This window comes from Blennius ocellaris, assembly GCF_963422515.1.
Source record: "Blennius ocellaris genome assembly, chromosome: 14".
Classification (NCBI taxonomy): Eukaryota; Metazoa; Chordata; class Actinopteri; order Blenniiformes; family Blenniidae; genus Blennius; species Blennius ocellaris.
In genome coordinates this window covers 5,385,866-5,529,495 of record NC_137663.1, presented here as the reverse complement: position 1 = coordinate 5,529,495, position 143,630 = coordinate 5,385,866, and the positions used below count along the sequence as shown (strand labels likewise).

Sequence of the window (143,630 nt, the reverse complement as noted above, 5' to 3'; positions counted from 1 at the left end):
ACAAATGTCTTTTCTTAATGTGAATCAACGAGTTGTGTCGTATTCTGCACTTTGAACTCAGATGACCAAAGCACATTCAGCTTGTGTTGGGTGAGACTTAAGGGGGCTTTCAGGTATTTGACAGCACAGATGTCTCTATTGAAGTCATACATTTATATTCTCAGGATTAAAAATGTTCCCAACTTTTCAATATTTGTCAATATTTCAAACTGTAATATCGCAAAAAGGCTTTGGGTTTCTTTTTGTTTTACATTGCATTGACTCCAATCACACTTTCTGTCAAAATGAATTAAACATAACTCAGACTTCAAGTAGATGGGCAATCAAAACGTGAGCCGTACACAAATATTGTGTTTCAGGAAGTTAAAGAAATCAAGAAAATGAATCAATGTAGGGTAAAGCATGAGCTTTGTAGGACTTCAGACTGTAGCAAACATCTAAACCAAAGACTCACCATTCTCAGGTCTAAGACGTCCTGGAGCAGGAGCCTTATCCGATCTGAGGTCTGGCGCTTCCTGATGATCTTTTTAATCTCATTGTGACACTGCTCCAGTTGAGGCTGACGGAAAAAACACAGAGGTGAGACATAGTTCTAGAACAGCAGATCAATTCCCAACAGAGAGCCTCACTAATGTCTCTGCAAACTGTGCTGAATCCAGAACTGGGATTTTTCAGTCTCACCTGGGTTTTCTGAGAGTAGATGTTCTCGCCGATGGTTGTCAGCAGCGTGGAAAGACATTCCAGTGACACTTCATCCTGGTCCTTCAGAAACTTGTCCACACAGCACATTATGATGTCCTCTGTCAGAATGTTCATCATGAACAACTCACCGATGAACTTTATATTCCCAATGGAGTGCTTCCCGGCCTTGACCCGAGCTTCTTCCATCTCCTCCTGAATCTGCTGGCGGTCCATTGACTAAAGAAAACAAAAATAGACATTAATTAAATATGAATACTAGCCTTGGTAAGTTATTCAGACATGTCTTTGCGAGAGTTGTAGTAAAAATGTGGAGTTGAATCAATGCATACCGATGCAGCAGAGTCCAGCTCGCTCTGCCACAATCGAAACTCCTCGTCTGCGTCTTTCTCATTCTGGAGCTCCGTCTTGCAGCGTTTCACCAGCAGGCTGCGAAAGTCCACTGCGCTGTAGGGATCGTCTTGGACTTGAATGTTTAACTGTGAACCACAGACAGAAGTTGAGGTTAGGAGAAGAAGTGGACTGCTGATAACGTGGAATATTGAATAATCCACCACACTGGTGTTTAGAGTGCTGATCTCTGCAGTGTGGCACAAAGCATTTCTACATTTATGCAACTCTTTCAGTCGTCCATCTTCTTTTACAAGAAGATATTTATACCTTCATACCGTTAAAAAATACTCTAAAGACAAAGGTTTTTCTGAGATATTATTGACATTGGTTAGTTAAAATATCACATTCACCATATCGGGGCTTTCATTGAGGCTTAATTTGCTTCATCCTCGCAGTTTAACACATTTCTTAAAGCACTAATTTTCCCAGCTTGCCCAAGGTGGTGATTCCAGACAACTGGTCGAAAACTGTATTTTTTCAAAGTCAAAAATGTATAAATCATACTTACACAGAGAAGGCACCTGCACATTCTCGCATAAACGACGGCGTATGTGGGTTCTACGAGGGCCTTCTCAAAGATCAGGTCAATGACGCCTTTCAGGCTCGGCACGGTGTTTATTTCCAGAGCTTTGACCTGTTCAACCACCTGGTCAAAGTTCTCGGGCGTCATCTTCTCGTCGAGGATGCTCCTGCATTTCACGAGGAGCTTCTGGGGGGAAAGCAATTAGAAAAAATGGTTAATAAATGAGATCATCAATCAGTTAGCTTGCTTACATGTACATCCAGTCGTTATGTGAGTTCTGGAGTTATCAGATTATTAACTCATCATGTAAACATAGTGAAACCTGCTCTATCAGATATGATGGTTGTCTGATAAGGAGTCACTTGTTTTAGGCTATTGTGGATGAAGCTCTTTCACAAACACATTGTTTTCAGGAATATTAGTGTGGTGTAGGTAGTGTGCTTCTCTTGTGATCTTATGCCATTACCTTTGTGTGCCGTGCTTCACGAGCCAGCACTAGGTCCTTCTGGCTCTTCATGGGCTTCCAGGAATATTTAGAGGTGTTTTGTTGAACATTGTTAGACACGACGGTCCCCTGGGGTGGACGCTGTGAAGCCGTCTTGTTCATTCTCTGTGGAGGCAACAGAAAGACAGATACACACTCAATATACACAAAAACTCAAATGAAACAAGCTCGAAGTAAATGCCTGGTTTGAATTCAGGAGTTATGATTGATTAAAGTCTCTGACAACGTCAAACACATTAGACTGGGCGGAGCGGCGACCGAACCACGATGGCGGCGCCACCGCTCACCAGCGATAATACGGAGTGGAGGTCGCTGCGACATCAACTCTTGATGTTTATGATATCGCCACCATATTCACACTTTTCTGTCATTTCTCTGCAAACACCTCGACCCGTGGGGATGTCGAACATGACGGCGCGAAGCTAGCAGCCGATAGGTATACTAGGAATTACGGTAATACTGCTCTACATTCTGCCAACACCTGATATACCAGTAAAATAAGAGGTATTTCCAGGCAATATTTCAAATCTAATTCTTCAAATCCTAAAAATTGAATCCAATGATCTGACCTGTTGATTTTTGTCGACTTTCGTCGCTGAAGTATTGAACGAGATGGGTTCTGAAGACACTTTGGTCCGTTGATGGTCTCAGAAAAGGAAAAGGCTTGTTTGTTGGTAGATTTTCTTGTGAAAACTCCAAAAAAAGGCAACAATAACGCTGTGAAGGCTGCTGGTTGGCTCGTTGAGTGCTATCAGGTCCTGCTCGCAAGTCAGAATGATGGGCGAATGTGAACTGGAGCTTTATAGCTGCGAAATGGTGACATCATAGGTCTTTCTGGCTTTGTTCAAGATCAAAGGAACTCAAACTATATCAATGCAGATCAAGACATCTGCCTTGATCTGCATTGAGATCAAGGCAGATCAAGGCAGATCAAAGCCAATCAAACTAAACGAAGTCACATCAAAGCAATCCAAATCAAACCAAACTTTATTCATACAGCACTTTTTGTACAGATAACAATGCAATCCAAAGTGCTTCACAAAAAAATAAACACACACACACACACAACTGCCCATATCAAAATATAAAAACTGATTTAAGAATGAGTTACATTATAATTTATCAGATTATTGAGTGTATTTAAGTATGTGAGCTTTAAAAAAACATTTCTCTCCATCTATGGTGATCAGAAAAAGAAAAGAATTCCCCACACATTTTGCAACTTAGTCCTTTTAAAAAACTTTATTATTAAAACCAGCTTCAAATGTCCATTCTTAAAGAAAGAAGGAACAATATAGAGGGAGTTACTGATGACTGATTAAAACGGGCTTTTCCAGAAACAGAGCTAATCAGAAAAATGTTTTTTGCTCCCAAATGTTCAATGTGTGTGTGTGTGTGTGTGTGTGTGTGTGTGTGTGTGTGTGTGTGCGCACGCGCAGAGGGGTTCTGACGCTCATGCCCACAAAAAGAAAATCTCCTTACATGCTAAAATATGGAAGAAAGTAGTCATCCGGCATGGAAACACAAGGCCGGACATAATCATGTGAACAGAAGCCAGTCAGTTCCCATCACGCATCAACCTGAGAGCCAAAACAACCACTTGCTGACTCACTCACTCACTGGTGTCTTGTGGTTTTTGTATATTTTAAAGAAGGAGCTGGACATTGTGATAAGAATGTGGAACAGCTATGGGATCCCACCCGGTGCCAATGGATGTGATTTGTACCATGGAAAACCTTTCCTCATGTTTCATGGAGCAGAACTTTACCAAGCACAGGACGACCTCCAGCCACTAGGACAGACTGGACATTGTTTTGCAAGAGGATGTTTGCTTGTGTAAAACTGACATTTGTGTGATCCAGACCTTCATGAACTCTGAGTTGTGATAATGGAAGAAGTTCATCTTGAGGCTGACCATCATGCTGCTGAGGCAACCACACTGTGCAGACAGCTGAGGCCCTGCACAAGAGGACAAGTGTCAGATTAACCCCCACTTGACAAGATTGGAGTTGATCCACACCAGCCGTTGCTAAAAAGTCAAGCCTACTATGAGCATATTTCCAATTCCTGTGTTTTTTACCCACCTGTTTTCTGATTCTCTTTTTACAGTGTTGTTTTTGGATGAAACATACAGTGGATGCATCAGAAATAAATAACCAGCACGTGTTCAATGTGTATGCGTTGTTTGCATGTCCTTAAAATCCAAATGTGCTTCACAAATACCCTCATTTTCTTGAAGGAATCACATTATACATGCTTAATGGCTGCAAATGGAGAAAGGACTGTTCTTTATAAATGTAGTTTTTGCTTGTGAATAACCTCAGATGGAAGTGAAACATGTGTTCAGACCCCTGTGAGTCAGTCTCTCTGCTGGTTCGCTGGCTTTCTCCTTCCCTGCAGGCTCTTGGGTGGGGTCGTAATCGGGGTAATAGGCTACACCTATGCTAGGCGTACTTTAATTCCTCCTCATCCCTTCAGCAGATGGCTTCCTTTAAGACACACTCAGGTGGCTGGCTCCTTCCCACTCCTGGACTGACTGATGCTCCTGCACACGTCACCCATGCAGTCTTTTGTTGTCGTATATTCACAGCCATCGTCCTGGCAACCTGCCATGGTTCAAACAAAAAACACTGAAATACTACATAATATTAAAATAGTGTATAGTGGAGGTTCAGTCATGGCTGCATTGCTCGTCATCAATAGAATAACACCTGCTAAAGCTGGAACAATTGTGATATGAACATGTAGAATGTGAAGAGAATAAACATGTTTACCTAAATGTTATGACATTTGGTTTTTCTGCATGGATAAAGTTAAAAAAGTGCATGAAGATGTGCGTTTCATTAGAAAAAGGTCAACTTCCTGTCAAGATTACATTGAGAGGTGTGTTGTTTACCTTGTCAAGCAACACTTTTTCAAGGTTCTCTTCAAGTGTCCCTCAAGGCAGCAAGGAAGGGATCATCCATTGTTGAGCAGGCAGCTGGATCAATGAAATGAATGTTGGTTCTGGGAGGCTCAGAAAATTAATAACAAGTTGACAACATGAAGGGCGAAGTAGGTCAAAGGTTGAGGTGATCCACATCCCTCAAAATCCAGTCTGGCCGTATGAGCCAACAAACAACTGAGGTGGAGACTCAGCAACTGTTACTGATGTGAAGATTCTGGCACAATGAACTACTGGCTCATTTGAAACAAGGAACTTCACATCATTGACGGTCATCAGCATAGATCTGTGGATAATAAAGTGGCTTCTTCTATTACCATCTGCCTGGGGGAAAAATCAACAATGCAAAAGCAAGGTCATCACATGGAAAGCATGGAAGCAGCAGTATTTGTTAAAAAAAGAGAGAAAAAGACTAATGTAACCATGCAGTACATGTAAATATCTAATCTGAGGGGGAGAGAGGACCACTGAAGTAAAAGTCAAACATTTGTCATGAAGCACTAAAAGACATTGGAATGTGAGATATGTAATTAAATGACTATTAAGTGCTTAAAGCAGGGGTGTCAAACATAAGGCCTGTGGCCAAAACCAGCCCACAAGAGGCTCCCAGCAAATTAGAACCATTTCAAAGAATACACACATTTGTGTTTTTCAACAGATCTTTGTAGAGTGAATTTATAAAAACACATATAGGAGATTGTTTCTTGACACGTCACTGCACCGGAAGGCTTCATGGGCTTGGTGTTGAGAATGTACATTTTTTTTAAATTAATTTTGGTACTAATTGTGTGATTTTGTGAAAACAGAGACATTTTCATCCTATTCTCTGCATCAGAACAGAAAATCTTTAAAGTTTGAATAAAAAGTTTGCAGTACTCAAAGTAAATGAAAGAATTTAGATTATGGTAACTTGTTCATGTTGAGTTTGCAGGACTGAAACTGAAAGCTCATCTTTAGTCATTCATCATCACAATAATGCATCGGTGTTATATAGCACTTTTCTTGACACTCAAATATCTTTATATTGCATATTATAGTGTCCACAGCTGCTCTGGCGCAGACTGATGGAAGTGAGGCTGCCAATCATCAGCCCCTCCAACCACTCACTCTCACACTTCATACACACAGAGGCAGTTCGCGGGTTCAGCGTCTTGCCCAAAGACACTTGGGCTGGTCGGCAGCCACTGAACACAGGAAGTGATGCTTTGCTTCTGCCGTGTGAGAAGAAGAGTCGCGTGGCGCCGTGAGGCCCTGCAGCACAAACTGCTTGTAAAAGCCAAATGCTAACAGCCAAGTTCTACTGTCAGTCCAGGGACATTCAGTTCAGCCACGACCTTTGTGGAAACCTCACAAAGTATGGAGCCTTCACACATGACAGGAGCAGCCTTTTCCAAAACCCAGGCTGAATAAGTCTGTATTGTTCACAGAGGATCGGCCACAAAGCACTCCTTTATATCTTTGCTTCCCGCAACCAATGAAAGCTATTATTGCAGTATTGCATTCCTCATATACCCAGAGATGAAAACACATGGTCTCTTATTGGAACGATGATAAATGTGTTTCCATGAGGGTCAGAAATCAAATCCATTTCAATGCCCAGTGTTGTCTGAAAAGCCTTACTGCAGGGACGTGACAGGTTGATTTAGTTCTAATTCTGCTTTAACACACAATAATTCAAACTTATGATGTCTTTAGAGACCATTGAAAACAATTCTGCCCCAGACTCTCGGGCAAGGCAAGTCATGCTTTAGGGACTTGGAAAACTTTTATCATTTGATGGTTTTGTTTTCAAAAGCAGATTCCTAATTAAACTTCTATTCACACATTCAATCCTTCAGAAACTAATTACACACAGAAAAACAAGAGAACAGGTGGTCATTTGTTTCCTTTTGTTTTCTATACAGTGGGGCAAGAAAGTATTTAGTCAGCCACCAATTGTGCAAGTTGTCCCACTTAAAAAGATGAGGGAGGCCTGGAATTTTCATCATAGTGCTGGAATTCATACCCGTGTTCCCCTGAATTCCTGCGTGTTCGTTTGATCCGGGAGAGATAGAATGAGAGTTAATTTCTTCAATAATGCATTTAATAATCACACAAACAAGAGATTACAAAAATGCATATCTGATTATGCAACGGCACAAAATTCCATATATCAGAGTTTACATTATACGAGCTGGGACCGTTCTTCCTTGCAGACCCAAGTATATAGGCTGGGTCTACAGTGAAGAAGGGCCCCGCTGCAACGCGGGGTTCATAATTATACATTTGCATACGACACCTCAACCTCACATTGGTCAGTTCCTCGTGATGTATGCGTTGCTATGGTGACGTTGATATTCCTTTGTCTCCAAAACTGCTTCAAACTGGTTCTTCTCAGAGCTTGATGCTCCGTGGGACCAAAGTGACCTCTGACCTCTTATCTGTTCCAACCTTACCTTCAACCATGTTTTTGCAACGTGGAGCACTGAGGAGACATGCCAACCAACTAGGGAAGTCCCTGAACATTTTGTTTTTCCCAACTTGAGCAGTGGGAGGAATCCAGCTGTGTAGGAAGATGAGTGAATACAATGTGTTCAGTTGTCCCACGGAAATCAATGTTTAACTTGTATATTCCTTCAATAGGTATACCTCAACCATGAGAGACAGAATGAGAAAAGAAAATCCAGAAAATCACATTGTCTGATTTTGAAAGAATGTATTTGCAAATGATGGTGTAAAATAAGTATTTGTCACCTCCAAACAAGCAAGATTTGTGTCTCTCACACAGACTGTCAGTCCTTTAAGAGGCTCCTCTGTCCTCCACTCGTTACCTGTATTAATGCACCTGTTTGACCTGGTGATCAGGATGAAAGACACCTGCTGGGTTCCAGCTCACACAGGGCTGAAGGCCAATGAGGGGCAGAGCACCAAGCAACAAACACTCTGATGAGAATAGAACAGTTCAAATACCCAAGTGGGGGCCCTAAGCAGGATTTTATTTTGGGGCCCCCCTTCCAATAGCATAATAATAATGATAATAATAATAATAATAATAAATTACAATTACTAACGAATCAAATGAACAGCCTCTATCAACAGTGGAACAAAAACTTTACAGATGCACACGTCTGAAAAAACTTTGTGACATAAACAGTTTAGTTTTTTCTTTTTTCTTTCAACAACATCCCACCTTCAAGTGAAGCACGAGCCTCTGACTGTTTGGACTTTTTCTTTCTTTTGCTAGCTCCTGAATCGTATTGACGTTTGGAAGCCATCTCTCTCTCTCTCTCTCTCTCTCTCTCTCTCTCTCTCTCTCTCTCTCTCTGCGTGTAGGGAGGGGCGGGCCTGAGTAATAGTAACGCCAAGATTACTTTAAGTATACTGTGAAGTGTACTTTCAAAGAAAAAAGTATACTCAATTATATCAGAAGTACATTACAAGTAAACTTGTATTATTATCAACACAAACACCAAGCCCAACAATTACCCACAATAACCTCCAGCAACACATAACATGAATTCCCATCATGCCTTGCAGCGACCAACTACGTGTTCGCTCCAGTATGTTCAACCTGCTGTATTGAAATGTTGGTCCAAACACTTTGATGAAGAATAAGAAAGAACTTTGTTTGCTTTAATGTCTTTTATTAGCTATAATGACAGAAAATACCTTTGACTGCTTTCTCTTACCACATGAGCTCAAGGTCAAAAAGAATCATTACCAATATCAATTAGATTCAATAGATATCAGTATTGGAAAGGAGCACCGAGATCACTCGTCACACAAGGAAAGACCCTAGAAAGAGCAGACTCTAAAAAATAGAGCCCTTTAGTTTAGCCATAATATGTAATACTGATAATAATAATAATAATAATAATAATATTAATAATAATAATAATAATAATAATAATAATAATAAAGATTAGGCCCATTTGTAAAACTTTGGGTGTTCAGTTAATTTCTGAAGTTCATTTCTGTACATTTATGTACTTTTAATTAATGTTGTTTTATTTCTGTACTTTTATCTTGTTTTATTTATGTACTTTTAATTAATGTTGTTTTATTTCTGTACTTTTAATTAATGTTGTTTTATGGCTGTACCTGTCTTGTGCACACTGGGGACTTTTACAAATGTATTCCAATGTGGTTTTTCTGCAAATAAAATGAATCTGAATCTGAATCTAATAACGTCTCACACAAAAACAATCAGTTCATCTCAACTCAATTCAATTTAAATTAGTTTTCTTGGGACTTTTCTTTGATTATTTTAATGCGAAGAAACAACTAAGAGGTAAACGTATGCTAGTAGTAGGAATCATTTTCTCTAAGCTAATGTTCAAAAGTAAATATTAAAGATTAATAAACTGATTTCTGTAGATTTTTCCTTCTGAAATCTGGAAGCGAGCAGCTGTTTTCATCCTGTTTTCAGTTTTAGGGTTGCATTTAGGGTTGCAAAACAATGCAATGTTTTGAACATTGGAAAGTCTGTGATACAGGTGCTGACTGTTGTGAGTTTTGTATCTAGAGTTGTGAAAAATGACATCAAGGATCTGAAACTAGTCTCAAAGTGATTGACAAAAACTGTATTCTGTCACTTTTCCACATAACTAGTCCCGTACCTTTGGGATCATACCAGATAAATGGTAAAGCAAACATTTTTTTTTTTTAACTTAAGAGTGTTGTAATAATGTATCACACAATGCTGGAATAGTAAATAAGGGATGATTGACTGTAAAATGTCAGTGCACATAATTAAGAGTAAGTGGTTGCCTAAGTAATGATAGTTATAATACGGTCATTGTTTTTTCCTTATTAAAAACAAGGCTGTGTGTAACACTCTTTCCTTTTACACAGATTGTACCTGTTCACACTGTTTGGGGTGAGTACTAAATCCCACTTTCTTTCATTTAAAGAAGGTACTCTTTGAGAGATACATTTTCATCTAAAAAAAAAAAAAGTCATACTGTATTAGCTGAGGAACAGTTGTGCTGTTAAACCTTTGTTTTGAACAGAACAATACCAAACATGTCAATCTCTGAGATTGTTAAAAAGACTCCATCTTTAAGAGCTTGTGGCCTCATGATTGATGAAACTGCTTCAAAAGCTCCTGGCTTCTGGGGTCGGATGTGCGCCGAGCTTGGATCCCCAATAATCCGACCAATCCAGTGCGATTGTTAAAAACTTATGGACGTCACAAGGTAAGCTTTTCTACATTTCATAGTACGACATGTATTTTTAAAATATACATGCATCCATCACTCCATCACGTTAGTCTTTTTAAAATGTGAAAAAAAGATTTTTCGCTCATTCCAGAATAATCCAGCACAGCAAGCACATTTAGAGGCAAATGAGCAGTGAGACAAGCAGAGCACTGTGAGGAGTTCTGCTGCTGCTGAGGAGCTCCACATCTCCAATCCTGTGAGTGCTTCAACAAACTAAAAACTTTATTCCCTCAAATGTCTCACATACTAACATTAATACACCCCCAAAAATATGTCAAAGCTTAACAATAATCTAGTGATTTTCCTTCAGGGCACCACCACAGAATCCTCCGTTGATGATGAAGCAGGATTTATTAAAATCCCAGTTCCAGAGGAGACATTTTTCTTCATAAGCCACAAAGACTGGGAAACTCTGAAAACAACAAGAACTAACCGAGGATTTGGAACAATGGAGTGGACCAACAATCTCCACAGGATTAAGGAGCATTCATCCCTCCTGCTGTATTGCTTTTAAACGGCACACAGTCAATTATTCACATAAAAAAGAGGCCCTGTATTCTCTTGCCACGGGTACTGCAGGTTTGATGATTGCCCGGTAACTGTCCAAGTTAAAGTGGACAATGAACAGGACTTGAAGGCCACGGTTGGTTTTCACGGGGGGATGTGTGAACAGAACAGGACAGAACTCAAGCGCCGGCCTGTTCCTGCTCTGGACACACACTCTTGGCCAGAGCTTCAAAACTCAACTCCCACGGTGCATATATCTGAACCGGTTGGCCCAAATCAAGGAAGATACTATCAAGTCTGGCTGCAGGGATGTGGCTCCGACCCCACACGTCTTAAAAACATTTCTTGGGAACTGAGACAAAAAAGTGGCCAACACAGCAATCAGATATTAAGCCTTGAATTAATGATCAAAAACAAACAAAACAGTGAAGATGAGGTACTTCAAAAAGTAATCCTCCACCCAAAAGGGCTTCTCCTCTGGTCCAAGAGGAGCATTGCAATTTACCATACAAGATGTGGAGAAGAAAGTATATTCTGATGCTACAGGAAGTATCACAAAAAGAAAAAGGATCCCCACCATTTCATGTCTATGAGCTTGTGGTCAGAAAGCCCAGAAGAGCGCTTCCCCACTACCTGTTCCACTATGTGACGTGTGACCACACCACAGCTTCAGCCACATGCTTCCTCCAGGCTTTCTTAACGGATGTAAAAAGGCACTTTGGACACAAGGGAGCGTCTCCAATTATGGTGGTCTGTGATGCTCAATGGTTTTAATGCAGGCAATATGCTTTTCATTTGCAAAGGAAAACCTGACAGACACCATCAATCACTACTTCAGGATTTCCACTGGAAAAGCCTCAAAAGAAGATCTTGAATTGACAATTCTTCATCGATGCCTGAGCCACATTATGAAGAATGCAAAAGAAATCTGCAGAAAATAGTAAGTGTTTACTCTTTTTACTACAAATGTGAAGGACTCTTCAGATTTCCTTTCAAACAAACACTGATTAGCATTCTTTACAACATGATGCATTTGAAGCTTCACACTTTCTGATTTCTTACAGCGCACACAACAACGAGCATGTGGCGATGCACATCATTGGGCTTCTCACCACAGCATCATCACTGAAGGACAAGGACCACATGTTGTCCTTTCCAGTCCACCTTCAGCAGTTGGACTGTTGTGGAACCACATTTCAACATCTGCAGCAGTGGCTGAGGAATAGCGGGTTGCAACAGGTGATGTCCACTTATATAAATAGTATTGGTCATTTCATGAAATGTATTATTGAATTAACTTATTGAATTACATTAATTAATAATCTTTCGAATGTATTTTTATATCATGCATTTTTAGAACATAACTGATGACAACAAAATGCAAGGAATTGTGGAGAAAAGCCAACGGGACGTCAAACACATTGGGCTTCAGTCCAGGAGGCTCACCAGGCTGGACCATGTTGTTGTCCAGGACCAGTCGAGCCACATCGCCTTGCTCAAGGAGTATGAGGACTGCCAAAGGGTTTTTAAAAGAAAGGTTTGCAAGTGCACTGATTGTAGTAAAGGACATTTTGAAAAGCCAAATTTGGAAGTGGCACAAATAAGGTGAAGCAGTTCTACATCAGACCACTTCACATGTTGACTATGACAGAGAAGTTTGGTTGCATATGTCAATAAACAATATGTTATCTTATGAAGGAGTACCGTGACCACAGTTTTGCATCCTTGTTTAATTGCAGTGAGTCATCCTGTCATTATGGCATGTGACAAAGGACAATAAGTATTAATCGATGTCAGTAATTAACTGATTATTTAATATATATCTGAAAAACACTATTGATGTTTGTATTAATGAAACAACATTCAATTTACATAAGTGAAAATATATTTCTGTTATTATAATTCAATGATCAATTGCTTCAGAGGAAATAAGGACTGAATGTTTTCTCAGACAGGGTGAAGGTGGAAACATGGAAGGAACGGAAGCAAAACAAGAGGGGAGATATGTGAGACCAATCCTAGAACCATTTCCCTTCAAAAGTCAACGGAAGAAGGTAAAGGGTCAAACATGTGCCAAACATACACAAAATAGATTAAAAAAAAAAAAGTATGAAGGCAAACAACACTCTCAATCCCGAACTATTACCGTACTTGTTAATGAGCTAAGCTTTTGTACATTCATACATCAATTCATTTGATTTTATCCTCTTTTAATGTTCTCCCAATATTAGATTATTTGATACAAAGAGTTATTTTCAGCAGTTCCATGAGTCATTGAACTGAATTCATGACACTGTGTGGAATAAAAGTAATGCAAGTGTCTCTCAAAAGGTTGATTCCTCACTGGCTGACGGACGTTCAACACACCGACACTCAGAACTGCAGGGAGACAGCAGTGACGTCAAAGTCCAGAGGAGCAGGGAGGACAAGCTGAGACTTTATTACTTATAGAGAGTGCATTACTTGTGTGAAATCTAAGGACAGCAGATAATACACATCCAATGACTTTTTACATAATGAAATGTTTGTCTTTAATGTGCCTTGTTGTTTTTGTGTTATTTCGTTCTCTCCAGCAGCTCATTTCTTTGTGTCCAAAAAAGACACAGAAGTGGTGGAGTCTGTCCTCCCCACTCAGACTAAAGGCCAAAGCACCACCGTTCACCACAGTGAGCGGAATACATTGAAACCTCACCGCTGGCTGGTCGGCCAGGTAAATACATTTCAATTCTTTGACAAAATACAATCATTTCCACTAATCTGGATTCGAAAGTGGCATTACATTATTTTTAAGAGAATATTCATAATCTATGATCAAAGTTTTGAAAAGCTTTATACTTAAATTGATATATAGCAGTTAAACTTCTGAGTATGACATGTTTTGGGAAAATAAAAAGTGTTCTATTCTAGTGCTTGATTCTTTCCTTCTCTGACCCACTGTACCTGATCAAGGTCATTGAAGGCCTCTGGGGTCTTGAGGCCAACAAGGCAGGAAATGGGAGCAAGGTGTATATTGTGAGTCATTACACTGCGGGGTGATTCTCTTCGGTGCCAGAGACCTGCCTGCACGCAACACCCTGTCCAAGGTAAGAAATCACTAGCAAGTCCAGCCTTTTGGTGCACCTACTATGCTGACCAGAGTTTGCCAAATGGCTTAGCTGGGCTAATTTGCAATTTACTGGGGTGACATTTCTTATGTAAATGCAGCCATTGACTGACGAACTGTTTCTGCGCCCAAACGGAGGAAGACTGTATGCATCCTCAGTAGCATGCACAGCGTGGTGGAGACTGGGGATACCCGGAGAAAAAAGCCTAACAGTCACTGACTACAACGGCATGAAATGTGGTGTGGATATCATGGACCAGATGGTGCGTTCAGGAACACGGCGTTGGCCAGTCGCTGTGTTTTACAACATGATTGACATTGCTGTGCTGAATGCACATGTGCTTTAGCAGACATGCACTGGGCTGAAGGAGAGACGGGTTGACTTCATTGTGGAGCTTTCTGTTGTGATCACAAAAGTGGAAATATCCTGAAGCATACAACAAACCTTTTATAGTCAGCTGTAACATAGTAGAGCACACATTAGAACTGTTTCCACCTTTATTTTTGATTGTAGCTTTGAAGCAGCAGCTCAGCAATAACACAAGTTGCTCCGCGGAGATCAGATAGAGAAGATGTGAATCATCTTACAATATATTACAGTACAGAACAAATCCAGTAAATGTGAACATATATCAAATGGGCTGGAGTCAAATGATTTATACCTTGTCATATTTAAACTTTTAATAAGATATACTCAAGTACAAGTACTATCTAAATGTAAACTTTAGTCTAAGTATACATATTAGTATAATAGTATAGCCTATTTTTAAATATACTTGAAATTTACTTGGTGAAGTATACTTCTGAGAAGTACAGTAAAAGTATAGTCTAAATGTAAGTGAACTTCAGTATAAGTATATATGTAAATATTGAATGATACTCAGATACATTTGGTCAAATTCCTTAGGACTTTGAACTAATGTCTCTAATGATACAGCAACTCTGAGACTTGACATCACATGAAAAACCCGTAACTTTGTTTCTTGTGTTCATGGGGGGGGGGGGGGCTGATTTGATGACAGAGAAGAAGAGTGTTGCCTGCCAGTGTCTGGCTCATATTCTGCTTCACTTACAAAACAATTGGTGTCACCAATGAGCTGTTCACGCCTGCCCTTTGGCTGCACCTTGGTCCTGGAAGAAATAACAGCCAAAAGGCAAGGCGCTGGACTTGCTAGTACAAGAGGATTCTTTCAAGTTCAAAATGATAATACACGTATGAGAGCGAGAGAGAAAGCAAGATTATTCAAGCAAACAATGACTGGATGAATGCAATACTTGTTTACTTGATATGTTCATACAATTAAGTAGAAACATTTCTGTCAATAAATGTAAATTAAAAAATGACAAAGTAACCAGCAATCATTGATGTTACAATGTTAGAAAATCAAGTTTGACAGCGACGAAGCTATTGTGTCATTTGTCAACATAGGCGGCCAGCACTGGAAGTTTTGGGTTCGTATCCCAAAGCTTTCTGTCAATCAACAATAATAATCCCTATAGTTTGAGTTTTTTTATTGAAAAATTTATTTTATATTTTCAGTTTGCAAATGCTGTGACCCAAACTGTCGACTTGGTGGATCCCGGAAGAAGCTCAACTGAGTTGGAAGATTCCAATCAGGCACCAAACGACTGAGGTATCCTGTTTTTAGTCCATTTTTTACATTTCAGTTCTTCACTTGCAAAAACAATAAAACATATGTCCTCTTTTGAACATGGAACAGCAATTGTCTATATAAACTATAGTGACCAACTACAGTTGTAGGTAATTGTCTGAGTCGGCATATTCAGGGTTTTTTGACTTGAAGTTTATACACTTTGTGATTTGATGAATAATTCATATCAAATATAACTGGGTCTTGTTGGAATAGTTTTTTGCTGCTTCCGCAATAATGTAATGGCTTAAATGATTAAATAATGTCAGTTTTAATCTGTGTGCAAACATTTATGTTTGAATGTCTATACTTAGCATGAGTATATCAAAGTTCACCAAATACAATCATATCCATTTAGTTGTTTACGATTTCAAAAACAATCATTATAAATGTTATAGATATCAGTCCATGAGTAGGATGATGTCCAAGTCTGGGTCCTTCGAATCCGCACAGACAGGGAGTGACAATCTTTCTCCCCGAGAAGAGAGAAAAGGATACACAGTGAGTTATAAACCTACAAACCTTGAGAATGGATTAACACAGGAGTTTATTACAAAAGACAGAAAAGGTACCGGCCTTTACAAGAATGTTCCTGGGTTCTTGAGCAATTCTCCACGAGTGGTTCCTGCGCTCGAACCATTTCCGCAGAGAGAGTGCAGAGTCAGAAGGAGAGAGAGAGAGCACAAGAAAATGCTGCGTGTTTCATAGTCTCCCGACTGAGCCTCCTCCTACTCGGTTTCACTTTGAGGGGGGGGGGCTGTTTGTTTGAGGGGGGGATGTTTGAGGTGGGGCTGTTTTCTTACCAGTTCTTCACACAATCAAAGAGCTGTACTCAACCCCCGATACATTCCAGTGGCCTTCCTTAAGATATTCATGACAAGTCAGGCCAGGCTGGCCCCGGTAAATTTCGATGATGATGATGATGATGATGGGCAAAGTTGAAGATTCATAGATCAGTTCTACTACAGATAAACAGGATATGTTAAAGACCCATCATAATACTACAGACTAATGCAACACCACACATCTCTCAACTAGAACATCTGATGATCACAATCAAATTGTTATTCTGGCCTTTGTAAAGGCAGAATTGATGGCTGAGCCTTGATGGCCGGACTGGATTTGGTTAGATTGTGTAGGTATTAGGGATGCTCGATATTGGCTTTTCTACCGATATCCGATATTCCGATATTGTCCAACTCTTAATTTCCAATACCGATATCACCGATACCGATATATGCTGGCTTTTTACATCAAAACTGTTCGGTAACAACATAAAATATCTCCTACTGTGGAATTAACACATTATGCCTAATTTTATTGTGATGCCCCACTGGATGCATATGTGAATCAAACATGGCTTTCCAAATGTACACACTGAGAAAAATAAGAGAACAACAACTTACATTATGGAAAAAAGTGCCATATTTATTTAGTGTGAGAGAGAAACCTCAACAACAAACTCAACACCACAGACAGCACGCAGGTTGCCAAAATTGCAAAAGTAACCAAAACAAATGCTCGTACCAAGAAAAATACTGTTAACAATCCATGGATGACAAATGGACTGAAAAATACCTGCAAGAAAAAAAACTATTTGTACAGATTGTTTTTAAGATCAAGAACTAAAAACACTGAAGTCGGATATAAAATATACAAAAACAAACTAGTTGGAATCATAAGAAGGCGAAAAAAGGATTACTACACTAAATTGCTAGACAAAAACAAAAATAGTACAAAATACACATGGAGTGTTATAAATACTGTCGTGCAAAAAGGCAAGATAAAAACAAAATTTCCAAATAATTTTACAAAGGACAATGTTGACATTTACAGTAAAACTGAAATTGTAAATGAGTTTAATAATTATTTTGTAAATGTTGGCCCTACTTTGTCACAACAAATTCCAGATGAAAATATCAATGGTGGAACAGAACCAGATGATGTTGACAGTATTTTTCTTGAAAGTGTGCAAGAGAGTGACATACTGACAATTGTCCAGAAGTGTGCCAATAAAAAATCAAATGATATACTGATATGGATATGGTATTGATAAAGCAAATTATAGATGTAATTATTGAGCCTTTCACCTATATCTGTAATTTGTCATTTACTTCTGGGATATTTTCAGACCGCATGAAAATACCTAAAGTAATTCCACTTTTTAAAAAAGGAAATAAATCTGAATTTTCTAAATATAGACCAATATCATTACTTCCACAGTTCTCTAAAATTCTGTAGAAGTTATTTGCGACTAGACTGAATAATTATTTAAAGGAATTTAAGATCATAAGCGAACGCCAATATGGGTTTCGGCCTCGTCACTCAACTGCTGCTGCAATTATGGAACTAACTGAAGAAATAGCCACTGCTATAGATAAAAAGCACTATTTAGTAAGTATCTTTGTGGATCTTGATAAAGTGTTTGATACGCTGGACCACGAGATATTGTTGCATAAATTGTATAAATCTGGTATCAGAGGTGTGGCACATCAATGGGTTACCAGCTATTTAAAAAACAGAAGTCAGTTTGTTGAAATTGAGAACATAAAATCTAAATATTGTAACATAACTTGTGGGGTACCACAAGGATCGGTCCGAGGACCAATACTTTTTCTTCTATATGTAAATGACATTGTGTCTGTGTCTCAGTTACTGAGGTGCATTCTGTTTGCGGATGATACCACTTTACTCTATTCAGGAAAAAATATAAAAGATGTCATGCACATCATAGAGAATGAATTCCAGAAGATTATGAAGTGGTTCAATGCAAATAAATTGTCCCTAAATATCAGCAAAACTAAATTTATGGTTTTCTGTAGTAAAAGGAAATATGTTGAAGCGACATTGTTTATTTACGGGTTAGAAATCGAAAGGTCACATGAGATTAAGTTCCTAGGTATTATGATTGATGAACATTTGACATGGAAATCACTCTTTCCAGTTTGCATATCGGTCCAACCGCTCGACCGATGATGCCATCTCCACTGCCCTCCACCCAGCCCTCACCCACCTGGAGACCAGAGACTCCTATGTCAGAATGCTGTTCATTGACTTCAGCTCAGCATTCAACACCATCATCCCTCAGCAGCTCACCCACAAACTGAGTCAGCTGGGGCTCAACACCTCCCTGTGTAACTGGCTGCGGGACTTCCTGACGGGGAGACCACAGGCAGTTCCAGTTGGCAGCAGCACCATCATGCTTAACACAGGGGCCCCCCACCCTGCTTTCAAAGAAGTGGCTGTATTATGTGTCAATCCTCACACAAGTATGAAATATAAGCTTTTTAATCTAATTACACAAGAATACTGATTATGTATGTATGCATGTATGTATGTATGCATGTCAAATATTTCTGTGATGAATAGCAATGTACATATCAGTGACAGTCAGTTTTCATTTCAGATGACACCTGATGAAGATGGATTTGTCAGAATCAAAATCCCTACAGAAGAATCCTTCTTCTTTATTGACCAGAAAAACTGGTCAATAATATTAAACCAAGGCAAACAAAGGTCATTCACAGGGCTGCAGTGGACCAATGTCCTCTCTGAAGGACTCAGGTCTATCCACCCATACTGCTCCTTCGCCTTCAAGAGACACAGACTCAGAATATTAGGACCTGTCAGACCCAGTCCTGCTTTCTGGTGCCTTGGTTACTGTAGATTTGAAGACTGTTACTGTCGACAGTGAACGGGACTTAAAAGCAGAAGTACACTTTCAAGGCCAGGAGAGTGTTCATGATCGTACTGAATTAAAATGGAGGCAGATCAAAGAGTCAAGACTTCAATATCAGCGCCCAAGAGCTGACGACCTGAAAACAATCTTGAAACTAGATAATGACAGGATTTCGTCTGGCTGCAGGGACAATGCTCCTTCACCTCAGGTTCTGAGGAACATTGGACTGGAAGAAAGGAGGAAAAGTCGTCAGCTCAACAATTCATTGTTGTTGCTGTTGTTCAATTAATGCTGGAGAAAAAGTCCAAATGTGACGATGACGTACTCCAAAAAGTATTTCTCCATCCGAAAGGAGTTCTCCTCTGGTCTCTAAGGAGCATGGAGGTATTTCAACAGCGCTGCCGGGAAAACATTGTATACCTGGATGCAACAGGCAGCATAAAGAAAACGGAGAAGGGTTCCCCTCCTTTCTATGTTGATGAACTTGTTGTCAGGAATCCTACAAAAGGCTGGTCTCCCTGCCCGTGGCCACATACCTCACCTGTGACCATACAACTGCATCTGTGCTCGATTTTTTAGAGGCTTTTCAAACAGATGTGGCCAGATGCTTTGGCACCAAAGGGTTGCGGCAACCCATGATGCTCATGTGTGATGGGTCGACGGTGCTCATGAAAGCCATTTGTCTTTCATTTGCTCAGAAGAATCTTAATGACGCCATCGACCATTACTACGAACTCACAAGTGGGACCGCAACCAAAGAGGACTTTGAGCTTCCTGTCCTTCATCGCTGCTTTAGCCACATTATGAAAAATGCGAAGGACATCTGCAGAAAGTAGTAAGTATCATTTGTATAACTATTTTATTTGCCTATAGAAAGAAACAAAATGGACCTTGAAGGGACCCGTTTCTCCAAATTAACTACTGCGCATTTAAGATTTTATACTGGACATCAATCCGACATTTTTTTGTCGTGCAGTGCACAGAAACATTAGCATCTGGCCATGCACGTCATTGGGCTCCTCACAACAGCAAGCAGTTTGGCAGAGCTGGATGACATGGTTCAAAGTGCCACTGTGGTGTTTTCCAGTCCGTCCAGAAGCAAACAAGTTGAAAAACATCATGAAACCCTGCAGTGCTTGATGCTGCAGAAAGGGCTCCACATTGATGAAACGCCAAAGTCCAACGACACCTCTGAGGACTGAACGGTGAACAACAACACACTGTACGGAACCCCTACATTTACATGTTGACTTACACAGTAGATGAATAACAAAAGCAATTATATCACTGTAGTAACAGAATGACTAGAAATATGAGACTTTGCTGCAAGACTGCATACATGTCATGTGAATTGTTTAACATAAAAAATGTCCATTGGAAGCTACTGGTAAGTATGGGATTTATTTCTGGACATTGAATTAGAATGTCTTTGATTTAGTAAGATGAGTACTTGTTTTTCATTTCCAGTACATCAATAGAGTGACCCAAACTGTGTCTCTAGTGGATCCTTCACAAAACTCAAAGCAGGAGGCCGACTCCAACTTTGCAGCAAAAAAACTCTGGTATCTATGGGAGAAATGCATCGTTCATAGCTCAGAGCTGTGCTCCATGATTTGTACTAATAATATGGTGAGAATCGGCTCTGACAAAATATGAGTGTTTCAAAATGAGAACAATGGTGTTGGGATGTTTGTTGTGTTAGTGGCTGAGTGAAAAATAACATTTATTGGCCCTTCCATCTATACTCGCCGTTATTATGATTCACTTTGTTTCTTTTTTTAATGATGTTATAGTATTAAGTATTTGACGAAATCACCATGAAATAGGCCAAAATGAAGATAATCATTTTGCTGAAACAAAATTAGGAGATGTCATTTTTGTTCTTATGAGAAAGGACGTCAGACACGCTGGAAGCAGCAAGTCGTTTTCTGAGAAATGCATTTCCTAAATGCTAAGATCATTCATTTGAAAATGAGTCTGTTCTAAAGGTCATTTAGACTCGTCTCATGTTACATTAGTGTACATAGATACACACAACCTACATTTACTGTCTATGATGTTCAATGTCGTACTCTCGTACATTCAACAACTATTTATGGATCAAATAATGCACAGAAGATGTGATCATTCAATATCCATTTACAGTTGTGTGTCTTCTTGATTTAGCTTCCTTTCACATTTAAATGTTTTCTATAACATACAGTGGTTACCTGAAAACAAGGAGAACATGCCATGGACAAACAGAGTGATTGACATCAAATGGAAGGGAGGAGTTCTGACGCCTCCATTTCAGAAAGATGGCAGCAGCTGTGGTGTCATAGTAACCATGGTCATTGTTGTTTTATAATTATAGAAACATGCTCTCATCATGTCGTTCATGGATATCTTCTGTAATTGAATCCATATTCAGTTTTTAAAAATCAATATAGAAATTCATTTTAATGTATAAAATAATTTGCAAGAACATTCTGAACAATAAGTTCTGAAGTTATTTTGGTCAGTGGAATAACATTTTACAACGGCTGCACTGGGGCTCATGCAATGTGTTGAATATTTGTGTCTGTTTAGATGCAAGAGAAGTGATGAAGACTGTCCAGATGTTCCTGTCTTCAGCTTTGGGACTTCAAGGAAGGACGTGGCCAATGAGAGAAAGGCAGCGGCTCTCCAGATACTGAAGGAATCAGGTTAGTGTTTGTATGTGGTGTGGTGTGAAGTTTAAAGATGAATAGTTCTATTAAACTAAGGCAACTGCTGAGGTCAAGTGACCATGATCTTTATACATTATGCAGTTATTCAAAATCTAAGGTAATGGCCAACATGTGATGTCACTTGATGTTTCAGTGTTGGACTTGTCCACCAACTGTGGCATGTGTTCTACAAGGGAACGCCTCCTGGATCAGGGCCACCGATGACAAACTGGCTGAGTTATTTTCTTCTTTTGATCAGTTTCTGTCCAGATGCTATCCAGTGTTTGTGAGTGAAGGGATCGGCCTTGCATGTGTCTTTTGAGTTCTGGAAAGAGGCTAAACAAAGAATCCTTGTATCTTAATGCGATAAAGCCTGTAGTTTCTTCTGCTGTACTGACTGCTACAGTAGGATATTAAACAAACTCAACATTTTAACTTGATATTCAAATAAAGAAAATAAAGCTTTACAAACTCAATTTTTTTGTTAAGCTTTACTACAATTATTTTATGTTGTCTGTATGTACTTTTTTATGTGATGTTAACTGAACACTTCTTAGTTAAATTCAGCTATACCAACTTCCTTATAATTAAAATTATTCAGCTATTCAAACTCAAAACAGCATGTTCAAGTACTTAAAAATGTCTTTGAAATGGATTACATAAATATTTAAAAGCTGCTTTAACTCTAAACACACCCCAGATACACAAATTGCGAGTGAACACAAAAAAATCTTAAGTGAAAGTCACTTAAGTATACAAAACATTACCAATAAATGCACCTCGAAAACAGTTTTTCAAACTAAACAGCTCAAGAACTTTGGCAATTGGCCAGGGAATTAATCCACAAAAAACCTCTACAACCAGAAGTTTCAAATTTGAAACCAACAACGCATTAACTCTTCTCACACTTTTAGGTAGAAAACACACATATAACACTTCTACAATCACTAACCAAACAAAAAGTGCATTGATTTCAGGGACATTTAAAACAAAATACAAAAAATTATTCAGTGGCAGAGGAAACTCACTGAATTCTGCCACTAAATGATCACATGACACATGAACACTTTGAATATTAAATATGCAGTAACTGCATAATAAGTGTAGCCAAAAGTTGACCTTACTTTTCTTAATAGCCAGTTACTCAACTGACAAAAGGTCATTTTTGAGGCTCAAGACCCTCGGCCTCAACTTCCCATCCTCCAGGCCCATCAACACTTTTTGGAAAAACTCAAATGTATTGGTCAAGTCTTTCAGGTAACTCGGGTGCAGTGCATAAATCAGGCCAAAAAGCACGACATACCCTTCAGCCAGTGTGGGGAAATGGGCACCAATGTGACCCTCCAGCAGGGCAGAAGACAACAGTGATCAAGAGGAGCCCAACTGGGAGGTCGGCCATCTCTGGTTCATCTGGCTGTGGCATCTGAGGAAAACAACAACTGTCATATACATTCCCTGGAAAGGATTTTTATAAATTCAACAGTATTTTACTGTAATGTTATCTGTTCCTTACTGTAAATGGTATATACTGTAAAATACTGTTAAACACAAAGGACTGTGGGAAAGCAAGGTCACTGCTGTAGTGCATTTATCATTTGATCATTTAAAGAACATCTCCAGAGTGCTCCAGTTTCTCTCTCAGGCCAATGCAGAGACTCTTAGCCGTGATTTTATTACCTGTAGGATTGACTTTTCTTTCTGGTCTTCCAAAAAATAACACTTCACAGCTTCAGCTGCTGCAAAATCCAGCTGCATGCATGCTGACGAAGAGCAGGAGAGCCCACATTACACACCATTTTAAAGTCTCTGCATTGGCTTCCTTTATCTTTGAGAATTGATTTTGAGGTTCTTTTATTAGTTTTTAAATCACTTTATAGTCTTGCTCCTTCTTATTTATCCGATTTGCTTTTATCTAAGAACCTTGTAGAGCCCTCAGATCTTCAGGTAGTGTTCTTTTAATTGTTCCCAAACTTAGTGTCTTTGTATGTGTGTGTGTGTATAAATGTGTGTGTGTGCTGTATGTGGTTTGCGAGGGTGGCTGGAGTTTTGTCTTTTTCCAATTGTATTAAACAGTCTATGTTTTTATTTATTTATTTTATTTTACTTTTGTTTTTATGTAAAGCACTTTGTGCTACAAGACATTGTGTGAAAAGTGCTATACAAATGAAGTATGATTGATTCATACTGTAATTGAAAATACAGTAGCAGTACTGTACACTGAAATACAATAACACTACAGCAAAGGCATTTGCAGTGTTGTTTTGGCACCTTGTTGCCAGTATAATACTGTAAAATTTACAGCAACCCCTTTACAGTGTTGAATGAAAACCTGCAGCAGTTTGATTGAAAAGAAATACTGACTTACTTCCCGTGTCTTCAGAAATCCAGAGCCATCTTCATGCAGATATGTAGGGAGGGCAAGGAGGACAGCCGCACGTCGAATATTGACATCAACGTGTTCCTGAAGAATGTGAAAGCATCCTTAACTGGTGGCTCTTAATGGGGAAGGCATACAGCTATTCATCAAAAGAAATAGCCCTACAATGTCTGCAGCAGAGGATGACATCGTTGTCCTGTCCTGCTTTAGTCTAATGTCATGGTGTTCCAACAGAGCTTCACTAAAACTCACAGTTCAATTATTGTCACGCACAAATACCACAGTCCACTCACCTGGAGGTCATAGGAGCTGAAGAGCTGATCTAAGACTCCTGCCACCTTCCCTGTGCCAGCAGCTTTCTTCCTGAACAAACTCAGAAGACGGGGGACATGCTGGTCCAACTCCGCATAGAAACGGCTTTTCAGGTTGGCGTTTGAACAAATCTATAAAAATAAAGTACAGCTGTAAAGAAGGGGAAAAATACAAAAATGCGAAATGCACTATGTCACATAATTAATAAGCACTTTAAATACATGACATAATATGACATGGAAGTGGAAAAGGAAAACTCTGAATTGATCAAATGCTTGACAGATTTAGAATGCTTAAAGACGTGATCCATTCCCTTCCAAAAAAAAGGTCCCATCAAAGAAAAATAATCGAACCTGTGATTCCATCTTAAGGGCTGGCCAGCGTTCCAGAAACTCTCCAACAGGCAAGTCACTATTGATGACCTCTTGGCGTCGCAGGGCAAAGGTTGTCTGCATTAACTTGGAAATCAGAGAGTGGTTTCTGTCACTCTGCATGACTTCATCCACAATTTGGAGTCTGTGACGCTCAAGGCTTGCCTCATCTTGACCTCTTGGGAGGTTAGGGAGGAAATGTACTTCTGCCCTTTTTGGCCTCTTGATGTCTGTGTGGGGAGATTGTTTGTCTGGGTTGTTTCTACTCCTCTTCCCTGAATTTACAGCTACCTCTTGAAAACCTGCTCGACTCAACTTAGTCGGAAGTTTCCCCATCTTAAACTTTAGGCTATTTTTCCAACCGCACCAGCCTGTCTGAGATCCTGGCTCTTTTAGACAGGGGTGGTTGGTGACAAGTGCTTCTGCTACCATTGAAACTTCTTTATCATTGGGACAGGCTTTGAAGCTATGCATTTTGGCTGCAAGGGTCTCGGGAATGTCATGTTTTTGTCCCCTGGTTAACTTGACGGTTTTGCCTGTTCTCTCATATGTAACATTTCCCTCATTAAGTATGAGTTCAACCTCATAAGACAAAATTGGAATAGGAAAAACATCTGGCACTTTCTGAGCCCTGAATGAAGACTGTGCATGAGGCAATATTATTGTGTCATCTGGTGCAACTGAACTGGTATCACTCTCTGATCTTACAAGCTTCAGTACAGCCTTCTGTGGAAGTTCCTCCATCTCTACAAGCGAACATAACTGCCCATCAAAATCAGGATCCTCACATGATAAGTAAAATTCATAGTCTATCTTAAACTTCTCTTTTATCATTTCTTTGAGCACATTCACAGACTCTGGGCGTGAGGACAAAGTCATCTTCCTGACCATGTCCATGGAGGTATGGACATGAAGAAGGACATTTTGATCAGCCAATACCTTTTAAAAAGAAGAGGAGAGGGGGGTTAACGATTGTGAACATTCAATCCATCATCACTGATTCAGTATTTGTACACAGCAGAGTCAAGTAACTATACCTGGAGCTGTGACCAAAACACGGTTTGTATTTTTACCAGCACAACATTACATGCATTAAGTCTTTCTAGCAATATAATTGTTGGCAATGTTACAGATAGCATGTTTACATGTTGGGACTATCACAATGTTACTTTAGTCCCTTGTCCTCATAAGGGTCTTTATTTCAGCTAACATTTAATCTTGTAATTCTCTGATCAAAATAAACCTTTTCTGTGTCAGTAATAAGTGCCCATCAATGTTGTATGCTGAGAGACTCACTGTGTCATTTAGTTCTGACAGTTCGTAGACAGAAGTTGTCAGAGGATCTCAAATGTTCACTGTACCAGCTCTCGTAGTTCCTACACAGGAAGGAAACATTATTTACAAGCAGCATTCGCATGATTCTGCTGAATCTTGGAAGTCCTCCAGCTTGGTCTGCGGAAATAAACATTCCATTTGCATAGTCTGTGCCATCTATGGAGACCTTTGCTGTACTGTATATGTTTTGGCTGTCTGTTTTGGTTTGTATGAAGTCTTTTGCCACTTGAGGCAGTGTGGCAACTTGTACAGAGGTGACACTTGAGGCTTTGGTGTGGGGTTTGAAAAATGATGGTGCACGTAAGTGATACGCCATCATGTGCTGATGCCTGGTTGCGAGGGTTTTCATGACATTCTTGAAGTTGTGTGTGCTCTGTATGACTCTCTTAAAAAAGCGATGTTTTCCCTCAAACCTCATTGTCCAAAGGTGAACAAGAGGCCCAAAGCACCTTGTCATTTCTGGGTAGTGCTCAAGATAATGATGCTTGGGTCTCAACTTGAAGTCTGGAAACACTGCTTGAAGACCTTGTCTGTGCTCATTGATTTTAGTCTGCATGTACTGGATAGACTCCTCTGTAAAACACGGAGTCAATACAAGCAGCACCATTTCTTTAAGGTCCATTAATATGGCCCATGTTTCATCTCCGTCAGGGACCTTACTTCCAACCATTAGTGGTAGTAACCTCAGCAAAGGTGAGTTTTCATGCCCATTACCACCAATGCTTAGTTTTGCAGCAAAATTCTTTGGGACTTGCTGTGGTTTGTCAAGCCTGTCATTGTGCTCATATGGAAATGTGCACATTTTTGTGTTTAGATATTCCAGTGTGAAATATTTAAGCCGAATCATCTCTCGGATGCACAAGGCCAACTCTACTGGGATGATCCCCTCAAACAGGTCATGAAGTATGTCAGGTGGGAAACCAGTAATGGGATGGAAATGCTGCAATTCCGTGCTGAGAGCACACTCACACATAACACCTAAGTAACCTGGTTTTTCTTCCACCACAACCTTCTGGACATGAAGATCATGGGAGGCCTTTGTTCTTATGTGAAACTCTCCTTCAGAAACTTCTGTGGACTGTATCTGGTTTGTAGTACAGCAACAGAATCTGCACACATACTGTGCTGGGAAACATTGCACAAAGCCGGCAAGACCATGAGCAGCCAAGTTATCGGCAGCAACGCACAACACAGTGCCCCTGATGCACTGACCAACACTTTCAATGCAAATGCCATCCTCCTCAAGAGTTTGCAAGTCTTTTAACAAAGGTGTAAGGACATTTTGATAGCCAGACCTCTGCAAATCAGTCACCTCACATAGCAGAGCTAGCTGTATGACCTGCAGACTGGACCTATACTTAGTGGGTATGTTAGCAAGCAACCAGTAAACTGCAGCAAGCGTGTGGATCTTTCTTGCTGTGCCTAAAGGATTAGCAACTTCAATGTCATCCACATACACAATGAGGGAAAGTTTGAGCTGCCCTGCTTCAGACAAGAACTGATTTTCCTTGTAATGTGTTCCATCTTCGTGAGACATGTAAATACCAGGTGGTGACGGTTTAGCCTCATGAATTTTGTCAAGAAGATCAGTATTGTTAAACATTGCTTGGATCACCTGTAGAATTGGAACATAAACTGCCACTGGAATCCAAAGCATATTGCACTGGCATTACTAAAGGATAGTGACTCCTCACAAATGTTTTCCTTCGCTTAGCAGTGGACAGTTCTGCACCTTCTGAAGTGGCACTGACAAAAACATTATTTTTCATAATGGCTTCCACCAGCTCATGAAGAAGATCATCACTGAGAAAGTGATCATGCTCTTGAAAAATCTCTACTACTGCTTCTCTCTCAAGAGGTTTGGACAATGTGAATATTTGAGCCAAGTCCTCAATGACGTCCTGTATAGCTGTCTCTGACACATGGAGGACATTTTCAAGAACAAAGAAGCTAAATTATCTCTTAACTGAGCTTGCAATTCACCAGTGTCATCTCTGGACCCAGAGGGCTCACACTGAGAAGCATCCAGCTCAGGAGAAACTGGTGAGGAACCTCCTCCATCAGATTCATCTGGACTCTGTTAGCTGACTCATATTTACTGTCAAGACGATTCTATTCTTATAATTTGAAATGTCACAGTCTCCATGACTTCTACTCTTGTGGGCATTAAAGGAGGAGTACACATTGGTGCGGTACTGACAATGTTTGAATGGACAGTCTACCGTCTCATGTTGTTTTAAATGTGTTCTGAAATGATTGAACATAGTTTTATCATCAAACGGTTTTCTGAATCCACACAAAGGACAGAGGAATGACGAACCACCAAGCTCATTTTCACTACTCACAAGTGTGTTATTGTGTAACCTTGTTAAATGAATTTTCAGCGCATTTAGTGAGTGAAATGTGCAGATAGTCATCATAAAGACAAGGCAATGGGCTGGCTGGAGATATATTGATGTGTCGTAAGCGACAGTGTTCGAGTAACTGAGCCCTTTTATCACAGACACAAAGTTTGCATTTCCAAGCCATTTGAAAACAGTAAGGTACCAGCACATCTGACCAACAGTTTACAATCACAAGAGGTACATGATTTGTACTAAATTCACTGTTGTGCAGCGCATCAAGTCTCAAACAGGCACGATGTGCATATATCTTTTGCAGGTTCTATAGATGTAATGAATACACACACCAGATTGACGATTCCTTATTTCAGTCACCTGCTTCCATTTCACCCTATAAAACAAAAAGATTGAAAAATTAGAGGCTGTAAAATGTGCAATATTTTTGTCTCCGCTCAGTATGATTGGTTTTCTGCTGAAGAGTGAAATTGAAAATAAATGGGGGAAAATAATAAATAAATCAGGAATGTGTGGAGAAATGATCTTTAAGTGTAGAATCTTACTCCTTTTAGAACAAAAGAGTGTAAATTCGCTCAGCAATTAACCAAACATGCACACAGAGGGGTACTGCAAACTCTGGGTTCAAAAAGTGATACTTCTAAACCCAGATAAATTATTTTTATAGACCAGTTATTTAAAAAAATACCCACAACACGCACGATGCTGTGATGCATATATTTTCCACACAGCAGCTTGATTTAGCTGCACAAATACATACAGGACAGTGTTAAGCTAGTCAGCATCTGAACATGCCCTGACATGTGCGAAGGACAATGGTCTGCTTAACCCAAGTGTCTGTAAATTAATGAATGTGGCACAATACTAAAACTTAAAAACTAAATATAGACGTAACTCTTAAATTATGAGAAAAGTGAATCTCAATTCACGTGTAACTACTTTTTAAAATGTTTTCAAATGTAATGGGGCGGACGCTGAGGAAACTAAGCAAACTGGTGTCAAAGCGTTGTTTGTGTATGCATTAAATGTCATTTTATACATACCAGATTCACACAGAAAATACACGTAATTATACTGAATAAAAGAGAAAAAGTTTCACTCACCAGATAAGCGCTCAAAGACAGCATCAATGTAAAGACGGTCAGTGGAGACAAATAAAGGAGAGAACTCCTGCATGCCAGAGCACCAAGATATCAGTTCCAAGGCTTCGCAAGGTTCCACAAACGAACAAATTAAACTGCCAAAGTTGTCCTCCAATCTACCACCGTCACATAATTCTCTCAGTCTGTCCAAATTCAAGACTTGATGCAGGAGCAAAGATGGCGGGTTTCCACGAGGGTTTCCACTCAGGTTACGCAGTGACGTCATGCAATGTGTAGTCTGAGTCATTAATTAATTTGAGTACAATAACAAAAAAATACTTGAAGTGTTTAAGTAATGTTTTCTTAAAAATAAAATCTCGTTCTAGCAACTCAAAGAAATATAGGTCAGATAACTTTTTTGAATTTCTAAGTTGATGGAACTCAATTTTTTTATAAAGGTTTTACTGTTGGGTCTTACAGTGTGAAAGATGGTTCCACTACAATGCTTAGGAGCACAAAGAGTTGCAAAGAGCCAGGGCACAACAGTGGAATTGTTCATCGTGCCCTTGAATGACAAGAGTTGAGTGTGTGATGCCGACTTCAATGTCACTGATAACCTTGTCTACCCCGATTTTTGTTGATCACTTTTTTTTTACACAGGTATTATTTGATATGTTGAGTCGTACATAACATTTCTAAGTATAAATGATTTTTCTTAGTTAGATTTAGAAGTTAGTTTCAGGATTAAAGATCAACATTTTGAAGCCTGCTTTGTTCATTGTATGAGCTGCTACGGCTGAGAGCCAGTGTGTGGAGTGTCTGGAACCCAGAAGCAGACCAGGAGGCAGAACAGGTGCAATTGGCAGTGATTTGATTGCAAACCAAGACCTGCGAGACGAATGAAGGGAGAGTCCGGGATGCAGAGTGCCGGCAGGAGGAGAGCAGCAGGGAGGTGCTGCACCCCGAGGAGGCTTGAAGAGGGAAGCCTGGAGTGCGTTGGCAGAGGTTGCTGGTACAAGAGACACAATCTTCTGGCACCGGACCTCCTCACTGCAGGGCTGAAGAGCTGGGAGCAATCAATGAGTTGATTACCTGCAGGAGTGTCAGTGAGGAGGTGCTGGAGGAGGTGTGGATCCTCACATGAGCTCCATTATGAAAACTGAAGTTACATGGGTCACAATGGCTCATTCATGTGGCTGTATTTGACATATGACATTAGTCTTAAGTGAAATGGGTTTGTAAACAATTATTTCCATTTAATAACACTTCAAATTTGGTGCGATAGGTGCTCTGATGAGCAATTTCAGAAGGCTCTTATTTTGGAATTCCACATCAGATCGGTCTGATACTTGGTGTGTGGTATCCTGGGGTGTCCTACTATCAGTCTGAATTGCAATGGTTCAATGATAACGTGGACATTCCATTTAATATCACTTCAAATTTGGTGCAATAGGTGCTCAGATATGGTATTTCAAATGGCTCTTATTTTGAAATGACACATCAGACGTGTGATACTTGGTCAGTGACGTCCTTGGGTGGTCTACCATCAGTTTGATATGGATTGGTTTGATGATAACAGGGACATTCCATTTAAAATCATTCTGAAATCAGTCATTCAAGCCCAGATTAGCTGTCAGAGGGTTCTTATTTTCATACACCATCATTCAGATCGTTTCCGTCTTTCAGCTCGTTTCCGTCATTCAGCTCGTTTCAGTCGTTTAGCTCGTTTCCGTCGTTCAGCTCGTTTCCGTCGTCCACCTCGTTTCAGTCGTTCAGCTCGTTTCCGTCGTTCAGCTCGTTTCCGTCGTTCCGTTGTCTTCAAATTGTGTGTGGACCTCAAGGTTCCATTCTGGGCCCAAAATTGTTTAAAATGTAGATCAACGACATTTGTAAAACTCAAATTCTAAGATTCGTCTTGTTTGCAGACTTACACTCCTCAACCTCCTTGAGCCTTCAGCTCCTCACCTTCTTTAGACTTCAGCTCCTCACCTTCTATATTTTCAGCACCTCACCCTATTGAGCCTTCAGCTCCTCACCTTCCTGAGCCTTCACCTCCTCATCTTTTTCAGCCTTCAGCTCCTCACCTTCTTGAGCCTTCACCTCCTCATCTTTTTCAGCCTTCAGCTCCTCACCTTCTATATTTTCAGCACCTCACCTTCTTGAGCCTTCACCTCCTCACCCTCTTGATCCTTGAGCTCCTCACCTTCTTCAGCCTTCAACTCCTCACCTCCTTGATCCTTCAGCTCCTCACCTCCTTGATCCTTCAGCTCCTCACCTTCTTGATCCTTCAGCTCCTCACCTTCTTGATCCTTCAGCTCCTCACCTTCTTGGGCCTTCAGCTCCTTACGCTCTTGAGCCTTCACCTCCTCATCTTTTTCAGCCTTCAGCTCCTCACCTTCTTAAGTAAAATAAATGACATCAGATCCAGTGTTTCACCTTTACAAACTGTACCTTTGAACTCACCTGGACTGGTTCTTCACCGGGGGAACCAGTCCAGGTGGTTCCACAACAGCACCACTGCTGAAGGTGGACTGGAAAGGACAACATGTGGTCCTTGTCCTTCAGTGATGATGCTGTGGTGAGAAGCCCAATGATGTGCATCGCCACATGCTAGTTGTTGTGTGCGCTGTAAGAAATCAGAAAGTGTGAAGCTTCAAATGCTCCATGTTGTAAAGAATGCTAATCAGTGTTTGTTTGAAAGGAAATCTGAAGAGAGTCCTTCACATTTGTAGTAAAAAGAGTAAATACTTACTATTTTCTGCAGATTTCTTTTGCATTCTTCATAATGTGGCTCAGGCATCGATGAAGAATTGTCAATGCAAGATCTTCTTTTGAGGCTTTTCCAGTGGAAATCCTGAAGTAGTGATTGATGGTGTCTGTCAGGTTTTCCTTTGCAAATGAAAAGCATATTGCCTGCATTAAAACCATTGAGCATCACAGACCACCATAATTGGAGATGCTCCCTTGTGTCCAAAGTGCCTTTTTACATCCGTTAAGAAAGCCTGGAGGAAGCATGTGGCTGAAGCTGTGGTGTGGTCACACGTCACATAGTGGAACAGGTAGTGGGGAAGCGCTCTTCTGGGCTTTCTGACCACAAGCTCATAGACATGAAATGGTGGGGATCCTTTTTCTTTTTATGATACTTCCTGTAGCATCGGAATATACTGTCTTCTCCACATCTTGTATGGTAAATTGCAATGCTCCTCTTGGACCAGAGGAGAAGCCCTTTTGGGTGGAGGATTACTTCTTGAAGTACCTCATCTTCACTGTTTTGTTTGTTTTTGATCATTAATTCAAGGCTTGATATCTGATTGCTGTGTTGGCCACTTTTTTGTCTCAGTTCCCAAGAAATGTTTTTAAGACGTGTGGGGTCGGAGCCATATCCCTGCAGCCAGACTTCATAGTATCTTCCTTGATTTGGGCCAACCGGTTCAGATATATGCACCGTGGGAGCTGAGTTTTGAAGCTCTGGCCAAGAGAGTGTGTCCAGAGCAGGAACAGGCCGGCGCTTGAGTTCTGTCCTGTTCTGTTCACACATCCCCCCGTGAAAACCAACCGTGGCCTTCAAGTCCTGTTCATTGTCCACTTTAACTTGGACAGTTACCGGGCAATCATCAAACCTGCAGTACCCGTGGCAAGAGAATACAGGGCCTCTTTTTTATGTGAATAATTGACTGTATGCCGTTTAAAAGCAATACAGCAGGAGGGATTAATGCTCCTTAATCCTGTGGAGATTGTTGGTCCACTCCATTGTTCCAAATCCTCGGTTAGTTCTTGTTTTCAGTTTCCCAGTCTTTGTGTCTTATGAAGAAAAATGTCTCCTCTGGAACTGGGATTTTAATAAATCCTGCTTCACCATCAACGGAGGATTCTGTGGAAAGGAAGGAAAATCACTAGATTATTGTTTAGCTTTGACATATTTTTGGGGGTGTATTAATGTTAGTATGTGAGACATTTGAGGGAATAAAGTTTTTAGTTTGTTGAAGCACTCACAGGATCCGAGATGTGGATCTCCTCAGCAGCAGCAGAACTCCTCACAGTGCTCTGCTGGTCTCACTGCTCATTTTCCTCAAAATGTGCTTGCTGTGCTGGATTATTCTGGAATGAGCGAAAAATCTTTTTTTCACATTTTAAAAAGACTAACGTGATGGAGTGATGGATGCATGTATATTTTAAAAATACATGTCGTACTATGAAATGTAGAAAAGCTTACCTTGTGACGTCCATAAGTTTTTAACAATCGCACTGGATTGGTCGGATTATTGGGGATCCAAGCTCGGCGCACATCCGACCCCAGAAGCCAGGAGCTTTTGAAGCAGTTTCATCAATCATGAGGCCACAAGCTCTTAAAGATGGAGTCTTTTTAACAATCTCAGAGATTGACATGTTTGGTATTGTTCTGTTCAAAACAAAGGTTTAACAGCACAACTGTTCCTCAGCTAATACAGTATGACTTTTTTTTTTTTTAGATGAAAATGTATCTCTCAAAGAGTACCTTCTTTAAATGAAAGAAAGTGGGATTTAGTACTCACCCCAAACAGTGTGAACAGGTACAATCTGTGTAAAAGGAAAGAGTGTTACACACAGCCTTGTTTTTAATAAGGAAAAAACAATGACCGTATTATAACTATCATTACTTAGGCAACCACTTACTCTTAATTATGTGCACTGACATTTTACAGTCAATCATCCCTTATTTACTATTCCAGCATTGTGTGATACATTATTACAACACTCTTAAGTTAAAAAAAAAAAAATGTTTGCTTTACCATTTATCTGGTATGATCCCAAAGGTACGGGACTAGTTATGTGGAAAAGTGACAGAATACAGTTTTTGTCAATCACTTTGAGACTAGTTTCAGATCCTTGATGTCATTTTTCACAACTCTAGATACAAAACTCACAACAGTCAGCACTTGTATCATAGACTGTCCAATGTTGAAAACATTGCATTGTTTTGCAACCCTAAATGCAACCCTAAAACTGAAAACAGGATGAAAACAGCTGCTCGCTTCCAGATTTCAGAAGGAAAAATCTACAGAAATCAGTTTATTAATCTTTAATATTTACTTTTGAACATTAGCTTAGAGAAAATGATTCCTACTACTAGCATAAGTTTACCTCTTAGTTGTTTCTTCGCATTAAAATAATCAAAGAAAAGTCCCAAGAAAACTAATTTAAATTGAATTGAGTTGAGATGAACTGATTGTTTTTGTGTGAGACGTTATTAGATTCAGATTCAGATTCATTTTATTTGCAGAAAAACCACATTGGAATACATTTGTAAAAGTCCCCAGTGTGCACAAGACAGGTACAGCCATAAAACAACATTAATTAAAAGTACAGAAATAAAACAACATTAATTAAAAGTACATAAATAAAACAAGATAAAAGTACAGAAATAAAACAACATTAATTAAAAGTACATAAATAAAACAACATTAATTAAAAGTACATAAATAAAACAAGATAAAAGTACAGAAATAAAACAACATTAATTAAAAGTACATAAATAAAACAAGATAAAAGTACAGAAATAAAACAACATTAATTAAAAGTACATAAATAAAACAAGATAAAAGTACAGAAATAAAACAACATTAATTAAAAGTACATAAATAAAACAAGATAAAAGTACAGAAATAAAACAACATTAATTAAACGTACAGAAATGTACAGAAATGAACTTCAGAAATTAACTGAACACCCAACGTTTTACAAATGGGCCTAATCTTTATTATTATTATTATTATTATTATTATTATTATTATTATCAGTATTACATATTATGGCTAAACTAAAGGGCTCTATTTTTTAGAGTCTGCTCTTTCTAGGGTCTTTCCTTGTGTGACGAGTGATCTCGGTGCTCCTTTCCAATACTGATATGTATTGAATCTAATTGATATTGGTAATGATTCTTTTTGACCTTGAGCTCATGTGGTAAGAGAAAGCAGTCAAAGGTATTTTCTGTCATTATAGCTAATAAAAAGACATTAAAGCAAACAAAGTTCTTTCTTATTCTTCATCAAAGTGTTTGGACCAACATTTCAATACAGCAGGTTGAACATACTGGAGCGAACACGTAGTTGGTCGCTGCAAGGCATGATGGGAATTCATGTTATGTGTTGCTGGAGGTTATTGTGGGTAATTGTTGGGCTTGGTGTTTGTGTTGATAATAATACAAGTTTACTTGTAGTGTACTTCTGATATAATTGAGTATACTTTTTTCTTTGAAAGTACACTTCACAGTATACTTAAAGTAATCTTGGCGTTACTATTACTCAGGCCCGCCCCTCCCTACACGCAGAGAGAGAGAGAGAGAGAGAGAGAGAGAGAGAGAGAGAGAGAGAGAGAGAGGAGCTAGCGAAAGAAAGAAAAAGTCCAAACAGTCAGAGGCTCGTGCTTCACTTGAAGGATGTTGTTGAAATATAAAAGAAAAAACCAAACTGTTTATGCCACAAAGTTTTTTCAGACGTGTGCATCTGTAAAGTTTTTGTTCCACTGTTGATAGAGGCTGCTCATTTGATTCGTTAGTAATTGTAGTTTATTATTCTTATTATTATTATCATTATTATTATGCTATTGGAAGGGGGGCCCCAAAATAAAATCCTGCCCCCACTTGGGTATTTGAACTGTTCTATTCTCATCAGAGTGTTTGTTGCTTGGTGCTCTGCCCCTCATTGGCCTTCAGCCCTGTGTGAGCTGGAACCCAGCAGGTGTCTTTCATCCTGATCACCAGGTCAAACAGGTGCATTAATACAGGTAACGAGTGGAGGACAGAGGAGCCTCTTAAAGGACTGACAGTCTGTGAGAGACACAAATCTTGCTTGTTTGGAGGTGACAAATACTTATTTTACACCATCATTTGCAAATACATTCTTTCAAAATCAGACAATGTGATTTTCTGGATTTTCTTTTCTCATTCTGTCTCTCATGGTTGAGGTATACCTATTGAAGGAATATACAAGTTAAACATTGATTTCCGTGGGACAACTGAACACATTGTATTCACTCATCTTCCTACACAGCTGGATTCCTCCCACTGCTCAAGTTGGGAAAAACAAAATGTTCAGGGACTTCCCTAGTTGGTTGGCATGTCTCCTCAGCGCTCCACGTTGCAAAAACATGGTTGAAGGTAGGGTTGGAACAGATAAGAGGTCAGAGGTCACTTTGGTCCCACGGAGCGTCAAGCTCTGAGAAGAACCAGTTTGAAGCAGTTTTGGAGACAAAGGAATAACAACGTCACCATAGCAACGCATACATCACGAGGAACTGACCAATGTGAGGTTGAGGTGTCATATGCAAATGTATAAATATGAACCCCGCGTTGCAGCGGGGCCCTTCTTCACTGTAGACCCAGCCTATATACTTGGGTCTGCAAGGAAGAACGGTCCGAGCTCGTATAATGTAAACTCTGATATATGGAATTTTGTACCATTGTATAATCTGATATGCATTTTTGTAATCTCTTGTTTGTGTGATTATTAAATGCATTATTGAAGAAATTAACTCTCATTCTATCTCTCCCGGATCAAACGAACACGCAGGAATTCAGGGGAACACGGGTATGAATTCCAGCACTATGATGAAAATTCCAGGCCTCCCTCATCTTTTTAAGTGGGACAACTTGCACAATTGGTGGCTGACGAAATACTTTCTTGCCCCACTGTATAGAAAACAAAAGGAAACAAATGACCACCTGTTCTCTTGTTTTTCTGTGTGTAATTAGTTTGTGAAGGATTGAATGTGGGAATAGAAGTTTAATTAGGAATCTGCTTTTGAAAACAAAACCATCAAATGATGAAAGTTTTCCAAGTCCCTAAAGCATAACTTGCCTTGCCCGAGAGTCTGGGGCAGAATTGTTTTCAATGGTCTCTAAAGACATCATAAGTTTGAATTATTGTGTGTTAAAGCAGAATTAGAACTAAATCAACCTGTCACGTCCCTGCAGTAAGGCTTTTCAGACAACACTGGGCATTGAAATGGATTTGATTTCTGACCCTCATGGAAACACATTTATCATCGTTCCAATAAGAGACCATGTGTTTTCATCTCTGGGTATATGAGGAATGCAATACTGCAATAATAGCTTTCATTGGTTGCGGGAAGCAAAGATATAAAGGAGTGCTTTGTGGCCGATCCTCTGTGAACAATACAGACTTATTCAGCCTGGGTTTTGGAAAAGGCTGCTCCTGTCATGTGTGAAGGCTCCATACTTTGTGAGGTTTCCACAAAGGTCGTGGCTGAACTGAATGTCCCTGGACTGACAGTAGAACTTGGCTGTTAGCATTTGGCTTTTACAAGCAGTTTGTGCTGCAGGGCCTCACGGCGCCACGCGGCTCTTCTTCTCACACGGCAGAAGCAAAGCATCACTTCCTGTGTTCAGTGCCTGCCGACCAGCCGAAGTGTCTTTGGGCAAGACGCTGAACCCGCGAACTGCCTCTGTGTGTATGAAGTGTGAGAGTGAGTGGTTGGAGGGGCTGATGATTGGCAGCCTCACTTCCATCCTTCTGCGCCAGAGCAGCTGTGGACACTATCATATGCAATATAAAGATATTTGAGTGTCAAGAAAAGTGCTATATAACACCGATGCATTATTGTGATGATGAATGACTAAAGATGAGCTTTCAGTTTCAGTCCTGCAAACTCAACATGAACAAGTTACCATAATCTAAATTCTTTCATTTACTTTGAGTACTGCAAAATTTAAATTCAAACTTTAAAGATTTTCTGTTATGATGCAGAGAATAGGATGAAAATGTCTCTGTTTTCACAAAATCACACAATTATTACCAAAATAAATAAAAAAAAATTGTACATTCTCAACACCAAGCCCATGAAGCCTTCCGGTGCAGTGACGTGTCAAGAAACAATCTCCTATATGTGTTTTTATAAATTCACTCTACAAAGATCTGTTGAAAAACACAAATGTGTGTATTCTTTGACATGGTTCTAATTTGCTGGGAGCCTCTTGTGGGCTGGTTTTGGCCACAGGCCTTATGTTTGACACCCCTGCTTTAAGCACTTAATAGTCATTTAATTACATATCTCACATTCTAATGTCTTTTAGTGCTTCATGACAAATATTTGACTTTTACTTCAGTGGTCCTCTCTCCCCCTCAGATTAGATATTTACATGTACTGCATGGTTACATTAGTCTTTTTCTCTCTTTTTTTAACAAATACTGCTGCTTCCATGCTTTCCATGTGATGACCTTGCTTTTGCATTGTTGATTTTTTCCCCCAGGCAGATGGTAATAGAAGAAGCCACTTTATTATCCACAGATCTATGCTTGTGACAGTCAATGATGTGAAGCTCCTTGTTTGAAATGAGCCAGTAGTTCATTGTGCCAGAATCTTCACATCAGTAACAGTTGCTGAGTCTCCACCTCAGTTGTTTGTTGGCTCATACGGCCAGACTGGATTTTGAGGGATGTGGATCACCTCAACCTTTGACCTACTTCGCCCTTCATGTTGTCAACTTGTTATTAATTTTCTGAGCCTCCCAGAACCAACATTCATTTCATTGATCCAGCTGCCTGCTCAACAATGGATGATCCCTTCCTTGCTGCCTTGAGGGACACTTGAAGAGAACCTTGAAAAAATGTTGCTTGACAAGGTAAACAACACACCTCTCAATGTAATCTTGACAGGAAGTTGACCTTTTTCTAATGAAACGCCCATCTTCATGCACTTTTTTTACTTTATCCATGCAGAAAAACCAAATGTCATAACATTTAGGTAAACATGTTTATTCTCTTCACATTCTACATGTTCATATCACAATTGTTCCAGCTTTAGCAGGTGTTATTCTATTGATGACGAGCAATGCAGCCATGACTGAACCTCCACTATACATTATTTTAATATTATGTAGTATTTCAGTGTTTTTTGTTTGAACCATGGCAGGTTGCCAGGACGATGGCTGTGAATATACGACAACAAAAGACTGCATGGGTGACGTGTGCAGGAGCATCAGTCAGTCCAGGAGTGGGAAGGAGCCAGCCACCTGAGTGTGTCTTAAAGGAAGCCACCTGCTGAAGGGATGAGGAGGAATTAAAGTACGCCTAGCATAGGTGCAGCCTATTACCCCGATTACGACGCCACCCAGGAGCCTGCAGGGAAGGAGAAAGCCAGCGAACCAGCAGAGAGACTGACCCACAGGGGTCTGAACACATGTTTCACTTCCATCTGAGGTTATTCACAAGCAAAAACAACATTTATAAAGAACAATCCTTTCTCCATTTGCAGCCATTAAGCATGTATAATGTGATTCCTTCAAGAAAATGAGGGTATTTGTGAAGCACATTTGGATTTTAAGGACATGCAAACAACGCATACACATTGAACACGTGCTGGTTATTTATTTCTGATGCATCCACTGTATGTTTCATCCAAAAATAACACTGTAAAAAGAGAATCAGAAAACAGGTGGGTAAAAAACACAGGAATTGGAAATATGCTCATAGTAGGCTTGACTTTTTAACAACGGCTGGTGTGAATCAACTCCAATCTTGTCAAGTGGGGGTTAATCTGACACTTGTCCTCTTGTGCAGGGCCTCAGCTGTCTGCACAGTGTGGTTGCCTCAGCAGCATGATGGTCAGCCTCAAGATGAACTTCTTCCATTATCACAACTCAGAGTTCATGAAGGTCTGGATCACACAAATGTCAGTTTTACACAAGCAAACATCCTCTTGCAAAACAACGTCCAGTCTGTCCTAGTGGCTGGAGGTCGTCCTGTGCTTGGTAAAGTTCTGCTCCATGAAACATGAGGAAAGGTTTTCCATGGTACAAATCACATCCATTGGCACCGGGTGGGATCCCATAGCTGTTCCACATTCTGATCACAATGTCCAGCTCCTTCTTTAAAATATACAAAAACCACAAGACACCAGTGAGTGAGTGAGTCAGCAAGTGGTTGTTTTGGCTCTCAGGTTGATGCGTGATGGGAACTGACTGGCTTCTGTTCACATGATTATGTCCGGCCTTGTGTTTCCATGCCGGATGACTACTTTCTTCCATATTTTAGCATGTAAGGAGATTTTCTTTTTGTGGGCATGAGCGTCAGAACCCCTCTGCGCGTGCGCACACACACACACACACACACACACACACACACACACACACACACACACACACACACACACACACACACACACACACACACACACACACACACACACACACACACACACACACACACATTGAACATTTGGGAGCAAAAAACATTTTTCTGATTAGCTCTGTTTCTGGAAAAGCCCGTTTTAATCAGTCATCAGTAACTCCCTCTATATTGTTCCTTCTTTCTTTAAGAATGGACATTTGAAGCTGGTTTTAATAATAAAGTTTTTTAAAAGGACTAAGTTGCAAAATGTGTGGGGAATTCTTTTCTTTTTCTGATCACCATAGATGGAGAGAAATGTTTTTTTAAAGCTCACATACTTAAATACACTCAATAATCTGATAAATTATAATGTAACTCATTCTTAAATCACTTTTTATATTTTGATATGGGCAGTTGTGTGTGTGTGTGTGTTTATTTTTTTGTGAAGCACTTTGGATTGCATTGTTATCTGTACAAAAAGTGCTGTATGAATAAAGTTTGGTTTGATTTGGATTGCTTTGATGTGACTTCGTTTAGTTTGATTGGCTTTGATCTGCCTTGATCTGCCTTGATCTCAATGCAGATCAAGGCAGATGTCTTGATCTGCATTGATATAGTTTGAGTTCCTTTGATCTTGAACAAAGCCAGAAAGACCTATGATGTCACCATTTCGCAGCTATAAAGCTCCAGTTCACATTCGCCCATCATTCTGACTTGCGAGCAGGACCTGATAGCACTCAACGAGCCAACCAGCAGCCTTCACAGCGTTATTGTTGCCTTTTTTTGGAGTTTTCACAAGAAAATCTACCAACAACCAAGCCTTTTCCTTTTCTGAGACCATCAACGGACCAAAGTGTCTTCAGAACCCATCTCGTTCAATACTTCAGCGACGAAAGTCGACAAAAATCGACAGGTCAGATCATTGGATTCAATTTTTAGGATTTGAAGAATTAGATTTGAAATATTGCCTGGAAATACCTCTTATTTTACTGGTATATCAGGTGTTGGCAGAATGTAGAGCAGTATTACCGTAATTCCTAGTATACCTATCGGCTGCTAGCTTCGCGCCGTCATGTTCGACATCCCCACGGGTCGAGATGTTTGCAGAGAAATGACAGAAAAGTGTGAATATGGTGGCGATATCATAAACATCAAGAGTTGATGTCGCAGCGACCTCCACTCCGTATTATCGCTGGTGAGCGGTGGCGCCGCCATCGTGGTTCGGTCGCCGCTCCGCCCAGTCTAATGTGTTTGACGTTGTCAGAGACTTTAATCAATCATAACTCCTGAATTCAAACCAGGCATTTACTTCGAGCTTGTTTCATTTGAGTTTTTGTGTATATTGAGTGTGTATCTGTCTTTCTGTTGCCTCCACAGAGAATGAACAAGACGGCTTCACAGTGTCCACCCCAGGGGACCGTCGTGTCTAACAATGTTCAACGAAACACCTCTAAATATTCCTGGAAGCCCATGAAGAGCCAGAAGGACCTAGTGCTGGCTCGTGAAGCACGGCACACAAAGGTAATGGCATAAGATCACAAGAGAAGCACACTACCTACACCACACTAATATTCCTGAAAACAATGTATTTGTGAAAGAGCTTCATCCACAATAGCCTAAAACAAGTGACTCCTTATCAGACAACCATCATATCTGATAGAGCAGGTTTCACTATGTTTACATGATGAGTTAATAATCTGATAACTCCAGAACTCACATAACGACTGGATGTACATGTAAGCAAGCTAACTGATTGATGATCTCATTTATTAACCATTTTTTCTAATTGCTTTCCCCCCAGAAGCTCCTCGTGAAATGCAGGAGCATCCTCGACGAGAAGATGACGCCCGAGAACTTTGACCAGGTGGTTGAACAGGTCAAAGCTCTGGAAATAAACACCGTGCCGAGCCTGAAAGGCGTCATTGACCTGATCTTTGAGAAGGCCCTCGTAGAACCCACATACGCCGTCGTTTATGCGAGAATGTGCAGGTGCCTTCTCTGTGTAAGTATGATTTATACATTTTTGACTTTGAAAAAATACAGTTTTCGACCAGTTGTCTGGAATCACCACCTTGGGCAAAGCTGGGAAAATTAGTGCTTTAAGAAATGTGTTAAACTGCGAGGATGAAGCAAATTAAGCCTCAATGAAAGCCCCGATATGGTGAATGTGATATTTTAACTAACCAATGTCAATAATATCTCAGAAAAACCTTTGTCTTTAGAGTATTTTTTAACGGTATGAAGGTATAAATATCTTCTTGTAAAAGAAGATGGACGACTGAAAGAGTTGTATAAATGTAGAAATGCTTTGTGCCACACTGCAGAGATCAGCACTCTAAACACCAGTGTGGTGGATTATTCAATATTCCACGTTATCAGCAGTCCACTTCTTCTCCTAACCTCAACTTCTGTCTGTGGTTCACAGTTAAACATTCAAGTCCAAGACGATCCCTACAGCGCAGTGGACTTTCGCAGCCTGCTGGTGAAACGCTGCAAGACGGAGCTCCAGAATGAGAAAGACGCAGTCGAGGAGTTTCGATTGTGGCAGAGCGAGCTGGACTCTGCTGCATCGGTATGCATTGATTCAACTCCACATTTTTACTACAACTCTCGCAAAGACATGTCTGAATAACTTACCAAGGCTAGTATTCATATTTAATTAATGTCTATTTTTGTTTTCTTTAGTCAATGGACCGCCAGCAGATTCAGGAGGAGATGGAAGAAGCTCGGGTCAAGGCCGGGAAGCACTCCATTGGGAATATAAAGTTCATCGGTGAGTTGTTCATGATGAACATTCTGACAGAGGACATCATAATGTGCTGTGTGGACAAGTTTCTGAAGGACCAGGATGAAGTGTCACTGGAATGTCTTTCCACGCTGCTGACAACCATCGGCGAGAACATCTACTCTCAGAAAACCCAGGTGAGACTGAAAAATCCCAGTTCTGGATTCAGCACAGTTTGCAGAAACATTAGTGAGGCTCTCTGTTGGGAATTGATCTGCTGTTCTAGAACTATGTCTCACCTCTGTGTTCTTTCCGTCAGCCTCAACTGGAGCAGTGTCACAATGAGATTAAAAAGATCATCAGGAAGCGCCAGACCTCAGATCGGATAAGGCTCCTGCTCCAGGACGTCTTAGACCTGAGAATGGTGAGTCTTTGGTTTAGATGTTTGCTACAGTCTGAAGTCCTACAAAGCTCATGCTTTACCCTACATTGATTCATTTTCTTGATTTCTTTAACTTCCTGAAACACAATATTTGTGTACGGCTCACGTTTTGATTGCCCATCTACTTGAAGTCTGAGTTATGTTTAATTCATTTTGACAGAAAGTATGATTGGAGTCAATGCAATGTAAAACAAAAAGAAACCCAAAGCCTTTTTGCGATATTACAGTTTGAAATATTGACAAATATTGAAAAGTTGGGAACATTTTTAATCCTGAGAATATAAATGTATGATTTCAATCGAGACATCTGTGCTGTCAAATACCTGAAAGCCCCCTTAAGTCTCACCCAACACAAGCTGAATGTGCTTTGGTCATCTGAGTTCAAAGTGCAGAATACGACACAACTCGTTGATTCACATTAAGAAAAGACATTTGTTTTTCACAGAACAACTGGGTCCCTAGAAGACCTATCCAGGGTCCGGAGACCATCCAGGAGACACACAACGAGACACATGACATGGAAGAGGAGGAGCAGCTCGTGGGAGAGCAGAGAGATAAAGAGCAGGAAGAGGTAGAGCAGAGACAAACAGAGCAGGAAAAGAGACAGCAGAGAGAGAGAGAGCAGCAAGAGAGAGAGCAGCAAGAAAGAGAGCAGCAAGAAAGAGAGCAGAGACAGAGAGAGCAGGAAGAGATAGAGCAGAGAGAGCAGCAAGAAAGAGAGCAGAAACAGAGAGAGCAGGAAGAAAGAGAGCAGCAAGAGAGAGAGCAGAGACAGGGAGAGCAGCAAGAGAGAGAGCAGGCAAAGCAGTTAAAGAGAGAGCAGAAAAAGCAGCGAATTAGGGAGCAGAGAGAGAGAGAGCAGAGAGAGAGAGAGCAGAGAGAGCAGCAAGAAAGAGAGCAGAGACAGAGAAAGCAGGAAGAAAGAGAACAGCAAGAGAGACAGCAGAGAGAGCAGGCAAAGCAGTTAAAGAGACAACAGAAAAAGCAGCAATTGAGAGAGCGGAGAGAGAGAGAGCAGGGAAAGATAGAGCAGAGAGAGCAGCAAGAAAGAGAGCAGAGACAGAGAGAGCAGCAAGAGAGAGAGCAGAGACAGAGAGAGCAGGAAGAGATAGAGCAGAGAGAGCAGCAAGAGAGGGAGCAGGCAAAGCAGTTAAAGAGAGAGCAGAAAAAGCAGCAAAATAGAGAGCGGAGAGAGAGAGAGCAGAGACAGAGAGAGCAAGAAGAAAGAGAGCAGCAAGAGAGAGAGCAGAAAGAGCAGGAAAAAAGAGAGCAGAAACAGAGAGAGCAGGAAGAGATAGAGCAGAGAGAGCAGCAAGAAAGAGAGCAGAGACAGAGAGAGCAAGAAGAGAGAGAGCATAGACAGAGAGAGCAGCAAGAAAGAGAGCAGATACAGAGAGAGCAGCAAGAAAGAGAGCAGAGACAGAGAGAGCAGGAAGAAATAGAGCAGAGAGAGCAGCAAGAAAGAGAGCAGAGACAGAGAGAGCAGCAAGAGAGAGAGCAGGCAAAGCAGTTAAAGAGAGATCAGAAAAAGCAGCAAAAGAGAGAGCGGAGAGAGAGAGAGCAGAGACAGAGAGAGCAAGAAGAAAGAGAGCAGCAAGAGAGAGAGCAGAAAGAGCAGGAAAAAAGAGAGCAGGAAGAGATAGAGCAGAGAGAGCAGCAAGAAAGAGAGCAGAGACAGAGAGAGCAGGAAGAAATAGAGCAGAGACAGAGAGAGCAGGAAGAAATAGAGCAGAGAGAGCAGCAAGAAAGAGAGCAGAGACAGAGAGAGCAGGAAGAAATAGAGCAGAGAGAACAACAAGAAAGAGAGCAGAGACAGAGAGAGCAGCAAGAGAGAGAGCACGCAAAGCAGTTAAAGAGAGAGCAGAAGAAGCAGCGAGAGAGAGAGCGGAGAGAGCAGCGAGAGAGAGAACAGCAAGAAAGAGAGCAACGAGAGAGAGAGCAGAGAGAGCAGCAAGAAAGAGAGCAGAGACAGAGAGAGCAGGAAGAAATAGAGCAGAGACAGAGAGAGCAGGAAGAAATAGAGCAGAGAGAGCAGCAAGAAAGAGAGCAGAGACAGAGAGAGCAGGAAGAAATAGAGCAGAGAGAACAACAAGAAAAAGAGCAGAGACAGAGAGAGCAGCAAGAGAGAGAGCACGCAAAGCAGTTAAAGAGAGAGCAGAAGAAGCAGCAAAAGAGAGAGCGGAGAGAGCAGCGAGAGAGAGAGCAGAGAGAAGAGCTCATGGACGCCAGGCCGTCTGACCAGATGTTTCCTGAGGAGCTGAGCTGCCAGCTGGACAGACTCCTCCTGGACGACACGGCCAGTGACCAGCAGGTCTTTGACTGGGTGGAGGTACGAAGTTCACCTTTCAAATATCTCATCAGAAACACTGTAGATGATGTTTGATTGATTATTTGTTATGATCAGTAATTCACTCAGCAGATGATGATGATGATGATTCTAATTTATTGACATCTATACATATAGAATGCTTCAAGCCTCTTTGTTTGAAAGAGCTTTACATTTTGCCCCTGAGTCCAAATGCTGTTCATGGTGGACGTCTGTACTGACCTCTTCTTTCTCTGGGTGTTTATCAGGCCAACCTGGATGAAGGTCAGAGGAGGTCGCCGCCCTTCCTGAGGGCTCTGATGACCAGCGTGTGCCGGTCAGCATATCTGTATAGAGGTAAGCTGGCCCCCACCTGGAGGAGACGCTTCTCTTGTGTTCTGCTCAAACAGTAGCGCTGATTGAAAGATGTCCACTTGGAGGCTCAGCATGCACTCACTCTTCCTCCTGCTTTGCTGCACAGCTTTTGGCACCAACTACCTTCTGGACCAGAGCGTCCTGCAGAGGAGACGGCCGGTCCTGCTGGAATACCTGGACTCAGACACTGAGCAGCAGCTGCAGGCGCTTTATGCTCTTCAGGCGCTGGACGTTGCCCTCCGTCATCCTCCACGTAAGTGAACTGGAGCTTTCTTACACCTTCTGTTCTTCACCAACATAGAGACTCAAGTTAGAAAGACATAAACGTCCAGAAGAGTCCAAACTGACATTGCTGTCCTCTCCAGATGTTCTCCGGTTCTTCTGTGAATGGCTGGCTGACCAGGGCCTGATCTCTGTCGAGGCTTTCAACAAGTGGCACACCAGAGAAGATCCAGACGAGCAGCAGGGGAGAGACGTGGTCCTGGAGTCCCTCAGGACCTTCTTTGTGATCCTGCTGAAGGCCGAGGAGGAGCGAGGGGACTGCTGAGCAAGGAGCCCGCCAGGCCAGCATCCCAACGGCAGAGGACACTTCCACCTGGACATCCTGCCTCGTCTTTCTCTCCGTCTGGTTTAGCTGATGCAAAATAAAAAGACAGAAAAAGAAATGAGTGGAATGAGTCAATCCTCAAAGGGGAAGCATTTTGTTCTGACAGATGATCTCACTGTGATGTAAAGAAATACCCCCATAAATATACATCTATATATATATATATATATTGAACTTTCTTACATAGTGGTCACAGTTCATTAAGATCATTTAAGGTGTTTTGCAGATATGGACACAGACGGGCCCATTCAGTGTGAAAAGCCACGCCTTGGCAACACTTTATGTGTAAATGAGAGTTTTTGTGTAATTATAGAAGAGACATTTTTCAATGATCACTGGGATTCTTTACTACATAGAAGGATGATTAGATTGAAAACTACAGCCTACAAAGGCCTGTCTTAAAATTACAAAAACTGTCATCGGGGAAAATAGTGTTAATAGTTTGGAAACTGGTCAAACTAGTTAGTGGTCATCAAAGTAGTGGTGCACTCAGCAAATCACTGGATTGAATCTGGACAATACAAAGTGGTTCAAGTAAGAATTGTATGACGTAGAGACAGTAAGAATATAGTATGGTAATGATAGTATAGTATAGTAAGTATAGCTAGTAGACAGTGATGTGTCACATAGTGCGCCACTAATACAATTACTTTACTATTGGTGAATCATCTCAATTACACTTTGTTCTTTGCATGAGACTTTCCCAGAGACTTACGTTAGTTGTTACCGTGTTCATACACTTTAGTGTATTTGTACGTTAAATCCTAATAAAAGCAGCTGTAAAAGAACAGGCAGTGGACAGCCAGTCAGTGTGCGTTCCCCTGGACAGGAATCAGTTTGTGCACAACACTGCAGCTTTACTGCACTATTTATGTTCTCACTCTGAAATGAGACCGACTGACTGACTCACTTTGTCACAATTGATAATCCATCAGTTCTTCCCACCGCTCTGGATCATCTGAACATGAAAGTTTGACATATGAACCTGGTGCTGCTGATTCAGCAGTAATGTTCCACTAAAGAAACATCTGGACCACTGCAGCTTGGCTGTTTATGACGACGTGGATCTGTAAGTCTGGTATTTGAAGATATTAGATGTGTGAGATGAATCTGCCGTCAATTCACCACCTCACAATCAGCGCTGCAGGTTCCCCGTCTCCAAAATGTGCCATAAAAAGCCTAATCTGTAAAAAAAAAAAAAGAAAAGTCGTCACTTGGTTGAGAGAACATGCAAACTGATGATCAAAGAACAGCTCATGGACACGGATCCAGGTCAAAGTTCAGCCAATACAATGTACAGTGATATCATAAGGCCTTGAGGCAATCAGATGTAAAACACAATATGTATGAGTGTTTGAACATGAAAGGAGGGTTAAAAGACAAAGTAATTACCTCCATTGTTGAAAATGACAGTTGAAATGACCAAAACAGCAATGATGCTAAACTATTGAGTGAAACTAAAGCAATAATGTCTGAAAGAGTTGTGATGGTAAAAGAGCTCAAACTGTCAAAATGGCTGCAATGATGAAAATAACTATTAAAGTTAAAGAGTTAAAACATTGAAATGGATAACATCACAAGTGAAAGTGCTAAAATGATTAATGAATATAAAATGTCATTGATGTTTTATGAAATTGTTTACATTCAGCAGATCAAAACACAAACATTCTGCAGACAACAACACTCCTGGTAATATAACATCAAAGATTTATTACTAAAAGATTTAAGTCAAACTAAAAAGAACAAAATTAATTCCTTGAATTTCATCATTGCAACACAAACCACCGTTTTGGGACATTTAGAAATAAAACATCTAATAAAGGTTGTATTGACTTCACATTTTTTCAAGGTTTTATTTGGTGTAAAGTGTGAAAAACCTGTTTTTAGGCTGCGAGGTGTGTCGACCTCAGTTCTGCCGTTTATCACTGGTGTTTGTGAGGATGTCTGCTGGGAGCAGTCTGTAAAACAGCACCAGGCTCATGGTGGAGATGACGCTCAGGCCAGCTGTTCCCAACATCAGGACATATAGAGGCAATGTTGAGTCTGACAAGTCAGCCAGCGGCTCGTCCAGCAAAGTGTGACAACCATGAACACCGCAAGCCTGAAACAGGAAGTGGAAAGCCAAGAGACACAGGACATGAATATGATGATAGAAAACACTGACAGGACAGGATTAAAGTATATTTGTGTGGCTTTATCTTAGTTCTGTGAACGTGTGAATTAAAAGACAATAAAAGAAACAAGAATTTAGTGTATGGACACGTGGCGCCATGATGGTTTTGCTCTGCAGGGTCCCTGGAAAGAGAACTGAGGGGTCCCCTCATTGCGGAGAGCCCTGCTCCGACACACCTGTCAGCAGTGAGAGCAGTGTGCAGAGTAATACTGTGGCGAGCTCCGCATAAGAACTGTTCTGAGTACAAATTCTATTCTGCCAGCTGAACACCAGAGGCTTTTATTTTGACATGAACACACACATCCGGAACTTCATAACAGCTTGTTTGTGGGAGCTGCGTCCTTCATGTGGCTGTCGCTCCATCAGGTGCCACAAACACTTTCAACCTGTATTCATTCATTTTGTGTCCATGAAAATACTTATTCCCTCTAAATACATGATATTATAGAGACAGTTTAGAGAAATGATCAGGACTGACATTTCAGTAGATTTGAGTCCCAATAGAAGTTAATCTTGATTAATTATCATTAATGTAACTTGATCCTTCTTAAATTCTTCACTTTCTGCAAGTTCTGTTGTTAATTTTCATCATCAGCTGCTTTGATTCTTTCACTGTGACCTAATCATCCTCTTAGAGGCACAAGCTGGACCTGGTCTGGCTTGAAACTCTTTTTCATAAGATTTCCAAGACCTTTGAACTCATCCATCCTAGAGATGGAGAAAGTGTTGAATATTAGAATGAGGTTCACAGTCACTTTAAAGCCAAACATGGTACAATCATAATGAAATAGTCATTGACATTAATGATTATTAACATCAGAAATGACTGAATTTATGATTTCACAGCAGTATAGAGAATCTATTCTGCCAGTTGAGGATGAGAGGCTTTTATTGTGACATGAACATACTCAACTGGAACTTCATAACAGGATGACACTCCACACAACACATTGCTCACTCATGGTTTCACACCAACATCCAACAAACCAAACCAAACTAGATGAAATAATGAACTATCTGAACCGAGGAACAAAAACACAACACAAACACAAACCAACACACACAACAACCCCAACAATAACCCTCAATAACCTCCGGCAACACATAACCTGAACTCCCATCATGCCCTGCAGCGACCAACTCCGTGATGCTACAATACTCTTCACCACTAGAGGGCAGCACAGAACGTTGCTGGTGAAATGAAACTTAACAGAGTCAGTGTGGTTAATCTCCACCTCCTGCTCCCATCTTGTATCAAAGTACTGTGTCAGTGACAGTGATGGAGTTAATGCAGGAATAAACCCTACCTTATTTTTTTTTTAGATTGGTTTTAGATGTTTAATAAGTTTTACAAAGTATACTTTAGTTAAAGCACTTGACACGCTTATTATCTTATTAGCTTATTAAGATTATGAATGAATGAATGAATGAATGAATGAATGAAATAAATTTTTTGAACATGAACATGATTATTAGTAACAAAACATTTTAGCAGAAAAAAGGAGAAGGAAGAAGCTAGCTTATGTTTGCCTTCCTCTTTTAGACATCTAACTTTGAAACGGCGACTGTTTACTCTGTCAAAATTTCATAATTTCTCCTTATTGAAAAAAACTTAATCATTTGAGGTACATTAGTCTGAAAATAATAATTAAAAAAACAACATATAATGTAAAGAAAAGAAAAAAATTAAATATATGAAAAATGGCAAAGATTAGACTGTATGGCAATTCAAATCAACCTCTTGAAGAGGAAATGAGACATTTGTCCCATGTCCACCTTAATTTATGTACTTTTCTAATGTAAACATTTTAAACCTTCTTTTTAGTTGCGCAATGTGTTTGCTTTCTTTGATTATTACAGGTAGACGATTCCACAGCCTCACCCCATTGACAGACATGCACATGCTTTTGAGTGTGGTGCTGCCATGGAGCGTGAGAGATTTCCTCTCCTTAAATTATTTCTATCTCTTTCTTTCAACCATTTTTGGATATTATTTGGGAGTACTTTGTTTTTAGCTTTGTCCATAATTTGTGTGGTCTTAAAATCCACCATGTCCATAAATTTGAATGTTTGTAGTTTTAAAAAGTAAATCATTTGTGTGTGCATAATAGCCAACATTGCAGACTATTCTCATTGCCTTTTTCTTTCTCATTAAAAAAAATTGTTATTCCTCAGTCAGTATGCATCAAATCTTGGCAGTCATGCCAATACAGGATGCTTTTCCACACCCGACCATTCACAAGAGCTCCAAGAAGCAACTAAAATGAACAGACTTTAGAGGATTTTACAGTTTATTTATTTATGTATAAAACTGAAACCAGACGTTGTCTTTCTCTTTGTATTGACACTGCTGTTAAACCATCTATTAGAAGTGAAAGACTAATTCATATTATTCCACAAAGTATCTGTTGGATATCACAGAAAAAAAAAACCCCACACACATTGCAGAAGTACTAGTAGCAGATCCGAAATGCACATGACATTTGTTATCATCTGGACGGTTCCACTTCTCCTGACCCAACCTTCATGCACGCTGCTCACCTTTTGCAAAACCCGGGCCTTAATGTAATCAACAATGACAAAACTGCTTTCAAAGTCATTCGGAATCCTGCTTCTTCCCAAGCTGTGCCACTAATTTATTTATTTTTTTAAATGGCTGATATTCCCGATCCACTCTAATGAAGAAGAAACAACACTGTAGGAACCTAGAAAGTACAGGCGAGCTGTTTTCCCCGGTACACTACATGGTGGTACGACTTCCCACTGGCTCGTAGTCTTAAAGTCAAGGGACGTTCAGGTGTTGTGATGGGAGGAGCGGGCAGGAGAGCCATTGGACTGGTGGAACGAGCCGGTGTGCTTGGAGAAACCGTTGTAGCGTGGCGGGCCGTCGAATTCAGAGGGGGAGCCGTTACTGTTGCTGGAGGAGTCGTCCAGCGAGGGGTCCTGGAAACACCAGGAGAACAGCTCAAATATAAAAACCCTCATGGTAACACTGGAGACCAGAATTTCAAGGTCTTGGTCTTTTATGGAGTAAACGTTTGAAGCAGGTATCTAGCCTGATCACTTTAATGGATTAGCGAGAGAATATAAGAAAGAAAACAGTCACACTGATACATTTTACCCAACAAAACAGAATGAAAACTAGAGCTACACTCGGTAGAGCGCAGACCTTCACCAACGCCACGTGTTTGCAGAACCGAGTTAGGGTTAGCTGTTAGCTTATATCAATGCTAACTGGGTAGCTACATCACTGTGTGAAACATGACTTGTCGCTATGGAAACAGCTCAGAGACCAGGTCACAGAGAGGCAAGGCTTTCAGGGAGATGTATCAGTGCGGTTTTTACCAGATCATTTCACAAGGAAATTTAGTGTGACGACATGAAAGGAGATAAATGGTACATTTTGTTGTGGTTTTACAGTTTTTTGGGGATTTATTCAGAAACGGTTAGTCATTAACGTCCCAAAATCTAATCGACTGTTCCTTGGATGATGATAGATACATAGAGTTGTTTGTCAGTTAGTGACAAACAAATGACTGACGTACATGCTCTTCATTCAATATAACAAATTGGTGCAAAGCTGTGGTTGATAAATGATAAATTCCCAATATGATCCTCTCCCTGTGCACTACAGAAGGAGTAAAAGGCGGTCAGCAGGTCATCAAGGTCAATATGTACTTGTGTTCACGTCAACATGTGTTGGGTCTTTTTAGTGTGCGCTGTTTTAACAGAATGTCTGCTTGCGATGTGTCGGACCTGAGTGTTTGTAAACTGTTTACCTTGTGCTGGAGGATGTAAAGTGAAGTAACTGAATTTATCCCGTTGTGCTCTGGAATCTTTGGAAGACCATCATCTGTGAACAAATTGCCACAGCGACCCAGATCAAACATACGCTACAACATCTTTCACGTTCCATCTTCATAGCGAAGTTCACACTTCACCTGTGTGATCGATCAGAGAGCGATCCGGCCGGTCGTAAAGCCTGGACAGATGTTTCTGAGGTGGATGTTTAGTCCTGAAAAGACAAAAGTAACACTTGACTGCATGTCTGTCTGTGATAAAACTGAATCGTGAGCGTTTTAGAGTTCGGTGATACTTTTTAGAAGGAGTCCAACAGGCGCATATCGTCACCAGGGTGATGAGAAGGAAGATGCCTCCCGTGGAAAGGATGATATAGAGAGAACTTCTCCCTGGAAACACACACAAGACTGTGAAGGTACAGACGAGAGATTCATTTGTTCATTAATCGCTTTAGTGATGCGGGGACTGGAGCCCAGCTTATGGTGGGAAAAAAGATGGAGGAAAGACGGTTCATGTCCTGGACAGAATGCTGATTACATTCAAACCCACAGCATCTCCAAGGCTGTTTTTGTGAAAATTGTAGCTTTAAAAACTTGATTTTACTGCCAAATTGACATTAAATGCAAATTAAACAGGCCTTAAGCCCTACTTACACAACAATGTTTCAAGTGCAAAATACATTCTCATGTTAATCTTTTCGGCAGACACAGGTCCATATACAACAAGAACAAACAAGTACAAAGGGAAAAAACTATTTAAAAAAATTAACGAAAGATACAACATACTAAACTGTGCATACAAGATTTTCAAAAAGTGCTATGTTAAAAAAAAAAATTTTAATTAATGCAACCATTGCATAAATATCAAACCAAACTGTGTATGTTATGTAACGTACAGACTATACGTCTCCGTTTAGAAGTAAATCTGTAGCAGCTTTTCAATGGGCTGAGTAGGACTTCTACAATGTGGGTCTCAGACTCGTCCAGTCGTCACACGAAGCTGAACACCCGCCGTCTTAGTCACACCTCACATGTTGGCACACCAGAGGACATGAACAGCTGACTGGCACTGTGCCACCTTGGAACTGTAGAAGCCTCTGCAGGCGCCGCCTCTTGTCGTTGGACCAGAAAGGAGCAGTGCATTGATTTTTCCTTCAGCATTTTAGAAAGGTTCTGCTCCTATGCAGCAACTTTTTGAAAATGATTTACGTTTAAACGGAAATGGAAGAAACTGTGAAAACCATGTCGTTAGCACATCGGGCCACTAGTGGGTGCTGTTGGTTGTTTTTGTAATGAAACCACACACACACACACACAGGGAACAACGGGCTCTAAACATTAAGAACAGAGAACAAGGACATTTTAGTGGGCTGACCACCAAGTTGGATTGTTTTAACGGTGACCGTCAAAATAAAAGTACCAGGTTCCAGGAGAATATGGACTGGGAGTGATGACACCACGGAGGAAAATTTGTTCTGATTGTCTCTACTGAGCATGTGCAGAAGAACTATTTACAAGGGCCTTGGCGTGCAGCAACAGTGTTTCTTCATTGTTGCCATTTTCTCCAGTTCCATGGAGACGGAGTCGGACTCTTTTCAAAAAGTGGCTCAGAGCACCATTATTATGTAAACAGACCTTCAAAATGCAACAACAGTTTTGCATTTTCACTTGAAAACATTAACTTGGGGACCAACTTGGAGATTTGTTTGGGTGGTGAGATGTTGAAGGAATATAACTCCTAGCTCAAATAAACTGAGCTGTCTGATGTAATAAATACAATTTAAAAAATGTATATCGAGAGAAGTTTTTCTAGAATCTCTGTGCAATATTGCAATCACAATTTTCTTATGGTGAATAAACAGACCAATGTTTCTCTGTCTGTCACGCTCTTTCATATTCTGCTCCTCAGGTCAGCGTTACTCACGGTAGACGGTCAGTCTGAGAGGCAGGCTGCTCATGTTGCCCACGGGATTCTCCACGCTGCAGCTGTACAGGTCGTCGTCGGCCATCACCACCCGCGCGATGGTCAAGAACTTCTGGTCGGGCGACAACATGAACCTCGTCGCGTTGCTCAGCGGCTTCCCGCCTTTGAACCATCTGTACGTGGTCCTGGTCCCGTTTTCATGGGAACAGTTGAGGACGACGTTTTCACTCAGCTCCAGTATCGACGACGCGTCCATGTGGATGAAGGGCTTGGAGATCGACTCTGGAGAAGTGGACAGCAGACACACTTGCTGTTAAGCTGGAAACAATAGCAAAGCTATTTAACCTGCCAAGGCCTGGCCGTCGTGACAATGACGGGATGAAACTGACAAACAAGAAACAAGAAAACACTTCCGAAGCTGTTTCTACTACTCGTATAGCTCTACGAGTACTAGTACATAGTTGTGTTGAAACGAGGAGGTAAAAGTCGATTGATGAACTCAGTTGCTGAAGTAAATCTAAGAAAGCCACTGTTCTGAAATGATTAAGCTTTTTCATTTTCTAAAAGTTTCACATTTACATGGCAGTGCGTCGATAAATGATGCCCGTTTCCACGGGAACTGCAAAAAACTATTTACTGGAGTGGTGGAGTGCATGTCGGAGTTCTCAGTGACTGAGCACCGTTGTCTTTTAAACAGAACGTGGTCAAAGTTTTCCATTTTGTTGTGTAAACGGGGCCTGAGTCCTTTGTCTTTGTCTTTTAACCCGACGGAGACAAACTGACCGCAAACTCTGACTAACAGAGTCGGATGACTTCACATGATTCCCGGCATAGTTTCATCCACCCACCATCCTCATTAACAGACCATGATGCACCTCTGCACATGTGTTGACCCATCCATCATCCACGTTTGGAAAAGACCACCATTGTCCAGATGGAGTGGAAACATGTCCCACCCTATAGAACCATAAAGATGTGCAGCCGTGACAATCGGGGGACTGTCCTGTTCTTAAGACGCTTATTTCCCTCTTTCATCGTTCTGGATGGACTCACTTCTTGCTGCTGTTTTGAGTTCTGCCCATTGTTTGCTGTGAATATTCATCCCAGTCAGACTCTAAAGGCCCCGTTTACATGAAAACGAGTTAAAACTGTGATATTGGACTTTTGGTTTACATGTAAATGAAGCTACAAGTCACCGAAAGAGATTATATGTGAAAACACAAAGCCACAGTGGAGATATGGGAAAACTCAGTCTTTCTGTTTGAATGTAGAGTTTAATGTCACAGTAAGAGACAGAATCGTCCAGCCTCATGCAGACGATGGTGTGGTATATAGTAGTAAATGTGGAGAAGCTTTGAAAAGTCAGTCCAGTGATCGGCACAAACACTTGAGAATGTGCAGAAGAAAGACTGATGGCATGTCCACTTCTCTGCCTTAAAGAAAATTTAACGTTTAAAAGGAGACGAGTACATTTTCAGATCAGCCTTTTATAGAAAGTGTCCAAAACAAAAGTTACTCCTTTTCAAACAACTGCAGTTTTCTGTTGTATTTTTCCACTCTACAGGGTCATTGGAGTCTGTAACACCATGTTTGACACTGAAGTTGCCTTCAGATGAATAAACTGCTTTACATGTGCATAAAGTGGTTGCTCACGTTGCAAGAAAATGGCATTAATCTATTCACTTCCGTACAAATTTGGACTAAAATGCATCAGAATTGCGAGGAAATTATTTGAAAATTTGAAAGGAAGCCAGGGAACATGTGTGAGGAATTGCTTTAACATGGCTCGAATCCTGACTTGAGTGTGTCCACGGCCCGAGGAGTGTGTGCTCCTACCGTCCACAGTCAGCGTGATGCTGCCCTCTCCTGGAAACGTGTCGTCAGTGATGGAGATCTCCACGTCGTACGTCCCTTCGTCGGACAGTCTGAGGTTGTGCAGGAGCAGAGTCCCGTTCTCAAACACCAGGATCCGGTCCCGGTACTCGGGCCTCGGGGTCCCGATGATGTCGGTCCCGATGGACTGCACCACCGTGACGGACTTCTCCCTCTTCAGCTGCCACTTGATGACGGGCGGGTCCAGGCTGAAGCTGTTGTAGCGGACGGACAGGAGGGCCTCCCCGCCCGCCGTTCCTCTCAGGAGGCTGTTGGGGACGGTCATGTTCACTGCCAGCACCTCTCCTGCATAGACAACACACACAATGTTGGCCGTCACTGCAGTTCCGCTGTTCTGACATACGTACATCTTCTATAACGCTCTGTCCTGAGCCGGGGCGCTGCAGCCGATCTCAGCTGACTGTGGGTGAGGGCAGGAGACACCCGGACAGGTCACCAGGCCATCACAGGGCAAACGCACACTCACATTCACACCTAGGGACAATTTAGAGTCAGCGGTCAACCTCACATGCATTTGTTTTGGACTGTGGGAGGACATGCCAAGTCCACACAGAAAGGCCCCCTGGAATTGGAACCCACAACTTTCTTGCTGTGAGGTGAAATCAGAAGTCTGCAGCAGCTCCATGAAACTTTCATTGAGTTCTATCTGAATAAACATTGAACTCATTTTAACTGTATTTACACACCAGCATCATTTTCAAAAGGACTTTAAACTCTTGGCTCAAAAAGGGATTTTAAAAAGGTGCAAGTAAAATGAGGAAAAATAGTTAAAACCATAAGATGTGAAGTGAAGTGAAAAATAAATCCTGAAATGACTAGGATTTCTAAAAGAAAAAAAATATTAAATTAACTACTTTAAAATATTTGAAATAGCTAAACGAGCAAACCTGGTCTAAAAACCAAATCTGAAACCGGGTTAGGGTAAAACTGCTAAAATCATGTCAAATGTAATGAAACGTTCGCCTTCCTGACTTTTAATTAGAACTCCATAAATGCAGCATGAGATACAGTTTTTGTATGAAAAACAAAACTTTGGATGCGGTGTCGGCCTCATTTTGAAGGTTGAACTCCAGGTATGTTTGATTTGGTGGAAAAACACAGGAACGTCTCTTTTGGTTGTAAAGCTTTCAGACCACGGATGCAGAGTGTTAACCACTGCTCCAGCATGCGGCCCGGCGTCGGAGCCTCGCTGCCGTCCATAGCGACGATATCTTCCGCTGCAGCGTGCTGCACATGTTGGACGACCTCTTTATTCATGTGGGATTAAGACAAATTGAGCTTTTTGTTGCTGTACGACTGCAAACAGTCACGATCCGTCTGTGCACAAAGGCAAGATGTAAATGAAGTGGAACGCTTTTCCTCACTCAAACATATCCAAACCATGAGCACCACACCCCATCGCTGCAGGACACTGGACCCACTGGCAAGGCAGAGCCACATTTCCATGGCAGCAGCTGTCAGTCTCGGGGACGGGTCTTTAGTCTTACACCAACAGAAGTGAGGATTGTTTGTTCCAACTCTCCTTCTTGGCAGTTCATGAAAAGGACACTGGGGGCAATCGAGACGCCATGCGGGCTCTGCAGAAACAGAGCGTCTCAGTGACTCGCCGCTGTAACAACAGTGGGTCAGTGATGACACGCAGCTGAAAGCATCTGAAGACAGCCGTGGTTCTGGTACAGCCCGCTGGCACAGTCGCAGTGACACTGGCATGGGGTGGGCACGGGACTGTAGAAAACACCCACGCAGTCCAAACTCGGTCTCAAATCCCAGGCAAACACAAACAACACCTTTGTGACGGTTCAGTTTTTTATAGAATGTATTCATGCTGACCTCATATTTGCTGCCCACACACTTTGCTGCGGCAGATAAAGATGATGCAATGTTATATAGCAATACATAACTTTATATAAAATGATGACACAATGTTCAAAATAAGCTAAAATGATCAAACCATATTGTTTTTAACCATTTGCATTGTCTGAAGAAAGACTGAAAGTGTAAAATCAACTTGAACTGCCTTTGTTTTCCATGAAATCGTGCAAAAGCGTCTCGTCGGTTGCAGGTTTCGTTATTCATTTTCCAGTGTTGGCATCATCTGACTGTTAAACTGCTCAAGCTAAACAAGAGGGCAGAGGTCGGAAAGAAAAGTTATTTTCTTTAATCAGTAGATATTATTAGATAATCTGCAACATGATAAATGGTGCATAAAGTCAATTGAAATCAGATCATGAAATCTACTCGTGCAGCACATGAAACATCCGTAGAAAGTTAAAGGTCACATACCTGAATTGAAGAAACCAAAACATAGAAGCATTAAAGTGTGGAGAAATGGTTTGTCTTCCCTCTCTGCCTTCATCTTGGGTCTGAAGCTTTGTTTTCGTCCCAGACGAGCAGCATGATGTGCGACTCTGGGCAGGACGGGAGGACACAGTCATTCATTCAGGCTCTGCTGGGACTGAGTACATGTTGTTCTCACAAAGCCACTGGACAAGCAGGACAAAAGTGTGTGTGTCTGGATATCTGTTACGTGTGTGTTTAGCAAGAGCTACTGTACATTTTCTACAGGACAAAAGCAAAAAAAGAAAACAATCCCGTTACACATCAGTGTGTGGTGTTATTTTTGCAAACTGTCAAAGTGATGAGGTTGATTGATCCTCTGGAAGGCATGATGTCATCCCCACGCGTCAACACCTCAACGACCTGCGTGTCAGTCTTATGGAGAATATTAATGTCTGTTAGAGCCTGCTAACATAATAAAAACTGAAATGTTAAAAAAATTGGCTGATAAAGTAACAAGAACCTGAGCAGGCAACATATTTTCCCTCTCGTATAGTAATAATTTCATTACACAATAAAGGCAGCTGATGATTTATGGTTTGGAGTTGAACTGCTCAATGTGAAGAACACTGAAAGAATGAATTCTAAAGTTTGGAATATTTTGCTTCTACATCTATAAACAGTTTCACATTTATGTAGAGTTGCTGTTGCCCAAGTCATTAATAGTCTTGTGTTCTATAATCTGCTTCTCCAATCGTCAGTACAAAATAATGTGTAATCGTAATATTAAGATCACATTTAAATTCTTAAATCGTTTTGCATTGTGGACCAGTTATTGCATTTTGTGTTTCATTCCATTATATTTCATAAGCATCGTGGTCGTTGTTGCATGTCGAGCTCCATAATGACGATTCTGATCAGGATGTTGCTCAAACACCAACCAGGAGTCAACAGATGCACTAACCAACACTGGGATTGGAATTTAACTTGTGCACCAAAGTACAAACTGTGTTTGATCGGCTGATTTGAAAGCAGTAACTGGTATTTGTATATCCTCTATGTACTTGTTTTTAATCAGATCTCGTCATTACAAATTCATTTATAGAATGTCTGAGGTTATTCTCTACACCTGGAAATTTAAATATATGAACACAAGGATATTAAGTAGAATAACTGAACTGGTTGTCTTCACATTTATGAAATATATTAATCACTGATCAGTCTCCTCTGCCTTTTAATCAACATCCATTTAAACGTTTCTGAAGGCCTGAAATTAGCCGATAGGATCAGATTTCTTAAAACCACGTGTGTCGAAAGCATTTTAGTTCAGGGGCCACAAACGGTCCCATTTCTAAACCTTTAAATCGAAACGGTTTCTTGTTGTTGTGGTGCAGTGTGTGATGAAAATGGCAATACTTTCACAATTCCTATAGAAAGTTCCTTCAATCTCAACATAAATACTGAGGAGGGTCATTTAGTAAGAGAAAAAAAACAAAAGATCGAATGCTTAAATCTTCACATTGAAAATACAAAACAATTTAATATACAACAGTTTTAAAACATGTCGGATGTAAAAACAACAGCAACGACAACGAGCGTGAGCCTGGACTGTGTTTGGGTGGATGAACAGCGTGACGTGGCCTCGCAGGTGGAGGCCGCTGTTAAAAGTTTCCAGAAGTGTGGGGAGGGGGGGAAAAAAAAAAAAGAGCTAAAACATTTTTTATTTCCATCAAAATTATACATTTGGAATTTACAGGCCCTTCCTGCATGAACAGAGAGAGAGAGAGAGAGAAGTCCCCCCCTGCAAGAAGAAGAGGTGATGAATCTGAGGGTTGTGGTCTAAAAGTCGCAGTACGATACGAGCTGGTCCCATGCTGTCCAGAGGAAATTAAAAAAAGGAGGAGGAAAAATAGGTTGTGAATTTTTGGCTGTGTATTCAGTAAAACACAACCAAAAACAAAAAAAAAGAAAGGAGCTGTCGGGTGTCACTGCGAGTCCGTCTGACAGTCACTCAGAGGGGGGAGGGGCTGCTGGTTGGGTTTTAAAACAAGTGTTTCCTCCACTTGAAGATGAAGACGATCAGTGTTTGTTGTTGGTCTCCTCCTGGCCCGAGCTGGAGATGCCGTTCTGCGGCTGGCTGGAGCCCGAGCCCAGGCCGTACAGTCTCCCACAATACTTTGCGTCGTCGATGTTGTCCTCGAAGAAGAGCTGCACACGGAGAAAACGCAGAGCTTAATAAAAAAAACAACAACGCTTTGTGTTTTAGTTTCTCCGTCACAAGCTCCCAAAAGGACATTTCAACCTTCACAACCGTGTTTGCTCGACGGTTCACGGTGTTCAGATGGAAACTGAGTCTCTTGCTCCGATGTGTTAAGAGAAATAAGTTCCGTCAGAGTGACAGAGATATCTGAAGTGAAGGTGTTTGACAGGCGGGCTTCACATGTTCCCCCTTCTCTTTAATGACTCATGTGCTTTATACCGCATTTTATTCTTTTGTCCTGCTCCTTCCATTGTCGTCTTTTGACTGATTAGAATTGACCGACTATACAGAATAGAAATAATGGATACTTTTACAACATGCTGATGTGTTTGGTCAGTCAGTTAGGAAAAAGTTTTAAAAAGCTGAGACGGTGCAGGTTCATAGAAAGAAAGAACAGAAGGAAGAAAAGGCCCCGAGCAGAAACACAAAAGTGAAGATATCAAAGGGAAAGAGGGTAATTAAATCAATGCGGGAAAAGGAGAATAAACAGAAGACAAAATAAAGAGAAAACCAGATCTACAAAACACAGTGACGGATGGTTCCAGAGTAAAGACTGTAGACTGAGAAATAGATTTTATTTCGTTGCAGCTCCCCGTGCCTGAAAGTGGAACAGTTTTCTATCCACGCTGCATGAAGCCTCAGTCCTGAACGACTCGCCCCGAACTGAACAGGTGAGACGCTAGAAGAACTTCCTGTTTTACCTCTTTCATCCTGAAGAAAGCCATGCCCGTGAGCAGCGAGTCGGAGCCGGCCTGGTGCTGCCGGCCGATCCTCTTCAGCTCCAGCTGGTCGGCCACTTCCTGCAGGCCTCCCTGCAGACACACGGCACAGTGTCAAGACCGGCTCACCAGCTGATGGACCCTCTGGCTCGCCGCCCGCCGCACCTTCAGGTTCTTGCAGCTCTTCATCAGGTACTTCACGTCGTAGATTGCGGGGAAAAACAGGTTGAGGATCTGGAAGAAGTCGTGTTCGTCTTCGGGGAGCCGGGCGTCCGTCAGGAGCTTCACCAGGTAGCCGAAGTCGTAGCCGCTGGAGAGCAAAGAGGAGGAGGAGGAAGAGGAGGAAGAGGAGGAAGAGGAGGAAGAGGAGGTTTCAGCTCAGGATGCAAAGTCATTCTAAATCCTGGCAGGGATCTCTTTTCTTTCATCCAAAAATCTACCATGACTTTACATGTTAACACTTTCCACTCTAAACATACATGATCTTTAGCTCCGTCCAGTTAAAGCACTTTTCAAGAGAAGACTTAAAGCCGTCTGAACCTGTGGAAGGAGAGCCACTTGACGTTTTCACACAGCACCAGACCGGACGTCATGAGCAGCTCGGCGAAGTACAGAGTGTCGATTCCCTCCTCCTCGTGCTTTTTGAACTGCAGGCCCGAGTTCTGCAGCAGGTCTATGGAGTCCTGCGAGTACATATCTTCTCTGGAGGGAGAGAGGGAGGGCGATCAACACCAGAAACTTCCGTCACTCGGTAAACCACGGACTTCTTTAAAAGCGCCTACGTCAGGTTGAACTTGAAATTGAACTGCCACGTGGTGGTGCCTGGGGGATAATCTCCGTCCTCGTTCATGAAGGTGAGGCCGAGCTGGATGATCTTCAGGAGGTCCACGTTGCAGCGCAGCAGCTGGTACTGGTAATCCACCGTGCTGCGAAACTCCCCGATGGGCCGGACGACCACCCCGGGGAACTCCGTGTCCTGGAGAACAGCGGAGAAGTCCAGTCGCGTGTGAGGAACGCCGTTAATCCACTACAACACCAAGCGGACAGATAAAACCTCTGCCTCTCTCACCATAGCGATGTAATTGTAGCTCTGAATAATCTGCCGGATCTTCCTCATCTCTTCCTCCACATTGCTGGCCCAGACTTCACAGATTATCTGACTGGAATCTGTAAGTGCGGCTGGCATGGTGGCAGGTCGGGTGAAGAGCTCAAAGCTCAACAGTCCTGCAGGTGATCGGGCAACGCGATGAACAAAACAACACTGGAAAGCATTAAGAAAAAAACAACAACAAGCGGCATGTTAATGCATTTTAACGTGAGGAAAATTAACTCAACGATCACATCTTTGGTCGCTCATCTCTTGCAAAAATCTTCTACAGATCAAGTAGTGAATGAATGAAAACAACAAACTGTCAACTGGAAAAAGTAAATGTAGATTTGATCACATATACTATTAGTTGATTAATGTTAAATATGTCTGCAAACAGTCAAATACATCAAGTGCTTCCTAAAGTCAAGATAGACATTTGTCATTTTGTCATGTGTGTGTGGAGAAAAGCACGAGCGAGTCCACAAAAAAACAAAACCAAGAGTTACAAAAGTTCAAAAGTAATCAGAAACAAACGCCTCCTCACAGTAATCACATATAGATTAGTTTTTGGGGTTGGAGAGCAAGTTTTTCTGTGCTGTGATAAGGTGTGTGCGTACGTGTTATGATACAAACAAGCACAGCTTGTTTAGTCCTGACTTTGTCGATAAGGAGAAAACAACAACATATGAATGAAGTCAAGAGTCACCAATGACTGGAATCAAAGGTCATTAGTGTCTAAACACTTTAGAGAAATTCTTTAAACGAGTGACTAAATGTTTTCTGTTCAAACGCTTGGAGCGGCTGCACTGAGTACGGAGGAGGGCAGTAAAGTGGCTCTGGTCCTGCAGCGGGAACAGAAAACTACATTACAACGTACTTTTATTCTGTCCAAACAGATCGACCACCACAAGTTTCAGTGTGAGCAGAGAAGACGTCTACTGCTTAAACAGGTGTTACTGATCTTTGAATGTCACATATTAAGCAACTGCAGGTCAAACTGTTGTTATTATGCGATTTCTGTCCCTTTGTTTCCACTCCGGGCCTGTCCGATGGCCTCGCCAATAAATCAATGGTATGTCAATAAACCAGGAATTGAAATCTTATCTTCAATTCCTGTTAACTATTCCTACTCACTGGCAACTTTGCCAATATGCCAGATTAGTGAATGTTACCATCATGTTGGATGAATTAACTGTGAAACAGCAAATGCACAATAACATCAAGCATGCTGAAAATGAGAAAATCAGTAGTGACACATTTATATGTTCTATTAAGTCAGGGTTTTCCCTCCATTCCACGTGTTTGTCACAATATGAAGGCGAAAACATCCAGGTGAGACTGTGTTTAAGGTCTTATAGCACATTTTTCTGCATTGAGTTCACTCAGGTTTTTACTCTTCTAAGTCTTAACTTTATATATGTAAATAATCTAATAGCAAGGTATGTTTTATGTTTTTACAAATAGAAAACTGGAATATTACTACAATACATGGAAGCAACTCCTCCACGTGTTCTGCCTCATAAATATGAGCTTTATTTGAGATTTATGTTCATTACTGTGGTTTTAAAGTGGTCTGGAGCTACAAATGCATTTTGTTCAAAAGTTTCCAACTCAAAATAATAAAGCCACCTCTCAATGCAATCCAGCACACTTTAAAAAGACAAATAGTTGAAATAAAAGATCTCCAAGCATCCCTAACAAACTCGTGAAGTGGCTTACACAATGTTCCAAACATTGATATGATTCCATTTTGTAAATAATCCAAAAATACATTCAAATTACTTTATTCGTAAAGTAAGTCTCAGTCATAAACACATCACCTTTACTGCAGGGGGACTGTTTATTATCTCATGCTAACTAAAAAATCCCAAGACATATATGACAAGGGTTGCAAACGTTAAAATTGCAATGTATTTTAATATGTTTAACTCTTTATTGAGTACGCACTATAAAATAACGAGGGACTTTAGCATTTAGCTTAGCATGAGCGGCAAACACGCGAACCACCACATATGGCGAAAGCGACCCTCACAGAAGCATAAAAAACCCTCGTTTCAGTCCTTCTTATCCCGATAAAGCTCCGGGACCTGAAAACACACTTTAAAAATAGAGAGCGGGGAACAAAGAGAGAAGTTTTACCGGAGACGAAACCAGCCAGGTTGGTGCCGCTTCTCTTCTTCTTCGCTTCCTTTTTTGCTCGCGCTTCTTCTTCTTCTTCGTTAGTTTTATTGGTGACGTCATAAATGCCTACAGCGCCACCTATGGATGGCTGTGGGAATTGCAGCAAAGGCCGACTTTGAATTGGGGGTTACTGTCGATGACAGAAAAGAAATATCACTATTGAAATTGTAAATAATAATAATAATAATACTAATTATTATTAGTATTATTATTCTAGCCCCAAACCAAACACTTTTTTGAAGGTCTTAAGGCAAATAGATGTTATGTTGAACAAGCAAGATGAAATTTTGATCAATATTTATAGAGATACTCTTGGTGTTGCCCGCCAACGTTTTAATAAACCTAGTTAACAAAACAACCAGTGAGCTCAAAGTACATGTAAACAACAATGGCGGGTTTACAGCCAATGAAATAATAAAATATTGCAGGCAAGTCGAGAGTGACCATCGTCACTACCGTTCAGCAGACGGCTGCGTTATCGCCCCTCCTCACAGACTCGTTCCTCGGTGCTTGGTACCTCAACCTTTCCATAGCATCCACAACTTTTTCAGTGGGGCCACATGAAAACCTGTCCCATCCCGCTATGTCCCAGCACAGAAAGTCCAGTGGAACCACGGCTTCGTCTCCATGCACGCTCCCATTTTATGTGGGTTTTTATGTGTACCCCTCCAACTATGCCAAGAGGAAATCAACAAATGTAGATTTAAAGTAAATTCCTGCTCTCGTCTCCCGTGTCCCCGAATATGCTCACTCTGTGTGAGTCGTTAATATAAATATGATTTCATATTGAACTACACACACATATATATAAAATTGGTACAAGTTTTTCATTTTTCTTTCATATGGCGTAACAGGTTCCTCCTGCACATTAAACATCTTTCATTCAAGAATTTGAAAGCCTTTGTATTATATTGTATTGAATTATTTGTCTTTATTCTCGTTTTTTTTTTTTTTATCAATTTAAATAAAAATAACTGTATTTGAAGAAGATACTGACATCTTGTGGACAGCTGTAGGACAAGACCCACAAAAAATATTTACAATTATAAATAACATTCTGGAAAAACAATCCATCATCAAATGCGACACAATCGGGTGGGAAAAAACCTGAAAGAAAGGATCATTTAAAGATTTGCTGCTCGATCAGAATTTCTGTTTAGACAGGTCAAAGAAAATGTTTAATGTGAATATGGATAAAAAAAAAAGAGGAATTTTCACAAAAATATGACTCAATGAGGATTAATCTGTCATGACGAGTCTTTCAAATGCTTTGAGGACGACTGAGTTCCGGTTGAGTTGAAATTTCGGTAAAAACACAAACTGAAACTGTGACGAAAACATATGAAAGAAGATTTATTCAAAACACGTCTCCCAAAAAATATGACTTTACAACACACAACTGTGAGCATTTCTTTATCTTCATGGCAGATCGGAGCTTCTTTAGGAGAGAACACCTGAGGTTATGCAGCGGTTCCAAACATGAGGTCTGAAGGTTGACGCCGGGGGAAACGTCTGAACGCACACCAGAGGATCTGCAGCGTTAAGTTTCTCAACGCGAGCACAGAACACTCAATATTCTTTTATTAACGGAATTGTGTCAGTCGTTTCAAAAGCAGCAGGTTTTTTCAGCCACGAGAACCGAACTGCTAAAATAAGTGTCATAATAATACCTTTTTGATGAAAAATGGCAACAATCTCAACTAAAGTCAATTTAAATGATGCATGACACAGCAAAATTGAACAAATAAAAAGCCTGTTGAATTATGGGTGTTTTTACACCCTGACAGCATGGCTTCGAGGCTAATGCTAGTTTGCTAGCTTCCATGGTAGCATCATGATTTCTCAGCTCAGATCTCAGTGTTCTGTTGCTTCTCTCACCAAATGTGTTTAAAAAAAATAAAATAAAAAAAATCAGTGTTTTCTTTGGAATTCGTTTGGTGATTTGGCCGACCGGAGCCTCTTGCGGGACGGTTTTGGCCCCCGGGCCTGACGTTTGTCACCTGAAGCAGAGGAACTCGTAGATCAAGACAGAAGCACGAAAGAAATGACAAGAATCCAAGAAGAAGCCACACATACTTGAAGAAAAGGCTGATTGTACACAACCCAAACAACATTTTTCATCCATTTTCAGCCGCGACCTTCTGAACTGTTCGGTGGAAGTGAAGCAGTTGTTGGGCTTCCTGTTCCAGGGCAGAGTCACTAAACATCAGGCTGCATATCTAGAAGTATACACAAGGTTTTAAACAACCTCCAAGTGGTTGAAAACCACTCTGCACGTGATCTGACGATGCTACCAATGCTGAGCTCAAGAAAAAACAACTGCATTTCAGGGAATCTGCAGTCACTGAAAGCTGCTGCAGTCGTCAGTTTGTGACGGAGGCCGACTGACTATTTTAATTCCTATGATTTCACTTCTTAAATGACGGCCAGTATTGATGGAAGCAAAGCGCCTCCAAAACGAGGTCAAGTTGCTGACGAGGTTGTAGATTTGACTTATTTTGTTCTGTTTATCTTAAGAAATCTCTGACTTTATTTATTCTACTTTTATGGAGTTGTTTTTTTTTTTAATCCTTTTTAATATGCATTTCTTTGTAAAGCACTAAAGTGCCTCATGTCAACAGTGCTGGTGAAATCAATTTGCGGAACTGTACTGGAATCAGAATCTTTTTTGTTGTTCAGTTATTCAAGAGAAAAGCTGCTGCTAAATTATGTTTTCACAACATAAGAACTTTACATTTGATCTCGATCAAACAGTTCACTTCAAATCCGTGGTTTATTTTGTCATCTGTTGCAGGAGATTTCACTTTCTACCGGCTCCGTGATGGATTTGTTGTCACGGTTCCTCAGTCAGAATGAAGGAGAACCTTCACCTCTGTTGACGTCTGGCTTCGTGTTTCAGGAGGTTGTGATACTGACGCGTGGCCAGAGTGTCTGTGAGTCTGGTCTTTAGAGAAGCTTCCCCTGGCACAGATCAAACAAGGTGTTTCCGTTCGCTGGCCTCGGGACGGAGCCGGTGGATCTTCTGTTCACTCACTCTGCTCAGCTCAGGACCCGTTAGGACTGCTGCTCCTCCTCGGCTCGGCTCTGGATGTGACTGATCTCCACGATCGGCATGAGCAGCTGGAACGCATCCTGGATGTACGACGCGCTGTTGGACGCCTGCGAGGAAACAGGAGATACTTACTTTTATTCAAATGCAATTTTATTTATATATTTCTTGACTGCTGTAGGAGTGTTTTTTTTTTTTTATATCTGTGTTTTAAGGCATCGTTTAGTTCTTTTAAACCGTCTCCTATTTATATCTCTTGTAGTTTTTATGCTGTTTAATATTCAACCTCATATTCCTAATGTGGCATGGATGGAAATCACAATTTTGTTGTTTTTAACAATAATAAAGACTATTCTTCAAGTCTATACAACATATTTGTCTTAATTGTGTTTTACTTCTCTATTTGAACTTTGTCTAACTTTTCAAATTGCTTTCATATTACAAATATTAAAATATATAAATACATATTTTTTTTACATTGATTAGTTATTAATTTAGTTTGATATTAATTTTCACTTTCAAAATAATTTTTAGGGTTATTTATTGGATTTTTGAAAAATTGTTGCATTTCTTTAAAAAGCGGTTTTGTTTTATTTTTATTGGAATATTTTTAATTTAATTTATTCATACATCCATATTTAAAGAAAAAATATGCACATTTACAGCTGATTTCTGTATGAATATAAAAGACATGATTTAAAGGTTTTTTTCTATATATCTCGGGTCTTCTCAAGTATTTTTTATCTCAATTCCTCACGCAAAACCTTTTTTTAAACCATGTTCTCAAGTTTTTAAAGCAACGTGTTCATGTTTGTCTTTTTACTATTACTACTGTTTTCACTGGATTGTAACTGCATTTTTTAACATGTATTGTGAAGCAACCTTGAGTGTTTTCAAAGGCAATGTCAAATAAAAGGTATTGTTAATATTTTGCTACTCATTAAACAATATTTAGTATTTTTAAAGCAACATCTCAAATATTACTTATTTCAGCCGAACCAGTGCAACAATCAACATATTCAAGCATGTTTTGTACATCTGTAACGTATACAAATATATAGTTTTAAAATTGTATACAATAATTAAAATGTGCTTCAGAAACAAGCGCCAGACTTTAACCATGTGTGGGAATCAGAAAAGCTTTAACAAACAAAACAAACAAACACTTTGTAGATATGGACAAGAGCTGAAAGTGTGACGCGGTGCAGCAGAGCTCATGTATGTTTGTGGAGCAGTAATGAGACACAAACCTCTAAAAAGACTCCGGTGATGAGCGGGTTGAGGACGTCGCCCTTCTCCTGGGACTGGAATGGATTGGAAGGGGGATGATTGAGGTACTTTTCCAGCAACACGCAGAGCAAAGTGTTTGCGAGGAGAAGCTGACTCACCCCGGCTGCTGTGAGGCAGGACGTGAACTTCTTGGACAGCAGGGAGATTTCCTTACAGAGGACCACAGTCAACCTGAACACAGGCGACAGAGAGAACGCTGAAGAACTCGGTCACAGCGGCGGCGGCCCGGCGCCACGATTGTTCCGCGCCGGTCTTACTGCGACAGGACGCCGGCGTCCGCGCCGCCGCCGGAGAAGAGGGTCGTCTCGGCCACTTTGTGGAAGAGTTCGATGGATCGAGCCGTCAGCTCGGCCAGACTCCTGATGGCTGCAGCGTGAACCTCCTGCAGGCAGAATCGACACGATCACTCCAGAACCCCGGCGAGGACGACGAGAGGCTGCTGAACCTCTACAGGAGTTAAACTGGCACCATCCCCAACACAAGACGCGTCAAGACTGGAGTCAGGTCGACTAAAACCGGATGGAAAACAACACAAACAGCCTCCACATGAACTAAACTCAACCCTCTGCTTCACTGCCATTAGTCTCCACATCCATCCTTCTGGACAGAAGCTCAACACTGAATTCATCAACAGCTAAAATGATTAGCGCTCGTGCTTTTTCTTAAGCTGTTGGACCATCATCGATACGAATAGTAGCAGCAATCCTAATATCACTGTTTCTATTGGCGAGATCGTCGAAAAGCTGTTGGGATCCACTGTTTACCCACTTTGTTTGGTTCATTTCAGGTGCTGTTTATTTTTTTTATAAATATTTATAAAAATGTACATATATTTATTATTAAGTTTCTCTTGTTAATAATGAGGAAGTCTTTAGCAGCTCCACTGCTGTTTTTTCATTCAGGATGAGAGAAGGGCATCAAAACAAGTCAGCTTAACTATCTAAATTCAATCTGTTGTGATTGTGCTGTATTTTCAGGCGAAATATGTCAATAATGTATGTTATTGGTAGAAACCTAATTCAAAGACATCCAGTTCGGTTTTATTCAATCACTTGGTCATAATTTGCCTCTCCAGTAAAAATAATAGATTTGTGGCCCTCAAAGTTGACTGATGTCTCAGACACATTTATGCTTGAACTGAGAGCGATAATGAAACAAACAAACAAAAAGCACAGACGTCCACAGAGTGCGTCTTCTGTCCGTCCTCCTCTTCCTGCTGCTTGCTCAAGTCGCTGATGAGACTGCAGCTGCTCCTACAGGCCTGTTGGAGGAGGAGGAGGAAACACACTTCATCACTCCACTGTCAGTCAGCAGGTAACGGCAGTGCAAAGAACAAATTAGAAATAAAAATATATAAAGCTCAAATCTCATCAACACATGTCTCTTGGTCAAAGTGAACATTGTTGTGGAAAAGCTGCCATATTTGTGCATTTTTTCTGAAGTTTGCTTCCTTTATGAGCCCAGAACTGGTTGTGGAGTGTTTCTCCAGTTGATTTCAGCATTCTGTTTCCTGTTTCAATCACGCCGTACCGTGCGGAGCTTGTCAGCGGTCGCAGTGACTCTCAGACCCTCCATGGCCTCCATCAGATCCTTCTGGAACTCCGAGCCGTCTTCATCTGGAAGCCAGAAGCTCGTTATTGACGGAGCGCCTGGGGGAGCGTTTAATCCAACAGACTTTCTTCACCTTTCTTCTCGTCCACGTCCTCGTCGTCAAAGTCCACCAGGGAGAAGGAGTCCTTGATTTGGTCCAGTTCCTCTCTGAGCTGCAGCAGCTCCTCCCCCGACAGAGTCGTCAGCACCGACTTCACCTGCGGCGAAAACAAACATCAGGCGTCGGCATGTTCGTTTCTCCACAGCGGGCGTCGCATTCCAGCAAAACGGCGTGGTACCTTTGACTCGCTCTCCCGGGACAGAATCTCCAGAGCCTCCAGGTGCGACAGACCTTGAAACTCATCAAACAGCACGCCGTAGTGAGCGATCGCCTTCCTGTCCGAGAGCGCCGGGTCTTTCTCTGCCGTCTGCAGCTCCTCGCGCTCCTTGGCCTCCCTCAGAACCTGCGAGACGGCGGAGGGACGGAGCGTGAGACGACCAGCGACGGTCCGGGCCGGGCCGGATCCGCCGGGAGTCACCTGGGACAGCGTGGCGTTCCTGATCATCAGTCCTTTGGTCTTCTTGAAGCCCGGATCGCTTTCTGCAATCACGTCCATGGTCTTCTTGCCGATGAACTCCAGGGCGTCCAGGCCGCCGCTGATCACCGTCTTGCCCTGCCGGGGCAGTTCGGCGGGGTGAGCTCAGGCTCGGGGACGTTCTGCCCTCCCGTGTCTCATCTACTCACGGTGCTCTGGACCACGCTGGTGAGGGAGGACAGCATTCCCATGGCACTTCCCACGGCGCCGTCTGTCTCACCGCTGGCTCCACCCACAGGAGCACAATCTGACGGAGGAAGCCTCGGGGTTACTCACTCTCACTACGTTTGGTTGAGACATGCTTTTCATTTTCAACGGAACGGATTCATTGAAATAAAGAGGCGGAATAAATCAATCCATCTTCTTCCTGCTCCCCTTCACTCAAGACCTTGAAAGCTTCTGTATTGTATCGTTAGATTTTCTTTTTTACAATGAATGAAATTAATAAAGTAACTTTAAATTGAAACTTTTAATGCAGTGTATACGTGAGGAAAATGACTATATTTTCACAAAACCAAACTTCTACTGCTGAACATTACTACAGTCTCAACAGAAGGCCAATTTGAATGAAACCTTCTGGTGCAAAATACAGTGAAATGTCCAGAAAATCTCCCGGAGCGGTTGCTGAATGCATATTTTTACCACCTCGCCCTGACGCCATGGCTTTGAGGCGAGTTTGATAGCAGCGTCACTGTGATCGCTTTATGTGCAAATGCTCAGATGGGATGAGCTCGTCTGTGCTGAAGCACACCAGTGGACGTCTCACCTTCCTGCTTCTGCTCTTCCTCCACCTGAGTGGACAGCTCGGTGGGACTGGGGATCCCCAGTGACGTCTCGGCCTTCTCTATGACCTGAGTGAGGCCTTGACCTGGACGGGCAGCGGAAAAGTTTGGCACCAAACAAGAACCTTGATCCAGGATGACACTTTCAGGGAAGGTGTGGGTGAATACTGACCCACAGTGCTGACGGTGGCGGTTGCTGTGGACAGGATGGACTTGCCCCAGCTGCCCCAGTACCCCCACCCGCCCGGAGCCACCGTGGACTCGCTGGACGCCTGCGAGGCAGGGAAACGGAAGGAGAGCTCAATAAACAGGAGCAGCTGTTATCTACGCACGCTAAAAGTGACGGCTCAGCTAAGAGAATCGCCGCAAGACGAATCTTATCGCCAACGTTGTGCAAGTCACTGAAAACTAGGACATGTTTACACAACAACCACCTGGAAAGTTCAGCTTTTACAGAGACGGAGCATGTTTCAAAAAAGCTGAACTCCGGAACTGGTTTTCAATGAAAGATAAACGGTACGGAACGTTACTTTGCTCATTGAAACTCCATGAATCACTAGTGATCTAAGAAGTGACTCGGGCCTCCTTCACACTGCAGGGAAATGCGACCCAATTCTGATTTTGTGCTCTCAATGGTTTTTGACGGCAGAATGTTTGCATCGGTGTGAAAACTCCAATTCCAGTGTTTTCACACCAGACCCAGGCCTCGTTCTTATTTGGTACCAATTCAGAGATTTTTCTACTGTGACTGCTTCGTTATCGACGTGTGGCTGACGTTACGGATAAACGCTGGAGGATGAGGCTCCGCTAAAATGTTAAAAGCTTTGCTCTCTTTTCTCCTCATTCTCGTCTTCTTTCCCTCCTCATGTCTACATTTCGTCAGCTCATATTTAACAACCATTTGAAAATGGATCTCGACGCCGACCAGCGTTGCCAGATATGGAGGGTATCCCCCAATCGGGGAGTCAAATTCTCTCACTTTTTAACTTTGTTTATTTAGTTCATTTGTGTGTTTGTGGCATGTTTATTACACAAATAAAAGTTTTATGGTTTTAACATGATTTCTACTCAGGCTGAGATTAGTGCTGGTTGTTATTGAGGTGTCTGGGTTTTATGTTGTTTGGGCTGGAAACGGTGAGTCACATCTGGCAACCCTGGTGCTGACCGGCGTGCCATGTGTAAAAAAACGTGCTGTATGCTCTGAGGCCTGAAAACATTCAGTTCAATCACGTTCACAACGGCAGGTCGCGATTGAAATGATCACGCAAAAAAAAAAAAAAAAAATATCCCAGCAAAAAAATCGGAATTGAGTATCAAGACGCGCAGTGTGAACAGCTTTACTTAATACAGTCCCCCCAGTCTCTATAATCTGATGTTAGAGGAGGAAGATGCTCTATAATCTGATGTTAGAGGAGGAAGATGCTCTATAATCTGGGTGTTAGTGGTAAGAAGATAAAACAAGTCATTGAGTTCTATAAATATGAGGTGAAATGAGTCTTTTCCATGGTCTCTTCCTCACCGTTGCTGGCTGCTCCTCTGCTTTTGGCGTCTCTTGTTCTTCAGCTGCAGGTTTTGTTTCCGGCCTCCTCCTGGCTCTCCTCGTCGGAGCCACATCTGTGGAGGTGTCGGGTGTTACGGGAGGCGAGGAGCTCTCCGGGCTCTCGGAGGGAGGGACCTCCACCTCCGGACCCTCGGCCGGGGAGCACGGCGCTTCACTGTCTGACATCTTATCAAGCTTCCCGGTGCATGCCTGCAGAGTAACGAGGATTAAAAGTCGCTCAACACCTCACTGATATAATACAGCAATGGCTACAAGGTGCAGTTTGGTACAGAAATATAATTTATATTCTGATTTGGTGTGGGCTTTAGACACACTGAGGGAAGGTGATGATTACGGGAATGTGTACCTGCGGCTTCTTCATAAACCACCTGTCTCAATACCACATCCACACGCTTGGTGTGACGGCTGGCTTTTGGCTGGGATCACAGCTTTACGTATGCGTTGCGTAATTCAGCTTCATCAGATGGTTGGATTTGTATTTTTTGTCATGCAGGGGCGAGCTATGAATCCATTTGTGAAAGTGTGCAGGCTGGTCAGGGATTTGAAACGGCGACACTATACATGTCGCCCTCTGGAGAAAAGACCTGATACTGCTTCATGGCAGAGGAGTTACATCTTCTGTCCAAAGTACAGATTTCAACATTACCAAGCAAACAACATCATCAGTGCAGCAGGAGACAGAGGGATGACGTTGCATGAAAACTATATGATCTCTGGCTAAAACAAAGTGGCAGGCGAAAGTCTTCATAACCCATCAACTTTCACACATCTTGTCACGTTGCACACGCAAAAAGAAAGCAATTGTTAAAACAAGCCAGAAGAAGCAGTTTGCCACAAGCAGTCAGAAGAGACCAAAACACACCATCCCACTGGGAAACGTGATGCCGGCAGCACCATGTAGTCGGAAGGCTGCCCAGAAATGATGGAAGTTAGATGGAGCCGATTACAGGACAATTCTTGAGGAAAACCTGTCTAAAGTCTGCAAAAACTGGAGTATTTTACATACCACACTTTTTGGTTTTGTTATTTTTTATTTGCAAAATTAAAACGTTTGCAGTATTCTGTGTTTACAGACTTTAACAGACGTATGCATTGTAGATTAAAGTAGATCTGTGGACTACAAAGCTTCTGACTCGGAAATAAAAACATAAAATAAATAATACAAAAATTCTCATTGGATTAAGTTAATTAAAGAGTCAAAGAGTGATCCAAGTCGGAATAATACACTATTTTGAAGGGATTTATTAAGGTATTAAAGGACACTTATTCTAGTTTGATGAACCTGATGAAATGACATAAATGTAGTAAGGAAGATCTTAACCTTTGAGCCAAATCAAGGCAAACAACATGAATCTATGCTGGTCTGTATTCGTATTGTTAATATTAACTTGTTATTAACAGGTTTGCAGTGATTAGGAGCCAGTTATGAGGCGCTATGCCTCCTCGCCTTTGATATCAATTCTCTTACAGATTTGTTGGTTATGATTCAAGCATTTTAAACGAATAATTTTAAAGAGAAGGGCAGCTTTTGTTTTGCTATAAACTCACCTTTCCTTCGGTCCAGCTGTACGATGCTAACAGCTAACGACTCTTCTCTCTGCCTTTTCCTTCAATACTTAATTCTCCGTTTAATGTCAGCTTTGTATTTCAGATCCTTCACGTAAACCTCCTCTGAGTTTACCACTAAAACCTTAAACAACCCCGGTTTTCTGTTTCTTTTTGTGTCTCAGGATTAGCCACGTCACATTTTGTTTTGACGAGCTAGCGAGGCTAACCGGATGTCGACGGAGGGCCTCTTCAGAATAAGAACTCTCGTGAGCCCACGTCGTCGTTAAAGTCAATACAATTGATGATACTATAAATATTTGGTGAAAACCAACTTATACAATCTGGAAATGTTCGATGCATGTTTTTGAAAGGGCCTCACCTTAGACTCACAGACTTTATATTTTTTATTTTGAAAATAGTACTTCTGGCAAACAACCGGAAATGGAAAATGTTTGAACAACATGATATGTACAATTAAAACATTAATAATTTGTGCAAACAGAGATCAGGAAAAATACTGAAAACGACAGCATTTGAAGTTTGAATTAAAGTAAATAAATCAATAAGTAAATTATTAAGACCAAAACAAACATCGTAGACAACGGTGCATGTACTGTACACAGATTTTATAATCTTTTATAATCTCTTTGGGCCTAAATACATCTCAGATTTACCCGTAGAATATGAAACATCCAGATCGCGAGGTCCTGGGGGAGACAGAATGTAAATTAAGAAAGAAAGAAAGAAAGAAAGAAAGAAAGAAAGAAAGAAATAATAATAACAATAATAATAATAATAATAATAATAATAATAATAATAATAATAATAATAATAATACATCCTTCTGAAGGACTCACGAGACCTCCCTCTCCGTAACAACAGGTAGCCGCGCCCACTAATTCACCTGATCCAGGAAGTGAATGGCTTGTGCCGTTTGTTCAGCTTACCTATGAAGGAGAAATGATCCAAACGTCGTAATTTCGTTGAATAAAAAAACGTAGTTTCATGTGGATTTGGTTGCTTTCTGCTGCAGGTGAGACTAACACTTCACTTATACCTCGTTATTGTGCCATAAGTGTTTGGTTGTAATGCTCATTTAATAGAAAGAAGCACATTTAAACTCATACAGCACACAATGTTGAGTTTATAGAGCTCAGTATTGTATTATCTTGTACTATCTCTGTTATATCAAAACTGTTTGACATTGATTGAATTGAGACAATTCTCAATGTCTTACTTTCACAGTGGTGTTTTACTGATTTTATTTCAGCGTCTCTGTAGTTAAAATGTTCTTTCCAGACATGTAATCCTCAGTCATCATCTTTGGATTTATCACTTTTTTTCTGCTTTTAACTGACTACTAGTCAGCAAAGCAATACAAAACCCACGTGAGTTATGAAAGGTGTTCCACGAGTAGAGAAAAAAGTAACGCAATAGAAGAGTGTTAAAATAAAAAACAAACAAACATTAATTTAGACCATGGCTTTTCAGATTAATCTCCAAATAAGTTCTCGATATAGAAAGAAGCCAATCTTTTATAATTATTCGGTGCACAGATGTTTGCATGACTAACTGTGACCAGGACTGCTCTGGTACACAAACCCGTTTTGCTGACTCTTCCAGTTTTGCAGGTTTGTCTCACCTTGGTTGTGAGCTGAAGACTCGTCTGTCAATATGTCACTGCACCTGCCTCACCTGATACTGGCCGTGCTGCTGCTGCTGAGGGCAGAGGGAGCTCACAACCGGTCCGAGGAGGCGGCATACACGAACACCAGCAGTCACATGGTGGTGAAGGAGGGATCCAGTGTCCTCATCCAGTGTAACGTGACCGGGAGCCATGAGGATGTCAAGTGGTACAACCCCAAAGGAGCTCTGCTGGATGAAGAAGCAGGTGAATGAAGAGCGGAGGGAGGACATTCTTGTTTGTTTCCAGCATCATTAAGGGACAAGGGCATTCACAGTGCTTCACTAGGACATAAAGGAAAGGCAACACTTACAACAACACTTACTTCCTCCCTCATGAAACATGAAATATTTAAATAGAACCATGAATCATCCAAACAAAAACAGGATTATAGTCAAGAGAAACCATAAATGGATTTCTCTAGCACCATTCAGACAGAAGGGACGTTTCAGTCCTTTTACAGGAGATAAAGGAAATGTGTTAGAACAGGGCAATGATACTCTTAAAGCAATTAGATTAGGAAAAACTTTACAACAAAGTGATTAAGTGTGTGTGTGTGTGTGTGTGTGTGTGTGTGTGTGTGTGTGTGTGTGTGTGTGTGTGTGTGTGTGTGTGTGAGAGAGAGACCTGGCTTTTGGTGGTTTTAGTAACGATCTCTTCTTTTACTAAGCTTCTTCTATCCATTTACATTACGTTTCCCTCAAACTTCATGTCAAATCATCACATTTGCCCCTAGTTTTCTAACACACAATTATATAATGGATCTACACAACAGATAAGTAAGCATCAGTCTAAACATATAGCAGCTTAACTAGAAAATGGTCTGAGTATAGTACTTGACAATACTAAAATGTGATCACTTCCAGGACTGCTTGTTCTTCCTTTTCATGAAGGTAGTTTCTAAGGACGTGTTCACATTCCACAGTTTGATCAGGACCGAGGTTCTGTTCAGGGAAAGCTTTTTTTATGAACACACCCACAAACTCTGAACTGAGATATCGCAGTTGTTTATGGCTACCCATTAGCCATGAGCTAGCTAGCCCAGCCACCACTGGCTAAAGCGGTGGGACTTCCGGTTTTGGTCCGGATCAATCAGTGAGCCGTGTTTCTTCTTTACTTCCTCTTTGGTCAGTGTTTGTGTTTAGTGACAGCGCCCCCCAAATAAGCCGCTGTTGTAATTACGTGACATTTTCCAGGTGGTTTGGTCCACTCTCAGAAGTGAATGTGAACACAACCTGAACCAAATGAAGGTGTGAACATTCTCGGCTCCCCTCCTCCCAAGTGAACAGAGTCCTGGACTATCCCAATGTGAAAGGCTCTTAATAAAACCTGTCTGGATGAGTAACTTTCACTTTACTTGCTGTGACTGCAGGTGGGAAGTGGCTGATCGCGGAGAAAGGCGCCCTGAACATCTCCGCCGTCTCCTTCCAGGACCGCGGCCGCTACACCTGTGTGGCCTCCGGCGGCAGTGTCTCCAGAAGCCACACCGTCACTCTGCGTGTAGCCCACAACGAGAGCGGCCTGGGCTTGTACTTCGTCATCGTGTGCCTGGTGACCTTCACCATCACCATGATCCTGAACGTGGCGCTGCTGTGCATGGTCAGCAGCCACCTGAAGGAGACCGAACGGGCCATCAACGAGTTCTTCCGCACCGAGGGCGCCGAGAAGCTGCAGAAGGCGCTCGAGGTCGCCAAGCGGATCCCCATCATCACGTCGGCCAAAACTGTGGAGTTGGCCAAGGTCACGCAGTTCAAGACGCTGGAGTTTGCCCGTCACATGGAGGAGCTGGCGCGCAGCGTGCCTCTGCCGCCGCTCATCCTCAACTGCCGCGTGTTTGCAGAGGAGACGGCAGATCAACCGAGTGCACAGTGCGACCCCACGGCGCCGGGAAACAGGCCGGCTATTGGCCCGCTGGACTCCAACAGAAGAGCAGAGGAACGGTCGTTGTTATCGGGTGAGACGCAAAGGAAGGACAGCGTGGACGTCAAAGTGTCAGTGCACACGGTTTCCGAGGAGGTTCCTGGCGAAGCCAACCAGGTGAACCTCAGTGAGCTTCCGTCCGGCTCGCCAGCAAGTCTGTCTCCCGAGTGCAACGTGTAGCGTCCTCTCAGCTACACATTCTATAGTGTCCCAAACCTTTTTTTTTATTTTGTTTGGACAAATGTTAGGCTCTGATTGCTCGACAACTTTTTCAAGTGAAAACGCTAAACTTTTGCTGCGTTTGTCCACTGAAAACGCAACTTGTTTGAAAACACAAATGGGGAAACACAACTTTTTGGAAAAGGCTCCGACTCCATGATGACTACAGATACGCTGCTACGGGTCCCGGTCACCACGGCCATAGTAACTAGTAGTTCTGCACATGCTCAGTAGAGACAATCAGAACAACGTTTCCTCCGTGGTGTCATGACTCCCAGTCCATGTTCTGCTGGGACTTGGTACTTTTTGACAGTCGACATAATAACAATCCCACTTGGGCGTCTGTCCGCTCGATCATCCATGTACTCACATTGTTAATGTTTATAGTTTAAAAGAAATGACGTGTGTGGTTTCAGTGCACAAACAGCAGCACTCAATAGTGGCCCGACATGAAAATGACATCATTTTTGTCATTTCTGCTGTTGCCTTGTAAACAGACATCATTTTCAGATACTTTCCTGAAATGAAAACCAAAAAGGACGTGTAAGGACTTGAAAACTAGTTTAAACGAGGCCTCAAGTGGACTTTGCTTGCTGGGAGTTAGAAGTTAACTGCTGCACACATCCACTGACATTTAAGCTACAGATTCAGATTTTCTCTCATGAATCTGACATTTTTCTGTTTTGTTTTTTTTTCCTTTTTGGGGACAAAATGCATTGGTTTAATTGAAACGAGGATAATGCTGCAAGTCTGTGAGCAAAGTCGGCTGCTGCAGTGTTCCACAAATCCAACTCGAGATCCAGTCACCGCTCTGTGGAGGACTAATGATAGAAGCTTTTTTTTTTTTCTTTCGATGAAATGCAGGTACGGTGGGTTCTCCTTACGTTCTCATTGTAGCAGCAGATATAAGAGCTCATTATCGTCCTTCATGTGTCATTTGCCGCTCTTCTCTTCGACTGACAGTCTGTCAGCTTCCACAGAGCAAAATGTTGCAATGAAATGTATTTTTCATCACTCCCATTGTGTTCCCATCAGTGTGTCCTGTCACTGGGATGAAATAATCTCTGCAATGCCTGATTGCCATCTTACCGCCTTGCTTGTGAAGGTTTTGCTTCGTTTATAGGGACAGTACTCAGTTAGGGGTTCGATTTCTGCAGTATACACAGGAAAATCGAAAATAATGCACCTGAATTTTATAGAAAAGGTGGAATATTAAGCTACACGTTTTACATTAGAGCTATTGAACAAGACATGAGATCAAAAATGTTCTTTAAATTTAGTATAAATATGAAAATCCATGTGTCATTTTGGTGTGTTGATCCTTCATTCAGATGGTGAATCACAAACCTCACAATTGGTTAAATTACAATTACTGGATATTAATTCATACATTTAGTATTTCAAATATATCCTGGAAATGTGATCCCCAATGCTGAAATGCTATAAATCTAGGCTCTCGAAAAGAATACAACACAATAAGTGTTGTTTTTTCTCTGTGTACAAATGTTGTATTTGGTGAGATACAAATAAAATTGAATTGAATATGAAAGTAATGTGTTGCTTCAATAGTATTAAACTCATTTTAGTTTAGGAGCCACATACAGCCCAGTAGTGGTCAAATGGAGCATACGTTTTTGAAAAAAATCTTTTGTTTTGGAAAGTGACGACAATCGCAACATAAAGCTAATTGTAATGAAACCTGTAAAAACAACAAAAAACCTTTTTCCTTTAGCTGTTGCATTATGGGTGTTTGATACCCCTGTTCAAGAGCCAAGAACAGAAACCTCATATAAGATGTGTAAACTTGTGATTTGGGCAATTTGAATGGAGCTCATGGGCGGAAGCGGGTTCATTTTTAGAAGTGTTTCAAGATAATTAAATACCAAGAGGAGAAACGGCGTTACACAAGAGAAAACCTGAAAATGTTTGGTATTTCTGCCCTCAGAGGTAAGACTGTCGGTGAGCCACCGAGTGGAGCTGTTGGCTCAAACATGCTCCTCATGTTTCCTCTCTTTTTCCTGCTGCTGCGGCCTCCTGCCATCCCGGGAGGTCGCAGTTCACATTAGAAGATGCACATGAAGGCTGGAAACCCAGCGGGAGGGATTTCCTGCTGAAAGCTGAAGTGAAGGGCTTTCAGCGCCACATTTCAGTGCCATGTTCGGATGAAATATGGAAAACAGTTGTGAGAAGCCGCTTCACTTGTTAACCGTCGTATTGAAAAACACTCCTGTGATATATTATGAATGAATACAACAAACCTGCAAGGAATTTACCATTTGAAGCATAATCGTGAATTTTCTCTTAAAAGTCATTTTTTATAACTAGTTTGATCTATTTTGATGACGTTTATTTTTTTACTGTATTCACTCTTCTTTTCCTTATTTAAATATTTTCATGTTTTTTTTTTCCCATGATATTTTTTATTACATCATGTCTGATTGGTGCAATATGAAAAAATTGTCTTGTAAACTAGCGAGTCACAAAATAGAAACTAGTGTAATTAGTGAAGACAGAAAGACACAATTAGTCAACCAGTTAAAAATCTTCAGTACCCCAGGCGCCATTTACACAACTTTTTCAAGTGAAAACTGAAAACCTTTGTTGTGTTTTGGGGTGCTCAGAGACATTAAAAACGCAACTTTGCAAAAATGCTCCGTCTCTGTGGAAACAAAAAAAAAATAAAAAAAAATGCAATTTTCAAGAACACTCTGACAGTCTCCAGGTAAATGGGAAAAATTGCTACTTTTTTAAAAACTGTCTTAGTGGAAACACAGGAAAACTCAACTTTTTGAAAACCCTTCAACTCCATGGAAAAAGAGGAAAATGCAACTTCTTGAAAATGCTTCGATCCCATCACCATGGAAATGGGGGTAAACACAACCTTTTAAATACAGTCTGACTCCAACTCAATGAAAACGGAGGAAAACGCAACTTCTTGAAAACACTCCAACTCCGTCTCCATGGAAACGGGGAAAATGCAACTTTTTAAAAATGCTCTGACTCGACATATGACAATATATTTGAATAACATTGTAACGCAACATTGTAATTCTATGCACTTTGCTCTCATTTGTCATTGTGCACAATGAGGCATCATTGAGCTTCTCCTGCATACGCTGTTTTTACGTCGAGTATTTTTTCTGAGGTTAATCTGCTTGAACGCAGCCACCTGTGAAATATCAGGTGGGCGAGCATCCCAAATAACAATAACCTTGGGCCTCCGTGTTGAATAAGTCGAAAAATCCATCCTTCTTCCTTTTCCCGTCCTCTCTGGAGGCGAGCTTATCTAAATAGAATTGATTGGCCCGAGTGATCATTCATCATGGCGAGCCAAAGCAGACATTTAGAGAGAGGGAAGGGAGGGCAGGAAGATTTTAAGGATAGGATATTTCCAGAAGGCTCCTGTGTTATTGAAGTACACTAAATGGATTGATCGGCTGGGAAACAGAGGGACACTGCATGTGCTGCGTGTGCTGCATGTGCTGCATGTGCTGCAAGTGCTGCATGTGATGCATGTGCTGCAAGTGCTGCATGTGCTGCATGTGCCGCTCGTTCACAGACTGGAGCATGTCTGATTATACACACTCACATGAATGATTGGGGACATGCAATAAATGTGTGCCTCTTGAATTTAAATTGCTTGTAAGAATAGAGTCAGAGGAAAATTGTTCGTAATTGTATTTTGCTTCCAATCAGCCGGAAGGAACATGATGAAGGAAAGAGCCAAGGACAATGAGACACAATGAGAGAAGTCTTAAGTACATCCATAGCACATGCAAACAGAAATAATTGAGCTCATGCTACGTCCTTGTAATCTAAGAGAACCTATTGCTGCACTCCGTCATGTGCCCACCTATACAACTTGCCTTATTCCTGACTTTAACGACGGTAATAGAGCAGTAACTTCCCGAGAGAATCAGTCCTCTTAGTAGCTTTCCTTTTGCTTGCCCTCATTTTGTCACATAAAAACAAGATTTGCACAATGAGCTTTTTGCTACCAATAACTCCTGGTTATTATGCTGCATCCTTGACCACAGGCTCAGGTTGTAACATTAATTTTCACAACAAATTATGAACTGATTGGCCTCAGATTTTACATGGGCATGCAGAGCCACATTAGCGGCATAATAGACTTTTCGACTGTATTTCTTTCTTTCACTTCTCTGCAGTTTCCTCTTTTTTTCTTGCATTGAAGACACATTTTTCATGTCTGATTTTGAGCAGTATTCTAGATATTGCCACATTTTCACATAGGCTCGAAAGTAAAATGACTTTAAATTCCCCTCCAAATGAAATATGCACATGGGAATTGTCCGGGAGAGGTCGTGGCCTCATGCTGGAGTCCAGCACATGTGCCATCAAAGAGACGGAGAACTACAGCTGACCCCATTCTGTAGTGGGTCCGACTGCTACAAACGGCCCCGGCTGTCAGGAACTAATGGGAAATAATGGCTGAGGCAACTTCGCGGAGGGTCACGAGGGACTGGGGTGAAGGTACCGAGGTCACTGTCTTCCAAGGACTCCTGGCTTTGCTTGACAGATACATACAACATGAAGCGAAAACATCTGGAGGGAAGGCGTGAGAGTGTTGGAGCGATGGCGTTGGCTAAACAAGGTCAAGCTGAAAGACGGTAACTTGGAGGAGATCGGACTGTGGGCTCACCAAGCTTTAAAGGAGTCAGTCATCCGTGCATGTGGAGCTAATCTCTGCTGACGATGGGAGAATTCATCCTGGACAGGTCAGCAGCCCATCAAAGGGCAAAGTGACAGACAATCACACAATCACATGAGATGTCTACGTTTTCTGGAAGTTAAGCAGTTTTCACTCACGACTACTTTTCCGATTGCAAGTGGAAAACTTTTGTAGTGTTTTGGGGGTCTGTTTATACTTACGCTTATTTATAATTGTGATCATAGTCACTGAAAACGCTGGGGACGCCTGGGACTCGAGTTTTTTTTGGACAGTCACCGTAATAACAATCCACCTTGGTGGTCTGTCCACTAGAATGTCCCTGTTCTCCTGTTGTTGATGTTTAGAGCCTGTTGTTCTCTGCTGCAGGTGTGTGTTGTTTCATGTCAAAAACATATAACGACACCAGTTAGTGGCCAGTTAGGACATAATTACATCATTTTCAGGGTATCTGCCCTTTCCGTCGCAACAGACCTTTTCAAAATGAAACATTTCCGAAACAAAAATGCATACTTTTAGCTTTTTCGTTTTGGAATTGTGTCGCCCACTTGAAACGTTGTTTAAACGGGGCCTTAGAGTGTCCATTGCAATACCGTGTTTCTTTGCAAGAGGGGGTATTGAGTCACTTTAGTCTCTATTCAGTCCAGAAACATTAGAAGAAGCAGCAGGTAGCAACAGCCATGGATAAATAATAAAGTCATGAGTACTGCTCCATAAAACATGAGAGACCTGAACTGTGCTAAAGGTCAATATAACTCATCGCTGCCACCAACTGCAACAAAGTTGGCATTACATAAATCCTACATATGGTATCTTCAAATTAAAACTACATGACTCAATGATAGATGTAAAGAATTAGACGGTTTCAATAACGTCGTGTAGCAGTTATACACTAAAAACACAAAAGCAGTGATGTTTATACCAGAACATGTTGAATTCATACAGTGTACTTTAGTGCTGTGCTGCGCTCGTGTGATGACTGTTTTAGATTTCTCCACAGCGGACTCTCTGCGGACGCACTTTTAAAACATTGACATTAATCAGTTGGATTCATACCAGCTGAATATTTTCTCTCAGCCACTCGTTTATTTGAAACCTCCAGGTCAACCATCACTCCGGGATAATTCAGATCATAGTGGTACATTCTGAACTCGCCCACAGTCCGACTCATTCTGACTCCTAAAAGACAAGTGATGACTTAATTTTTCTGGAGAAGACGAGGAGCCAAATCTCATCTTTAGTTTATGTTGTTCAGTGTGAGTCCTTTATAAAATGTATAACCTCAAACTGTTCATTTTAGTAACCAGTAGAAATGGAGAAAATGAGATGGGTCTGTTCTATTTACTCAACTGATGATATGAGATACTCTTCTTTTATCTCTACGGTGCTCAACCCTGGTCAGTCAATCCATCCATCCATCCATCCATCCATCCATCCATCCATCCATCCATCCATCCATCCATCCATGGCTTACAAAGGTATTCAAACCCCTTGAACTTTTTCACATTTTGTCATGTTGCAGCTACAAATGTATTTTTTGGGGGATTTAATGAACAGTACTAACTAAACCAACACAATGTGCTGCATAATTGTGAAGTGGAAGGAAAATAGGCCAAAGTGAGTAAGTAAAATATATTTATATAGCACCTTTCAGGGATAAAGATCACAAAGAAAGATATAAACAGCAGTAAAGTCAGTAAAAATATAAGTATATGTAGTAAAACTGATAAAACAGGAGAAAGAGCTCGGGCTGCATTCCCACTGCGGGCAAATTATTTACATACATATTTACTTCTGTAAACAGTGTAGACAATGTTGTCGGCGTGACGTCGTGCCTTTTTTTACACATGCAGGTCAAGTTGGATAACGATCACACTGCAGTCTGACGGAGGTCGTGTTTAAAATGTAGTGTGAACGATCACGCAAAGATATCAGAGAGAGAGAGAGAGAGAGAGAGAGAGAGAGAGAGAGAGAGAGAGAGAGAGAGAGAGGCCCCTTTAACAGTGTTGGGCACCTGCAGCCAGTTTGAGTGTCAGCAGTTCCATTTCAGACCACTGTTTTAGGCAGCGAGCCTCTAGCCGTAATTTTTCGAAAAAGACGGTGTAAAAGTTGCACTGTGCGCTCCTCACTGCCCGCCCACACCTTGCTATAAACCACGCGCTGCCATAAAGTGGTACCAGTGTCGTGGTATCGGTGGCAGTTTTATGATTATAAGTACTTGTGCCTGGTCTTGAACCGATGCCTGATACTGGTATAGGCATCGGTGCATCCCTACTTTACACAACAATGTTCTGAAATCAATGTCCGTCCACATGGCAACGGCAGAAACACTGACAACGGTGTCGTTTTCATGTTGGGTCAGTAAACATTAACATTCACAATGGAAGAACATACCAGTGAACATACAGACCACCAAGTTGGATTGTTATTGTCAAATTAAAAGTCCCAAGTCCCGGAGAATCTGGACTGGGAGTCATGACCCTCTGGAGGAAACAGTGTTCTGATTCTCTCTACTGAGCATGTGCACAACAACTATTGACCATGACTGATGTGCGCATGCAGCGTTTCCCCATCAGCCAGGAGACGGAGGTCCAAGCGTTTCCGCAACGTGTCGTTTTCATCACAGCGTTTTTGAAAATGTACCTCTTGGCTGGGTTTTCAGTGACTCCGAGCACCGTTGTCGTGGAAACGGAGCAAAAGATTAGCATTTTCTCCTGAAATCCATTGCATTTGGCGCCAACAGATTCCCTCCCGATTATTCACGAGTGCAGCGAGGAGAGACGGCGTTCCATGTCGTATTCCGACCTGCACCTTTGGAGTTCAGTTGTATTTTTATTCTTTTCTTCTTCCACTGCACAGAGATGACAACCGAAACTCATTTACAAAGTCCGTCTTTCCTCCCGTCAGACTTCACCCTGCAGCGGATCAGCTAACAACGCTGGCGCCCTTGTCGTCATTATGCCGGCGGTAACGGCCGTGCGGGACGGGTGCACTGCACGGCTCGGCCTCCCCCTGCGCTGCACGGCTCCACTGCACGGCGGTCGGGTTAAAGATTGTTTCTCGGCACCGGCTCAGGCAGATTTACTGAGTGGCAGTCACACTATAAATATGCAATAAAGAAACTTATGAAATATTTATTGACCATCTTCTTCCTCCATCTTTTCCCAGACAGGTGGGATGTGCTCCTCAGTGAAATAAGACTCTGGAACCGACTGGATGACATTAATGTAATGACTGTGAGTTACTATTCAAGCCACTGTTCAAATGGAGGATTTTAGCTCGGGATATATTTACATAAATCAGTCTAAGCCAAAGGCTTCAGAGGCAGTCCCGGGCAAGAGAGCATTAATTTAGGGCTTGCCAACACGGGCTTGATATGAGCTGCGTGGCGGTGCCGTTCTGTCATATTTAGGTCATGGCAATACAGTCTGTGCTCAATCTTCAAATATACTGCGACTGCAAACATGTTTACTATGCATGGATGAGAGCGTGCACCGGCATCAAAGACATAGACAAGTCGCATTTATGATGTGTTGTTTTATTGAAGAAGGCTTTGGGGAAGCTATAGCGCAGTACAGTCAGTAAAGTTTGAGAGCTGCAGTAGCTTTTTAGTGGCTTTGCTTTCTGCATCACGGATGCCAAACATAAGGCCCATGGGTCCAAACCGGCCGGCAGGACGCTCCAATCCGGCTACACCACCAAGCAAATTGTTCAAATTTCAAAGAAAACTTTTTTGTTTCTATTTTTTAAACAAAAGCTTAGAACAGCAGACATATTGTGGGATGTTTGACATCTGTTTCAGACGCTCCCGGGGATTTTACAATTGCATTGGAAGTGGAAACAGAAACGTCTACCGTTGTTTTTGTGATTAGACATCTGCTCACATTATTGGGTGATACATTCACTTGCCGTCTGAAAAATCAATCTCATTCTAAAAGCATCATGACAAAACACTGAAAAACACTACATTTAGTGTCGGCTTGACTGTTTTTCCTGCATCAGCTTATCCTCCACACCCTTTGTGTCTCTCCTCACCTCATTAATTGAAACTAGATGCTGACATTTAATTGTATAAATTCTCATTTCCTTTGCAAGATTTTTGCCTGAAGTTGCAAGAACTTCCTGGAAAAGTTCCTGGAGCCTCTTTCCAGAAGTCACCTGAGATTAATACATGAATATGTTAATATTCAGCCACTGATGAGCTGCAAATTAAAGGAAAGGCCCCAAACTATAAACTGGGGGCCATAATTAATGTGTCTGCCTTCAGCAGGGCAGGAAAGGTCATTCCATATTTTATACTGGCCTCTGCAGACACTAGAACTCTCTTTGAATGAATATCAACTGAATTAAATTGAATTAGAGAAAGTTAGACAGTGGACCACACAGTGGTGAAGTGGTTTCCAAAACATGTCATAGCAAGAACACATGTAGTTTGAGTTTACTTAATTTTTTCTAAGTGTGTGCATGTTTTGAAAATACAGAGAACAGCATGCTGTCAACATTGAAGCTCCTTGAAACAGTTTTTCTTCATCGTTTTGGTCCACTCAGTGTCGGTTTGTATAAAATAGAAAGTGTCTCCGCATGTGATCCAGATGATGGTGGAGTACATTTTGACTTATTAATTCACTTATTCGTGAAGCGCTGTTAAATTTAAGAGTGAAGAGCACATGCTGCATTTATTGTGATGAATAACACCTCTCCACATGGGGGCAGAACCATTGACTATGAGTGGAGTACACATGCGCAGCAGCAGTGTTTCAGAAAAGATTTCCTCATTTCCACAGAGACGGGGCGTTTTCAAATAGCTCCATTTGTTTCTGTTTCCATAGAGACAGAGTCCACACGTTTTCAAACAGTTGGATTCCCCCCCGTTTCCAGGGGGTTGGATCTTTTGCAAATGTTGCATTTCCCCCCATTTTTGCAAAGACAGAGTCAGATCACTTTCAAAAACTTTTGTTTTTCCAGACGGTGTTAAAGCATTTTTGAAAAGTTGTGGTTTCCCCCGTTACCACAGAGCGTGTCAGACATTTTTGTTTTGGATTTTCATTGGTTCCACACCCCAATGTCATGTGAACCGATCCCCAAAAGACAATGAAAGTTTTCCGTTTGCACTTGAAAATGTCTTTATTGCACAGCTTTCAAAATGCTGTATGGACTGAAACTTTTGTGAAACAGAAATGAGGCAGTTTTCAGCTGAGTGTTGACTTTCCCCATTTCTCTTCTGTGGTTGTTGTGGAAATTGTGCTCATCACCTGTTCAACTTGGAGTACAAAAATTGTCCTTTATTGGTGTTTCATTTTGATTTTTAATACATGTGAATCATGTACTCCAAACTTTATTTAGAATTTGACTATGCACCATACATACAAGACGATGACAAAGACAACAGTGCAAGGTCTGGACTGGCGCCAGACCCTATCAGGAGGCAGCCGACCCAGAGCTGCCCAGACCCCACAAGGAGGGCAGCTTCCAGACCCTGACGGGAGGCGTCCGGCCCTCCAGTGTTATGATTCACCTGAGAAGGGAGGGCACTGAAATCATGGGAGGCGACAAAGCACTGGAAGTGAAGGATCCCAGAGGAGAGCCCTCCAATCCCCATCCCCCATCACCTCGCCCATCCCACCCAGAATGAACGCCGCACGTCCATCCTAGCGTCACGGCTTAACGGCGACATATAAACCCCTGGTTTCTTAAGGCATGGCAGTGAGAGTGTGTGTGTGTGCGGGTTTGTAATACAAAGAACGAATTATCCATAAAAGATCACAGTCGTGATGGCAAAAATGTCCATAGACATGATAGAATTGTAATTGATGTTTGTGTTGGTTTGGTTCTTGGGAGACTCGAGGGGAGACTTTGTACTTAAGAGAGGAAAAGAGAGGGAACTTGGTGTGAATAAAGTCTGTAAGTAGGGAGCAGGTGGAGCGGGGCTGAGCAATGGTGGTATTAGAGGGTTTAGAGGGTGGGTATTTTAATTTCCATGGCTCTGTGGTCTGACAGAAGGTTCTTCCAGTGTGTGATGTGTCTGGACATTTTGGATTTCCAATTCATGAAGGTAGTGTTCTTGGCCATAGCTTGGGCAGTGAGTAGTATTTTATTGTGCTTTGGGTTTAAGTTTATGTTTATATGTCACCTCGTAAACAGAGAGACAGATGAGGGGAAGTGGCAGCCCAATACAGTGGAGAGTAATTCTGTGACTTTATCCCGAAACTGATTAATGGCTGTTCAGCTCCAAGTGGCGTGAATAGAAGTGTCTGGAGTGTTTTGTGTGCAGGGAGACAATTTTACAGTGCAAAACCCATTTTCAACATTTTTTGACCTGTGTAGTGATAGCTATGGAGAGTTTTATATTGAATTAGCTGTAAATTGGTAGTTGTAGTCAGTGAATAAATGTTTTTACAGATTTGGGTCCAGAAGTCAGCATCGGGAGTGATTGACAGGTCTGATTGCCACTGTATGGAAGGAATGGATGTTGTTTAGTCTGAGTGGGTTATTAGTCTGTGTATTTTGGAGAGGAGTTTCTTTTTTGTCTTGGGGATATTTAATAACTCCCAGGATTCATGTGGGGGACCGGGGTTCATGGTTATATTTCTTAGCTTTGATTGGATGCGTGATTGAAGTTGCAGATATCTGAAAAACTAATCGCTCCTGATTCTAGATCTCTGGAACCAGTGTGTTGTTGTGACAGATGTGCTCTGGGTGACTGATGCCTTTTTCTGACCAAGTGAAGAAATTGATGGGTTTATTATTGATGAGGAAATCAGGGTTATTCCAGATGGGGGTACATTTGGATGATCCTCAGGGGGAGTTTGTGATTTTGTTGTGGCTCTGAAACATGCATGCTGTTTGCCATTTTTATTGGAGCTTCAAAACGCAGGTCAGACAGAGAACAAAGTTTCTGCAACAGTGCGCGCAGATGATATTCTTGCGCTACAATTATCAACTTTCCAAAGTAAGGGAGCACAGGAGGAAGGGGTTGAAGACACACAAGTTGCTATTTGAGTTTTCTAAGGAACAACACAGATGGTTCACCTTGACATTGTTCTTCTGAACATCCTGTCTCAACCAGGTTGCTTGAAACAGAGAAAGAATCCGTGCACACTTTGTCATTTCCTACAAAGACAATACATTTCATATTTGCCATGAAATGATGCAGATGGAGTTCTGGCATGTTTTCCAACTCCATATCAACGTATGAAATCTCAATGTGTCGTAAAACACAGCTGACCACGTCTGGATATCAGGCTATACTTTGTCCTACATCGCAAACTTTCAAATCTAAAACTTTAGCTTTAGAAATTGTTGGAGAGATTAAAAATACTTCAGTACTGGAACTAGCACAAGCCTGAAACGTACTTCTGGAATATATCCACATTTCTGCCAAAGTTTGATCTGATGAATCGCTTCCGCTTTTTTTTTTTTTTTTTTTAAGAAATGAAAAGAGCTGGCTGCTTTATCCAACATGGCACGACTATTTGAGTGGACTCATGCAGAGACGATGGCGACTGATGAGACGGATATGAAGGTTGAGTTTTGGGATTAAAGGAGGGTGTCCTTGTGTTACTCACAGAGCTGAAAGAAAGCTGTCTTTTCCTCTTTATGCTCATGAGACATGCGATCATTTTAATGCCTCATTTCTCCACCGTCGACAGCCTTGGGTTCATTCCTCTGATGTTCCCATTAGGCTCCCCTGAGTGGCTGCTCTTGTATGACATTGACAATTTGCGTAATGTCTCATTTCATGTCGTACCGCTCTGGAAAACCTGGAAGGATTCCGTCGGTTCGGGGCCATTTAGTTGCATGTCGGTGTACAGGAATGACCACATCTATTCAGGAGAACACACACACACCAGACGTTTTTCCTCCCCGTGCTCAGTTTTGGACTTTTTTGCCGTTGAGACATTATTTTTACTTCAAGTTTACGTCTGACTCGGCTCCAGTGTCTCCCCCCAAACGAATGAGGAAAAATTGCACCGCCAAAACTGAAATGGATGTTGGTGCGGACGGGGCGGCCATCGCATCTGTCATAATGGCTTTGTTTTATGGTTGGGGTCCCCGCAGCTCAGCCGGCGTGGCAGACGAGCGCCCGTCGGTGTGTGTTTGCTCATTTGGCAGCACTTTTAACGCAGCCAAGTTTTTCCACGAAGCTTTTAAACGAGGAACGAAAAAAAAAATAAAATAAAGCCACATGGGAACAACAGCTTGTGTAAACAAAATCTTAAGCGAAACCACCCACCCGTAAAACGGCAGACAGACACACACACACACGGATCCCAAACACAATTCCTCTGCCCTTCACCTCTTAAGGCATTTCGCAAGAAAAACACTTTTCTACCTTGAAGAGCTCAGGAGCTCTCTGGAGCCGACGCACCGCAGGCGGAGGAGGTATCATTAACGGACGACTGAGCCGCCGAGATAGTAAAAGCAATTAGGAGTGTGAGCGCCTCCTCTAATGGAGACACAAAGAGACGAAGCTGCTGAGGCCTGTCAACATGCAACGACTCACAGAGATTAGGTGTGAGATAATGAGATTACATAACAATATACGCTGAGTGGTTAAATACATTTTTCAAGACTTTAAGAACTACTGAAAGGCAACAGTTCTGTCGGCAGCAGGAAGCACGTTAAAGGCTCAGTGGTATCGCTTCGCACTCTTGTGCTTGGTCATTACGCTCGTACAAACTCCTGTTTTCAGCTTTTCAATTTTTGCAAAACATTCCCGTGTTTGTTGATACCTTGCGGTCACGGAAACACCAGGCATTGTGTCACAAAATCCTGTTTGTACACTCGATCTTGAAAGATCTCGATTTGCACTGAAAAAATGATTCACGATCAGTTTCACCACATTTAAGACTTTTCTCATGGCTTGAAGACTCCTTTGAGAACGTCTATTGACGTAAAACACATGAAATTATTTCTTCGGTCATTGTTTAACAAAATAAAATAGACAAAATCAATTTTCTTCCAAGAGATATTAACAATTTTACAAACCGAAAGGGTTTAGGCTGAAGTTACACACTTATTATGCCTAACCCTATTAATAAATCAAAATGCAAGACAGTCAAACTCTGAGCTGAGCTTCATATATAAAGTGAGATTTATACAAGTATACACAATATATTACAAATACACGTGTAAACACATCATATCATATTATAGCTGTACAAGTATATATACAGTTTATGCATTGTAGTATTTATATACTATTAATATTATAATACTTAACTTGACTTGGATTAAATGATCTAAGTCACCAATTACATTGAACCACACTGAGTTTGATGGAATTTAAACTATTGCAAGATATTCAACATAGTTTTGTCTTTTCTTTCCTCCCACAGTCCAGAAAAACTGGGCGAAAGCCTGTCCAGGTGAATGTCGACTTGCAGAGGATAAAGCGGTATTGCTGGATGGATCGACTAATCGACTGATTGATTGATTGATTGATACACAAATGAGCATAAATGCTCACTGAAATCGCAATGATTCACCCTGAAGTATTTTGTACAAACTTCCAGGTCAGAATTTGAGAAAGGTTTGTCTGCAATGTTGCAATTGTGTTGCAAAAGCCATCATGCAACGGTGAAGCAACAGTTATCCAGGAGAGATTTCTGCATCATACTGAGACACTATAAAAGACACCCAGGACAGCGAGAGGACTGTTTTACAAAACATTTTCAAAATATTCAAGAGAAAAGAAACCTCCGAGACCGTCTCCGACCTTTTTGATACGTGGCCTGCAAATGACACACAATGTTCTGCCCTGTTGCTCACCCAATAGAAATATGCATTTTATTTTATTTTGTTAAATTCACCCTCCATTAAAAAAAAAATCATAAATTACAAATAAGAGGAAGAAGTCAAGCTGGTAAAAACACCCTCCAGATATTATTCATGCTAATTTGTCGATAAGCGCTGTTGTTCACTTGATTACAGCGAGTTAAATTTAAAGACAGCTTTAAATCACTGGCCCATCGGGGAAGGTTTGATATGATTAAAACAAACTTGTGCAGTCGGTGGAGCTGATTTGTAGATGCTGGAATCCCCTTGATGAGGGAGTTTATTTGAACGAATAAAGCATGTCTGAATGTGTGGTGAATACCTCGTATTGCTGCGTATGTTTGGCAGTGTACACCAGAGGATTTCCTGCTGACTTGTTTATACTTTTTATAAGCTCCGGGTGAGCTGTCAGCTAGCTGGTAAAGAAAATACCACCACAATAATCCTGCAAGTGCATTCAGCCAAGTGCACATTACTGTTGTGGAGGTGCTCTTGCATTACGTGTCATAAAAGTGTCAGATATATTGTCTGTTTACATCTTTCTGGACCAATGTGGGGGGAAAAAATGGAACGGATTTCTGTTTTTCTGGCCGACACACTGAACCTACAGACTGCAAATATAAACACAATTTAACCTGAAATGTCAACGGACACACATGAACTCGCACCCCTTTTCCATATGTCAAGTTATATATGCAAGTTGTGCACAATGAATAATTCATCAGTGTTACTTAAGAAAGGGGTTTACTGCATACAGAAAGTAAACGACTTACTAGGAAAAGTAATAGTTGCTCTCCGCAGTCCAATGGTTGAAGTCGTCTTATGGGCACCGTTTTACAACTTTTCCTGTTTAAAAGAGAAAACTTTGGTTGTGTTTTGTGAGCCCGTTTCTGCAATTCTTAAGGTCTGGAACAAAGAGATACCCCCCTGTTTTGATACTGGGCTCCTCCAGTTTTTTCAAGTACTTTATATATAGAGATAGTCCGATATGAGATTTCTGGGAAAGCAAAGAAGTTTGAACTGATATGACTGTATTGCAGACCAGAGGGAGGCCACGTGACACTTGAAGGATCCATTTTCAGTCAAAACGTTTGTCCCTGTGTTTTGAAAACAATATGACTGTACAGGTGGACAACCATATATACTATACCTGTGTCGTAGAGTGCACCGGAGTTGGTTTTGTTTTGTTTTGTTTCTGGGGGTTTCCTTTTTTGTTTTTTCCTTATAACATTAGTGCACATGAGGTATCTGTGTATGTATGTTCATCTACATGTATTTATCTGATTGTACATATTGTTCTCACACCCCTATATGTGAAGAGTGGTAGGCAGATAATGTTGTTGTTTGTCGCCTGCCTCAATGTTCTGTTTTGCTTTAAACGCAACAAGTCATAAATAATGTATTTAATAAAAACACCACAATGGTGCTCGGAGTCACTGAAAACACACCTTTTTGAAAATGACTCCAGAGGTGGAACCTTTTTAAAATGCTCCAGTGCTTCCATGGAAATGGGGGAAATTGCAAAAACATTCATGTGAAGTTAATTTTTAGGGATGTTTGACTAGAAAAACAACTCATGTATGTATATCAGCATGTATAGGAGTGGGCATTCTAATCTAATCTAAATTAGTACAAGCATGGTCTCAGAAAATATACTTTTAATCATTTATTTCGATCAACAACTAAGGTTTCTCATGGATATTATGTGTATGTTTATGTATACATGTGAATGGCTGTGGTTGAATGACAGGTTTTTGATGTGTCTGAAAGAAACAAAAAAAAGGATGCAGCTTGGAGGTGAGTGACAGATTCCGAGGCGTCGCTTTCAAGTGAATATGTAACTTTTGTTGAGACTGAAATCTGTCTTGTTTCTGTCAGTAGGTCTAGTTCATGCTTTATGAGGCAATAAGCTGGAGTTTGGTGAAACGGTAACCATGAGACAACTGTGGCTGATGTTCAAGCTGGAGAGTAACAAGCACGCCAGCAAATGCTTCGACTCAAACTGATGCAACATGTAATACAACTGCAGAAGAGTTCAATAATAATGAAGTGTATCTTTGGTTCGCTTGACGACACCACTCCTGTTTGTTTGCTGCACACGGTGGTTGAAGTGTCTCTGATATGGCAAACACAGCCTTCTCCCTCCCTCACCGACTCTCGCTCCGACGCGCTCCATATCGATTTCCTGACCATCCAGGTTTCCTTCTCTTCCCAATCTGTGAGCATCCCGAGGAGTCAGTTAATGGTGCGTTACTAACTCCGGCCCAGTGATCCTTTACATGCTGCTCTCACAAGAACCCCTTCGCCCTGAATATCCATCACTGCCGGACTGTATAGCAGCAGTGGGCCCGGCTCATAATGTATTTATGAATGCGGCCTGCGGGAGGCTCGTGCTCCGAATACTGATACCATCGTCAGATGTTGCATTTTTATCAGTTTATCACGTTATTCCCTGTCCGCCTTTTTTAGCCACTGTGCTGATATTCTTGTATTGAATTGTATCTGTTTTATTTATTTTTTCCCCCAAACTGCACTTGTTGCAAGTCACAAGCTGAAAACGCTGACCCGGGGGCAAAGTAGTATTAAAACGATATGGGGAGTAAATATCTCGTCCATGAGGAAAATGTGTTTGAACTCTGCAAAGCTGATGCTACTTTGATAAAGAAAAAGCTGTATCTTCTGGACTTTAGTCACACTATACATTGGGAGTAAAGTGGCCAGAAGTAACCCCTGACACATAAAGTAACTCCTGGCAGTAATGCAGTGGTAATGTGATTACTATTCTGAAACTGGTAACTCAGTATGTTTCTTTACAGCAGGTGTGTCAAACATTTTTTTAGTTGAGTGGTCAGATACAGGTCAGTTTCATCTTGATGGAGTCAAGGCCCACGAGTCAAAGACCAGGCGTCTCAGATAAGAGTCAAAGACCAGGCGTTCAAGACGGAGTCTCTGTCTCGCAGTTTGTAGTGTATGTAGTGTCTGTTTAGGCCTCACGGTGGCAGAGTGATTAGTGCTCACGCCTCACAGTGACAAGGTCACGAGTTCAAATACAGCCCAGGGACTCTGTGTGGAGTTTGCTTGTGCAAAACCTGTAAAAGACACTGGGCTCCTGAACGCTGTGCTGTGTGGCTGCCGGCAGACGGGTCAATTTGGTGAAGATTATTAAAGTGTGATTCTTCTTCTATTAGACAGTTGGCAGGTCTGACCTTCTGGTGGAGCGACTGGGAGTGGAGGTACCCTTCTGTGAAGCCCTCCCTCTGAGGAGGCTAATGCAGAGCAGGAGGCTGGGCTCTCTGGTCAGCTGCCTCATGAAGCTCTGCAGAGTGGAAAGACCCCTGCATAGACGTTCTCCCTGCTGATTTCAACAAAACCTTCGTGTCGGTTATCGGAGGAAACGTATTGAATGTTTTCAGGGATGGCTTGAGTGAAGCGTGACTTCACTGCAGTAGAGCGTCCATACTCTCCTGCCAAAGATCCACAGGACATTACAAATTGGCAGATTACAAATTATTGTCCAAAGTATTGGCAACAAGACCGAGGAAAGTGCTGGAACACACCATTCCTGTTGACTGTGAAGCCAGCAGGTTGACGTCTGATAACATCACTGTGATTCGGGACGTTCTGGATCTTTCTGATTCACTGGGCCGTGAGCTTAGCCTGATTCTTCTGGACCGACTACTGGAAAGGCTTTTGACCAGGTTGAACATACAAACACACAGCAGGCTGTTGGGTTCAGGCCTCGTCTCACAGCCAAGATGCAGGTCTGGTACAATGAGAGTGTACTGAAGATTAACCCGTTTCAATGCTCCTTTTAAGGTTGAGAGGAGCCAGACAGAGATGCTCCCTCTGCAGGCTGTTTGAAGGATTTCTTTTTTTTATACAAATTAAGACTCATTGTCTGGCTTTCTTCTCACAGTCAGAGTAGTTTCAACTTGTGCTTGTATTCAGATTCCATTGTTCTTGAAAGAAGTCAACATGAAATCAATGTTTTAAATGACACTTTTGGACTTTGGTAATCTGTCCTCTGCTAAAGTGAAGCCTGAGGCTAAACTAATAATAATGAAGATTTCCATATGACAATGCGAGAACACTTCTTATTGAAGTCATGAAACACAAAAAACACAGAAGACAACAATAAAAACAACCACAAATGGTTTATCAATCAAACACTTTATATAAGTCTCGGGACAACATCAGCATGATGTTAGTTACTTTTTATTAAAGTAACTAGCTAAGTTCCTATACTACATTAGGAAACCATTAAAAAAAAAAAAGCATTCTGATTGGCTATCATGGTATGGTTCTCATTACACTGCCCCCAACAGGTTTGGCTGCTCACAGTAGCTCTCAGCCAGGTGGACATGGAAGTCTGTGTCAATGAAGATTATTTTTTTAAACATAGTGCAGGAAATATCTATTTTCTTTTAAAAACCTGGGTACCTGTAAACGTGGCCTTAATGTTAATAACAGTAGGTGACAATCAATCAACACTTGTCCACCTTTTCTGCATTTATTGGCATTAGTTGTTAATCTTCTTCTTCTTCTTCTTCTTCTTCTTCTTATTATTGTTATTATTATTCTGGGTTTAACAACCGTTTGCATCCATAAAGTTGTACTACCGCCATCTGCTGGTTCTTTATATCTTGTTTTGTACCATATGTCCAAAAAGTCCCTCCTTTCTCCTTATCTATGGACTTTACCCTAACATCTGGCTGATGTCACGGGGTTAAGGAAAGGTGTTAGGAGGCTTCCTAAAGGAGTTAAGGAAAGGTGTTAGGAGGCTTGCTAAAGGAGTTAAGGAAAGGCGTTAGGAGTCTTCCTAAAGGAGTTAAGGAAAGGTGATCATGTTAGTGTGGCAGTCAAACACTTTCACTTCGTGACATCATAATAGTGCGACGGCGGCACAAGTTAGTGACGTCTGCTGTGGCGGGGAAAGAAATACAAGTTTCTGAAAATGGACTTTTAAAAACACATTTGGGTTTTAAATGATTGAAAGTTGTTCCAGCAGATCATCACTATGGTAACTTACATGACCTGCTCCTTTTTCTGACATCCTGACTTTCCCTGAACGCTCTGATGAGCCGGCCCTTTAAATGTTGTCACCGCAAGGAATTGTGGGGCAGCATGAGCTGATCTCCTTTGATAAAGGAAGCATCAGTGGTTCCTAGGCTAAAGGAGGTTCTTCTTCTTCTTCTTCTTCTTCTTCTTCTTCTTCTTCTTCTTCTTCTTCTTCTTCTTCTTCTTCTTCTTCTTCTTCACTTGGGTTCAATGGCAGTAGGCATCTGTGAAGTTGTACTACTGCCATCTGCTGGTTCAAGCTCATCCACACCATTTCCACCACGCATAAAAAGAAAGAAAGAAGATTATCGATTGGTAATTTTAAACTCAAATATACATTTTCTTTATAGAGAAAAGAGACATGAACACCCCGGAAGGAAAGAAACTGATGAGAACATTTCTTCTTTTGCCTCCTTCGTGAAAAAGACTCTATTCATCATGATGTTCCACATTACATTCCTCCACGCTATGTCGATGTCAACATTATTAAAAATGGCAGTAATGAGGTTTGGTGCCCAACGTAGTTATTTCCAAATTGAAAATATGTAAACTGAAGCTCTCTTTATGAATCAGGGATGAGGTCCCCTGAAGAGACGGAGTATCAAAAGGCTGCAAGTTACACACTGATGAAAGGACAGCAGGTCTGTCTTGTGTGTGCGGCTCTGACTTAATCAAAGTGGGCGCGTTCCCCTTTGATCAGAGCGTGTGGCATTTCGTTTTTTAGATCCGCACCAGAAGTGTCAGTTTGAACAGCGATTCGGCCGCGATGAACGGAAACACGCTCTCAACAGGAACAGAACCGTTAGATGTTCCAATTTACTCTTTTTTTTTGTTCTCCGGCATGAACATGGCAAACATCTGCACCTGAGAAATTCCCTTTGACAGGCCCTTGATGAATCGGTGGGCGGGATAAAGGGGAGGATAATGGGGGGTGATAGGGGATTGGAGTCAGGGGGCTTGGAATTCTTGTAGTCTTATAGTGGTGGGAAAGAAACCATTTGGAAATCTGGTGGTTCTGCACGTGATGCTGCTAGTACAAAACACCAAGAATTCATGGTGGGGGTTTCTTGAGCTCTGAGGCAGGAGGAGGAGAAGTGCCAATAATTTCCTCTGCTGTCTGCCTCACCATTTATCATGACTCTTTCAGGTCCCTTAAATGATGTTTTGAGTGTAAATACATTGTAGTTGCAGTTTCTTTTGGAAAAGTTTTGCATTCACACTACAGTGTTTTCAAAATGATGGGCTTTTACATGCAAAATGCAGAAACACTGAAAAGAATGTGCTTTTCATATTAAGCCATTAGTGGATTCTGTTCTTTGTTTTTGTAATAAAGCCACACACAGAACAGTACACTATAAACATTAACAACAGGAGAACACTGACATCCTCGTGGACAGACGACCACGGGAGCTTGTTATAACAGTGACTGTCACTACAAACTACCAGGTATACCTTTTTTTTAACTTTTATTTTGTAGTACAGCTGTACTAGAAAACAGGGTTTACACAAGAACATGAGACTTGATATAAAAACAAATGACAACAAAACACAAAAAAACATTCATTTAGCAAAAGGTTGGGAATGTGGGGTAGTTAAGTGCTTTTATGGTTTTAAGTCGTTAATCATGTCTCGTTTGTTTGTTATCGTCTTCTGCATGTAATGAGCCATTTGTCCCATTTTCTAGGAAAGATGGATTCTAGCATTTTGAACTTGTATGTGAGCATCTCCATATTAAGAATATCCTCAATTTTTGACACCCAGGTTTTATGAGTGGCTGCCATGAGCCAGTTCTTTTGTGATGCTTTCTTGGCTGCTGCCAAGAGACAAGTACATAGTTTCTGTAATTTCCATGGAAACAGACATTGTTTTCAAAACGCTGCTGTATAAAAAGGAACATTTTTCCGTAACGAAAATGCTAAAAAGATGCGTTTTCACATGAAACGCCATGTATTCGCGGCTTAAAGATCTTTGTTGCTCCTGAATAGGACCTGGCAACCGCTTTGAAGCAAAATCCCTTGAGAAACGTCTCCCATTTGGAAAAAGAGAATCAAACAAGTCAAGTATTTCAATAGCGCTTTATAAAGTGTTGCTAAATATGCAACCAGACTGTATATATTCTCCAACGTTCAAAATGCTTCCTGAGAATTTATTCTCAAAACCATTTCAAACTCAGCAAGGTTGGACATACAGCCTTTTATCTTACAACGTCACTGCGCTTGAGGTGAATCAGGTGGTGAAAAGAGTGTGGAAAAAGAGTTCGGAGATGCCTTCTTGCGTGCACATAGAAAATATTTAATATCAAATTGGTGGCATCAGAATCACAGACAATGGAATGATCTGCGGGAGGAGCTGTCCAATGTGCTTCTCCCCGTGCGGAAGGTCTGGCTGGTTTATACAGCGTTAAGAGACGGTGAACATGTGAGTTACATGTTCTGTGTAGAACAACTGATATGAACAGAACGTCAAGATAATGTCTGTCTTTGCTCAGAGGCCCTTTATAGCTGGGCTGAAGCTTTAACCTTTAGCCTGGATTTCTCTGCCAAAGTCCAGGAAGATATCGCTGACTGCACATACACCTTCCAATGGCTGCAGAGCGTTTTCGGATCACATACAAGAAGAAAATATGAAAATTAAGGGAAAATAAGACATAAGAAACATCATATCAAGGAATAGGAGAATAAGACATAAGAAACATCATATAGAAAATATACTTCACGCTCCAAGTACATCTTCATGTATTAACCAGATATAAAAGCTTTCTATGTTCTGATTGATTGATCACTGCCTTCATTCCTTGAGGCTTTCAATACGTTTACATTGTGTTCTGCAGCTGCAGGGTTTCTGATGCCTTCACTGGTGAAAACAAACATATAAAAGAAGCAGTAAATTAATCTCCTTCTGTTGCTCCAGCTGCGCCTGAGACACGGCGACATCAGGCAGCATCACACCTCACAAACAGAGACATAGAGAGAAACTTCCAAGATGTTCCATCTGATGCTCCGTTACTGGGAGGGTTCATGTTTAATTAATGTCATTAAGGACTTTCTTTAAAAGGGATGGAGGTTGTCTCTCATCTAGCATCTGGGGGGAAACAGTCAGAGAGGGAAAAAAGCTTTGCAGCCTTGTCATCTTGATCTCTGGAGTCTCTTTGCATCTGTATTGCACTCCACTCTCGGCCATCCTTCACTGAACCGAGCACCATGTGTTCATCTGTTTTAACCCTCGCTGTTGATTCGGGGGTTCATGATGAAAACATAACTGCTCTCCTTTGCCACCGCAAATGCCGTGAAATGCGTCTGCTGATGCGTGTGACCGCGTTTAGGACTGGATGGGTTCATTGTCTTGTCTGCGAGCGCCGGGAATACGAGGCTGCATGCCTCAACACATAAGCCTGCGTGCATTAAGACGAATGCTCAAAGCTGCGTGTGTGTTTTGCAACATATGGCACTGAGGTAAACACAAGCTAGCAGGCCGTCTGACTTATTGCGGGCGCAGCTAATTAATGAAGTGTTTGGAATCTGCCAGATGTCATGCGAGCTCTGCAGGGTGTTTATTCTCACCGTGGCACAAACAGTGATGGGGTACTTCATTTTTAAAAAGGGGTCATGCTTTTGCAAAGGTGAATCAACATGTTTACCAATCTGCAGAGAACCGGGTGTAGGTGGATTTATTTGTAGTCGCACTACATACAAGTACAAAAGAATCTGTTAAAACACCTGAGCAACGCTTTGCGTGCGCTCACCTGCATATCAATCGGCTGTGAGCTATTTCTTCCCCCCTACTGGTCTCACTTTTTCAGCGCCTGGCCTTGTCTCTCCCTGTGCACATGCCCTTTCAAAAAAAAAATCACTCAGCACACTATTGTGCTCCACTCCACAGCCTCTCTCAAACACACACACAGGCTTTCTCTTACAACTCCTCACCTGCCACAAGCAAAACACTTCACAGTGTGAACGTGAAGCCAATCCTGACTCAGGATGAAAACTGCAGGGCAGACTGCAGTGGTTGTGCTCATAAATCTACTCAGACTTGCTTTAATGACAAACTTTCTGCGAGTTCTAGCAAACATTGGAGACTTTTGTGTGCTGATGGCGTCGTCGTTTTGCTTCACTGGGATGTTTTGGCCAATACAGACATGACAGGGGATCTACAACCTTTCTTAAATGGAATGTGGGAGGACTTTAAAGATGACCAGGAAGTATTTACTAAGAGACTATATAAATTAGTCTCCTCTTGAACAGTACAAAAAATTCAGAAACAAGGCTCTGACAGATTTACAAGCGTATTTCATATGCAGTATCTCTTTTGCTATGCTCATGACACCCAATTATAACCATGCTTAGTGTGTGAACTTTTCATTTTGTTGCTCCCTCTATTTTTTAGTAGAACCTGAAAAATCAAAGAGAAGTTGTTGAAATCTAACCCGTAAATGAGGAAGGACTCAGTTTACCACTGATTGAAATCCTCTTCATTATTTAAAAGTGACACATTATGTGTATCATCGGCAATTTTAATAATCTGAACATTTTTAAATTACATGCATGTTTGTATAAAATTAACAAAAAGAGCAAAGAGGATTCAGAAGAGTAAAGGATAGTTGATAAAATGCTCATTAACTCACCAGCGAGCAAAGTGAACCAGAGCTGGTGTTCAAAGTGTTCACTAAAACATCTGCTAAAATATGTGGCTGGGTACGATTAAGCAGAAAAAAAGAGACGAAAAAGCAGCCATACGCAACATTTTTATGGATGTCCTTTGTGTGAATGTGGTTGAAGAGTTAACATGGCGTCATCCACACCTCTGTTAGCTCTGGAGGCAAACTGGAGGGATCTCAGATTCACACTACGGCCGTACTAACTAGTTATTCTGCACATGCAGGAAGAGATGGACAATCCCACATACCAACAATGTTTCCTCTGTGGTGTCATGACTCTCAGTCCATATTCTCCAGCGACCTGGTAGTTTTATTTTGACAGTCACCATCATAACAATCCAACTTGTGGTCTGTCCACTAGAATGTCTGTGTTTTTCAACTGATAATGTTGATGGTGCATTGTTCTCTGTGTGTGTGTGGTTTTCATTACATAAACAAACACCTGCTTTAACTCATGGCCTGCCATGCCCACTACATTGTTTTCAGCATTTCTGCCGTTTCTATCTAAGGCCCCGTTTACGCAATGTTTCAAGTGAAAATGCAATGATTTGGGTTTTTTTTCAGAAAGGTTTCACATTTACATGGCAACATTTGGAAAATGATGTAGTTAGCCCGTTGGGCCACGAGCAGGTGCTTTTTTATTTTTGTAATGAAACCACATACATACATATGCAAGGCAGCAGTGATTCCACCGTCTCCAAGCCAGAACGTTTTCAAAACGCTTCAAGTGGAAAGCTGTTTTCAAAAAGTTGTATTGTCAGTGGCTCCAACCAGCATATTTCTGTAAAATGCAATGAAAGCTTTGCGTTTTCACTCGAAAACATTGTCATATAAATGGGGCCTGAGTCAAAATTAGCTCAGTTATTTATTGACAATATAAAACCACAGCAACATTCTCCCAAAACTTGGCGTCTCCTCCCGTTTACAGCCAACAGCCTGTCGATTAGAAGATGAAGAAAAGTCTCCGAGGCAGAAATCCCACAAACAGACAGCTGAGGTCAAGACAGGCCAACAACCTGATATGAGAGATATGATGTGTGGGCCCCAAAAGGCACAGGTCAGGATTCAGGTCAGTTCGGGGCAGAGTCACCTCTCATCAGTGTGCATGAAGAGAGACGCATCATCCTGCAGAGGTCAATGCTGAAAAGGTGAGTGGTCCTAATTGGTGGTGCAGCGCAAGGCAAAGTGCTGTGACTTATAATAAAACATGTCACATTCAATCAGCTCAGTTTCACTGCAGCAGAGCGACACTATGTCGTACTTGAGTGGTTTTGATTGATCTCCCAATACAAGCTCACACGTACTCCCACTCCCCTTTGCTCTTGGATGCTCACTCATCCCATAAATGCAGAGACAATACTTACTGCTGTCATCCCTCTTACGAGACATCGTGGACACAACTGAAGCAACATACATGGAAGAAATACAGAAAACATATTTATATTGAATGAAATAAAGGAGAATGATGCAAAGCAAGTTTTGTTTATTGAATCTATAAATTCTGACGAGACTGTTTAAAGACATTTCCACCTTGAATATGACGACTATAATAGTCCTATTCATTAAGGCAACATTGCAGAAAAGTTGTGCTTTACCCCGTTTATTTGGAGAATGTGTCAGAATGTTTTCAAAATGTGTGTCTTCAGTAGCTCCGAGTGCCATTGTTTTGTAAATGGACACCCAAAAATGACAAAAGTTTAATCTTTTGACTCGAAAATTGTGTAAAAAACAAACAAACCCACAGGCTTAAATCAGGTCACACCCTGGACCAGCTGACTGTCCATCACCACGAAAACAAGGTGAAACAGTCACTCACATATATGAGCAACCGAAAGTATTCAATTAGCCTCAAATTTATGTTTATGGACTGTGTCAGGAAACCAAAGTGCCCAGAGAAAACCAGACAGAGAAGCAGCTTCAAATCTACAACCTTCAGCACAAGCGTACTAACCAACACCCCGTTTCTTCAAACTGGCAGCTCAGTGACTGCCTTAAGCTTTCATTCATTTCATTTATTTCCATTTAAATTATGCATGGCATTGTCGTTCCCATTTAATAACAGTTCAAAAGTTGAGATTTTCAGCATATGCTGATATCATCCTCCGTGCAAAATGAGTAAAAAGTTCTTTTGCTAAATAAAATGGGTTTCTGCATCTATTAATTATGCTTTATCTCACTTCGGGTCTTGGTCAGGCCAAAGTCAGGACACAGTAAATCCTAGTTTTGTTTATTGGACTGTTTACTTTATGTTATAATCCATAACAGCGATTGAAGCTCTGCTCGGCTTCACATTTCAAGCCGCGTAATCAACAATTAATGCAAATCTAATGAAGTCTGTTTGGAACTTTTACTTCAAATTAATTTATTTGTGTGATTCCATTTCAGAGGGAATACATAAAACAAAAATGCTAGCCTCATTTCATGTACGGTGCAGACAGGAGTGACTCAGATTTACTGTGTGCGTGCACACACACACACACACACACACACACACACACACACACACACACACACACACACACACACACACACTGTGCTTGATGGGCTGTCTATAATCCACCTTCACGGTGAGCGGTAGGAGACGTTTGTTGCTGCCGTAGAAAGCCGTCATGCAGAACAGCTCATTCGGGGTCTTGATCAAATTACAACCCGGCTGATTTAACCTGCCAGCAGCTTTTGTGCTGTTTGAGAAATCATCTGTACTCCGTCCCACATACGGATGAGTTCCTGGAAACGAGCTCCGTGGAGAGACAGCCTTGACGTCTCACGTTGACTGTCATCATTTGATGATGAGAGCAACTTACTCTCACTTTCACTCCCAAAAAAAAAACAAAGAAAAACATTGTTCACAAGTCGTTATCTGGGAAGGAAATTACAAGCAACTAAAAGACATTTGTCATACGTTTGTTGCTGGCGCCTGTTTATATTCGTTTTCGTATTCGTCTCTGATGCCGACCATCTGTGTGCCAGTATGCTCCAAATAATCTGATCAATCCTCGCATCGAGTCTGATTTTCCTTTCATTGTTCCACCTGCTGTTGTCTTCACTTGAACATCTGTCACATCCCATTCTGATCCATAAGTGTGTTATTGACACACGTGATTACATCCGCCAATAACGTAGTAAAATTATCAACATATCTTTATCTGTTTGTTCTTATGCCTGTTAGCAAGATTACATCCAAACTACTGCACAGATTGTATTGACATTTTCACCACAGACAGACATTAGATCATGTGGAAGATCCCATTCAATTTTGGAGGCGATCCGGATCCAGATCCTGAGTCAGGATTTCATTTTTTGCTTTTAATGATTGTGTCAAAAGTGCACGACAGATGTTCATTAAAGTTCACCACTCACAGAAAACCCCTCTACAAGTTAGAGGTGATCCGGATCCTTTTTTTTTTTCTGAGTCCAAGTCAACCTTCGGTGGACGTCACAAATCTCTGATTGCTGCTGTTACATGTATGAGTTTCAACATATTTCATATGTTCTCTCGGTTCCATGTCAAACATTTAGGAAAGTATTGTTTGATGTATTAAGAATATAACGTTTCAAGTAAAAAGCATCATTTGTGTTTTCATTTCAGAAACGTTTCACAATTTCATGGCAGCATTTTGTTTAGTTGAAAATGATGTCTGTTTACATGGAAACAGTAGAAATGCTGAAAATACTGTAGTCAGCATGTTTGTCTTTGTAATCAGAATAATTTTTTTTAATACAATAATTATAAGAAATCTCTCCTGGATTACATAACTGTTGCATGAGGGCTTTTGCACATTTGCAACCTGCAAGCAAACTTTGGTCACTTTGTCCCCCAGATTTTGCCTGGAGTTTTTACGACATGCATGAAGGAGCAGTTCGGTGTGATTCCGAGTGAACGTTGTTGCCAATTTCTGTATTTGGTAACCAACTGTGACCCAAAACATGTCTTTAAGACATCATCTCTATACCTCCAAAGGACGTCTTCAGGGAAGCCACAATGAATGCTTTATTTATACGTCTTTCCTGGACATTGCCTGAATGTCCTGTCTGTACGTCATATGAATGTTCAAACAAGACTTCTGGATGTAGTGGCGTATTGAAAAAGAAAAAATCACCCTACCAGCAATCGCCCAAACCTCTTTCATGACAGGGGAGATTCATGTCCAGTGGACCTGTGTTTTTCAGCCACTATGCCGCTGTGAGAGCAGCGTGGTGAAAACTAATCATGTATATAGATGTGGCAATCACCGTGGAAGAATTGCTCTGAGTCAAGGTTTTATTTTGCCAGCTCAACAAAAGGCTTTTGTTATGTCATGTACATACACAAATAGAACTTCATAGCAGGATGACACTCCACACAACACATTTCTCACTCATGGTTTCACACCAACGTCCAACAAACCAAACTAGATGAAATAATTAACTATCTGAACCGAGGAACAAAAACACAACACAAGCACAAACCAACACACACAACAACCCCAACAATAACCCTCAATAACCTCCGGCAACACATAACCTGAACTCCCATCATGCCCTGCAGCGACCAACTCCGTGATGCTACAATACTCTTCACCACTAGATGGCAGCACAGAACGTTGCTGGTGAAATGAAACTTAACAGAGTCAGTGTGGTTAATCTCCACCTCCTGCTACCATCTTGTATCAAAGTACTGTGTCAGTGACAGTGATGGAGAAGTTTTTGAAAAGGAAGAATGTGAACCAGGATATCAGCTCTGTGTTCATCCATCAGGTCCAGGTTTCACACTGAGGGAGTAAAAATAAAAAAAAGAAATTGGGAAATACTTTTTTCTGTATTTATTTGATTCCTGTTGATAAAGCATTGATGAGAATGACTTTATATTGTTAATAGAGGCTACAGCGTTTCACATTTTAACATTTCCGGGTGGTGGTGTGCCTCCAGATTTTTCCAAAGAAAAAAGTGTGCTTTGGCTCAAACAAGGTTGAAAAACACTGCAGTAGACTAACACACTCCTTGTATATGACAAGCTTGAATAAGAATTGTGACTAAATGAACAGTGTGCCCTAGATAACATTGATTCATACACTACTTGTTTAAGCTGTATAAGTGGCATGCCTAAAAATGTATTGTCAGAATTAATGTCTTCTTGAGTGTGATGGTGGTCCAGTGGATGGGAGTCTTACCAAGTCACATTTTTTCATCATCATCTAGAGTCTTGTGTGGATGTTCATATGATGTCAAGACGTTTTGGACCACTGTTGCTCATTGGGGGAACCTGGTGAGGATACAGCTTATATCAGCTGACCTTACCACAGTTTAAGGCCCCGTTTATACTACAGCGTTTCAAGTGACAATGCGTTTTTTGTATTTTCCTTTCAGAAAAGTTTTGTATTCCCATGACAATGTTGGCATAATTTTGAAAATGATGTCTGTTTACACAGAGATGGCAGATATGTATCTATGTTCATAGTTCTAGACTGTCAACTATAAAACTGCCAAGTCCCAGGAGAATATGAACTGGGAGTCATGACACGACAGAGGAAAACATGGTTCTTTTTGTCCATCTACTGAGCATGTGCAGTAGAACTATTTACTATGGCACAGTAGCAGCATTTCAGAAACGTTTCCACAAAGACTGACTTGGAGTATTTTCATTACGTTATGTTTTCAGAGGTTTCAAGCACTGCTGTCATGTCAATGGTCCCCCAAAATTCAACTAAAGTTTTGACTTGAAAATGTGTAAATGGGGCTTAAATTTCCCGCAGATAGCATGCGAGTGCGACTGTCAGTGGTTTTTCTGTGATGCGCTGCCAATCTGTCCAAGGTATGTGCAGTTGAGTATATCCTGGCTTTGTCCATGATCATCTGGGATTTGCTCCTTGACCGTGAGTTAAAGATAGAACAGTATAAAATATGGATGAATGGCTCGTTGAAAGATTTTTAATATATGTCGTTTTTTGTCTCCATTATCAAAGCACACTTAATCTAATACGCACAGTACAAATCTAATTTGATCTTTAGTGATTTAATTGTGTACTGTGTAACAAGGGGCGGAAATGATTTAGTTCCGACCACTAATAAAAGTAACTCAGCTGAAAGATTGATATCCAGATCAGGACAAAGAGGAGACCCTTCATTCTGCATGGATAATCATACCCTTTGTATTACATCCAAAAATTGGCACAAAAGTAATCTCTGCAACAGCTGTGATTGATCACTCTTGGTTGAGGGTGAGCTTTTCGTAAACTCAGCACCTCTTGTACTGAAGACATTGAATAACTTAAACATAAAATATGAAGGTTATGATGACATGATGGATAGAAGTGTGTTCGCCAAAGTCAGTCTTTAAAGGTGGCAATTTGTTCCTGGCAGTTAGTCAGTATGTCACATTGTGTTTTGGGACCAATCTGTTTCCTTGGAAACGAACATCGTTTTCAAAACGCTGCCATGTAAACGCGAAACCTTTCTGGAACAAAAACCGATGCGTTTTCACTTGAAACACTGCTGCACGATCACAATCACCCATCGATGGTAGCCTGGTGGAATCACATCCTGAAACCTCAGTGTCACGCTCTTCCACTGAATGCATATCGACATCCATTCAAAGTAGAGTATCGATCCGATTGTTGATGGGATAAGAGGTTTCTTGTGGGGCTGACTGTGTGATATTATATTCACTAATAACCACCATTTATAACCTGTGTGGGGCAGAAAAACACCCGATCGATCACCAGTCCCCGCAGTCTAAAAACGAGTTTGGAGTTCAGTGATTAGACAGATGTCGTATGTTAAAGTGTTTTTCTTGCTGCCAGCCGGGATGCTGATTACACTCAGAGGTGAGCCGTGAGCCTTGCTGCTGATACAACTCATTTAATAGCACACTCTACGCTTTCACGGCCCCATTTAGATGATTGATTCTGGGCATCTCAACCAGCTCAGTTATGCATTAGTGATGAATGGCAGTGTGATTTAATATTCCCTGGTGGAGGTGCTCGGCTCTGTAAACAACACAACACCTGTAGTTTCTCCATCAGGGGAAAGGAATAGCTGATGTCAAAATAAACACAGAAGAATTTAAATAATGTCACTCCAGATAAATCTATGTTGTTGTTTGCCACAATCTGGGCACAGCACGCTGGTGCCAACTCATGCATTTCTCTCCTGACTCACACTTGCAAGCCTCATATGGCTTTTCTCACGATAGGCTGCAGTGTTTACTCGTTTACTGAACTTCCTTTGTTTCAAATTAAGAGATACTGTTTCTATAACAGCATAGTTGACAATGAAGCTAATCACACATTTGTATCATCAGCAAACAATATAAACTTCAAAATCTTAAGACACAATACAAATATTATTGATATAGGTAGTGGTCCTACCTGAATAGTGTTTATTTTGTCATTTCTGACGTGTTGTTTTTATTTGCTGGACGGTCACCTGATAAAACTACATGTCAGATGAAGTTCTGAGGAAGACTGCAGACATGATTAAAATGAAACACTATCCGGAAGTACTGGAATCGACCACTGAGTCCTATGGTGCTCAGAGATTTTGTTGATGAAACCTGCACAATCAGGCTCAGGGGTGGAGATTTTATGCTGTTCCAGGGATCGAAGGAGAGAAAAGGATTGGACAGAGACAGAGAGCAAAAAATAGACAGACATGAATCCACTGCAGATGGATTGAGGAAGGAGGCACAGACCACGAGTTTCAGTTCAACTGTAAGCAAGCCTTAGGGGGGGGGGGGAATAAGAGGACTTTTGCATGATCCATGTCTTCATCTCCATTTTTGGTATTTCTGTGGCAGAGTTACAGCACCACCTATAAGCCTGGCATACGTACTACATAACTTTGAATCATTTTCATGGTGCCGTTTGGAATAGAAACCTTTTAAGAATGATTGTTTTGGCTCGTGTGAATGGGGCATCAGACTGCAGGAGAGAGACATAGGTTTGTGACATGTAAGACTGAAACACGGAGTGAGAAAGGAAAGAAGATCGGTGTTGGACTCCCAGCGGTTTAAACCTAAAGCAGCTTAATGAGAAAATGGTCCAGGGTGGCCTGAGCCAGCCCCAACTGTAATCTTTATTAAATAGAATGTCTTAAACCTTCAAAGTTTAGCCTCAAACTGAAACTGGGAGCTGGTGGCGCATGAAGGAGCCTGATAGCTGAACCCTCCCATCCTAACCACCGCGGAACTATGGTGTCTTTTCCTTATAATTCTAATATTGTTTTATATTTTGTGGATGAATAATCTAAAGGTTCCTCGAATGTCATACTTGAAGGTTCATGTTACAGCAGGTTGTCATGTCGCCTCTAAGTATTCCTCTTCATGTGAAGTATTTGTGGGTTAAACAGCTCCATGCTTGGAGATTCCTCTAATCTCCTTAAATTATACAAATAAGATGCAGGGAGAAATCAGAACCCCCCCCAGGGTACAATCACATAAATCCCCTGTAGCCTCAGCTGGAACACAATTTGTGCTTCAACCACGGTGGAGGTCATTTTGTTGCACGCTCTGTCAACATAATTTTTTATTTTTCAGGTCTGGATACATATTTTCTTTAAGAAAAGGGATCATTTTCTCCCATTTGCTTGGAGAAGAAATTCTGATGAAACCTGTGTCTGTCTGGCAGCACCGGCGAGCGCTTAACACCACGCTGGAAATTAATTGTTTGGCTCATCTGCTCAAGTCTGGCGAGAAAAACTAAATCCCTCACTTTGATGTGATTTCTTGGCAGGTAATGAGAGCAAAAGAAAACACTTACAAATTTCTTAACCATATGTGATGAGAGTTTGAATAGCTCCCTCCTAAATGATGAGTCGTCCGCCTGTAGTGATGTTGAATAAAGAATCAGTGTTTTATCTTTTAATCCATATTTTAAAAAACATCTTTGGATTGAAGCGCATAGATATTTGATGTGTTGCCACCATATCTTGTTAATTAAGAGCAGCCTTTGTTCATGCGGTGCTTTGTGTCTCTCGATGATACTGGATTTTATTCAAGCGAAGGCTGTTAATACCCAGTGAAATGAATATCCTGAAAAATGATGGAGTACTCACGCTGCTCTAATTATGTCTTTTAACTTTCTCTCAGTAACATTTTGGAAATATGGACCTTTAATCGTAAGCAAAGGATTTATAAAGTGATGGTTATTTGGGTTTTTGTCAAAGTTTCTGCTTACTCTCCCTGGATTAGTGTGAATTAAAGACGAGTCAGCAAACCAGCCGGTCTTAAGTAAACGATAAGAACCGGTTCGCCACTGGTATGCGCAACTTAGAATTTGCAATTTATGTGAATGACTAATGACATCTCAAGAGTTTGAGTTGTCCCCAGCACGCTCCATTCACGTGAATGCAGCTTTAATACACACAGCTAACCACGGCTCCAGCCGCACTGCAGGCCTTGATGCTCTCTTCGGATTTAATCGTTCAAGATAAATAAGGATGCTACACCGGTCAGCGCGTGTCGATCCATTTTCAAATGATTGTGCAATAGGAGCCGACAAACGCGAGACAAAATAACGAGATTGAGGTATAAAAGAGCAAAGCTTTTAATGTTATAGGCGGAGCCGCTTCCTGGGACTCAGTTTCACATCAATGATGTGGAAGTTGCATACATGTGAGGTGACCATTCAGACGGCGATCACATTGAAAAACACGAGATAGATATTTTGTTACCACATATGATTGAGGCCTGCGTCTGGTGTGCAAGAATCAGAATCACAACGTTGACATTGTCACAAAACAGACGGGACACGGGCACCTTTGCGAGCAGAAAATCAGGAAGGAGTTGAAATTGCCAACAATGTGAACGTCGCCTAAAACAAACATTTAAGGACAATACACCAATTGATTTGACACGACTGTCTTTAGATTGTACGGGAGCAGACTCTCACACACACAGAGAACAAATAAACCTCATACAAAAAACAAGCCTTTGAGAGTGCAAACCATGTCTAATCTTGTAAACATGACAAAGTCATGTACGGTTGATGCAGCTGCCTTAAACGATTCAGGCCATAGCAGTGTGTCATTAAGTTTGAAGAAGAGGACGTCTGCAGTCACTTGTCGCTTGAGGAGTGAAGCATATTTTGTCATTTCAGCACGGACGTCGATTATTTTTGCCTCACGGTGAACTTTTGGATACATGCATAAAGTTACACCCGGAGCCGTCTCCTGTCTTTTGACTGACCGAATCAGGTATTCTCTGCATTAATGAAATCATTAGCATTATGCTGATCCTGTAATACCTGAGCTGGGACAGAACCCGAGTACACACTGAGATCACTGATCCCTGCGAGACAAAGACAGGCAGCAAGGTCGTCATGAAAGTTACGAGCCAGATTTATTGCTGGTAATTAATGCAACTTTTCAAGCAATCTTTGGCAAGAACACACAAGGCTCTGTCTATTATCCCAGGGCATTTGGGGAATATATCAGCATATTAAGTGGTTGACATTACAATTTATTATCAACACTGATTAGCGCCTGAATCTAATTATGCATCGGGAAGTCATGAGAGATGTCATTTAAGTACAATTTGAATAAAGAGGGAAATTGTAAAAAAAAAAAAAAAAGACTTGTGGAAGGTGAAGGATTAAAATGAGTCTCTTCCAGCAAAAAAACAACGCTTATTTTAGAAAATCCTTGTTCGTCTTGAAATGAAGGTTTTTAGAAACCTGTGTAGCTTAAGATATGACCCATGTTCTTGTGAAATGCCTCCAGGCCGAGCTGCATTTAGCTCCTTTGGATGTGTTGTAGGAACACTAAAAAAACACAAAACACAAAAAAACAAAGCTGGATATTTCCAACAAGCAACCCTTTTGAATAATTTGTCAGATGTTTCTTTGTGGTGAGCAAATAACTGCAAAGATTAAGCAGTGAGTTTAAACTGTGTGTTCAAAGATGCACGGCTGAGTTTGGATGTGTGTTTCACTTGTTTGATGCAAATTGTGAACCACTTGGGCGACGCTATGAATATTAATAACGAGATTAGCAGATTGCTTAAAGCTGAAATGTGTCACGGTTTTTCATTAATATTCTTAATATATCCATCAAACAGAGACAGATAGATCTTCACTATGGTGCCTCGGTATCATGTAACACAATCGCTTTTCTTGGAGATATACGGCAGTATGTTTGAGTGTTTCTCTAAAGGGGTCACATCATGCAGCTCTTCAATACTTTCACATGAGTCTTGTCAGTCCAAAAATGTTATATTCAAAGTTTATTGCAGAAAATCCAGCTTCTCCTTGATTTTCCTGCATTAGAATATTGGATCATAGGAGCTGCATTCAGAATCTGCTGTGTCTGTGTGAGCTGCACTGGCTCCGTCGACACATGTCCATCTTGGGACGAGGAGGAAGTACTTCCTCTGGTGCCATGTGCCACAGCAGGGGTGCGTCTGAATAATCCCTCCAATCTCCTTTCCCATCTACTTTTCCTTAACCCCCGGAAGTGTTTCGGCCATGATAAGGAACGTTTGAATTCTCTTCTAACCAACATTTAAAGGGACCCGCTCATCCGAGTGTTCAGGGAAACCCACGAAGCCTCAGCGCAGATCATTTTAAGCTACCATGCCTTGAACAACTTTAAATCGTCTAAAACTATATCCCAACTATGAACGTTGTGGAGAAGTTGTAAAACAAACACAGTAACGTAAATGTTTTGTGCAGCCTATTCTCAGTCCCTTGTAGCCTGAAAGCCTCTTTTCCTTTGATTTCCATTCAAGCTTTATGACATTTCAGATTATATCTGTGGTTAGAGCCACAAGGGAAAGTGTTAGAAATGCGTTTGTTGTAGTCCATTTTCAGAAATGTGTAGTTATTTCCTTGATTATTATTACATGAACAGTCACAACAATGTGATCGCCTTTCCCTAACTCCCTCAGGAATCCTCCTAACACCTTTCCTTAACCCTGTGACGTCACGAACAGGGATAAGGAAAACCGGATAGGAAAGGAGATAGAAGAGACTAATAGGAAGCACCCCAGGGCTGCCAAATTGTTGGAGGAGTCAAAGGGGAGGAGCCTACCTTGATTGTGATTGGCTAAACCCCGATGACACTATATAGGGTTTGATTTCTGATTGACTGGTTGGAGCAACACACTTTTTAACACCTGAAACAAGCCAGGGAGAGAGAGGACACATTGTCTTCACTTCTGGGGCGTCGTTCCAGGTGTGGGGACGATTATTACTGTTGGAAAACCATTAGACAGTTAATTTTGCACAATATGACCCTTTAAAAAACAGCCCAGAAACACCATTTGTTTAGAAACGGTGGCATGTAAGATGACTATTTAGTGAAAATCCCTCCATAGGTTTTGCTCACATGATTTCAGTTTAATTTATTGGTTAGCAATAGTAACCTCGTCATGACCAGCCCAACTCTGCCCCTGATTGGCTCTTCAGCCCTCATGCTGCCTGGTAAACATGAGCATGAACCAATCAAATAAGTGAATGCAGCGAGTACTAACCAATTAAGAAGCTGCGTAGAGCAGGTCATGGTTTCGTCATCCTTGGGCAAAAAATACACAATTTGGTTCATAGATACTGCTGATTGGTGCATCATGGGGGATTTGAAAGATGGTGTATGAATGCTGACTGAAAAATAAGTTGCTGTACATTGCATGGCTGCCTGTACGCTGGACCACACCACTGATGTTATACATTGAGAGTGCAGGTAAGAGAGAAGTAGCTTTAAAGGGCTTGTTGCTGCTTCAGTTGCTCTCATTAACAGCTTCATTCTTTATGGTTCTGCTCTGTCAATTCATCCTGTCTGAAAGAGTGAACCGCATAATGGTATGGTATAATAATAATGACATACCGTACTGGTCTGAATATATATATTTTGGGGAAATCAGCCTGAAAAAGTGAGGTCGTCTTGTATTCACAGTCTAAGGAAAAAGAGATATCTGCTCTTTTAGCAACCTCAACTTAAAAAATGGAGCCATGCAGCAATCAGCTGCAGAAAAGTGGCTCCAAAAGTCAAATTAATTATCTCCACAGGAGGAGTAATTTTAATCTGATGGTGATCAATGTAGCCGAGACTTCTCATATCCGTCAAAAATACAGTCACTGAAGATGGAGAGCACAAGAAGAGTCAGAGGAGATTGTACCGTCATCATGTGCTGATGTTTTCAATGCTGATTGTTTACAGCAGTGATGTCAAATACATTTTAGTTCAGGGGTCACGTACGCTCCAATTTCAGTGAATCAGACGGATAAAATAGTGGCATAATAACCTTTAAATTGAAACTTTAAAGGTTTTCTCTGTTGTGGCGCAGGGTATACGTGATGGAAATGTGGATATTTCCACAAAACCAAACCATTAGTATTGAAAATGACTACAATCTCAATAAAAAGCCAATTTTAATGAAACATTCTGGTGTGAAATATACTGAAAAGGTCTATTATAGCTGTTGCATTATGGGTGTTTTACAAAATCATCCTAACAGCATGTCTTTGAGGGTAATGCAAGTTTCTTTCATGGCAGCATCAATGATATCTCAGCTCGGGTCTCAGTGCTGTGTCGCTACTCTTAAGAAATTAAAAAACCCCAAAAGATTTTCTTTGAAATACTTACAATTGGTTTCGTGGTTAGTGTTTGGGCCTGTTTGGCCCACTGGTCTTATGTTTGACAAGTAGAAGGAGCAGAGGACACACTGATAGGGTTGGCTTTAAGCTGAATATGAAAGATAAATGGGACGTTATATGATTAAAGTATACAGTTCACTCTTTCTTGATTTTGTAAAAAAAACATGCAGTTTGAATCAACATCATGATTTCTCACATGTTGCTGAGATGAAAGTCAGTTTGCCATAACAAATGGTCTCTGCTCACTGAATCAATAACGCATAAGACGTGTGCTGATTTAGCTGTTTTTTTTTTTCTCCTGTCTAAATTATCAGCCGAGAACACCATCTGCGTTTCATTAGGCTCGATGAAACCACTTTGATGTCAATATGTAAAAGATGAAAGAAAGTTAAATCAACACGCGCTCACGTGACATGCAGGATTGAAAGTGGTTATTTGCACCGTGCCTCTTGTTCACGGGGCCGTAGAAATTGATTGGATTTGTCTTGCAGCGTGTTGCCAAAACAAAAGCTGCCAGTTGCTTTGGGGACCCACCGTGCCTCCGAACATCAATCAGCCACATACATGCAGATGTGCTTTGATCTGCTGAATTTCAGTAATAACATGAACCTCCCCACCTTAAAGCTACAGAGTTTCTAGAGTGACAACTTATCGCCTTGCATTTTTGTTTCAGAAATGTTTTGTGTTTACACACCAATGTTTTGAAAATGACGTCCCTTTTCATGGAAACGGCAGATATGGTGAGTATTCCAGGCCACAGGTTGGCGCTGTTGTTTGCTTTTATAAGGAAGCGACACACACACACACACACACACACACACACACACACACACACACACACACACACACACACACACACACACACACACACACACACACACACACACACACACACACACACACACACACACATGCAGCAGAGAACAATTTGCTATAAATATTAGCAACAGGAGAACACAGACATTGTAGAGGACAGACCACCAAGTTGATTTGTTATTACAGCGACTGTCAAAATAAAAGTACCAAGTTCCAGGAGAATATGGACTGGGAGTCATGACACCATGGAGGAAACTTTGTTCTGATGGTCTCTACTGAGCATGTGCAGAAGAACTAGTTACTACGGCGGAGGTGCACATGTGCAGTAGCAGTGTTTCAGAAAAGTTGTGTTTTCTCTTGTTTCCTGAGACAGAGTATGAAGAAACAGTTGCATTTACCCCCATTACCATGGAAACAGAGTTGGAGTACTTTCAAAAAGTTGCATTTTCTTCAATTTCCATGGAGATAGTTGGAGCTTTTTCAAAATAATTGTGTTTTCTCTTGCTGCCATATTTTCACCATATACTTGCACCATCGTCATTTACAGGAACTCTTAAAATGCTACGTAAGTTTTGCATTTTCACTTGAAACCATTGCCTCAGACAGTAAATGCTTGCAAGTGACAAAAGTAATGTCGAACCGGCAGCATGAATATGACGTTCATTAGGCGGCCATCAGGTCGTCTCCGCAGCTCTACAGAGATCTTTCCTCAGCAAGAAAGAAAAAAATCCCATCCGAAGTCCCATTTTTAGCGTCTGCAGTCGTCACAGTCACACTCCACTGCAATCACCGCTCACATCTCTGCCAATTTTCCCCACTGCTCTTTCAACTCTGCTCGCCCACATGAACCGTCCGTCCGTCCATCCGTCCGTCCATCTGTCAATCTGTCTCGCTGAAAGCAGCATCATGCCGAGTGGTGGCTTCCTCCACACCCATTGTGAAGGAGCACTTCATCATCCCACACACACTAACGGAGAGATAGAGCGAAAGAAAAAAACTGCTAGACGAGGACCAATTAGCATTTGTGTGCCAGACTCAAGCCCCTGAGAGTCCCGGGTCGCTTCAGGGTTTCCATTATGTTGAAGATCCGATTCTTTTCATAGAATTTGCTTGAGCTCAGTTCAAAGAAGCTCGTAGCTCTGTCAAAGTGAGAATAAAACTAAACCAATCCAAATATGTTAATAGATTATTAGTTGGGGAGAAAACTTCACCTGGCAGTAAATCCAGAGAAAAAATGGGAGCCACTTCTTCCTGCCATAGACTTCTGTGGTTTTCTTGTTTTGTCTTGTGTCCGATGATCAATCACACAACAAGAGAGGAACGTCAAGCAGCTCATTTGGATCATGGCGCCTTTACACGACATTTTCAAGCGAAAACTGAAAATCTTTTACAATTTAGGTGTCCGTTTACATGACAGCTGTTTAAAAATGGCTCTGTCGCTGTGGTAGCAGGGGTAGCGCAACTTTTCAAAAATGCTCGGGCTCTGTCTCCGTGTAGATGGTGGAAAATCTGCTACTGGTCATGCAAATCTCTGCCGTAGTAACTAGTTCTTCTGCACGCGCTCAATAGATGTATAACAACAACAAAGTTTTCCTTCAGAGTGTCATGACTCCCAGTCCATATTCTCGTTTCGTTATAAAAACAACCAAGAGCATCGACTCGTGGACAGCGTTTCCGCCCTTTCCATATAAACACAGACATTGTTTTCAAAACGTTGCTGCATAAACACCAAGCTGAAATCAAAACGCAAAGATGTTTTTTTTCACTTGAAGCGTCATGTAAACGAAGCTCAATAGGAAAAGGTTAGACGCACACGGAGTCTCCACCGATGCTCATTAACTTGTAGATCACACACTCCCACATGAAGTTCTGCAGATATGACGGGACACAATTGACCATTAAACACGGCGCCTCACACGACCCTGTATAAGACATCGACAATAATAGCTGCAGGTCTTTCAAGCAGCGACATTCAAATACAACATTCATTTATTAGTCATTCTTCTCAGAACCACAAACCATTCCTCCCCGCCCAGCAGCGTTCATACATATTTTAAAGAGCAGAGAAATGAAAACATGAAGTGGCAAAAAGAAATAAGAGCAGCTGAGGTGAAAACAAATGGAGAATAGTCGAGTTAGTTTATAAGCCGTGAATATTTGAATAAATAAATATATAAGGAGGCATAAAGTAAAAGCAGCAAGTTTACACAGAGTCAAAGTGGTTTTCAAAGAAGCGCCTTGTGTTTTCGTGACGCTCTGCAGAAAGGGGCTGTTGTGTTGCCTGAAGGCGAGAACGGAGGACAGAGTGTGGAGGAGATGTGAGCTGCTGGATGCTGGAAGCTCTGCAGGCGCACAAGCTGATGGTCGATGTGGAACAACAGAGGGGCAGCGACGCTGCTCGCCGGCTCGTCTGCTGTGTCGCGTCTAATTGCTGGGATTCAAACTCGCAGGAGGACAGTGACGCCGTTCGTTAATGAAATCGAAGAAGTTGTCTCACAGCGGGGGAATCGAGGTGAATGGATGAGCCTCCTCTCATCACATCATTTCACCGGCTTGAGTCTGAGGCTCCTTTTGGATTACAAGGTTTTCAAGTTAAAATGTAAAACTTTCAAAAGGTGTCTGTTTACGTTTTTATATTCAACTTTTCTGAAACCCTGCTTCTGCAAATCACGTCTGTCATAAATAATTCTTCTGCACATGCTCAGTAGAGACAATCAGGACAATGTGTCCTCCAGTATCATGATTCCCAGTCCACGTTCTCCTGGGACCGAGTAGTTTTATTCTGACAGTCACCATAATAACAATCCAACTTGGTCGTCTGTCCATGAGAATATCAGTGTTCTCCTGTTGCTAGTGTTTAGAGCCTGTTGTTCTCTGCTGCATGTGTGTGTGGTTTCATTACAAAAACAAACAACAGTATCAACTATTGGCCTGGCAACTGATCTCAGCATTTCTGTTGTTGCCGCGGAAACTGGAAATGGCTGTGTAAACAAAACACTTTTCTGAGACGAAAGCGTGAAAGCGGTGTGTTTTCATTTGAGAAGCTGCCGTGTAAACAGCAACGTGTAAACGGGGCTGTAAAATGTGAAAAAATGACCACGTGCACAGTGCAAATAACATTAGTGCAAGCATCCAGTTTAAAACAGACCGGACACTTCTATCTGGTGGAATTTTTTGTAAAATGTCATCCTTGCCGATCTTTTAGAGAAATCCAGTAGAAGATCCAAAACCTGATCAATGTGAGCAAACCCCTAAATACTTGATGAAACGGATTTAATTCAATGTTTTTTGAGGCATGCTGGATTTGTTGCGGTTCAATACATATACATTTATAAACAAACCGACACAAAAGGCCACCGTGAATATTTTCAGATTAAAACAGAAATGCATGATTTACAGTGATGTAATGGAATTGGTTTAAAGAAAAATGTAAATATGTCAGGAAGGTCCTATTTATTTATTTATTTAGTTTGTTTGGCTTACGACCATAATCACATAGTTGGACCTACAATCAACATCTCTTTATTTTCCCCATCTGCCTCTATAAGCAACTATTTGTTGAACAAGTTGACGACGGTAAAAGTTGTTGTTTATTTGTTTATTAACAAATACCACGAGTTGCACCGCGTTGTGTGGCACTCACGCCAAAGCCTCCGGCACGTCAGGTGATTGTTTCACGACAGCAGAGAATAGTGTCATAAAAATAGAAGGCATGGCAGGTAAACCAGCTGAGCTGCAGCTGCTGATGCTGCTCAGATAGAATTGTTGAAAAGGTTAGAGGGCTGTTTATCACACACCCACAGAGACTGCAGAGAGAGAATAAAGCCAGCCCCTTCCTCTCACCGGTCCCCGAGCTGAAAACAAACGATTGTGTGGGGGAATAAATAAAGATGCCATCTCTGTAAATGTTTCCATTTTTCAGTCAGCGATGAGGTTTGGCAACATTTTCACACAGTTTTTCATTCTGAGCATGATGATGATGATGATGATGATGATCTGCTATCCCTGTAGTGGGGATTCTCAAAAAGTAACAAGAAAATTCCAGGAAATTTTGTGTACCTTGCCCATCTGCTTTGTATGGGACCTTTTTACACGTTTTTTTTGTGATTTTTTTCAGAAACAGCCAAATTGTTAATAAACTATTCCAGAACGTTCCACAAATTTTTATTTTTGAACTTTTATTTATTTTTTTTACTTTATTTCAAACATCATGCATGAACATAGAAAACATTTAAGGGCAAGGATATTTCCTATGTAAAATAAAAAATACCGTAACCATGAGACAGCAGCAATGCACAAGTATCACTAGATTATTCAGTCTATAATATATGCAGTCCTTAAAAGTTTTGTGGCTATCCCATTTTCCCCAGTATTCCTCTCCTTTTGCTTTCTGTCGTTGTAGCGTAAAAGTCAAAATCTCCATCCTGTGAATCAGGTTGATGATATTTTTAAGCAGCTTCATGGTGGGTGGGTTCTTCTGCAGCAGCATTTGGTTATTACGTGATGATTCTCAGAAGGTATGATGAGTCTCCTTTTTACTCGAACCTTTCCGAAGATTTCCCTGGTACATCGATATAAAAGAGAAATCCAGTACGATACCTAGGTTTTATGATATTAGGTCTTCGACCTCCTTTCAGAATTTTTTTTTTTACAAATTTGGGCAAGGCCAGAATATCTAAAAGCAGTTTGCAGAAAGTGTTCCACACTCCCTCCAGCAGGACACCGTTGAACCACTCCATTTTAATTTCTGGTTTGGGGTAATAAAAACTTGAATAAGATTCTTCCAACTAATATCCTGCCATGGTAAGGAGCTTGTTGTTAAAGATCTATGTTTCCAGAGTTGTAGCCATACGTCTTCTGAAATGACTATTTTGGCTTCTTTCTCCCAGCTCTGTCTATTATAATCTGTTGAATTCTTAATGTTGGACTTATAACTATTGTATGATTTCCCAATAATGCATTATGGGCTTTTAGATTCATACGCTTCATTAAATATTTGAATTATAGCTGAATTTTAAGTCCATGAGTCTTAATTTATTTTATAAAAATGTGATGAATCTGTAAATATTGATTAAAAAAAGGTCTTCTTTAGACAAATCATGTTCGGCACATTTTGAGGTACTTTTTGTGTCTGTGCTCCCAACAACGCGGGACTAGTTACTCGTAGAAAAAACCCCCAGACAAAAAATAATTCAATTAAATGTCAACTGAGGATAGTAATCTTTGCGCCTCGCCACTTTAGCAGGAACGAAATGAAATGCTTTAATGGCAAATTTCTGTTTTTCCCTATTCTGATATAAACAAAAGGATTTGAATACCTTTGTGTCATCAAGTGAGTGGTGTTGTTGCACTCAAGAGTATTATACCACTTTGGTAGTCCTAGGATGCTCTGGTCTTGGTCTTGGTCTTGGTCTTGGTCTTGGTCTTGGTCTTGGTCTTGGTCTTGGTCTTGGTAGTCTTGACTGCAACACAATTGGTGAGTTGTATGCTACATTAATCCTCCACAGCAGAGCATTGCCCTTCGGCTACCGCCCACATTTCTCACCCTGACATTGTCTCTTTCAATTGATTTGCTTTAATATATTTTTAATTCATTGCAGAATATGTTTCTGTGCAAGAAAATCTGAGATTGCAATGAACAAAGGAGTTTGTTGCAGGTTTCGCCTCTTCGGGAAGCAAAGCTGCAGGTGACAGTACAGTCGGTAATCGTACTTTTCTACATTGTAAACCAAAGTAATGTGGTCAAAAACAATCATGTAGGGATGCACGTGGTTAAAATGAGTTTTCATTTGTTGCCTCAGGACAACATGGTCCTGATCAATGTTTGGAGATGTGTGAGACTGGAATATGAGCAACATACTCAATGTTTTTGATGTATAATCTATTATCAACTATAGGGAATGGTCAACGGTCAATTGAATTGACGAGAAAACATCAGCTGACTAAATTAAATCTCAAGGGAGAGAGAATACAGTGATGTCCACAGTTAGTCATCAATCCAAACAGTTCAGCAGCAGCGTCTTCGCTTTGCTGCCTTTCTGGCGGCCTGTCTGGTGTTTTGGAACGAGTCTGGCTTTGCACAGACTCACTGCACACCACAGGCTGCTGGTTTCTTCCAGACACCTTCTGAATGATTGTTCACCTGGGGTGCACCCAAATAGTCCCTCCTGTCTCCTTTCCTATCTACTTCTCCTTAACTTCTAGATGTATTTAAGAGGATTGGTTATTTATTCACCAGCCAGTCATTTCACTTTAGCTCCTTGTAGCCTGGCAGCCTCTTTTCCTTTGACTTATATTCAAACTTTGTGATATTTGAGTTTATATCAGTGGTTAGAGCCAAAGGGGAAAGTGGTAGATGTGTACTTTTTGTGGGCCATTTTCAGAAATTTGTAGTTTTTTCACCACGACAGACGTCACTAACCTGCGCCGCCATCGGATTATTATTAATTCTTCTTATTAATGCAGTTCGACTGTCACAACAACATGATCGCCTTCCCCTAACTCCTTTAAAAAGTCTCCTAACACCTTTCCTTAACCCTGTGTCGTCATCCACTGGGTGAAGGAAAAGTGAATAAGAAAAGTGATAGGAGAGACTATTCGGAAGCACCCTCAGCCTGCTGCTGTGTCACTCCCTCTTCTGTCCCTGTTGCACAGGCGACTGCAGGAAGGTTCCTCCTCCACCAGTTTGAGGCTGAATGATGTTTGTCTCCTCTTCTGCATTTAGATTGACTCGGGACATTCTTCCCTCATTATTCCAATGACAAATCAAGAATAATTAGCATTAGCAGCGGGGAGAACATGGCGTGCAAGAGAAGTCGTCTGACTCCTTCCACTGCTGGGGGCTACAAACACTGCTTCATTATTGGGAACCCTAAAGCTCCAGATCACGTATCTCTAACCTTTTTACCCTCTAGAATAAAACAACTAAATACCATTGAGGGTTAAATGATGTCTGTTCACCTCCCAAATCAATTTTATTGTATCATTCTGGTCAAAAGTTATATTTGTAAAACAAAATAATTGAAAATCAAAAAACCAAGTTTACCTTTAAAAGTATATCACATGCATCAGAAGATAATCACTCCAGAGGGTCTCAATTATTTGATTGTCTTCACATGATTCTTAGTGTTTTCTCTCCACAGTCGCACTGAACCAGGCACGTCAAGCTTTAAATGAGTAAATACATATTTTCTGAAGGCTGATTAACACAAAAGAAAACTGGAGGACTTGTAACAACCAAAGACGTCCAAAACATTGTGTTATCGTGTTAAAGGAGTCAGGATGTAAAGTTCGATCATCTCGGAAGCAACAACAGCAAAAACCAGTGAAGACAAAAATCTGTGGCAGGTTCGTCAGTCGACATCAGTTTCCGCCGTCTGTCCTCCGGCTCCTGAAGACATTTTTAGCAGCCTTGGTGTGGATTGCATAAACCGGGTCACCAGCAAGGTTCACTGCACAACGTGGCTCTCCACTGAACTGGTCATGACAACTGCAACCAGCCCTTCAGTATGTAAGAATAACAACATTATGTACACAACCGCTGCCTTCGGGGTAAACATCAATAAATTAAGAAAACTGTGGAAGCAGACAGAATGTGGACATGGTCCACAATATGACCTATATGACAATGTGCCATTGTTTCGGTACAGCGCGGAGGCATTTTTGTTTCACAAAAGTTTCACATTTAAACGCCAACACTTTGAAAACGATTTCTATTTCTACAGAAATTATGTAGTTTAACATGTAAAGTACATCTCTGATGAAAAATGTGCAGCTATCGCTTCATCGGGAGGTAAAATATTGAGATATGAATAAAATCTAATTTAATTCAATTCAACTCAAACAAGAAAGTGTTGTTTTGTGCACAGGCTAAGTTTTAAAATGTTGTACTTTGTGCGCTCCTTCCAAACTCCTCACACAGTAAACAAGTGTTTGGCCAAACTGTGACAACATTTGTAGTAATTTCAGACAGAATGCATTCAGTGTCAAAAAAACCCAACTAAAAGAACTAAAAAAAAAGAAAAAGATCCAGAACAGTCTTCACACTGAGATACAAACAACAAACAAAGCTGTGGAGCTGAAGCCAACCCCTCCAATGTTCACACTCCAAAACACTTTCAATTCAATTCAGGCTGAAAGTCACATTCATGTGGACAGTAATTCACTAGATCACGATACCAGGAATCCAAATGTACCCGTTTTAACCACCACCACCACAGAGACTTGTCATTTTTTACTTGAAACCTGGAAACTGGAATGTTGTTGCTTTTAAGGGACATCTGTTACTCCGTCGTAGTCCAAACAGAGAAGAAAGTGATGGAGGCTCTGCGTTATCCCAAAAGATGTTTCACTGCCATCAGACAGGCTCGAGGCAGGAAGCAGTGAGCTGCATTTTATGTTTTTATTATTGTCTTGTTGAGGCAATTTTGTTATATTTTGTCAGTTATCACAGATTTATTTTTGGTTTACAAATTAAATACTTGAAAAATTCCCAAGCTGTTACTGAAAAAGGTAAAGATGAGACTTTAAGGTACAAAGGATGGTCTCGAGTTCTACGACACTCATGATGGATGGAATTCCTTTATTTGTTTCATCCTTTTTCAAACACTTCAAAAATGACTTTCTGCCCTGATTATTCTGTTGCTTCGTCAAAGGGTATGAAGCCTTTATTGAGCAAAAGAACAGATCATCCACCCATCCACCCATCCACCCATCAACTCATCCATCCATCCATCCATCCATCCAGCCAGTTGACCTGTTGAACGCACAGGGACAACATGTAAACTGCACAGAAAAGCATTCAATCCTGAATTCAAACAAGGGTTCTTTTCACTGTGAGGTGAGAGCAACACCACCGTGTGGCCCAAATAAATCTGCTTTTGAATTGTGGGACAAAACTGGAATAAACACAAGAGCTGGTGCTGCAGCAAGTGCCATGTTGTAAATCATTAAGGTTTTTATTCTCATTTTATTTATATGTAAGAAGAAGAAGAAGGTCAAGATTTCTAAAGCATCTAATCCTATTTTATTATTTCTCTCTGCGATCCACTTTTGCCCGTCTTCAATTTACTGCAGAAGATCAATTGTTCTACACAACGGGAGACTAAATAGTTTCGTTTTAATGATGCAAACAGCTGAATGGCAATCAAATGTGCCTGTGTCTGGCCCTGAAAAGACCCGTGAGTCTGGAATCGGATCATGGCCTTGTCTGTGGGAGGTGATGATGCTAAACACTACACCACCACTGACATTAAAGCCCCGGTCACAACCCACCATACTTGCAAGTGCGTGCTGTCTATGGGCAAACACGTGGGTAAAACTGGGGGATCCATACGAGGTGAGTACGGCCTCTGTATGGATTTGGAGCACACACACGCCGTAGCTCTTTTTGATCATGAGAAACTTTCGCTGCGTTCGGGCTACAGATTCACCTCCTGTACGGGTGACACGCTGCCTTCTCCAGCCAATGAGCGCACTCTGTGAGTCTTTTAAGTTTTAAACTTAGGTTACAATTGCAGCGGGGAAGTAAAGAAAAAAAAAAAAAAAGCATGTTGTTCAGTGAATTATTTCTAACAGTTCACTGGCTGAGGATGAATGGTCAACATTAACAGCTGTATTTCTGAAAACAAATAAGCCGTAAAGTTAAAACGCGGCTTCAAAAATGACAGCTGGCAGTGATGCGTTCAGGTGCTCATTAAACCGCGGGAAACCCGCGGCCTGGGGAGTGGGGGGGCACCCCCCCTCCCAACCAAATAATTGTATGTGCGTGTGTCTGTATATGTGTGTCTGTATGTGTATGCGTATGCGTATGCTTGGTGTGGGTGTGTGGGTGGGTAGGCTGGGATTAGGTGATGGGGCGGGGGGGGGGGGGGGGGGGTCATTGGGGCTCCTGGGGGTTGGAGGGTGGCTGTCCTCCAGCTGGGCCTGGCTGGGCCTTCGCTCTTCCTGGTCTTTGGGGGAGGGGCCGGTCTGGGGCTCGGCGGCTGGGGCCTTCTCTGTCCTGCCGGGGTTTGGGGGGGTGGTGGGGGGATGGCCCCCGGGGGTGCGGCGGGCTCCGCTGTCGAGGCCGGGGAGGCTCCCTGCCCGCGTGGCCGGGGAGCGCTGCACTGGCCGGTCCCGGCTTGGCGGCTCGGGTCGGGGCCCGGGGCTCTGCACCCTTTATCCTTCTCTTGTCTCTCTGGCCTGGGGGGGGGTCCTCTCTGCGCGCTCCGTCTGGTGCCTTCCGGGTCGGGGTGTGGCTCTCCGGGGGGGTTTGTCGGGGCCTCCCTGGATCCGGTGGGTCGCTGGGTGGCGGCGGCGTCCGGCCCTGGTGGCCTCGGCCCCCGGGGTGGTGCTGCGGGCCCCCCCACAACAGTTCCATTCACATCCAGAGGACAAACCACACACACACACACACACTCCTCATTGATGAGATTTACCGCTGATTTTTCTTATTTTCTGCTTTTGTTCTGTCAATTATCAAAATCATGTTGTTGTTTTTTGTTTTTGTTTTGCTCTTTGTTTTATGTCCTTTTGTTTTTGTCTTTGCTATCATTGTTATGATTATTTTGGTTTTTGCTCTGTGTCGCTCAGGCTGGTTTGATCTCACGGCAGTTGGAAAATATTTGGATCACTGTGGTTACTGTATTATAATGAAAAAAAAAAATGAAAAAAAAATGTATGTAGCACTAACAAGGGTATTGTATGTATCTCCTCACCCAGTCTATCTCTGTCTCTCCTCTCCTCTCCTCTCCTCTCCTCTCCTCTCCTCTCCTCTCCTCTCCTCTCCTCTCCTCTCCTCTCCTCTCCTCTCCTCTCCTCTCCTCTCACCCCAACCGGTCCGCAGAATGTCGCCACCTCTGAGTCTGGTTTCTACAAAGTTTCTCCCTGTTGGGGGAGTTTTTTCTTTCCACAGTCGCAAACACCCCTGCTTGCTCATGTGGATATGTTGGGCTTTTCTATTTTCTCTATAAAAGCACATTGGAATGACTGTAATGTATCTAAAATGTCTTTTTTTAAATTAAAAAAAACAAAACAAAAACGTGGGAAACCCAACATCCCGGGTTTGCAAGGCTCATGCAGGTTCAAACGTTATGTGCTTTTTCAGAATTATTGATTTGAAGGATTGGATTTCAAAGTGTCTCTGTAAAGGTGTAAAGAAAGGATTTAAATATGACTGATACAGTCATTAGCCAGGTGGAACGTGTATGCCCAGTTTTGGGGTGGGAGTGGGGGTGGGGGTGTCCGGTGCACAAAGAAGACCATTCTTCATGAGAAAAAAAAGCCATATGATACTATACTAAATATATATGGGCATGTACTAGATATATGAAACATATATGTAAAACTACATTGTAAGAGGATTTCTTTTCTCTCAAAAAATTCTGAAATCTCGTCCGAGGATGAGTTGTCCGTTCTACTCCGAGCTCCTCCCTGGTGGCTGAGCTCCTCACCCTATCTCTAAGGGTGACGGAGCTCCACACCCTATCTCTAAGCTCCTCCCCCTATCTCTAAGGGTGACGGAGTTCCTCACCTTATCTCTAAGGGTGGCTGAGCTCCTCACCCTATCTCTAAGGGTACGCCCAGCCACCCTACGGAGGAAGCTCATTTCAGCCGCTTGTATCCGGGATCTCGTTCTTTCGGTCATGACCCATAGTTCATGACCATAGGTGAGGGGAGGAACGAAGATCGACTGGTAAATCGAGAGCTTCGCTTTTTGGCTCAGCTCCTTCTTCACCACGACGGACCGATACAACGTCCGCATAACTGCAGACGCTGCACCGATCCGCCTGTCGATCTCACGCTCCATCTTTCCCCCACTCGTGAACAAGACCCCAAGATACTTGAACTCCTCCACCTGTAACAAGGGCACTCCACCGACCTGGAGGGGGCAAGACACCTTTTTCCGGTCGAGAACCATGGCCTCGGATTTAGAGGTGCTGATCCTCATCCCAGCTGCTTCACACTCGGCTGCGAACCGTGTCAGTGCACGCTGGAGATCCAGGCTTGATGAAGCTAGCAGAACCACATCATCTGCAAAAAGCAGAGATGAGATCCTGTGGTCCCCAAACTGGACCCCCTCCGGCCCCCGGCTGTGCCGAGAGATTCTGTCCATGGAAGTAATGAACAGAACCGGTGACAAAGGACAGCCCTGCTGAAGGCCAACATGCACTGGGAACAGGTCCAATAACTGCCGGCAATGTGAACCAAACTCCTGCTCCGGGCATACAAGGACCGAACAGCCCTTAATAAAGGGCCCCGGACTTCATACTCCCAGAGCACCCCCCAAAGGATGTCCCACGTTGAACGCCTTCTCCAGATCCACAACCAGTGCCCAACCAGTCGACATGTGGACTGGTTGGGCGAACTCCCATGAACCCTCAAGCACCTGGTGGGGGGTTCCAGTACCCTGGAATAGACTTTCCCAGGGAGGCTGAGGAGTGTGGTCCCTCTATAGTTAGAACACACCCTCCAATCCCCCTTCTTGAAGAGAGGGATCACCACCCCAGTCTGCCAGTCCAGAGGTACTGTCCCCGCCCGCCACGCGATGTTGCAGAGACGAGTCAGCCACGACAGTCCCTGCACATCCAGAGACTTAAGGAACTCTGGGTGAATCTCATCCACTCCCGGTGCCTTGCCACCGGGGAGCTTCACAACAACCTCGGTGACTTCAGCTTGGGAAATGGACGAGTCCACCTCTGAGAACCCAGCCTCTGCTTCCCCAACGGAAGACGTGATGGTGGGATTGAGGAGGTCCTCGAAGTATTCCTTCCACCACCTGCTCTGGACAATGTCGCATTTATTTGGAAATGTAATGACTCTGCTTTTTTTTCCTTCCTCCTCCGTGATTTTAAAATATGTGTCTGTGTGTGTAAAAAATACACTACTATTCATCCTTGATCATTGAAATGTTACAAATAATTCACTGATCATAATAAGTTGTCTATCCGGAAAAACTCACATTAATCACACTTGCACAACATGCGAGTAAGGACACCGTACGTGAGCATGCTGTTGGATTTCTAAGTATTACATATACAGCTGATGAAAGTGGCAATGGCATGAAGACCGTACGTTGTAAGCACGATGTAAGCACATACAACTTACTTACCATGTGTGCAAATTATATATTGTATAAGGTACTTTTACCTTGCGCAACCATGAGAGTGACATGCGTTGATGTACTTCCTCGCTGTTCTTCTCACTCCCTCCCCACGTTTTCAGAAAAACGTGGCGACCGTGGCCTCCGCAAAAAACGTACGCATTAAAAACATTCATGGTGGGTTGTGACCGTCGCTTAAATAAAGATTTATTCAACACCTTCACATATTTTCTTATAAATTGTTTCATAAAACACCCAATTAAAGTGGTGGTAGTGTTTCTAATAAAACACAGTACCAGGATTTTAAACAGTGGGTATTTTAAAGTTTAATTTGACTGCACAGAGAGAATCAGCATCCGTAGGTGGAAGTATAATAATCGTGTCTGTGGAACACAAATAATTGACGGATCGCGTCAGTAACAAGATCCAGCATACCATCATGGAAATAACAACACAGTGCCTGAAAACACAGCCCCAAAGTATTTCATTATCGTCTGATTTCACTGCTGTGCCGGGAAGTTCAGGAGAAGATTCACCAAAAACAGAGACGGGAGCTAAAAATGGATCGTGAGTGACTCACATCCTCATCTAGTCAGACAAGACGAGCAGCGAGTGAACCAGGATCTAAGTGATCAAAATGAAACTCAGATGTTTCTCACAGCGTCTACTCCCATTATTACCTCCAGAAATCTTTCCGTTTGCTTGTTTTTTATCCACTTTTACCTTTTTTTGTAACCATTTTCCTTCTGTGAATTCTTTTTCTTCACTGTATTTGCTTTCCATTCAATATATTCATTGTCCCATTATAGAAAATTGTTCTTTACTTTTTTTGGGAGAGCTCCATGTTATCGTCTTTAAGAAGTATTGCTCGTCAGCTTCTTCAGCCGGTATCGGGACCTGTTGCAGCCTAATCAGAATATTCATAACAATTGTGCATTTTGTGAAAAAAAAAAAAGCACAAAAACTGTCAGAAATGTAACTTAAGATGTGACCAACAAATCCAGATAGCCAGCCACTTCAAATTTGATCAGGTGCAGCGATTTTCCAAAATGGCCGCCAGGATGGTTTATCCGTTTTCAGAATGCCAACTATAGAACACCTCAGTAATTTCTGACAGGGACAGTTTATATAAAATATTAGGAGGTTGTGTGAGGTGATTGACAAGGGTTATCAACAACTCTTGATCATTTTGATTGATACGTCCGGGATAAAGACATATTTACACACAAAATGTACAATTTATTGAATTTTGAATGATTATTTTTAATCTTTGATAATAAATGCAAAGTTAATACTTTATTAGGCTTATTACTATTAAGATGACATAAAACAAGTTTTATATTGTAATAAAAATAACCAAAACAATCAGATAAAATAGCAGCACGATAGTAATATTACCGTCACGGCTGGGGGCCGGTGCGTGGAGCTAGAACCCAGAAGCAGACCTCAAAGCAAAGAATTGTTTGCAAACGTCAAAGTTTTATTGTGAAAACAGGGAGGGAAAGGGGAGCTGGAACGGAGACGGGACCCGGGGGAACTCTCGGGGGCCTCTTGGAACCGGGACGGGACCCGGGGGAATCTCTGGGGGGCCTCTTGGAACCGGGACGGGACCCGGGAGAATCTCTGGGGGGCCTCTTGGAACCGGGACGGGACCCGGAGGGGGAACTTCTTGGAACCGGGACGGAACCTGGACGGGGGACGGAACCCGGACGGGGAACTTCTTGGAACCGGGACGGAACCCGGACGGGGGACGGAACCCGGACGGGGAACTTCTTGGAACCGGGACGGAACCCGGACGGGGATCTTCTTGGAACCGGGACGGAATCCGGACAGGGGACGGAACCGGGATGGGGGACGGAACCGGGACGGAACCCAGACGGGGAACTTCTTGGAACCGGGACGGAACCCGGACGGGGATCTTCTTGGAACCGGGACGGAATCCGGACGGGGATCTTCTTGGAACCGGGACGGAATCCGGACAGGGGACGGAACCGGGATGGGGGACGGAACCGGGACGGAACCCAGACGGGGAACTTCTTGGAACCGGGACGGAACCCGGACGGGGACTTCTTGGAACCGGGCGTCGGAACAGGAACGGGGACCACCCCGGGGAGGACACTCACTCCCCGGGGAGGACAACACCGACTCACCTGCGGCAGCAGCCAACAGGAGACCCGGGGGAACTCTCCACACGGTCTGAAGACTAGGCAATCCTCTGGCACCGGACCCTCCTCACTGCAGGGCTTAAGACTGCTTGACAATCAATTAGCTGATTGCCTGCAGGAGTGTCAGAGAGGATCAGGTGCTGGAGCGAGGTGTGTGACTCCTGACAATTACTCCAAATTATATCAAGTATATGTATATTCGTGCAGATTTAGTCTTTATTACAATATGAGAATGAAGATGTGGTGTTGGTCATTATCATTGTCAAAGTGAATTACAAGTTTGTGCATCTAAATAGCAGTCGTGGTTATTTTACATCTGTTTCAGTGTCTAAGGACACGCACCATTTTCTCCATAATTTTTCTCCTTGTCTTCTGGAATTCTTATAGAGTACATTGTTTTTTGAGGTGTTTTTTTGGGATGGGAGACTTTTTCAGAACGACAGAGTGATAAAAAAAAAAGATTGTTCTGTTACAGGACTTCAATCTCTCCTGCTAAGCTCGTCAACTCTTAGCATTAGCAGTCATCTGTACTTGTTTTCAGGACACAATGCATTAATTAAAATTAAGGTAGAAAGTCAGTTTTTTATTGCTTATCCCAGCAAATATAGGAATAATTCACTGTTGCATGAATGCTAATGTTTTTCAGTGCAGGTGTAGTCTCACAAAATGGACATCTGCTGAATTTATCTGTGCAGTATATAATTAACAATTTGATTTAAATAGACCCTACAGTTGCATTTACAGGCAACCGAACCATATAATCCCTCTGCTTTTGAAACAGTCTGTATAGCAGTGAATTTTCTTTTTTTGTTCTGTTTTTATATTCAGGTCATAAAAACATAATGTAGCAAAACAATCCTATATAATGTTGCTGTGAAATTAATTCATCACAATAATGCGACACGTTGTGTTGGTATATCACATAACAATCCCAATGAAACAGTGACAAACTGTGGAAAAGTTCAAAGGGTTTGAATACTTTTGCAAGAGCTGTAGTTTCCTTTTTCCACAGCACGTGCTTTAAGACATGCAATTAATCTAGATCTGGAATAACTGAAACAAAGGCCTGATCTCTCTCCTGCATGTACACAATAGTATATTGAACCCCCAGTGTAATAAATCATAGCTTTTACATATTTATGACCTGGAGGAGACCATCCTTTTTGCACTGTTTTGCTATTTTTGTGCCTGCATTGCTGCATAAGAAAAACTGTCCCTCTTCTTATTCTCCTTGTAAAACTTTACCGAGAGTTTACTTCGAGCATGAGACGACGTCGGGTTTTTCAACCTGTGAACGTGTTGCAAAAATCAAAAACGATTAGCGACTGCAAAAAAGACTAAAAACCCACTCAGATTGTCACTTATTCCATGTGAAAGTATTTGACGAGTGGGATGTGATTTAACACAGGAAGAAACACAAAGCTCTTTAACATGCAGACTCTTCACACCTTCAACCGTCTCAGTCTGTCCTTTCAAATCAGTTTAACTTTGGAGAACATTTTTTTTTTAATGCACTACGATGAGGACTTTTAGGCCGCGTTGCCACGATGCTTCGAGAGAGAACGCATTTTTTGCATTTTCATTTCATGTGACAAAATTTTGAAAATGATGTTAGATTATCTGTCTATCTATATCTTTCTCTCTTTATACATAAATGCCAGAACTGCTGAAAACAAGTAGTTATCATACCAGGCGACGATTTGGCACCAGTTAGAAACCACATACAACATTAACAAAACCTGAGGACCACCTGGCAGTGTGATCGAGAATGTGAATTGGGCAAGGAAGAATGGGCAAAAATTACATCAAACACAAGAAATACACAAAAGAAGCAAAAATAAGATTTATTTGATACAAAATAATACAAAGGGTATACTTTGCTCCTTCTTAACCTCACAGAATGGGTTTATCAACCAGTGATGAATGCTGCAATTGTCCGACAATAGGAATATTCATGCATATGTTAGAGTTATGACGTTTTCTTTGACCTCCGAACTGTGACGCTTCCTGCATGGACTTATTCAAACTGTTAAAATGGCGGCGGACTGTTTTGTTATTGAGCTGTAGATGATGGACAAATACCGAAATGCATCATGGGTACCGTAGTTTGTTCTGTCTGTGTGAAGGTCCGCCAATAGGAGAGCACGTTGCTTACGCCTCCTTCCAGCGGTGGCCAATGGGAAGAGGGGATTTACAGCAGCGCGTGTTTTATATAGAGCGGAAGCTCCGGCTGCCTCACTCTCTCTGTCTTTTTCCTCCTCGTACTGAGCTCAACTGTTTCATCCTTGGCTGTTTTCCTTCGCGTTTATCGGCTAAGTATAAGACTAATCTTTGTTAGGCCAGTATTTCTGTCTTTTGTAATAAATTACTGTGTTAATCCAATCTCAAGGTATGTTGAACTATATTTAAAGTTCACCGCTGCTTCCCTTAACCAAGAGATCTGTCCTCTCTTTCTGTGCGGGTGAAAGACAACAGGACAAAATGGCGTCACGAACAGGATTTTTAACGGAAGGGAAGTTTGGACGAATTGGTCCGGTGAGTGAAAAACGATTTTTTTCTGAACGTAATACCGAGCCGCCCGGGTTAAAATTGAAAGGTGAGCAGTTTCCTGTTTCACCGAATGCTGCACATTGGACACGATAAATTGGCTCTGTGGTACGTGAAGTTGAACGCCGTTTGATATTGCTAAATTTTATAGAATTAATGGTAAATATATTAAAGTTCAGAAACTTGAGAGTGGAATACGCAGTTTTTTATGTATACCAGGTGTCAAAGACACGCTGAGGAAGGCCTGGGGTCTTTGGATCTATCAAATCCTAAACATATAACCGGTTCGGGGAACCTTAAACAGAGATTTTAAAGTCTCGTGAAATAATTTCAGTTCCTTGAACTATAAATAAGGACCTGAAGGTCGCTGTAGTCTAAGTTTATAAAAAAAACTCTAACATGGGATGAAAGGCCCGCAAAGTTTGGAGCTTGATCACTTGCAAACTTTGCCCCGCGTCTGGGACGCGTTTAACTAGGAAAGCGCTATTTAAGGGAAACTGCAGTCATTTTTTTAATATTTTATAAGCATGAAGAGATTGTGTGAGTGGTTTGTATGTATTGTGCGTTTGCATCAGGCTCATGTTCTGGTAAAATACACAATGGTGTGGGTGATGCTGTGAGTTGATATAGTTGTGTTGTTGTTTTATCATAAGTGGAAAAAGTAGTTTTCAATCCGAGAATAACACTGTGAATGACTGTGTGAATGAAAAGTGTCCGAATTGAAACACTAGATGACTGATAAACCTTACGGTGTGGTTATTCTAGTGGAGTAAAGACAGCCTTTTATTGGAGATCTTTAGGCAGTTTGAAGTGAGACATTTCTCAGCTTTGAAACTGAAAAAGTGGCATTTTAAAGTATAAGAAAGAAAAAAAAAAATGGATGCTGTGTGCTTTGTTATCTCCATGTGCTTGGGTAGGAGAAAAAGGGACAGAGACACAGGATAAGGGAAGAAGTAAAGCAGAAACCCCCTCTTCATGTAGAAAGTGGTTTAAGTAAAAGGACGAGAAATAGAAAGTGGTTTAAGTAAAAGAACGAGAAATAGAAATGTGATTTATATTGAAGGAGAAGAGGAAGTGTGTTTTGAAGGAAAAGTATGTTATTTTGTTGGCTATTATGGAAAGAAAGGAACAAGGCAGGTAGAAAAAGTCAGCCCAGCAAATGAGAGTAAAGAGTGTTGGTATTGTGGAGAGATGGGATAGTTAGTATGAGAATGAAGGAAAAAAGTGAAGAATTTGAAATGAATTTGAGGGACATTTTAGCGGCATGTGATGAATTTGAATGCCTCTAACTGTCTCTCTGTCTCCAAAAACCAGGGCTTGTCCACAGACAACCCCCACAGCAACATTGATACAGTTGTTATTGTAATGAGCTCTTTGTTCTCTGCAGACCGGCAGACTTGAGCTGCAAGAGCAGGAAGTCGATTCCTAAACAAGTAATAGCAAGACACCCTGCTATTAACCTCAGATGGACTTAAAACATCGCTGTCCACTTAACAAGTACACTTGTATTAAATTTTGTGCACAATTTTGTCAGACACATAGGTACGTTGAAACACTAGTAAGGATTCAGTATGACTTACACATAGTCATATAAATATACATTCACATACAGTGCTCATTGAGGTGACCCCCCTTCTCTTTCTCACCTCAACCTATTTTAATTACCAACCCTGTGTCTCACCAACATTAACTGGGACACAAGTAGTTATTAAACATCATGTCAGTGTTATTGTGGTTTTTCTGAATTGTGTTTCATAACCTGAAGGATTGTTTTGTAGTACTATTGTATAGCAGAGATAGATTGTACCGACAAGGCCTAATTGTTTACCAGGTGTCCAGATGATACCACATGAATGAATTAATATATGAACTTTCTTATCTGTAGACTGAACATGTGTGCCCTCAGAATCATATGTCGACAATGCTTCTGAGGCCACAGGGGGAATGTTGGGATTACACAGGATCACAGAAGGATTGTTAATTTGGATTGTTAATTTTAGTAGAAAAAATCTCCATTTGTCATGAGACGCAGCCATGACATGAAAGAAGACTCAGGAATGTAATTGTCTATCGCACCTAGTAGGGGGTTGGAGGAGCTCTGCAGGAGCTCTGCAGGATCTCCTTCCCCCTTCCTCTTTTCTCTGTTTACAACATGTAATTAAGACTGCTTCAGCTAGCAGACTTTTCACACCTCTGGATGCACTCGTGTCACAGGGGGTCCTGGGAGCCTCGCTCAGAGGAGGTGAGTTACAGCAGTTCAACTCACCCAGCGTTAACAACTAATACTTTTAACCAACTAACAACTTTTAAACCAGCGACCTCCACTCCTCATCTTTGCTGACCCTACCATGAGGGTCAGACCTCCCACATCCAGAGACCAGCGATCCAGAGTCTGCTTTCCAGGGAACCGACCGGTTCTTCCAAGACGGGACCAAGAAAAGCCTGCAGAACCAGCAGCCACAGTTAGCAGGAGCTGCTAACTAAAGGAGAAGACACCAGTTTCCCTCCAGCAAGACGACAACTGAACTGCTTTAAAGCAGTGGTAACAATTGGGGTTTAATTGAGATTAGTTAAACTTGATGATATGCATAGAACTGTTTAACTTTCATGAAAATGTGTTAATTCTGTTACAGTGATCGCATTCTTTTGATAATGATATTAGGAGCAGATAATAATGTGTAAACCAACGTTGACTCTGCCACAGACACAGGGTCTGCATGCTTATCTGTTATACTAACTGGTTAATTCACAATCCTACACATATATCAAAGACAACATCACACTGCGACTGAACACCAGCTGATGACTTATGACGTTTTACAAGATAAATCGCATTCACATAAACTTATTCTAGAAATGGTCCTTTAGCAAAGACACATAGGAAGCAGATGCTACGGCTAAGCTTCTATTGTTCCATTGTCATCAACACATGGTGGAGACCAAGGACAGTTCTCCTGCTCTCTGAGAACTGCCATTTGAAATGTAGTATTTTGTGATCCACCATCTTGTTTTGTACTTCCATGACACAACTCACACAAATGCTCCTTTCAATTCTCTTGTCTCCACACACACACACACACACACACACACACACACACACACACACACACACACACACACACACACACACACACACACACACACACACACACGGTGTATGCAATCCCTTTGAAATAGAGATAACTCCTCAAGAGACGCCCCGCTAACCACATCAATAAGGGGTAATAAAAGCTGGGTGAGATTGTAAACAACACCAGCTATTTACAAGACAAAAGAGAGAGCAAGTGAATGGTGAAGTTTCCTGCTCACAGCAGGTGAGGAAAGACACTCGAGTCTTCCCCCATCTCTGGAGAATTTTTTGTAATGTTTACAGGAATCCAAGGTGATGGAGTCCATTCTGAGTGACGGAGAAGACATCACATGCCGTGAGGGTCGGAGGACATCGAGCGTGGTGCCATCTTCATTACTGCACCAAGGCAGATTCATCCGACAGAGAGATCATCGTTCCTGACAACGACTAGGAATTCAACGACCAGGAGGGGCCAAATGACAACGAGGGAGCATCCTGCACAGAATCGACACCAGGAGGAAATCATCGCGACGACACCGACGACGAAAGATCCCCAGGGGTGCACTGCAGCAACCCCTGACGATTAAAGAGAAAACATTGTTAGGTTCAAGCCGGTCAGAAGATCGCAAAACATTGTACAACACGAAGGATCCGAGGAGCAGCACTGATATAGAAAGACAGAAAGAATTAATCAAGAATTCATCATCACAGAAGAACAGAGGATGAAGTGGCTGAAAAAACTGTTTGAAGGTTCTGGTCAAAGCCAGAGGTCCTGTATATGTGAATCATGGAAATGTTTATGTAGATTGATACTTACATTGCTAATTGTCTTATCATCCTGGTTTTTGTACATGTCACTGCCATCCCGCAGGTGAAGGTATTAGTTCTTTAACGAATGTAAATCAAGTAAACACACTTGCATCAGCCACATGCTAAAATCACCAACTTCAAATAGTGAATCAATAGAAATTAAGGTAGATCTAACTAACAACCATACTACTTTTCCCCCTGTTTTCCCTAAAGGTAATTTTGGAGTGTGTTGGAATTTCCTTCTATGGGAATTGAGAGATAAGGGAGATGTAGCTTTCCCAATAAAATTGTGTGATTACCTCTGACAAAATAAAATAGGAGCTAAAGCTTGGATCTCTCCAGCAGCAAAACGTGTAGGAATTAGGACCATTAATTAAGTTAAAGAAGTAGATGATTATTTCAAAATAACAACAGGAATTTTAGGTGATGTAAATAATTAGTTGCTAATGGCAGAGCAGGCTTCTAAAATCTCCCAGGACACAATTAAAGGTTTATGTTTGTGTATGCATTCTTGACCTCTACTTAAGGTAGTGCCGGCTCCAGTAAACTCAAATTGTATAGTCAACTTAATGAATCAAACTATACCTAGTAACACCTGTAAGAAACTTTTCTCATAACTACAATATCTAAACTTAAAAACCCTATTTCATAGCACAGTGGGTAAACAAAACTTCACCTGTATTAAAGTAAATGCTGACAAAGTTGAACACAAATTAGGAACTCTTGATTCAACTTGGTGTGAAAAAACACTTCAAGTTCCCATTGATTTTACGCTATTAACTAGGTCAGATATATGGTGGTGGTGTGGATCAAATAAAATGTATGATGGACTCCCAAGACAGGCTAGAGGTTTATATGCATTTGTAATTTTAATAATTCCAGTAAAAGTCCTGCTTTTAAACATAGATCAAATTTCTACTCTAATACAACGCACTGAGGTGCACCAAAAAGTCATTTCAAACGTCGCAAAAGAGATTGGAGAAGACAATTAGATCCAACTTATATAGATGCGATAGGAGTGCCTGATGAATACAAATTAGTTGATCAAATAGCAGCAGGTTTTGAAAACCTACCAAATATCGCAGCGTTTTCCCAGCCACACCTAATAAAAATGTAGATAGGATTAATTATATTCATTAAAATGTTCAACGTTTAGGCAATTGGACAGAAATGGGTTTTGCAGCCGTCCACGAACAGCTTCAAGAAACCTCAACTATGGCTTATCCGACCCGCATAGCCGTTGATATGCTCCTGGCTGAAGGAGGAGTATGTGCTATGTTTGGTGATAAGTGTTGCATTTTCATCCCTAATAACACAACAGCAAATGGCACCTTAACTAGGACTCTAGAAGGTTTGCGTACACTCAATATAAAAAAATTATTATTCATCATCATTCAGGAATTGATACATACATGTGGGACGGTTTGGCTGACATGTTTGGTAATTACAAAGCTTTGGTAATGTCTGTGTTGATTTCTATTTGTTGTTGCATTCCATGTAATAGAGAGCTTCTTACTCGTTTGATTAACACTGCCATCTCCCCTGACAAACGGGATGTAGTAAATATGGCATTGTTAACTTCCACAGGTGAACCAGGTCATTTTGATCCAGAAGATGAAACTAATCTGTTCTCTTTTAATGTTTATTTGTGATGTGATAGAATCACATCAAGAGAGCTATTGTTAGAGTTATGACGTTTTCTTTGACCTCCGAACTGTGACGCTTCCTGCATGGACTTATTCAAACTGTTAAAATGGCGGCGGACTGTTTTGTTATTGAGCTGTAGATGATGGACAAATACCGAAATGCATCATGGGTACCGTAGTTTGTTCTGTCTGTGTGAAGGTCCGCCAATAGGAGAGCACGTTGCTTACGCCTCCTTCCAGCGGTGGCCAATGGGAAGAGGGGATTTACAGCAGCGCGTGTTTTATATAGAGCGGAAGCTCCGGCTGCCTCACTCTCTCTGTCTTTTTCCTCCTCGTACTGAGCTCAACTGTTTCATCCTTGGCTGTTTTCCTTCGCGTTTATCGGCTAAGTATAAGACTAATCTTTGTTAGGCCAGTATTTCTGTCTTTTGTAATAAATTACTGTGTTAATCCAATCTCAAGGTATGTTGAACTATATTTAAAGTTCACCGCTGCTTCCCTTAACCAAGAGATCTGTCCTCTCTTTCTGTGCGGGTGAAAGACAACAGGACACATATCATTTGGGAATGTAAGTTTATTAAACATTTATGGGGAAAAAACAACACTGGTATGTGGCAAGATTTGAAAATATGTGCTGTCAATATGTGTTGCCAAGACTGTGTCTATTCGAGGATCTGACAGAACTGCCTCATATATACACAAAACATGATTTAGCTTCATGTTCCAGAGGAGGTTGAGGACATGGAGTCCAAGTGGACCCTGTTCAAGAACGACATTGTGGAAGCAGCTATGCGCAGCTTTGGCCGGAAGATTGTTGGTACCTGTCATGGCAGAAACCCAAGGACATGCTGGTGGACACCAGCAGTCCAGGAAGCTGTCAAACTTTAAAGGTCTTTAAAGCCTGATTGGCTCAGGAGACTCAAGATTCAGCAGACAGGTATCGGCGGGCTAAGAGGGAGTTGCAGAAGTAAAGTCTGCACCATGGTAGGAGTTTGGTGAGGCCAGGGACAGGGACTTTCAGTTGGCTTCAAAGAGGTTCTGGTGCACCATCGGGAGGCTCAGGAGGAGTCAAAGGGGTCTATCTCAAGCTGTGCTCAGCGAGAGTGGATATCCTCTGATCTCAAATCAGCATATCCCCCGGAGGTGCAAGGAACCCCTTGAGGATCTCTTGAACCCAGGGGACATGCCTCGCATACAGGAAGTGGGGACTGAAGCTTCTGGTGTGACCGTGTCCTTTTCCCTGGTGGGGCTCACCAAGGTACAGTACCATCTGACGGACAGACTGGGGGGGTGGTCCATCTTCAAAAGGTGGGAACAGAGAGTGTGTGCCAACATCACATTCCTCAGCCTCCCTGGAAAAGTGCGGGGGTACTGGAAAGGAGACTCCTGGAAAGGCTTGGCTTGGTTGGGAGAGCGATCGTCTTGCAATCGAAATATTGCAGGTTTGAATCCCAACTCCACCTGCCCGCTTAGCTCAAGTGTCCTTGGGCAAGACACTGAACCCCAAACCACTCCCATTGGTGTGACAGCTCCCTGCAGGATCCATTGGTGAGTGTGAATGGGTGAATGTGATGAACAATGTTAGGTGCTCTATCTTCCTGACTACCAGTAGTTCAAATTTGTCCACTGTGGTGGACATTTATAAACCCGGCTATCTCCAACTCACTGCACACTACTGAAATAACTCATATTGGTATCAATAGAGGACATTGAAGGCTTTTCAATGATACCAAATGTGAAGGGGTGGGGCTTTGTTACCTTTGTCTTGCTCGCTCAAGAAAATGGCCTCCATCAGTGGAAGCACATTTTTTGGGAAGTTATTATTGTTATTATTGTTATAGTTGAATTTCCCATTTTCAACCATTTTCAAAAAGTTTCACCTTGGGACACATTTTCAAAAAATTGTGTT

The 143,630-nt window shown here is 41.6% G+C and overlaps 4 protein-coding genes across 4 annotated transcripts; 1 reads left to right on the top strand and 3 right to left on the bottom strand.

Moving 5' to 3' along the window:
• Nucleotides 1-51,827: 51,827 nt before the first annotated feature.
• On the bottom strand, nucleotides 51,828-59,511 carry LOC308139731 (hepatic and glial cell adhesion molecule-like; the record flags this gene model as incomplete). Its single annotated transcript, XM_080509236.1, is given in 8 exon segments — nucleotides 51,828-52,402; nucleotides 53,239-53,312; nucleotides 53,401-53,474; nucleotides 53,556-53,649; nucleotides 55,184-55,465; nucleotides 57,020-57,361; nucleotides 59,360-59,495; nucleotides 59,497-59,511. Coding segments are annotated over 8 exon segments (1,167 nt in total). The 3' UTR covers nucleotides 51,828-52,252.
• A 1,362-nt stretch (nucleotides 59,512-60,873) lies between these two features.
• Nucleotides 60,874-65,605, bottom strand: cnot8 (CCR4-NOT transcription complex, subunit 8). Its single transcript, XM_080508574.1, has 7 exons — nucleotides 65,562-65,605; nucleotides 63,402-63,593; nucleotides 63,115-63,308; nucleotides 62,873-63,034; nucleotides 62,498-62,642; nucleotides 62,315-62,425; nucleotides 60,874-61,561 (listed from the first exon to the last, which is right to left on the bottom strand). Exons 2-7 carry the CDS (start codon nucleotides 63,516-63,518, stop codon nucleotides 61,433-61,435), a joined length of 858 nt encoding a protein of 285 aa, XP_080364700.1. The 5' UTR covers nucleotides 63,519-63,593; nucleotides 65,562-65,605; the 3' UTR covers nucleotides 60,874-61,432.
• A 1,348-nt stretch (nucleotides 65,606-66,953) lies between these two features.
• fam114a2 (family with sequence similarity 114 member A2) lies at nucleotides 66,954-76,222 on the bottom strand. Its single transcript, XM_080508285.1, has 14 exons — nucleotides 76,020-76,222; nucleotides 74,430-74,660; nucleotides 73,083-73,182; nucleotides 72,895-72,996; nucleotides 72,278-72,375; nucleotides 72,072-72,206; nucleotides 71,832-71,996; nucleotides 71,627-71,750; nucleotides 71,473-71,558; nucleotides 71,120-71,203; nucleotides 70,200-70,324; nucleotides 70,041-70,113; nucleotides 69,903-69,956; nucleotides 66,954-68,762 (listed from the first exon to the last, which is right to left on the bottom strand). The coding sequence occupies exons 2-14, from the start codon at nucleotides 74,634-74,636 to the stop codon at nucleotides 68,658-68,660; spliced, it is 1,458 nt and encodes a 485-aa protein (XP_080364411.1). The 5' UTR covers nucleotides 74,637-74,660; nucleotides 76,020-76,222; the 3' UTR covers nucleotides 66,954-68,657.
• Nucleotides 76,223-76,972: 750 nt separating this feature from the next.
• On the top strand, nucleotides 76,973-81,337 carry LOC308138998 (microfibrillar-associated protein 3-like). Its single transcript, XM_080508299.1, has 3 exons — nucleotides 76,973-77,052; nucleotides 77,651-77,910; nucleotides 79,076-81,337. Exons 2-3 carry the CDS (start codon nucleotides 77,694-77,696, stop codon nucleotides 79,801-79,803), a joined length of 945 nt encoding a protein of 314 aa, XP_080364425.1. The 5' UTR covers nucleotides 76,973-77,052; nucleotides 77,651-77,693; the 3' UTR covers nucleotides 79,804-81,337.
• The last annotated feature ends 62,293 nt before the right edge of the window (nucleotides 81,338-143,630 follow it).

Excerpts from the sequence above, each read along its gene's own strand:
- cnot8 (XM_080508574.1), bottom strand. The coding sequence starts at position 63,518 with ATGCCAGCCGCACTTACAGATTCCAGTCAGATAATCTGTGAAGTCTGG. Across the intron at positions 63,309-63,401 it reads GCTACAATTACATCGCTATG|GACACGGAGTTCCCCGGGGT; the intron begins GTGAGAGAGGCA and ends GCTGTTCTCCAG. Across the intron at positions 63,035-63,114 it reads AATTTCAAGTTCAACCTGAC|AGAAGATATGTACTCGCAGG; the intron begins GTAGGCGCTTTT and ends CTCTCCCTCCAG.
- fam114a2 (XM_080508285.1), bottom strand. The coding sequence starts at position 74,636 with ATGTCAGACAGTGAAGCGCCGTGCTCCCCGGCCGAGGGTCCGGAGGTG. Across the intron at positions 71,751-71,831 it reads CCCGGGAGAGCGAGTCAAAG|GTGAAGTCGGTGCTGACGAC; the intron begins GTACCACGCCGT and ends TTTTCGCCGCAG. Across the intron at positions 69,957-70,040 it reads CCTGCCTCACAGCAGCCGGG|TCCCAGGAGAAGGGCGACGT; the intron begins GTGAGTCAGCTT and ends AATCCATTCCAG.
- LOC308138998 (XM_080508299.1), top strand. The coding sequence starts at position 77,694 with ATGTCACTGCACCTGCCTCACCTGATACTGGCCGTGCTGCTGCTGCTG. Across the intron at positions 77,911-79,075 it reads TCTGCTGGATGAAGAAGCAG|GTGGGAAGTGGCTGATCGCG; the intron begins GTGAATGAAGAG and ends CTGTGACTGCAG.